The 130,460-nt window shown below is 43.5% G+C and overlaps 1 protein-coding gene across 1 annotated transcript; it reads left to right on the top strand.

Moving 5' to 3' along the window:
• Positions 1 to 30,177: 30,177 nt before the first annotated feature.
• Positions 30,178 to 117,879, top strand: TGFA (transforming growth factor alpha). Its single transcript, XM_081156599.1, has 6 exons — positions 30,178 to 30,394; positions 60,911 to 60,964; positions 102,754 to 102,874; positions 112,307 to 112,456; positions 112,658 to 112,767; positions 114,139 to 117,879. Exons 1-6 carry the CDS (start codon positions 30,355 to 30,357, stop codon positions 114,144 to 114,146), a joined length of 483 nt encoding a protein of 160 aa, XP_081012725.1. The 5' UTR covers positions 30,178 to 30,354; the 3' UTR covers positions 114,147 to 117,879.
• Positions 117,880 to 130,460: the final 12,581 nt, after the last annotated feature.

Raw genomic sequence — 130,460 nt, 5'->3', positions numbered from 1 at the left:
TAATGTAATTATGAATATATTTGGAATTACAGCAACTTAATATTTGTCCCACCTATTTTTATATTTTTGGTTTTTTTAATAATTAAGTTTTTAAAGAATAATTTTAGGTTCACAACAAAATTGAGAGGAACGTACAGAGATTTTCCATATAGCCCTTGCATACCTGGGATAAATCCCACCTGGTCATGGTTATAGTTCTCTAATTCATTATTGGATTCAATTTGCTAACATTTTGTAGAGGATTTTCACATTTATGTGCATGAGAGATGTTGCTCTGTAGTTTCCTTTTCTTGTAATGTCATTGTCTGGTTTTAGTCTTATGGTAATGCTACTGTCATTGAATGAGTTAGGAAGTATTCCAGCTTTTATCCTCTGAGAGATTACAGAGAATTGGTACAACTTCTCCTTTAAATATTTGGTATAGTTCATCAGTGAATCCATCTGGTTTTCTGTTTGGGGAGGTTATGAATTATTGATTTATTTTCTAGAGATAGAACTATTCAGATTATCTACTTCTTCTTGTGTGAGTTTTGGAAGATTATATCTTTCAAAGAATTGGTCCATTTCATCTAGATTATCAATTTGTGGGCATGGAGTTGTTCATAGTATTCTTTTATTGTCTTTCGAAATCCATGAGATCTATAGTGATGTCCCCTCTTTTATTTCTGATATTAGCAATTTATGTCCCCTCGACTTATTTTTCTTAGTTAGCCTGGCTAGGGGTTTATTGGTTTTATTGATTTTTTTTTCTCAAAGAACCAGCTTTTGGCTTTGTTGATTTTCTCTATTGATTTTCTGTTTTCAATTTTATTGATTTCTGCTCTAATTCTTATTTGTTTTATTCTGCTTACTTTGGGTTTAATTTACTCTTCTTTTTCTAGTTTCCTCAGCTAGAAACTTTATTGATTTTAGATCTTTCTTCTTTTCTAATATATGCATTCGATGATAAAAATTTCCTTCCTTATAAGCACTGCTTTTGCTACATCCCACAAATTTTGATAAACTGTGTTTTCATTTTCATTTAGTTCAAAATATTTTTTAATTTCTCTTGAGATTTCTTCCTTGACTCATGTGGTATTTAGAAGTGTGTTGTTTAATCTCCTCATATTTGGGGACTTTCCACTTATCTTTCTGTTATTGATTTCTAGTTTAATTCTGTTGTGATCTAAGAGCAGACATGGTATGACTTCTATGCTTGTAAATTTGTTAAAGTGTGTTTTATAACCCATAATGTGGTCTGTCTTGCTGAATTACCAATGTGAGCTTGAGGAGAATGTATAATCTTTTGTTGCTGGATGAAGTAGCCTATAGATGTCAATTATATCTAGTTAGTTGATGGTGTTGTTGAATTCAATTATGCCCTTACTGATTTTCTGCCTGCTGGGTCTGTCCATTTCTGATAGAGGAGTGTTGAAGTCTCCAACTATGATACTGGATTCATCTATTTCTCCTTGCAATTTTAGGTTCTGATTTTAGAAGAACCCAAGCTAAGATAGTTGGCACTAGGAGTGGCCCTAGAAAGTGGACCCTCAGGGTGGGACTTAAATATGAGCCATTCACAGGTCATATGGCCCTCAGGTCCCCATAGCTGGTTGTAAGTAGGGTGGTGAAAATTTCTAGCATGCATTGACATCATAATGACGAAGATTCTTACCTGTGGTCGACTGGGATGAGGTACTGTGGTGGTGTTGTGTTGGATTAGGAAGAAGGGTAGAGCTGAAACTATTGTAGGCAATTGCAATTATAAGTGTTTTGAGGTTGTCTAGTTTTTGTTAACTGCCATGAAAGTCTTGAAAAAAGAACATGATGGAACCAGGAAAGCCAGCTCTCAACTTACAAAGCATGCTGTGTAAGCCAGATTGCTTCTATAGAGGCACTTAGCGAGACCCCTCATTTCCAGCAGCTACAGAGCACATCATGTCAAAAATCAAGCCAGAACCTCATTGTAAAAGTAGCAAAATAGGAAAGGAGACAACATGTATCCACATAGGTGTCACATGTAAAAGTCAAGGCCCTCATACAAAAAGAATGAATCTGTGACACATGGGATGGGGGCATTTGGATGTATGAGCCTAATAATTTTGAAACTCTAGAATTCCCCTGAATAGTGTGCACTAGGAGAAACAGTCACCTCCCCCTTATCAGGCAGAGCAATCTCCTCTTGCCTGGGGACCTGCAAAGACTACCTGAGGTCGGTACCTTGCAATATAGACCTTCATCATAGTTGTCTATAGGCTGACAACTATGATCATGTGTCAGACAGCCTGAGGATAGAAATATGGTTCTTGTCCCAAGCAGAATTGCAGGACCTGACTCATACGCACTGGCAGGAACCAGGGAGCATATCTGGGAGTGGTCTTTGAAGATATTAGACCTGGGGATGCAAAATCTAAGGAATACATTGATATGGGGCTCTCACCGGTGACTTGGGATGTAATATTCTGAAAGGACAGTCAAACAATTTACTGGAGACCTATTTCAGACCTTTAAGAAAAAAATAATTAAAGGGGGGGAATTTTTTTAACTGCTCCAGAGAATACAAACTGTAAAATATTTCTGATGTATAAAATAAAACTCAACTTATAAAATAAAGCTAATATTCCCCTGAAGGCAAAAATGACAATAAAAATTACAGACCAGTTTGTTTTATCAACACAAGGGAAAATCCCTAAATAAAATATTAGCAAATACTTTTGAACAGTATATTTTTTAAAAATACGCCACACCATGTCCAGATAAGGATTTATTCCAGGCTCCAGGGGGACAATCAGAAAAAGAATATGTTCAGGGGGAAGATTTCCCAAACTCCGTGATTGAATTACACCAAACTCTGTCTTCAGAATTAGTCTGTCATCTTTTAGAATAAATTATTTTTCTCCTTTCTATGGAAGGATACTTGAAATAATAAAGGAGTACTTAGTTGTGATGTTTTAAAACATATATTTAAAAGTCAAGGGTTTTACTATACATCAGCAATAACTAGTTTAAGATGTCTGATAAAAAAAATGTTCCCAAACCTTTTTGTGAAATGTCTAAGAATAAACTTCATATGAAATAAGCAGCAATTTGCCCAACTAGACAACACAATATACAACAAAGACAGTTCAATAAAGGATACAATTTTCAATAATTGGTCAAATGGCTAACCATTTGGAAATAAATAGTTACTTCACACAATAACACAATAGAGCAACATCATCACCAGATAAAGGCATGAATGTAAAAAGTGAAATTATAAAAACCCATAAGGAAAATAAAGTAATCATTTTTATATATTTATTTTGGGTAGGGAAGTACTTTCTAAGAATGATACCAAAGACAGAAATTATAGAAGAACTAGATCATTAAATGTTCACAATATAAAATTACTTATATCAAAAATAATTCTAAAATAAGATTAACAGGCAAACAACAATTTGGGAGAAAATATTTGCAACTTGTAAAGGAAGCAAATATTTGATATCATATATATATATATATATATATATATATATATATATACTCCTATAGATCAATAGGAAAGAGATGGATGGTCCAACAGAAAAATGAGACATGAGCATACAATTCACAAAAGAAGAAATACAAGCAAATGCTGATACTGAAAAATGGTCTGGGTCAATAATGACCAGCAAAATACAAATTTCTAAAAAATGAGATGCTATTGTATACCTACCAACTTGATAAATACAATTTAATAATGATAATAATAACTAGAATTAAGGAACATATGGGGAAATGACTATGCTCATGACCTGTTGGTTTCAGTATAAAAGGCACAAACTCTTTGAAGGACAATTTGGAAATAAATATCAAATACCTGAATCATGTTCATACATTTTTGAACCAGAAATTCTACACCTAGGGCCCATGTTTAGGGCATTTATATTAAGAATATACACTTTGGCTTCAAAAAGAAGGCTTTGACCTCAAAAATTATATTGTCGATGCAAAAACAATTAGAAGCAATCTAAAACTACAACAATAGGGGATGGATTAAATATATTAATATATATTGTATAATATAACCCTAGCAACCATTAAAAGCAATGTTTTAGAAGCATTCTTAGTGACTTGGAAAGACTGCATTATATTGTTAAATTAGAAATTAGTTTACTAAACAACATGTACCACATATTTATTTTTGTAACACAGTATAACAAGATATATGTTAATAGTGGTTATCACTGGTTTGTGGGATTCCCATTTAATTTACATTATCTTTCATTGCTTTCTGCCTTTTCTAAATTTCTTACAGGCAACAGAACTTTTATAATATAAAAACCCCAATAAATGCTAAAAACAAACAAACATAAAAACACTAGGTCACACCCCAGAGGTGGCTAAAATTCTCTCTGTTGGGTTTGTGTGCGCCCAGGACAAAAGTGGCAATAGGAAATTGAAAATGAAGTTATTATTCTTGCATTAATTACTATTATTATGGAGGCACAATTGCAGTCTGTCAGTTGCCCAGTTCCTGTTATTATGTGAGTGTAAGTCTTCAGGGAGTCTTTGTGCCCCTCTGGCCTCTTTCATCAGCAGATCTGTGAGCAGCAGACAAACATCCCCTTCCTGGTGAATTAGAAATGGTGCAAAGACCATCCGGCTTTCAGATGGACAAACACAGCTCGGGGAGAAAGGGGGACTTCCCATCCCAACACTGGAGTCCCTGGAGCTCAGTGATGGACATCATCTTAGGAATCGTCTGTCACCCAGCACAATGCTGAGTCCCTGGTACCCTGCCCTCGTAGAGCACTGTGCTCGAACCCAGGGCCAGGCAGTGGATCTCTGTTATTGGGCCTTTCTAACAGTCAGCAGGCCCCTCCTGATCTCAAGGCAAAATCTGCATCCCTGGAATTCCACTCGCTGGCCATGGTGAGAGAAACGGAATTTTTTTCATTGTTCTGATGCAGCTCTGGTTCTGCTGGAGTCACCAGTAATCGTCCATCCTGCAGGAGAAACAGGAGCTATCGGTCACTCTTTGCATCTAAATAGCTCTCTGTGATCTGCCTCTTTCTTTTCTTTTTATTTAACAGCTTTATTGTGGTAAAATTCACATACCATAAGTGTGCAACTCAATGCTTTTTAGTAAATTTACAAAATTGTGCAACCATTATTACTATCTAATTTTAGAACATTCTCAACACTCCCCTCCCCAGTAAAAACCCTGAATCCATTTGCAGTCTCTCCCCCCCCTTCCTACCTGCCCCCTAGGTTTCTATTTTGTACAGGGGCCTACAGCTAGGCTGTCTCTTGATCATCTCTGAGGTCAGTATTCCCCGCTTACATTTTTTAAAACTGTTTCCAACCTTGTTTCCTGTTCTGCAGCCCAGTCCTGAGAATCCAGGCTAACCCAGGTTTAGAGCCTGCAGAGTGACGAAAGTCAAGGAGGTAACACTCTCTCGCTGTGCCTGGCTTCCACTGTTCCAGGCCAACCTGCACCCACATGCTTTGCAAGCATCTTTTGCAGAAGATGGCCAATGTGCTCCTGAATGAGCATCTGATGTGATTTAGTTCAGTTTGTTAGGGGTCATGAAAGCCTAGGAGAGGGCGGGACCCACGATTCACCTTTGAACACTACAGAGAGATTGTTTTAAAAGAAGAAGCCCTTGCTTCTCACTCAGCTCTCTGCGATCAAATGTGATGATTCAAGAATCATGTCCACCCCACATCGCACTGAATTGGGAGGGGTGCTGGCTGGGTGTCTTAGGCAGAAACCCTTCAGGGGGCAATTGAAGGCCAACAAAAGCCTTCCCAAGGCCATGTCCAGGGCATCTGGGGATGAGTGGAGGCAGGGAGAATTTTGTAAAGATGCAACAGTTTGGGTGGGTCCTCACATGGAGATGTGTGACATAGCCAGAGTTTGCTTTCCCCCTACAGTCCTTCAGGGAATGAGGCTTGTATCCTGTTTGCTGGATGCATGAAGGAGCCACAGATGGAATGACTCCGTCCAGAGGAGTTATTTATCCCATAACGCTCCAACCAGGAAGAGAGCCTTAAACTGTGAAAATTCATCTGTAGCATACTACACTCGCCATATCTTTAGAATTAATTCTGTAGCCCCGCACCCAACTTTCATGTTAATATCATCAAACTAATCCTTTAATCAGCTACCCACTTTAAGCCACCCCCACAGGTGGTTTTTGTTGTTTTTTCATTCTTATTCCACAAATAAGCCTACAGCCATTATGTTTAAACTAAACCAAGACATTTAAAGGTCTCTTACCCTCCTAACTTGTTGAAAGATCTTACCCAAAATTGCCATAACCCAACCTAATTTTCAGACAACGCATTCACCCCTCCCCAAGTCTGAAATTACTATTTCTGGGAGAGTAGTGGAGGTGAAATTCAAGGAAAGACTCCAAAATGTAGAAATAAAGCCCAAGAATAGGTTTAAAATTCCTCTGGGGTTTGCATCTGAACCAAGTGTCACGGGCCTCAAACCACCTTCCCTTCCTGTTTCTGTCTCTCTGTGTGTGTGTCTCTGACTCTGTCTCTCTTTCTCTCCCTCTCTCAGCAGCTTGATGACAAGTCCAAGGGGACCCAGGGGGAACATGACCATTTCTGGAATAGCAGAGCACTCTCTTCTTAACAAGGTCTGTCATCAGGGGAAACCAGTTCATCGGCCTAACCTAGTGGGGTATAATCAGAGCCTAACTAACCTGGGAGGAGGGAAATACCCAACTCCAGTCAGCTCTGGACATCCTCTCACACCTCAGGGGAGAGAAAAAATACAAAACACTTGTGAAGTTCACAGTCCAGAGGGACGGGCTCACTAAAAAGTTGAGACCAAATTATAGGACCGTAGAATGCCTCCTCTCCTGCCACACCTCACCACCATGCTGTTAAAGGCCTGTTTACAGCGGTTTGCTTTACCTGACACATCATGTCCAGCTATCAAAGAAAATATATGGCATAGCAAAAGGCAAAAGCACAATTTGAAGAGGCAGAATAAATATCAGAACCAGACATGGCAGGGATGTTGGAATTATCAGACTGAGAATTTAAAACAACTGAAGGGAACCAACGATTTGCCATCCTTGAAACAGCCTTTTTGGGATATTAACTTGAAGCTGTTTATTAAGAAACAAAAGACTCAGAATGAACCTTTGACTGCCCCCTCTTTCCTGCCCAAGAGATTCAGACAGAGAAACCTGCTTCATAGACTCGCCTCATCCTCGACATGACATCACAGCTACTTAAAAACCTCAGACCACTTATGATACCCCAGGGTTTCCACTGTCAGGCTTGGGGCTGTCCTCCAAAGACGTATCGAAAGATGCATATAAACTCAGGAATTTCTAAGCTTTCGTTCTCTGTCTTCCGATGTGGAATTTTCAGACTCTCCCCTTCACCAAAAACTCCATGTCCAGCTTGGTCATAGGAGGGGAAATGACAAGTTTTACGCTTCCCGTTGGACTACTATGCCTGGGTGACATTCGGAGATAAAACTATTTACAGATTTTAAACATTTGCTTAAAGTTTGGCAGAAGATGTAACTTTATTATATGTACATACACAAGCATATATACAGGAAGCCTATATACATGCTTACAGATAAATATCCATATATATGTATATGTACTTTCTTTCACTGGCAGAGACGCAGAGGTGACTAGCGGGGAATTGCTCTCAGGATGCACAGTAAGACGTAGATCAGCTCTGTGCGGTGAAGTAAGTGGCATTATTTGCGAAACAACAGAATGGGGGCATGTGGGAGAGAATTTATCATGGGACTTACTGGACTGCAGAGGTTCCCTGGGCTCCACTGATGTCTATCAGGGCATCTCTAAGCACCGGCTCCCAAATTGAAAAGTAACTTTATGAAAGTGTCAACCACTTTTTTTTTCTCTCTTAACACCAGGTAGTCAGAATGACAGTTTCATGTGGAACTGTTTCCCGTTAGAGTCTAATCCTTCGTCCTTTCTGCCGTGGTGTTCAAAGCAGGACTTCGTTGCTGTCATTCAGTTGCCTCCCACATGCCATCAAGCACACTACCGCTGACATTTGGAGAGCTTATAAAGAAGGCTACATTTATCTATGAACTCATTTATGGCGTTGCCTACATTGTGGCCTCAGGGCGCCCACAGTTGAAATGGCTTTGTTTCAGCAATCACCAAGGCGACAGTATCTATAACCCAGCAGGACTGCGGAGCTGGTATGCAACAGTGCAGCGCCGAGGGGACTCTGTGCGATGGGGGAAGCCAGATTATTTTTACAACTATCTCAACTGAACAAAGACAGCCACAACTCTAAAAGAGCTTGCAGGGTTTGCGATAGCTTGCTGTTAGCTGATTGGGAAATACCTAAGCTAGAGGGACAGCAAGGGCGTGATTGGTCTGTTTAAAATAGCTTCTGATTTCCCCCAGAAATCCTGAGTTTGGTAGTATTTATTGCCTCCAGGGCCCTAGTAATCACTTCTTCACCATCCAGCCCCAATCCACCCAATCCAAATGCATAGAAGATGTAAGAAGGTGTGCAAACAGTGAGTTAGTTGTTTGATTTCAGGCATTTCCTTTTGGATATTGTGCAGAATTCTAAATGCAAAAAAAAAAAGTTGATAAGCATAAACAGCATTGCGTAGATACATCTTGTCACGAGGCCACACAGAGAAGGATATGACCATGGATATCTTGGTTGGGTTATACAAACCCACAAATGGAGCCAGGGCATCAACGATGGAGGAGACTGGAAAAGGCTTCTTCATGGACTCAAGTTGGCCATTCACGGGGAGACGGTTGACAAGTTAGCTTGTTAAAAACATCAGGACACACATAAGTCTCCTGCCACCAGAAATGAAACAAAAGAGAGCACTAAGGTTACTCAGAGACCAGTTAGAACAGGACAGAACACATTGACGCTCTCACAGAGAAGACAAATCCAATTCCTGCTCTACTAAAAATAAAACCAATAGACTATGGGTATCAAGAATTTTGGTTGAAAGTGACAGATATAAAGAAGAAATAAGAATAGCCAATGAATATTTTGAAAAAATGATCAACTTCGCTAGTAAACAAAGAAGTGCAAATTAAAAGTTGACAAAGATGAAAAAGAGTGAACAGATTGCAGAGTGCTGGTAAGATATGCGAAGTGATTATTCATAAGTATCAGGTGGCAGCACAACCTCCATGGCTGCCAGATTGTCATTTGGGTCACCCTTAATTACAAGCTACAGTTGTGTTCAGGAAACCCTAGTGTTGCCCATGGTACCCAAAACAGGCTTTAGAAGCCAGAGGTGGCAAGATTGAGACTGGAGATACCCAAAGGCATACCCATCGTAACCATCACAAACTGCTGGAGGTCCTCTGACTTTGACCTTGACCTTCATGTGTGTTTTTCTTAAAAGTCTCAGAAAGGCACAGAAACAATTCTAGAACAGATGAGTAATATTAAAATATTTTCAGTTTGTTTATTTGATGGTCCCGGTGCTATCACAAAGGCCTATAACATCTATGGTGACTTGCCAAATGCGTTTGACTGGAGGATATTTTCAGCTACAGCTGGGTCACTCTGACTTAACTCGCTGATATCCCATTAGTTACAAACTGGATACTGATGTGTTTCTAGGTCACATTTCAATGTTGTACAGAGCAAGAGAGCAATTCCTGTGGATGCTGAGGTTAACGCAGCTATGGTCTGAAGCAGGGTGGAGCCCCAGATGGGTGCAATCTGTTATTTACAGCTGTATGATTTAAACTAAACCACCAGACCCTAAAAGCTTTAATTATAGCAGTGATAATTTGTCTTTTCCTGCTTGTTTTCAGTACAAGTAGGACAAAATCCCAGCTAATGAAGCAGACCTTCTTGTTTCATGAACGTTCAGAATTTATACCTCCAGCTTAGACTGGTATATTCAGCTGTCTACATGACATCTTTGCTTAGTTGTCCATTCTTAAATTTAACTTGCTCAAAACGGACCTTCTTCCCTTACTTTCCCCCAAAAAACTTGTTCTAGTTCCTAAGCGACTAGAACAATGCCTGGTACATAATTGTAATTTTCTTCCCCATGTCAGTAAATGGCATTTCCAACCTTCCAGTTGCTCAGGCCAAAAATCTTCCTCAGACATTCATCAGTTAATCAAAATTTTTCCAAAATCAAGCTCTTCTCACCAACTCCAAGAGATCATCCTATTCCAAGTAGTCACAGCAAGCCCTCAGGAGCCTATTAAGAACTGTTTGTTTGCTATAGTCTTGTGGGTGTTGTGAATACAAGTCCCATTAGCTTTTAGAGGTAGGTATTTTGGGGGCCAATCTCTCAGGTGGAAGTATTAAAAGATGTGGTGCTAGATGCTGGGTCCAGACCCTTTGCTCCTCAGAGAGAAGCTGGGAGTTACGAGTCTTCCCTCACCACCACCAATTGTTTTCTAGATTTCTTTCAGAGGGAAACATGTAGCTATGAATTTGGTATGTGTCCATGGGAGGAGGTGAGTTCAGGAGCCTCCTATGTCACCATCTTGGAACAATACTTCCAGGAACAAGCTCCTTGTCATGGGTCTTGACAATGATTTTTTTGGATGTAACACCACAAGCACAAGCAACAAAAGCAAAATAAACAAGTGAGACTACAAAAGCTTCTGCACAGCAAAGGGAACCATCAACAAAATGGAAAAGAAACCTATGAAATGGGAGAAAATATTTGTAAATTATACATCTGATAAGGGATTAATATCCAAAATAGATAACAAACTCCTAACTCAATAGCAAAATAAAACAAACCAACTCATCAGATTAAAAATTAGGTAAAAGACCTGGATAGATATTTCTCCAAAGAAGACATACAAATAGCCAACAAGTACATAAAAAGTACCCAACATGGCTAATCATCAGAAAAGTGAAAATCAAGACCAAAATAAGATATCACCTCTCTCTTGCTAGGATGACTTTCTTTTTTTTAATCTTCACCAAAGGATATTTTTTCCATTGCTTTTCAGAGAGAGAAGGAGAACGAGAGAGAGAGAAACATCAATGTGAGAGAGACACATGGATTGGTTGCCTCCCACAGGTGTCCTGACTGGGGCCGGGGATCAAGCCTGCAACCAAGGTACGTGCCCTTGATCAGAATCGAACCCAAGGCGCTTCAATCCATGGGCCAACACTCTAACCACTGAGCCAAACCAGCCAGGGTGGCTTTTTTTTTTAAAAAATCCCCCCTAGGATATGTTTTTAATGATTTTAAAGAGAGAAAGGGGGAGAAAGAGAAATATCTATCAGTTGCCTCCTGTATGCAGCCCAACTGGGGATTGAACCCACAACCTAGGTATGCGACCTGTGCAAACTTTTGGTGCACAGGATGACACTACAACCAACTGAGCCACCTTCCCAGAGGATGGCTTTTGTTAAAAAAAACAAAACACAAAATATGTGTTGGGAAGGATACGGAGAAAGGGAACCCCTGTACACTGAGGATGAGAAAGTAAATTGGTACAGCCATTATGGAAAACAGTATGGAGGTTTATAAAAAACTGTAAAATAGAACTACCATATGACCCAACAATCTCATTTCTGAGTATTTATCCACAGAAATTGAAATCAAGATCTCCAAGAGATACCTGCACTCACTGCAGTATTATTCATAATAGCCAAGATATGGAAGCAACCAAATGTTTATTGATAGATGAATAAGAAAGAAAATGTTGCATATACATACTGCTATAGATTGAATGTTTGTGTCACCCCCAAAATCCATGTGTTGAAACCGTAATCCCCAAGGTAATGGTATTAGGGAGTGGAGCCTTTGGGAGGTGATTAGGTTAAGAGGGCAGGGCCCTCATAGATGGGATTAATACTCTTATAAAAGAAGCTGAAGGAAGCTCTCTTTCCCCTTCCACCATGTGAGGGCACAGAGAAAATATGCTATGAGCCAGGAAGTGGATCCTAACCAGATACCAGATCTGCCAATGCCTCGATCGTGGATTCCCTGCCTCTACAATATTTATAAGCTACTTGTCTCTGGTATTTTGTTAAAGCAGCACACACAGACTAAGACACATAAAACAGAACATTATTTGGCCTTTAATAAAAAGGAAATCCTGCCATTTGTGACAACATAATAAGCATGAGGACATGATACTAGGTGAAATAAACCAGACACAGAAAGGCAAATAATGTATGGCCTCACTTATATGTGGAATAGTCAAACTCATACAAGCAGAGAAGAAAATGATGGCTTTCAGGGGCTGGGGAGGGGAAATGGGGAGATGATGGTCAAAGTGTTCAAAGCCTACGTTATGCAAAGTAAATAAGTTCTGGCGATTTACCACTCAGCATTGTGCCTATAATTAACAACGCTGTATTGTATATTTAAAAGTTGCTAAAAGAGTAGATCCTGTGTTTTGTTCTTACCCCCCCCCCCACACACACACACTAATAATAATAATAAAGCGTGTGTGAAGACACTTTGGGAGGTGAAACATATGTCTATAGCCTTGATGATGATGATGGTTTCTCAGTATATACTTATGCCCAAACTCAAGTTGTATACATTAAATATGTACAGCTCTTTACATGTCAATTTTACCATAATAAAATAGTTTTTTCAGGAAAAAAAATGTAGAGACTTAAAAAAACACATAATCATTTTATTATCTCCCTTGGTTCCTGTGGGTCAGGAATGCAAGTAGGGCTGAGCGCTATGTTTCTGAGGTCTCAAGCAATTGTAGTTGGATGATGGCTGGAGCTGGAACATCAGGGACTAGAGCAGCGGGGGACTGGCCAGGTATTCATATAGTCTTCTCTTCATATAGTCTTAGGGCCTCTCTATGTGATCTCTCCACATAGGCTAGTTTGAGCGCCCTCACAGCATGGCACCTCAGAGCAGTTAGACTGCTTCTATGGCAACTGAAGTCTAATAGAGTGAGTGTTCTATTAATCCAATAATGCAGCAAGTTAAAGCTGCATTGCCATTTATGACCTGCCTAGGAAGTCATGTGATATACAAGCCCATCTGAATTCAAAGAAAGGAAAATTAGACTCCATGTACTGATGGGGCAGTGGCAAAGTCACATCATTGAAGATCATGTGGGATTTGGATTTGGATTGAAAACCTTTTTGGAAAGAAGTATTATCTAAACAATATTATGTGTCTTGATCCATGAACATGGTACATTTCTCCATTTATTTCGGTCTTTAAAAATATTTTTCTTTTCAATATTTTGTAGTTTTCAATGGAGAGATCTTGAACATCTTCTGTTATATTTATTTCTATCTAAATAGTTGATGATTTTTATGCTGTTGCATATAGTATTTTTACTTCATTTTAAATTATTTATTGCTAGTACATAGACATTAACAGATCTTTATATTGACCTGTATTCTGCATCCTTGCTAAATCACTTATTAATTCTGTTTCTACATTCTACTGAATTTTATACATGTGCAATCATGTCATCCACAAATAATGAAAGTTTACTTCTTTCTTTCCAAACTTTATGCTCCACCTATACTTTTAGTATTATGTTGAATGGAAATGGTGACAGTGGACATTCTTGCCTTGTTCTCAGTCTCAGAGAGAAAGCATTCATTATTTCACCATTAATTATAATATAAGCTGTAGGTTTTCTGATAAATAGTTTAACCAGGTCAAGAAAATTCTCTTCTATTCCTAGTTTTCTGAGAATTTTATCATGAATTTATGTTCAATTTTATTAAGCTTTTTTCTTCATCTATTGAATTTTTTTAAACCTATTCTGTTAATACATCAATCATTTTTTTAAACCTATTCTGTTAATACATCAAACATTGATTTTTGCAATGTTACGCCAAACTTACATTCCTGCAATAAGTCTCATTTTGTCATGATGTATAATCTTTTAAAATATATTTTCTGGGTTCTATTTGCTAAAATTTTATTTAAAAGTTTTAATCTTTTTTTATGAGAGATGTTGGCATAATTATCAACAGTGTCCCCTTTCACTCTAAATGGGATAAATTCAATGATTACTCTAATAAATACCATGTCTTCTTGCATTTCATTGAATTTGTAATCTTCCTAAAACTTTCTCCTGGTTCTACAAGAGATTTTTTCAGTCTTCAAAATCATATCCCCTTTCCCTCATTCTGTAAGTTTTTTACATATGCCCAGTTTTGAGGTGTGAACAGCAGGATTTGTGGGGTTTTTCTCATCTTCACCTAAGATGAAATCTTTCCAGACTAGATGTTGTTCATCAGTCAGTGTAAGTGTGCGGCCCTTGGCAACACTGTCGTTCCACTGTGCAGTGAACATCTTTTCAGATTAAGAGTACAAGTTGACATGCATCATGTCCAGACCAATTTTCAGTTTCTAGCAGGTGTGCACCTAACATGGCTCCATTCAACTGAGGTTGCATATTCTCCCACCTGACTTTCTATTTCTTTGACCCATGGAGCCACCTGCAAAACTACAATTGATAGTGTGTACTGCTATTAGAGACCTTCCTGTCCCCACCCTGCCTGCAGTGTTTAACTTGTAAATTAAACACCTCCCAGGATATAGTACAAAATTGCTGGTTCTCTTTCCTCCCCTCCCCCATATATATACACTTCCTGACCAGTTATTTCCTGGGAGGCACTCCCTCCAAATAGGTATAGTATTAGCATCTCAAAAAGCAGCACTGCCTTAATAATACTGTATTGCATATTTGAAAGCTGCTAAGAGAGCAGATTTTAAAAGTTCTCAGCATAAGAAAAAAAATTTTGTAACTATGTAAGCTGGCAATGTTAATTAGACTTTCTGTGGTGATCATATTACAACATATACAAATATCAACTCATTATGTTTTACACCTGAAAATAATATAATGTTATTTGTCAATTATACTTCAATAAAAAAAAATTTTAATTTTTTAAAAGCAGCACTTCCATGTCATATGGGTACCCATGTAGAGTTCTAGTTGGTACAGACCTTGAATCTCTCTGTCTATAACAAAAGGTGGGGGCAATTGTCTTCCCATCGACTTCTACTACCTGAGACATCACCTGCATAGGTTTGTACCAATTCAGTGTGTCCCACTTTATAATTAATAAAAATGCTTCCTAGAATCTGGTTAAACCCTTGATTGGATCAAAGTTTCTAGTGTCCTTTTGAGTTCCTGTCTTTTCCGGTTTTCATAAATATCATAAATTGGAATAATCTATCTCATACACTTTGAGCCAAATGGTATTTAAAGCCAGAAGTCATTTCTTTGTGGCTACCTATTTTATATATGTGTTTAGATGTCATTAGAGAGAAAGGCAAGGTTCTGGAAATCTGTGAAATAAGACTGTTTGTTTTTGGTTGGGCATGAATGGCATAAAGAAATAGAACCCAGATGTCAGAGAATGCTATTCTCTTGTCACTTGCAATGAGCTGTTTACACAGGAGATGTTACTGCATGGATTTCAGCACAGAGAGACCCTTTTTCCTGTGTCTCCTCCCCTAGTCCCCTCACTACAAGTCCCCTTTTCTAACCATGGGGCCACTGTCTTTCCCATCCCTTGAAACCTCCTCAAATGCAGACCTCCACTCAGTGAGTTCTCTGCAAAGTGAGAACTCCAGTCTCGCTGCTTTCTTGGAGAGAGTGGAGCCTCCCTCTCTCCATCCTCTCTCAAGTCTCCATCCTGGGTTTATTCTTTTAAAAACATTTGGTTGGGCAGTTAAAGCTGGAAAAAGTCAAGAGGAAGGGTGGTCTGGTAGGGCCCATCAGAGGTAGAGGTGAGCACTTAAAGGCACCTAATCCGTGGGGCTGAGACCCACTCCTGGTAAAAGTGCCTTTAATCTTACCTTTAAAAAAACCCTGTTTTTCAAAAATTGAGATTTCAGATTTGCAGGGCTGACAGGTTTTTTAAAAACATGCTGGGCAGTGAGAATTTTATGATTTTGTTTTGGTAAAAGTTTCTGACAAGAGGATCTGGGATTATTGGGAGATTTATGGAACTTTTCAAAAATTAATTCACTCACTCATTGAATGAATATTTATTGGGAATCAACTAAATTCTAGGCTGTGCTAGGTATGTAAACTTCTATCAGGGGAAGGTAGACATAAAGCCAATAATTTTGGAAGTTCTTATGTACTTATAAGTGTGGTATGGTATAATAGTCATGAATTTAGATGAAAGAAAAGACATTTTGCTTTTCCTAAGTCAAATACTGCTTAAGAAGCCACTTGCCCAGGTTAGTGAAGTTCACCCTGGTGATCCCTGCTCTCCTTGAGCTGATACCATCCAGGAAAACAGGGTGGGACCCAATTCCTCAAGCTGGATAACTCCCACTTTGGCTGACCCTTTCTGCCCACATTGCCCTGCTGTGGTAGCCTTTATTCGGGAGGCTCCACTCTCTCCATGCAAGCTTAACCATTAGAGTCCCAATGAAGGGCCCAAGTTTGCAGACTTAGTGCCTGAACTTCACAGGCATCTCAGCAGTTACTACTGGAGGTGATGTGACGTGGTCAGGCTCACAGAATCAGCAACCTTCTCCTCCAGCCCCGATCTTTCATGGTTCCAATGCCCACCTTGACTCCCACTCCCACCCAGGAGGCCCAAGGCCTCCCCATCCTTCAGGGGATCCTTCCACTTAATACCCCAGGATACCTGTAAGACCAAGAGAACCTAGTGAGGGGTGGAGTGGGGTAGAAGGGCATCCTCATCTTTATTTGGGGGTCAGACAAAATACCCTGAGATGGAGACAAAGGGAAAGGCCCCTTGAGAAGCCTGCAGCCTACTATCAGAGTGCATGTCTCTATGTCTGAGGAATCAGAGGAGGCTGAGGGATCAGATCATTTGGCTGAGCTGGGAAGGGGAGTAGGAGTTAACCAGGAAAGTTTTAGACTCAGTGGCATGGGGGGGGGGGGGGTATGTGTGTGTATATGTGTTCTGAGACAGAGGTAAAGGTGGAAAGTTTATTAATCACATTAGAAGGATGACATTTTGATTGTGAGTATAGTTTGGTGAGTAAGGCTGCTTCACTCATATTTGCATTATTTCTTACCTTCTTGGGACTTTTGGAGACATTCCCAAGGGAACAGGTGTTGGTTTTTACTTTCCAGCTGAATCCTGCAAGAGTCAGAAAGTTCAGAGATGTCTCCCAAAATTTAGGTTGTTTAGAATGATCCACAGAAGCAAATCATTAATCATGATCCAGACTGTACTTTATCCTGACTTTGTTTCTTTCCAATCATTCACCACCAGCATACGTGTGGGGACATGTTTGGTGTTAAGATTCCTGTGTGTGAAGATCTGCACAAGTAGAACCCCTCCCAAAGGGAGGGCATGCTTGTCATTCCTCATTCTCTTAGTCACTAGGTTTTCTAGCTACTTTGTAACTTCTTTTGGTTGTAATGGCTTCCAACAGTTTTTAAAAAATTGTTCCTTTCTTGCTCTCTTCTTTTTTTTTTTTACAAGTTTTTAAAAATAAGAAATGGGCAAAGCCAGCTCTGTTTTCAGAATTAAAATGTAGAACAAATGGGAAAATTGTGGTGCTTAACCTCCCCAAGTTCGAGCCCCCACCAATAAGTTTTATATTTTCAACAGCCCTTCTTCATATGTTCCATTTTCTCTAACTTGGTTCCAAGTTTTATCTTAATTCCCATGTATGCCAATTCCATTGTTATTGGAAAAGGAAAGGCCTTCATGGTTATTGTCAGAAACTGCCCTTTAGCTTCCTCCCTCCACTAACTAGCACACTAGAGAGAGGGTGGAGTGGAATGTGAGCAGTACCAAGAGTGACACAATTCACGAGGACCAGTCAGCCCTTATAGGAACCTGGTTGCTAACCTTTCTACCATCTGTGACCATGACTCCTGACTGTTATTTCCTCTGAGAAATGGGGGGATTCCTTCCTTTTCCGTGGAAGTAGTACAGAAAACAGCTGTCTCATCAGCTGAGCTGGCAGGGACACTCCAAAGAGTCCAAGGAGCTCTGAGATCTGAATAATTAAGAACACAACAGGACCATGTCTTTGATTCCTCTCCTGGAAAGATGGCCCTGCAAGAGAAGTGAGGGTTTCTGTTTCTCTTGGGGCAGGCGCAGCGGGAGGAACAAATCTTGACTGAGCCCACGGCGAGCCAGGCCCTGGGTTTGGTGTTCAGAGGCCAGAGTTCAGCTTCTTGCTCTCACATTTCCTGGTTGTGTGACCCTAAGCAAATCACTTAGTCTCTCTGAGTCGCAGTTTACTCATCTGTAAAATGGGGATACATTAGCGGCTTCGCCACATGTAATATAAGGATCAAGTGATAACGTGATTCAGAAGGGTCTCTGTAAGTGGGAGCAGGAGAGGGAAATTTTGGTTCTGATTCAGTGTGCCCCAGCAGCAACATCACTGAGCTCATCTCACCTAAGAGGTTCCATCCAGGGGAATTCTAAGGCCTTGCCCAACTGGAGAAGCAGATCACTTGGCAGGTTCCTATGTGGCACCAGGAGGACTGTGAGAGCTGCTGACCAGGTCGCTAGTGATCGTTAAGTCAAGGACACTATAGGCAGGCACACTTGCTCTCAGATCTGGGGTGTGGTTTCATGACACAGGTAAAGGCCGGGTCATGGACAGACATGGAATAATACTGAACTGTTTACTGCTATATTTGCAAACATGTGCCCTCAAGTTTATATGAATGCTCACAAGAAAAAATATTAAAAATCAGAGGTCCAGTTATATGAAAGTAAAAAATAAAATGAAAGCATCGAGTCTCTTTCAGGTAAGGTTAGAAGTCAAAGGTTTTTGTTGTTGTTTATTGAGAATGACAGCCCTGGGCAGTGTTTCTCAGTGGTTAGAGCGTCAGACCCATGCACTGAAGGGTCATGGGTTTGATTACTGGTCTAGGGCACATACCTGGGTTGCAGGTTTATTCCCTGGCCCCAGTCGGGGCTTGTGCAGGAGGGGACCAATCTGCATGTCTCTCTCACATCGATGTTTCTCTCTCTCTCTCTCCCTCCCTCCTAACCTCCCTTTCACTCTCTCTAAAAATCAATGGAAAAAAATATTCTCAGGAGAGGATTATAAAAGAAAATTGAGAATGGCATACACACTAAAAGGAAAAAAAATAACTGAATTATATCTGAATAAAGGCCAACTAAATTTAGATTTTTTTATTAAAAGAAGATAAAATATTAATATACTCTTAAAACTAAGGACAAAATACAAAATGTCACTCATTAAAATGGAATCATTTGAATGCTTAGTTTCTCATGTTGTTGGTAAACAGAGGGAGAAGGGGAGAGATGGGGAGAGGCTAAGGAGGCAGGTTAAGGTGCGCAGGAGGCAGCCAGGAGGACGAGCTGAAACAGAGCGCAGGGAAAGAGGCGGCGGCGGGAGGTTCTAAAGTTAGCGTGGAGCCAACGAAACCGCTCTTGTCACTCGAAGCACGGACCTCAACAGAAGTTACTACTGACTTTGGTTTTCTGATTATCTCTCAGAGTCATCACTTCTGCTCTAGAAATAGCTCATCTACCTGTTTTAGGAATAAATGCTTCTTTCCACTGGAATTTTGAAAATTTTTGATGTGCAAAGGGATGGCTTAAGTTTTAAGAATTTTCTTTGTGTGATCTTAGTTATATCTTAAAATCCATTCGCTTACTTTTTTTTCTATGTTCCTGCTCGTGACTAATAAAAACTCAGTGGCTAAAAAGTGGGAGTGTTTGGCCTCACTGGACTGATTTGCTTCTGTGTCAGATCTTTGAAGATTCAACTCTATACAACATTCCTAGAAGAGACTCAAGGATCCTTAGGATCTGAAATATGACAAACAAACGTCACTTCAGATATTTGCTTCTGATGATGTTAGTAATGGTAAGATTTGGCAGGACAGAGGATGATACATGGATATAAATTAGTGGTCTCCCCCTTCCCCTTTCCATACATTCATATATTCACCACACCCCGCTGGGGACATCTCTCATCACAGGTGGCCATTCTCAGTCTCACACTGCTAGAACAGCACATCACACTCGGAGGGTAGGATCAGATGTGGGGTGCAAAATTTCCTCCCCAAAGTTTCCATGTCCACCCCCTTTGAGAGTTACTGGTACTATGGTAGTCACTCAAGAATAAGCCAGCATCAGACAGAAAGTCACTGACCTACAAGCTGTGCCTTCCAGTCCTACACATGCCCCAGTTCAGCCCCATCTTCCCGAATTGGGCACATGCTATAACTGCCTATTCCATATCCGGTGACGACAGCAGTGACAGCCACCATGCATTGAATGGCTGCCATGCATCAGGCTCTGATTACACCCTTAACACACATCATCTCATTTAATTTTCATTAGTGACTCTGTGCTGAGTGTCATGATTATCCCCATTTGATAGGTAAAGATATTGACAATCAGGAGGGTTTGGAATGTTGTCCTTGGGTAATTAGTGCCAGGGCTAATTGAGCCCAGAAGCCACAAAAGTCCATACAATTTTCACCATGCCGTGGGCCTTCAAGAGCCCATTCCCTATAGTCTCAGGCACAGTCTTTCCATGTGGAACTACCTTGACTTTTACCATTTAAAGATTCCTATGTCTGATAAAACGTCTGTCCCTTTATAGGCCTAATTTCCTAATTTTGAATGAGCATCTGAAAGAAAAAAGAGTTTTCCACTGTGTGGGAGGTTGGACAGAAGGGAGGGAGGAGGCACATGGCCATGAATATGTGGTGCTTCCAGCCTATAATGAGCTTATTGCAAAAGGTCAAGGGTCACTTGTTCCAGCTGACTGAGATACAGGGAATGCCCCATTTCCTGGGCAATGAATGCACAATTCAAGGGCCTAGTCAGTCACTGCTCCTTCTTAGCCTTTAAACCATAAATCTAAAAAAAAAAGAAAAAAGTAATAATAAACAAGGGAAGCTCTTTAAGACTCCCTCAGCAATCTAGTCTGATTGATTTTTATTCAGGGAAGATGCCAAAAAATCCCCAACTCACGACAATTTGTTTTTTTGTAAGACACTGAAAAGAAGGAAAACTCAAATGTTTTTGCTGCCCTTCGTTTGAACGTTCCTAATCCAAAGTAAACAGGGGACCTCTGTCCTTTGTGCTGGACAGTGGTGGACACAGGGCCCTTGTTGGAGGAGCGGGGTATGGGCCCATCTCAGGCCCCAGTGCACACTGAGGCCCCTGTGTCCAGGCCAGAGAGACAGGCCGGGCTGCCTCTGACTCCTGCCCAGGCTGGTGCAGCAGGGCAAATGGTTGGTGTTCAAATCTCATCTCTGCCCAACCCCACAGGCATGTCTACCTCCACAAAAGGAGAGAAACTCTCTAATCCCTCATTCTCGGCAACTCTGAAACCCACCAAGCTGCACTCTCTGCCTTTCTTTATGAAAGAAATAAGGTTTCTTCTTATTATGAAAATGAAATAAATTCATTGTAGAACATTTAAACAGGAGAAGTAAAGAGAAGACTAGACAAAGAATTGCTTCAAACCACCCAGATCTAAGTGTTAAGCATTTTGGTACATCTATAGTGTATATCTGCTTCTTCAGGTATGGATATTATATTTATGGGGGAGGTATAACATTTGGATCATACCGTACATTTCTTAGGGGTGTGTTGTAAATAATCACCAAAGAAGTCAATTGGATTAAAGGATTCAATGAAAAAATGGTGGAATAAATATAGATGACTACAGGGTGGGCAAAAGTAGGTTTATAGTTATTTGTATGGAAATAATACAAGAATTAATAAATAATGATACAAGAATAAAATGTGTTTCATGTACTCACGATTGTAAACCTACTTTTGCCTACCCCTGTATTTATATCAGATGTTGTTAACCTGGGGTCCATGCATAAGCTTCAGAGAGTCTATAAATACATAGACTAATATGCACAATTTGGTATATTGATATATACAGATATAGATATAGACATAGCTATACGGGGAAAAAAGGAGTTCATAGTTTTCATCAGATTCTCCAAGACATATGTGATCCAAGGAACCAATAATTTCTATTAACTTGGCTGAGGGAAAACAAGGAATGTAGAAAACCGCCTACCACATAGCTGGTAGAAATGTTCAACTTTTCTGTAGGGCAGTTTGGACACTCGTGTGTGTGTGTGTGTGTGTGTGTGTGTGTATGAGAGACAGAGAGAGACAGAGAGAGAGAGAGAGAGAGAGAGAGAGAGAGAGAGAGAGAGAGAGAGAGACTAATTTAAAATAGCCATAAGATATTATGATGTTAAAATAATGCAAAAAGCCTGGAAATGAATGGGACCAAGAGTATAAAAGATTTGTGATATGATAAAGGTATTATTTCAAATCAGTGAGGAAAGAATAGATAAAAATAATGAGCCTCAAAAATGTTAAGATTCTTCACCATGAAATCAAATTTTATGATGAAGGTTATAGAACAGTGGTTACATTAACCTTTTAGATCAGATTCCCTGATTATTCCCTTTTCTAAGCCATTATTTTTGCTTTAATTGTGACTCCTTAGATTTATTTTTTCTTTCTATTTAAGTTAAATTGTCACTTCATTTAGTCTTATTATTTCTAAATAATAAAAGAAAAATTGTGGCTACAAATTTTCTTTGAATACATTTGGCTGAATCCCAAATATTTTTATTTGAAAGCAATGTATTTATCTCTATAGAACAGAAAATCTTGATCTGTGTATATTGAGTTAATTATATTAGAAAAATTTTCAAATTCATCATAACTTTACTGAATATTTAGCCTGTGGAGGTGACACAGAGAGAAATATTCAGATTTCACAAAGTGTATCCAATAGCTACAAACAAAACACCCTAAAATTTAGTGGTTGACCAAAGGTAGAACATTGACCTTTTATTATTCCTCATGATTCTGTGAGTTGGATGGATTCATTCTTACAGAGAAATTCAACTGGTGGATTGGATAGGGCCTGGGTTCGGAAACCGTGGCTCCTCTTGCTTCACAAGGCCTCCCTTCCTCTAGGAGACTAGACTGGGCTTCTGCCCAGCGTGGCAGAAACATTCCAGGAGGACAAGCCCTAATGCACAACAGCTTTTAAGTCCCTGCTTGTATCATTCGACCTACTGAGTCCCACTGAACTAAGCAAGATACATGGCCAACCTCGGACTCAGTGTGGGAGGAAACTACACAAGAGCGTGGAACAGGAAGCATGCTTCATTGGGGACCATTAATGCGAGGATCTACCACATAAAGGGATTATAGTTTGTCCTGATAGTTTTCCTCATATTTCTAACAGTTTTGACCAAAATGACCCTGTTTATATATTAATTCTTTTTTGCTGCAAATTTTCATTTTCTCATAATTTTATTACCTCATCAGATTTCTTATGGCTTGTACTCACAGGGCAATTGTGTTTGCTTTTTATATCACTGTCAGGTGTGTTTCTTAAAGGTTTCTAGTTGGGTTTTGTATTTTTAAAGGGGAGTTAAAACTATTCGCATTTAATGGGAACATGGTAACATTTGTGCTCACTTCTACCATCTGATCATATATATGTTTTCTGGCTTTTACATTTCTTGGACTTTTCATAATTCTATCCTTTTGCTATCATTATCTATCTATGTATCTATCTATCTATCATCTATCTATCTATCTATCTATCTATCTATCTATCATCTATCTCTATCTCCTCTCTTTTTTTCCTCAAGAAATATGGATACGTTCTGTTTTTATTTTATTACTAGTAATCTTTAAATTTTTAAAAATAAATTTATATCTCTAGCAAAGAAAATAATATTGCAGTAGCTATTAATTCTCTTTAACAAAAGATGACAAAACAAGTATAATTTTTTCTTTCCCTTCTCCTATGCCACCCTGTCCTCCCAGTTTCTATAACAATAATCTGGGCCTTTAAATTTAGGTTATTAGTATTATTTAATCCCAGCTCCTAATTCCTATATATATGTTTTCTTTCAAGAATTATCTTCACTCGTTTTATTAACTCTCCCACTATCCCTTCCACCTCACACATCAGACTACCTGACCCACAGTGGCTCAGACATTCAGGACATTTAACTATATCATAAAGAAAGGTAGGTGAAGGGAGACAGGTCCAGGGTTGGTTCAGCAGCTCTTCCACACGCTTCGAGGTCCTCAGTGGGCATCTCTCAGATTCTTTTGGCCTTCTCATAGTCCCAAGGGGAATGCCACACTCCCGACAGTTCATCTTTAGACAGCCATCATCGAAGCAGGAGGAAAAGTCAGGCTCCCTCACTTCCTGTCATTACCGAAAAGCAAACTCCTCCCCAAGAAGTCTACCAGGAGACTTTCCCTGACAGTTTGTTGGCCAGAACTTAGTCCCATGCCCAGCCCTAGGCCAATCATCAACAATGGACTAGACATTGTCTTGCTTTTTCTTCTGGGTCAATCACACGAAATTGGAATCTGTTAGCAAGAAGGACAGGAAAACGGTCATCCTATTGGCAGCCAACAATGAGTGCCACGGCATATAGAAAACCAGGAGTGCTGCTCCACATTAAGTTCTACTGCTTTCATCAACTCACTGACATTTCTTTTATACTATTTCTTTTACATTATTGAATTTATTTGCTCGACTGGAATATCTTCTTTGGAGTCTTTTTTTTTTTTTCAGTTGGGGTGGTACATGGTTTACTTTTTAATAACTGGTTGTCTGAGATATCTTAGTATGAAACAGAATTTTAAGTCATAATCATTTCTTCTCAAAATCTAATGGATATAGCTTTGTTGTCTTTGGCATTTATGTGACAAATGTCAGTATTATTTTTTTTTCTCTCAGAGGTAACCTGATACTTCTGCCTGAGGGGCTCTATGAAGCACAGAACACTTTACTTGTCCACTGTCGAATCTCCACTGCCTAACCCGGTGCCTGGAACATAACAGGCTTGTCATGGGCCAGTGTCTGTGAAGACTCCCCAAAGAGCAGAGTTTTGCCTTCATATTACAGAGGTTTTTTCCTCCCCTGCATGCTGTAACCACATAAAGCTAGCTGGGAGCTGGTGTGGCTGCCTTACCATCACTGCCCCAGACATCAAATGTGAGCCCCCAGGGGATCTCTTTCCTGTGTGCCCAGTACCTGGGCACTTCAGGACACTTCAAGAGGATGAACATTGCCCTGGTCAGGTGGCTCAGTGGGTTGCAGTGCCCTCCCATGCATCCAAAAGTTGTGGGTTCAATTCCCAGTCAGGACACATACCTAGGTTGTGGGTTTGATCCCCCCCACTGGTATGTGTACAGGAGGCCGATTGATGTTTCTCTCACATCAATCTTTCTTTTTCTCTCTCCCTTCCTCTCTCTCTAAGAATCAATAAAAAATATATCCTCGGGTAAGGATTAGAAAGAAAAAGAAGATGAACATTTGCCCTTCCCGACTTTCCTGTGATTAATTTTTATCTACAGCCCTTGTCACAACCAAGCTTGGATCTGGATCCAACCAGCATTACTGGATCTCTTGGGAGTCCCTCCCTCAAGAGATCTTTTTTTTTCTGTGAGGTGAATTGAAGGTTGTCGAACCCTTCTCTCAAACCGGTCTCATCTGCATTAAGTAATACAGAAATTCCTTAAAATGTCTGGTATGTGGGTGGAATCCTTTTTTTTTTTTCTTCCTATTTTGAACAGTGACAGATTTCCCCTATCATTATTTATTTTTATTCTTTATTTTTGGCTGTTTTGATGGGACTTTGGAAGAGAGGCAGGATGGGAAGTTCAGTGTGACGGTCTGAATGTCTGTCGCAGAATGGAAGTGTTCCTTGCACTTTCCAGAGTCTCTTTAGAAAAAGTCCCCTTCTCCTTAGAAATCTATGAAAAGTACAACCCTCTCCTCTCCTCAGGAGTCCCTCCTGTTTGGGGAACACGAACATTTTCTCTATCAGCACTGTGCTCCTTTCTGGGCTCCCTATTAAAAACATTTTGGATATCCTGGTTTTGTCTTCCTCTGTCTCATAATTTCTCTCTCATAATTTTTTCCCTCTTCCTCTGAGCTTAGGGAGAAATTTTGAGTTTGTCAGACAGATTGACCCATCCCTGAAAAACAAATTATTGAGCCCCCTTTGCAGCTCTTAATCTTCCTTTGACTTCTCACTCCTTAGTTCTTTATATTTCCCTTTTCCTGTCTATCCTGTGCTTCTCTTGGTCATCACTGCCCTGGCTCCGTCCACATCATCAGTTTTACTTGCCTAGGGGTTTCTAGGTGTGTGATTTAGGGCTTTCCCCCCAGCACTCCTGAGGGCATCTTCCCAGTCTTCAGAGCAATGTGGCTGCATGGTTGAGGCGGCCAGAGGACAGCAGCAAGGACAGCAAGGACGGAACTGAATGCACAGCTCCTCCTCCAAGCGTGCTTAGCGTCTGACATGAGCTGTGCTGAATCCTCTGGGCACCTCGGCTGCATCCAGTCACCTAGGCACTTCACGAGCTATACGAGAAGATAATGCCTTTGGTTGCAGCAGCCACCTGGTAACTCCAAGCCTCAGAGACTCAACCTAGTGCCTTGATGTCTTTGCGCTGCTTGGACCACCCATGGAATCATCAACCTCCAGACCTCAATATTGGGCTTTAGAGCCATCCTGTGATATCCTTGGGAAGGAAGGATTCAAGTTTAATACACAACTTCAATGTGCATTCCCAAGGCAGACCTGAGTGCTGGGCGATGGAAGATGTTAAGCAGAAGGTCAGGCCAGTCTTTGGGCAGCAATGGCCATGAATATCACCCCGGTAGCTGAGGACAAAGCAAATGCTTCTTACCCCACCCACTATGCTGGTGATGAAAACTGTAAAAATGGACCAAGCATAAGGTTTCCCATTTTCCTTTCAGCTAGAGATAAGGAATACACTAATAGCTAAGTCTTCATAGGGAGCTGATACTTGGACAATATCTTACTCTGGATTAGATTTCTTTTCTTAAATCCCTTAACACACTAAAATCTTCTCACTCTGCCTAAACACAGTTCTCCAGAGTCCTTCATAAAATATCTCTCTCCCTCTTCTCTCTCTCTCTAACAGATCACATCTGACTTTTGCCCTCCTACTGTGCCAGGCACCCTTTCCTGTTTTCCTCTGCGCCCCCTGTCTGCTGCTGCCACCAAGGAAGGTCTTGCAGCCCCCTGAAGCCGACTGTGGTCATTGCTCTCTGAGGCTTGTCTGCAGGAATTGTGATTCCTTCAGTGCTGAGGCTCATGGCTATGCTTCCTCCCGACGAATGTCTAGGCTGGTTACTCACTGATGTCTTGGGTAATTGAGCAGTGGCAGCCTGAATCATTCAGGGAAGACTCCGGTGATGGTTGCCCACAGTCACTTCTACAGATGAATCAGGACAGAGGAGGAGGCTGATTACAGTGAAGAAGGGGACTCTTTAAACACACGCTCTGTAATAAGTATGTAGAAGAAAGGAAAGAGAAAACTAACAGTGGGATTTTACTGGCCTCTGAGTGGAACATAACATAGTTCTAGTTCACACAGGGAGGAGAAACCGATTGGCTTCTTACAGCAGCGGTTCTCCTTGAGCTCAGGGCCAGCTGAAGCACGTGTGTGCAAAGGCAGCCCAGGCGGATTCCCAGTGCAAAGGCCACCTATTCATCAGGTTCCATGTCCACACAGAAACAGGATCTTCAGTGGCCAAGGGAGACAGCTACAGTGCCTGTAGCAGAAGAAATGCACCCACGTGTCTGCATAGCTTCCTGGAACTTCACTCCATTCGCACAGCAATGTATTCCATACCGCCCTTTAGGGAAAAATGGTTTCTTGCTCTAAATCACATTCTGTAATTTTCCCCCCACTCCTGTTACACCACAGACTGAGAAACAAATACAGAGCTCCTGACTTACCTGTGACGCTCTCCCCTGTGGGAAGGTGTGTTTGTGTGCATGCACGCACATGTATTCATATGCAGCAGCAAGTTCTGATATGGGAATGATAAAATAAAGATAATGGGAGGAAACTGAGAGAAGGGAAAAGTATGGCCACTGAGGGAGTTTTTTTCTTTAAACCATAGCTAGATTTGTTGATATCAAATGCTGTGCTAAGCATGCAAAAAAAAAATCCTTGTAGTTATTCCTCATAACAACCCAGTGAGTTCAGTATTAGTCTTGTTACAATATGGGAACTGAGAAGCCAACACATAGGCTTGGAACCAGCTCGTTTTGCTTTTAAAACTAGGTTCTGCCACGTGCTGGCTTTGCAACTCTGGGTAAGTTACTAAATTCCCTAGGTCTCAATTGTTTTTATATTAAAGAGAGATGGAATCTACCTCATAAGTTTGTTGTGAGGATTAAATGAGATACACAGGTGCCCAAGGCAGAGTGTTAACATTTTAGGTTATTAGGTGTCCTCCTACTTCTATAAATAAATGTTCAAAAAATTATTTCAGTTCAGTTTACAACAAATGCTGTAGACATTCTAAAAACAAACAAACAAACAAACCCAACCCCGATTATCTGTTTGACTTGAATAAATTAGAAAGTTTATAAAGTTTAGGTATGGATTGGCTCTTGAAAATATTGGGGGAGAGTCAATAATTTCCATGCATTAGAATGTGCTTTGGTTTGGATACTCTTTAGTTTACAAGTTGGCAAATTACTCTTGATTTCCCAGTCCTGATGGGCATGTGCTCACTGGCTTGATTCTGCTGCCACTTCCCTCCACCCCCAACTTCACGTGAACAGAGAGGGGGAAACTGCTGAACCTGACTCTCACCAGCTTGGACACCCAGCCCTCAGCCACAGTAAACCTGATGTGTGCATCCCAGTGGGAGTCCTAGAGAATAGGAGAGCCTGAAGATTGATTTCTTCCCTCTTGTAGCCAAGGCAGGCTAGTCTAGGAAGGAGACAGATGAGCCACCAGAATAGGTCCAGACCAGTTAGAAAGAGGTAGACACAGATGCTGGAAGGGAGTCAGGGACCACTTACTAAAGGAAGCGTGTATGTGCCCTGTATCTGCGTGGGCGTGGACAGAGGTACCCCGGGGAATGCCAGGAAACATTCACCATGGATCATTAAGGGCTGAGAGAACAGCGAAGTCTCCTCTGACAAATGTATTGAGAGGAATGATTTCTCAAGGTTAATTTACACTGTTCTCAAAATCCCTTTCCACACTGGTGTTTCCTGCTCAAATGTTGAAGCCAGTGGCTGGTGCTTCCTTTCTCAAACTAGGCCTCCCAGCTCATATGAAACAATCTTAGCAAAAGTCAACCCGGAAAGTCTGATCCTTGGGCCAAGGAAACAGCAGGAGATTTCCCCCTGCTCCCCACCCTCATCCCACCAAGAAGAAGGGGTCTACCTGGGGCAGCCAGGCTGGAAGAGTTAGAAGAGAATTAGTCCCTGAGCTCCGGGCACCTCGAGAATACCACTGGTCACTGCCTTTTGGGGGCATACTGTCCCTATAGACATTCCCCAAGGAACTTATGAACGGTTCCCAAGGAACCTATGGTTCTTCCATTCTCTGCCCAGAATGTCTTCCCTCTGTCGCCTTCACTTCCCCAAGTTCTAGCAGCAAGGGCCGGCTCAAGTTTATAAATTCTGCAAGGGCCCCCCAGGTAGCTCCAGCACACACACCCCTGGCTCAGGGTGTACTCGTGGGCATGCTGCCCCACTCCTGGCCGCAGCGCCTGTACTGGGGTGGCGTGGGCTGGGGGTCGTGGTAGATAACCAGGTGCCCCGTAAACAGAGACCCATCGTCATTGTCAGCCCCGACCTGCTCAGGCCAACATGTACGAAGACCCGCTGATCTTAACCCTGCGCCTGCCCGTGAAGGTGGGGCGGCTGTGCTGGGGGAATCAAGTGTTCTCTGCTGGGAGGAGGGCGCAGGTGAGCAGCCTCGTTTAACAACTTCTCTGATTCTAGGGAGCACTTTCCTTAGGCCAAGTCTCGGCAGGCGGCTGGCGAAACTCAGAGGCCAGGTCGTTTTCGGGGGCCGCGTCCCTGGCAGTGGCAGTGGGCACAGGTGACCCCCGCCGGGCAGCTCCGCTCCGCCGCCTAGAGCCTAGAAGCTGCCACTGGTCCTGGGGACACTCCGGCTCCGCAGCAGGCACCGACCCCTGGCGCAAGGGGTCCGGACCACGCTGAGCCACTAGTCTGAAGGTGGTGTCTGAAGTCGGGCGCTTCCTGCCTTTTTCTTGGCCTGGGTGCCAAGCTCCGGCAGCAGGGCTCAGAGAGTCCGGATCGCCCCGCCCCGCCGCCCGCGCCCTGCAGGGTGCGCGCAGCTCCCCGCCCCCAGCCCGAACCCCCACCTCCTATGCCCTTAGGGGGGCACCCCCACTGGGGCGGGAGGGTGGTCCGCCGTGCCTGTGGCCGCGTGGAGTGGCGGGGAGGTGACTGTAACCGCCCTCCCGTTTCCGCCCAGCCGCGCCGGAGGGCGAGCGCCAGCCGAGGCGCTCTGCTCGCTCCGCCCGCCGCGCGGGGGCTGGACTAGCCTCGCCCGCGCCTTTTCCCCCCGCGCCGCAGCGCCGCTTCGCCACTCGGGCACCGCAGGTAGGGCAGGAGGCTGGAGCGCCTGCTGCCTGCCGCCCGTAAAATGGTCACCTCGGCTGGACAGCTCGCCCTGTTCGCGCTGGGTACGTACGCTGCCGACTGCGCGTCCCCTCCCTTGGGCGACACCCCGTTTTCTCCTTTCCCTTGTCCCCTTTATTTCTCTTTCCTGGGGGGTTTCTCTGACCGCCTAGAAGAGTGGAGAGGTGTCAGTGCTTTGCAAGGGTTGGAGGCTAAGAGGCAAGGGGAGTCGGCAGGGCTTACTAGGGATTTGGGGAGCCCATCCCAAAGAGGGGGGCCCGTCGAACTCCCAGGCTTTCGGCCACGAAGTGCCCTCCCGGGCGGTGTAGCAGGACGCCCGCCCGGGGAGGGGAGCGGCGTGAGCTCGGGCTTGAACTTGAACCCTCCGCGCCCGTGCGTGCGCGCGCCCTCGCCCACAGCGCGGCTCACCTGGCCGCCTCCGAGCTGCTTCCCCCGCGCCGGCGGCACGTACGCTCGCGAGGTGACCGGCGGCTGACCCTCCGCCAGACCTGGCCTGCTTACCTTTGCTGCCCCCTTGCCATCCTCGAGCCCTGGCAGATGTTCACGGTCAGTTGAGGTGCCCTCAATCTTCTAATTTACAGGGCTCTTGAGCTTTGGGATAGATTTTGGATTTCTGTGCGGATTAATTGTTCTTTTAATTAACTTCCCTGGGAGACGTGGTTTAAGAGTCAGCCAAGGGCAGGAGCGAAACCTTGACTGAAAGTTGCCTATTTCCTTTGAGTTTGTTCTCGGATGGGAACAAGGGATGGAGGGAAGGGAGGGGAAGTTAAACCCTCAAGCCGGGGGTCAGGTCTGCCCAGCTGGTGTTTGCGGAGGTGAAGTTCACAGGTCGGTCTGTAAGGTGAGGGGCGCGGCGCCGCGCACCCCGTGGCGAGCTCTGGGCTCTGGGGAGTCGGGTCTGGCCAGTGTGGAGAGAGCAGATTAACAGCCCAGGTGTCCCGGTTGGTGCGGCAGCTTCAGTGAAGTGAATTGTGCCTGGGTGTCCCCTGAGTTTAACCCTATAAAGCAAGTTGCTAGCTGCATCTGAATCTGAGAAAAGCTATGGAACTTCTGCCCTCAAATGCCCAGAACCGCAGCCTTACCCAGTCCCGTGTACAGTTTCGGGGGGTTCACGGACCCGCCTGGGATCCTGCCCACGCTGGTTAAGAACCGCAGCAGAAACGCGGGCACCACCTAAAGGAATTACGGAGCAGTGTGGAACCGAGCGCCCAGCTGCATCCTATCCTGAAACTCACCAACAGGTGGCATGATTATGGATGGCTCCCCCCACACCCCCACGCCTGCTTTTTCTAAGACCTTTTTATTTTTTTCTATCGATGTTTGTTCTGATTTTAGATGTTTTAAAAGCAATAAAGCATGACTGAGCCAATAGAAGCCTCCAATATGCATTCTCCCTGTGGTAATTTTCTTTGCAGATTCTAGTAGTGAAAATAATAGCTTGAGCTTTTTACTCTGTGTCAGGCACCGTGCTAAATGCTTCACATGTATTAACTCGTTTAACTTCCACACCAACCTGATAAAGAAGGAAATATCATCCCCATGTTATAGAGGAGGAAAGTGAAGCCCACGGGGCCCACAGTGAGGAAGTAGTTGCGCTCAGGTTGTTAAAGAGTGTGGACGGAATGTGTTTATGAAAAGTCACTTAACTGTGGTCTCTGTTGTCCCATCTCCCAGGTTTGGGACTTTGCCTTGAGGAGAGATTATGTAGAATAGTCTGGAACTGGCTGTTAAATTCTGTTGAATTCCTAGGATCTCAAGGTGGTCTTAAGTTACTCAGTGAAAATTAGAGGCAGGAAATGATAAAGGTAAACATATTTGAGGAAGTCTTTTGAAAGTTGTCTCCCCCCTCCCCCATTGCAGTATAATTGCCCATGAAGACTGCATTCATTCATCATCTAATTTTTCTCTTTTGCCTAAAAGTTCAACCCCATCTTTGTTTCCTTCTTTAAGAAAAATATGTACAAACTTAAAAGATTGATTAATATGTAAAAGCTGGCTCATACAATTCCAAAATGTGAGAAGTTGCGAAAAAAAGTCAAGGAAAAAAATGGCAGGAGTAATTTACACCGGTGAGGATTCCTTCCTATTTATATTCCACCTCCCATCTCATTTTCTGCTAGATTACTAAATACTATCAGTGCCACATGCATCTTTAATTTACACATCTCCTCCAAAGCTGCATTCCTCTCTAATTTTCTTAAAGTAGTTGAAGGCAGTTCCAGGCAAATCGGCCAGTGTTCCATCGCTAACCATGATCTCAAACCAGGATCTCTCCCCGCTTCCCCATTTTCATGGGGACACTCTGAGACAGAACCAGTTAGTACTCCTGATTACTTAGAACCTGAGCAGTGATTGGTGTTTTGGCAGAGAATGGGGACACTGATGATTAAATGACAACATTGGGAAAGTAATCCAGGTCCAGTGGTGGCTGCCCTCCCATGGCAGATTTCCATCACTGGCAGAGCAAACCTCACAGGAGCCTGGCCCCTCCAGTCCCACCTCCTCCTTTGTGTCCGGAGAGCAAGATGTGTAATCTTGGGCAAGTTACTTAGCTTCTCTGTGCCTTGCTTTTCTCATCTCTAAAAGGGATATATTAATAGGGTTGTTGGGTGTATTTAATGAACATAGAATGGTGCCTGGCATGTAGTAGAGCTTAATTAGTCTTAGCACCATCAAGTTATCACTGTTGTTAAATGAACCCCATAGAATTTCATTGCAGGTTATGTCAGTTCTGTAACCGGAAAGGGGCTTATCTCATCTCCCTGCTCTCCATCCTTCCAAAGCCAGAAAAATACCACCCAACTTAAAAACTTGCCTAAGGATTTTGGTGAATATCATTTGACAGATGACAAATTCAGGCAAGTTTGGGGGTTCTTTTGGACATTGTGAATTCTTTAATTTTTGATGCAAAATATTTGTATTTCTCCCATGACATTTAATGGTCAGTTGTTTACTGAATTCAGCACTAAGTTCCAGTTTTCTCACCTGTAAAATGAGAACAAAACTATACCCACCTCACAGGTTATTATGAGAATCAAATGAAATGGAAATGTGGAAGCTATTTATAAACTATAAAAATAAAGGGTTACACACAAAGTGAAATTGATTTTATAATACAGAAGTAGGTTTTATAATCCAGAAATAAAATTATTATTTTTCTGGCAGCTCCCAGAAGTAGGACTGGGTGTAGACCTAAAGGACATCCTAGGAGGCAAAATGTCATTAAGGATGTGTAGAGATGAAACAGGTCAGCTTCCCTGTGGATTTGAGACTGAGATCAATAGGAGGCATGAAGTAAGACATTTCTCCATTGCATGGAAATTATGTCTTTCAATGTAGACAGTGGGGGTTGGCCCAGAACACAGGTTTTCCTTACTGGGCAGCCATAATTAGGGAAAGTTCACTTAGAACATGGCCCTAAAGGTGTATATGGAGCCTTAGAAGCTGAGTTTCCCATATTTGCTTTTCCAAAATTTTATTTCCTCGGGATTTTTCTGTAATACTCCATATCCCCTGCAAAGGGGACCTTTCTTGTAGGAATAAATGATGCTTCATGTTTTTATGTTACTATGGTAACATGAAAAATAGATGACTTTTTCCATTAGCCCTATCTCTAAGGGCCTTTTGAAAGTGTGTTTGAACAGGGTCCTACTCTTCGGGCTGCCCACTAAAAGGGATGGGCAATGGGAAGTGGAGGTTGGGTCAACCAAAATGGGAATGGCCTGCCACACTGAACTGGGCATTTTGTGCTTGGTTTCCCATGCAAACCTCTGTAGCGTCTTCCCCAGCAGTGCCCTCAAATCACAACCAACCACCTGGAGGCTTTGGTAAACCAGATTGCCAGGTGGGAAGTAGGGGCGTTTGCATGGCTAACAAGTTCCCAGGTGTGGCTTATGCTGCTGGTGGGGAGGACAGGGGCGGGACACTTGGAGAACCACCGCTCTTCAGTCCCTTGTTAGGGAAGCTTCTGGCTTAACCAATTGCGTTTTATCTAAAAGTACATTCTGACGTTTATAAATGCCGCTGTGGATTTATGAGCCATGATTAAAGGTGCTTCTGTAGCCTGCCTTGTTGACCAGGGCAGAGTGAGAACTCTTGCTGAGATCTCTTAATTGTTCTAAGTGTTCTTAAACTTTACCCAGCAGAAGTGTGACAATCCTGTGTCATTAGACTTAAGCTAACCACTGTTAAGCATGTCACTCTTTCTTTTGGACTGCTAAAACTGACCGTTGTTTTGCTACCATTTCAAATATATATTTTTAATCCTCACTTGAGGATATGTTTTATTGATGGGGTGGGGGGCGAGAGAGACAGACAGACATTGGAGTGAGAAATATCAGTCGGTTTCCTCCTGTAAGCACCCCAACTGGGAATCGAACCCACAACCTTTTGGTGTATAGGACGATGCTCCAACCAACTGAGCCTCCCAGCCAGGGCCATTTCAAATAGTTTTAATCACCTATTTTAAAGTATAAACTCAATTTTACGCTAAATGCTAATATGTTTAAAATTGCATCTAGATAGAGAATTTGGGTCCTTTTATAATGACATTTGGTTTGATTTTTCTTTGCTTTCCCCTGTGAACTGTCAAGTATAAAACCCTTTCCTAGGAAAGCCTGAAATCTGGGCTACCAGAACCATCTCTTAGGAACTCTTCAAGTACAAGACACATTCCCTTTGTGTAAATCTGGGTAAATTCTTTTGAAACATTATGAATCGGTTGTATTGAATATGACTTAAGTAAATCGTTACCTGGGCTTAGAACAAGTTGGAGGCTTATTGAAATGGAACTTCATGTATTTGCTAGTGCCTTTTTTTTAAGTCATAGGAAACAATTTTCTTTCATATAGAGTCTCTCCCCCTGTCAAGTGAGTTCTATGCTCAGTATCTTTGCCTTTAATTTTTCGGTGTCACCTTACCTTGCAAAGCATCCACCCCACCCCCACCCCCCCTTCTTCCTCATACTTCTCAGGTACTTGTAGATGTTAGGGCTTCCCCAAGAAGGGATATGCACACAACTCCTTTGTGGAACAAGCTTATGCATATAACTTTGTGGAATTCCAGCCTACTATTGCCTTGCTTTTGTTTGTTTGTTTGTTTGTTTGTTTTAATTGTTGAATAAGACATTGCTGGCTGGGAACCTCAGCAGCAGAGTTCTGGTCCCTTCGTGCCCTGCCTTGGAATAACACTGGCTGGTGCTTGCCCCCTCTCTTCTGCTTGTTTGAGGGCTGCTGGGGGGCAGAGACTCTTGGTCTTCATCTCTGCCCTTGGCCCTTTGAGCGCAGGTAGAGCCTCAGAAGTGACCGCTAAGCACTTGGGGTGTCCTGTGCTGAATCCTCCAAGTGCACACTCAACTGGAAGACACTTGGCCATGTAGTTACCATTAATCCTGAAAAACTCTTTATTATGATAAGGGTGGTAGCATGTAAATTCTCACAACACTGAAACAAGTAGTAAAACAGTATTCTGAAGCCTGTTATTTAAAAATATAGATTATGATTTAATGTTTTTAATGATTATGAAAACATTTTTTTCCTCTAGAACCATTTGAAAAATTCTAGAAAGCATAAGAGAAAAACTGTTTTAATGACCTATGAAAAGAAAATATATTTTTAAGTTTGTTTCTCTTGGCAATGATATTTTAGGGGGGGAAACCCCGAACTTTTGTTTAATCATGAAACCAAATTTAAGTGAAAGCTTCATATTTAATAGTGTTCCCAGAAGCCTGGGTGAATAACTAGTTTATTTACATAATTGCCTGTGCCCAAGTTGTTATAGTAATGCCATTTCTGGTTTGAATGATGCATGGCATTGTAACTTCTAGCAGAAGCTGCTAAGTAGTTTCCTATTGGTTCCTTAAGCGTTAAAATGTTTTAATACCTCCAAATACACAATTGTGTTTATTAGATGCTACTATATAGCATTTGGAGTAAAAGGACCCATGCTTGTGTGGGAGATTTTTGTTGTTGTTTGCTCATTTGCTTTTTGTTTATTTTTGTTTTGTTTTTAAGACCAATACTTCTAGGTCAAAATATTGGATTCTTACAAAGAGGCCAGATCTTCAGCTTGAGTTCCTTAGGGCCTACGATCTGAGTTTGAATGAGGTCAGTCAGTAAACAAGTCTCCTGGCCACTTAGTGGATAGATGTACCTTGACTGTTCTTTCGTCATCTCTTGCCAGGTCTGAGGCATTCTCTGGGTAATTAATGTACTTCCAAAGGTACCGGAGATTAACTGACTAAATGGTACGTGTAATTTGGTGACACAAAAGCAGCTGAAGCTGATAAATGAGAGGTTTGCAATTACATACTCTGCTCCTGCCCTTCACAGGCCTTGGCAACCAACTGGGAAAACACAAACTTAGGCTACTTTTCTTAGTTGAAAGAAACAGTGGGACGGGAGGAGGTAGAAGAGAGTAAAGGGGGAATAAATGGTGATGGAAGGTCCTTGACTTGAGGGGGTGAACACACAATGCAATATACAGATGATATATTATAGAATTTTATACCTATAATACATAATTTTATTAACCAATGTCACCCCAATAAATTTTTTTAAATTTAAAAAAAGACAGGGACAGGGACAAGAGTGTGGTGAAGGTCTGGAGTGGGGCAGGGGCTGGGTGGAAGGGAGTAAAGGGGGGGGGGGACATACGTAATACTGTCAACAATAAAATAAAGAAGAAACAGCTCAAGACCTGTAACTTTCACCGTGGCAGTGACTCCGAGGAACTGGCGCACGAACTATGAAGGGACGTAAACTCTTCACCTTACTTGGCACCCAGCTCGGATGGACACTCAGCCTGGGCACTTCTCACCTTGAGATGGTTATTACTATTTTTGCGTCAGAGGAGCGCATCCCTGGGGCTGCTTGCACGCTGTACACACACCCACCCACCCCACCCCCCGCTGGCCAACTGAAACAATGACAGATGTTTTTTTGCACATAGCAGACCTTGGGTGTTATAATTAGGGTTTCAAGGGCTGAATCATAGGTCCCTGAACTAGAAGGAAGAAAGCAGGCCTGGGGCCTGAGCATTTTTTAGGGAGATGAGGTAAACTCAGACGTTACCCAGTTGGCGAATCCTCCTGGATCTGGACTCTCTCTGAACCTCATCAACCACAACCCTGCCCCCCCTCCATAAACAAACAAACAAACAAGCAAAACAAACACACTTCCCATGCTGGCCACTGTGCAGGCCACTGAGTGTTCACAGACGTGCGGGCCATTGGGGATGAGCCTTCCCTGCCAGCCTCAGCTACATCAGCTCACTCTTTATCCAGAATAAGACAAATCAGCATCTACAAACAAAGGAACCTAGAAACTCCCCAAATCTGACTCACTGGAGGCATCCAGTGAGGTAGGCATCCTACCAGATCTCTTTCTGGGAATGGATACAGATATTTCTATGTTCATTTTTTCCTTCACAAATGCTGTTTGATAGATTATGTTTTCAAAGCTGCCTTTCATTTGCAGTGTGTAGGGAAAATATTTCTGTGGCAGAAACAAACATCTTTTCAACCTATTATTTTTCAGTGACCGACACATTCCGTTATATAACTATCAGTTTATTTCTATATCCTTTATTGATTGAGATGTAGGTTGTTTCATACTTTTAAATCTTCAGACCTGAAATAAGAATTCTTGCAGCTAAATTATTACTAGCATCTTTCAGTTATCTTCTGTGGACTAATCCCCAGAAATGGGTTACGAGGTCAAAGGTACACGCTTTTTCACCTTGTAACATGTTTTACAATCTGTCCTCCAGAACAGTCACCCAAACTGATACTTCTACCACCTATGTGCGAATGCCTATCTCTCAGCAAACCTGCCTAGGGTGAATATTATCACTTTCTAGAATTTTCTAATTATGTTAGCAAATGGCATCTCATTCTTTTAATTTGTATTTCTTTGGGTTAGACCAAAGTTTGGTACAATTTAATGATTTTTCATGTTTGAGTATTTGAATTTATTTGCTTGTGAATTACTTATTTCTGTCCCTAGACCATGTTTTGCATAGGTTATTTTCTTATCAATTTGTAAGCAGTTTTTAGATACGTTGAAAATGTTTTCTTTATTTTGCCTTTTGAATTAATGTGTTGTGTTTGGGTTTACAGAAGCATGTTTGTTCTTTTACTTTTAAGAACTTAAAATCCTCATCATTCCTTTATGATTTCTACTTTGCATAATACTCAGGCTTGGAGTAGGATGGCATTTCAATGACTGTTTGATCTCTCATTTTCCCTTGTACTTTTCTGTTGTTACTTTTGGGGTTTAAATTTCAATTCCTTGGGAATGTATTTTGGTGTAAGATGTGAGATAAGACTCTAACTTGCCTTTTGTTAAATAGTGATCCAGTTACTCTAACACCATTTGTTGAATAATTTATTCTCTACTCACTGAATTTAAATCCCACTTTTTGTCACTTGATACATTCTTAGGAGTACCTGGGTCTGTCTGTGGAATTTCTGTTCTGTCCCATTAATATGAGGCTCACCCTGTAGTGAACCATTCTTTGGGGTTGGGAACGCATCATTGCCCCAAAAGTTGGAGCAGAAATTATTGAGAACTAGGAAAGCAGACACTGTATTATAGTGACTATCACTTCACTTCTCCCTCTCATGGCAAGACTTCTCTTTCCCTCCCACCCAGGGAATGTTGGAAGAAGAAAAACCTGTGGTGGCGGAGAGGATTACTTACCATGTTTCAGTCCCTGGGGAGAAAGGATGTCTTACCTCTTCCTCAGCTTGGTTGAAGACCGATGGGTGTTGGGTCTCTACTGAAAGGCATGGTGAACCTGCCAATGCTCTTGTATTCTTTCTGGAACTTTGTGCTTTCCAGGATTTGGGGGTCACAAGGCAGGCCTACAGTCCGCCATGTGACATTCTAGTTAACAGAGACTGTATTTTCATGTCCCCTTCTCAAATGGGAGTACTGAGGAGTATGCCATGGCATTTTTTGGCACCACAGACCAAACCTAGCACATCTCCCTGGAACAAAGAATAATTAAAGAATCTAAAAGCAACTTATCTGGCAAGTTATGTTTCTATATTAAAACATACTCTATTAGTGAATAGAATGGAAGATGGAAATACCAAAATTAACTTTTAGAATGTAGGACCTCAATAAATGAAGGTGTGTGTTTTTCCTTTGATTGTTTTAGACTGTGCCCTCAGACCCTGAAGGAATGGGTCTGAGTTCCTTCTCTTTGTCATTTCAGGGATTTTAATGGAAATTTTTGAGAAATACTGTCCCATGTGGCTGAATAATTTTCAGATATTTAAAGTAGAACAAGACAGTAACTAAAACGAATACCTTTATCATATTCTTCTTTCTTTGAATTTAATTTGTTTTTCCTTTTCAGACTTTTCCTAAGGTTCTTTCTTCTTTTCTAATATATTTATTCGGTGTTATAAATTGGCCTCTAAGCACTGCTTTTACTACATCCCACACATTTGGATGAGCTATATTTCTACTTTTATTTAATTCGAAATATTTTTTGATTTCTGAGATTTCTTCTTTGACCCATGTGTTATATAGAAGTGGGTTGCCTAATCTTCAGTATTTAGCTCTTTTGTTGTCTGAAAGCAAACAATGAATGACTTCTAGTCTTTTAAATTTGTTAGGGTATGTTTTATAGCCCAAAATGTGGTCTGATTTGATGAATAATCCATGTGAGCTTGAGGAGAATGTATAACCTTCTGTTGTTGGATGCAGTAGTCTATAGATGTCAATTATATCAAGTTGGTTGATGGGGTTGAGTTCATTTAGGTCCTTACTGATTTTCTGCCTGCTGGATCTGTCCATTTCTGATAAAGGAGTGTTGAAGTCTCCAGCTATGATAATGGATTTATCTGTTTCTCCTTGGAGTTCAGTTAATTTTTGCCTCGTGCATTTTGACGTTCTGTTGTTAGGCACATACATGTTAAAAATTGTTATGTAACATCATCATTCTTTAATGATTCAGAAGCTTTTGCAGGGTCTCTTGGTAACTGAAGGTCATAACTAGTAAACTCTCATCCCCACATGGTACCTGTAATTATTGCAGAACTTTCATTACTTCCTGTGGATGAGAAGTTCCAGTGAGTAGTTTTCTTCCTGACTTAGTTTAGCAAAAACTCTGCTCTATTTTAAATTTCCTTGGGAGAGAAAAAAATGCAAAAGACATTACTCCAAATTCCTGGACCAGTGCTCTATTAGGATCAAGAGAGTGGGACCCTTGACTGAGGCCATCATTTCAAGTAAGTTCTAATTGTGACCCTTCTGTAGGTTGTAGAAGGTTTCAGGGAATGAACTGGTTATGCCTCAGTGAATAACTTAAAAGTTAGAGATTTACGCTTAGGAAAACAACATCAACTAACTGTGTAATGTGAGCTTATTTTCTTGTGAAGTGCCTCTTTCCTCTACTCTGGAAGAGAGGGAAAAATAAACAAAAGTCCTTTCAACTAAATTGGATTTTTTGATTTCACATAAAAGGCAGGACATTTTTTTTCTTTTAACAATAATAACAGGCATTCGGAGTATCTTCACTGTCATCCCTTGTAGACTATATCCAAGTGATCAAACAGTAGTTGTGATTTTTGTGAACTGGGCCTAATGTGATTCTTAATTCACCTAAGGTAGCTACTTTATTCAGTTAATGCTGTATTATAGTGCCAAAGGAATGAATAGCAAAAATAAGATTTATCAGCTCAAAGGGAGGGATGCTGTTTATTTGTTGAGATTATTTATTTTATGCATGGATTGTTCAGATTCCCTGCTGAGTTTGGTGATATTAATGCAGAAGGCCGTGACCTAGCTTTTGCACCCTGCCCTTGAATTTTTTATAGATTGTAGCCAAAGCAGACACACAGTTTTTCACACTATGATGAGATACACAGTGGGCATCTCGGGCTCAAGAGGAGGGTTCTTGGTATGACAGGGCAAGGCACTCTTTGGGGAGATAATGGCCATCACTTAGAACAGTGCCTGTACATGGTAATTTCTTTTAAGCCCTTTATGTGTAGCACAAACTCCTTTAACCCATCTACAAATCCTGTGAGATGTGGTGATTATCCCCATTTTGCAGATAAGGAAACTGAGGCACAAAATATAAAGTAACTCACCCAAGCTCCCATAGTCAGCAAGTGGCTGAATAAGCATTTGAACCCAGGATCCTTGCCTGCTGACCTAGCCATCCCACTGTTCTGCTGCTCTGTGTCTGTCATGGAAGCTCTGGGTGCTGAGGCGTCTGGAGGCACTCACATCGGAGAGTGTCATTTTGTAGCAGATATTAGGTTCAATGTAATCAGATTTTCAAACAGCCACTGCCCCAAATATTTACCATATTGAGAGTAATTGCCATGCAGGTAAGTGTCATGCTGGCCAAAAAGAATTTTATTACTTCCCAATGCTGTGAAATATCATAAAGAAAAGAGAGTGGGAGAGTTCTTTCTTCTCTCCTTCAGTCAGAGTTCAGAAGACAGAGAATCACATGAGTTGACATTTTTTGTTGTGGCCAGGGAATCTCTAGTAATAAATTCATTAATGGAGGCCTGTTTATATTTCTACCATAAACTTTTTAAAGGTGTTGTTTTTTAAAGGTGTTATTTTAAAGGGCTATCTCTTCTGTTTACAGTTCGCATGCCGTGGCTTTCAGGCATAGTCTCTAAGACCCTCTGCTAGGGTGCTGGCATCACCTCCTCCTCACCCCATTTCCACACCTCCCCAGGTGATGTTTCCCCCAAAATAACAGCAGAAGATGGCAGAGTCTTTAACACTTCTACTTTCACACATTTAGTTCTTCACAGTCCAACTCAGGATAGAATCTGGGTTAGCACATTTGCTAATAGCTGGCTGGCTTTCAGACTCTTCACCCCCAACTTTAGCAATGACACATGCCCACGAAACACACAGGCATTTCCACTGACTTGATGGAATAGCCCCTCAGGACAAAAGTAGCATTTATGGTTTCACCTGTGCATGGGGACGTTCTTCATGCAGCTGGCAGCATATTTTGATGGCCTTTACGCCTCTGAATAGATAATTTAGTACCCGGATCCTTGGGTGTTAGAGGAATGCCATGGTGTGGGCTCTACCCGTGTTTATTAAAGGCAGTTTCCCCCTTAAGATAAAGGTGGTGTGCGCACTGGCAAACTATTGCTAACACGTGAAACAGCCCGTGGGACGGATCTCTTCTGCAGTGAGTGAGCAGCTGAAAAAAAATGTGGGTTTTAAAAATCAGTGTCTTAATTATAGGACTTTTTTTCTAAAAATCCTTTTCTAGAACAATCTCCCCTTAATTGGTTTGCTTAAAATAGATCACCTTCGCTAAAGCGCCCCCAGACCCCCGCCCCCCACGTTGACGACTTGGTAGTTAGGTAAAGGCCCATCCTGCTGGCCCTTGGGGGAGGAAATGCTGTTAAGAAACCAGGAAACTAAACTATCTCCTAAGATTTAAATGCACAGATAGTAGCTCCTTATAAAAATCCCGTTGTTCTCAGAGCTGAGGGCCTGCTTGTGTTTTCCACGGGGCTCTGCACCCCACCCCACAGGCTTCCTTGATCTTCACTTGCGTCACCTAATCTCTAGTGACCCACTATCAAACGTTCCTTCCTCTCATTGATGTTCGTTGTAACATTCAGCAGGAGGAAAAAAGAAAGAAAGGTTTAAACTTTTGGAACAGGACCGTCCCTTTGGGTCAAAATTTTTTCATCTTTTCACTTTGCACCTCAGAACCCAGAAAACCAAAATGACAGGGAGCTGGTGAGTGATGACAAGGACAAGACTTTGGTGAAATGAGCCTGCTCTTTCCCAGCAGAAAAGAAAATAAATGTGCTTAATCACCCAGAGATGGGCTTCACCTACTAATCAGGCACCAATGCTTTCCGGCTGTTTGCTCTTCTCTGAGAGGAGCCACCTGAAGCAGGGACAGGGTTTGGCCCCAGTGGGTGACTGTTCACAGGCCAAGGATGGAGACGGTCTGTCTGAGAGGCAGCTCCCCCTGCAGAGAGCTCCCCCCAGCCTGCCTTGCAGAGGGACAGTTTATCTGAGCTCCCAGAGGGGTGTGGATATCTTTGTTATGTCAGAAAATGGGATGTGATATATGTCTTCCATGGAATATACCATTAAGCAAGGCAGGTACCCGCTGCCCTTGTGATTGGGGAGAGGCTCAGGCTGCAAGGTGCAACCCCCCCCCCCATGTGCATGGTCTTCATCTCTGAGGGCTCCATGGCCCCAGGGCCTGGTTCTGGCTCAGCCAAGGATGCCCTCTGAGGGCCGTGATGTCATCTGACCCCGTTGTGAGCTGAGCAAAAGTGGGCGAACAGCCTCATTGTTTGGCCTTGAAGATAAAGTCATTAATTTTTTGTGAAAAAGCATGTTTAGGCTCTCAATAGAAAGCATGAAAGAAAGCTGGGTTGTTCTGAACTACCTACCTACGTGCTGTTCTTGGTTTTCTCCTGTTTAATAAATGGTTCAGTCATTGTTTCCACCTGGGCTGTTTATCCCCTGATGAGCTGGCTATTTTCAGAGGCTTCAGAGCAGAAATTTTCTGAAAATCTAGGGCTTTGTTTATATTAAAACCTTTGGCTTTGAGGAGGCAGAGAAATGGGTAGAAATAACTATTGATATTCTCAGGTTCTACCTCCCTTATGCGGGGGGGAAAGAATCCAGTTTGATTTTGTCATACCAGCGGTGCTTCTGGATGCCTCTTGCTCCGTTGGCAGTAGCTGTGTGTGTGAGTGTGTGCGTGCGTGTGTGTGTGTGTGAGTGTGTGCGTGTGTGTGTGTGTGTGTGTGTGTTTCATCTAGAGATTTCCTTTACTACTTCACGGACTTTTTCTTTCTTCTATTCTCAACTTCTGCAGTGCCTTGCACAATACCTGACATTTAATGGTTGACAAATACATTTTTATTGATAACAATTTACCCCCAGAGTCTCTCTTCACTTCTCTCTCCTTTTCCTTCTCCCCCCTCCCACCCTCATTTCCCAAACATTGTTGACATAACAACAGATGTTTTATGAGCAGAAATGGGAAATGGGTCCACTTTCTGTAACCACTTGGAAGTGGCTGTTTGAAAGGATTTAAGGCCATATCTGTGTCCGTGGGAATAGTGCTGTGATCAATTAGTAATGTCTGCTGTGGGCTCGGTGTGAACGTGATGATACATGCAGTATATTTGATTCCTGCTCGAGATGGTAGGACACTTTTCCTTTAAGTTAAAATGTTTTAATTTATCTTTATTGTTGAAATTATTACAAATGTCCCCTTTTTTCCACCATCGATCCCCTCAACCCTGTATCGCCCCCTCCCGAACCAGGCCTTCACTGCACTGTTTTCTGTGTCCATGGGTTATGCATATATACATATAAGTTCTTAGGTTAATCTTTTCCTACCCACCCCTGCCTTCCCTCTGAGATTTGTCAGTCTTTTCCATGCTTCTATGTCTCTGGGTCTATTTTGTTCATTGGTTTATTTTGTTCATTATATTCCACATATGAGTAAGATCATGTCATACTTGTCCTACTCTGACCAGCTTATTTCACTTAGCATAATACTCTCCAGGTCCATCCATGCTGTCCCAAAGGGTAAGGGATCCATCTTTTTTACAGCTGCATAGTATTCCATGGTGTAAATATCCGAGAAGATGCTTGATATGATTTCAGCCTTCTTGAACTTGTAGAAATAGGACACTTTTCTTAAGAATGAGACAAAGACATGTGTTTTCAATGAATTAGTTGAAGTTGGTCCCACTTGTGTTATTTACATTTCATGCCCTTTTTAATATACTACTCTGATTTTTAAAAGGTGTTCCATAAACCTAATACTGAAGTCATAGAAGTGCTACAGAGTCCTGTTAGGCAGGATTAGCATCCCAGCAAGACAAGCAGCCTATGAGGGTGTGGCCTGGTATCTCCTGTCATCATTCGGGACACGGGCATTTGCCTCCCTTCAAAGTAAGAAGCGGAAAACCACAGCTAGTGCTGGGTGACAAAGCTCTGTGGTGGTGTTCAAGTCAACAGATCTGGGGCCCTTATTGAGTTATCAGTAGGAATGTTCTGGCTGCCTCCTGTCTTAGAGGGGAGGACTCATTTCCCAAGAGGATATGTGGCATGTTGAGTGCTCAGCTGAGTAGCCATCTCGTTATCAGTACACCTGCACCAGTGGGGTGACTGTCCACAGGCTGTGGAGGGCTCTGAAGGAAAGGAGAGAGCTGAACTGGGCTGTGCCCACAGGGGCCATAAAAGATGCTGCAAAGACAGGACATTTAGGCCAGAAAAACCCAGAGCAGAGAATACCTCTGGGCCTGTACATTTGCACCTTGCACGTGTTCTGGTCTCAAGTCAGCACAGAGCCTGTTAACTTTGCTCCTTGCCGGCCCTTCACTTCTGAGCCTGGATACTTTAGTCCAGGCCACAGGCAGTGGCAGAGAGGTACAGACGCCTTGGGCACAACCATCATCATCCCGAGGCTATCTTATCCTGATGTCCAATGTGTGTCTCTCAGGAAAGCCTTGGACCTGCCTGGAGATGACCCAGGGAGGAACCTTCATTTTAGCATGTAGCATCCTGGAGGATCTCAGGGATAGTGGGCAGACCCTGGAAGGGACTTCATTAAAAGCTCTTTAGAGAAGTTTGAGAACATCATGACCAAGACAAGACTGACCTGTATGGATTTGACTCGTGTGGGCATCCAGCCTGCTAATGGGTTTCTCTAGGCCTGTGTTCTGGTGCATTTATCCATTTGTTTGCTTTTTAATTTTTTGAGAAAGATGGGTGATCAGGAAAGGGTTTTGAGGACATTGATGTTTCCCATGAACTGCCCTTGACAGTAGAAGAAGGCCTGTGAAGGTGAAGAGAAGGCAGAGGGATAGTAGAGGTAAAGACAGGGTAAAAAGAGGCGGTCCCTGAAGGGACGGGACCAAAGCCTACCTCCCGTGTGCAGTCCTCCCAAGTTCAGTGCGTCCTGTCAGCTCTGATTATATCATACTCTACATCCGACCACTTCCCACATCCTTTCCTACTTCCCCTCGTCTTTCACCTGAACTTCTGCAATAATCTCATCTTTACTCCTCCAGTTTCCAGTTTTGCCTCTGGTGAGGCCTCTTCTGTTCTCAGTACCCCAAGTGATCCCTTCATATACATCATGCTGTTGCTTCTCTGCTCAAAACCCTCTGGTAGCTGCTCAGCTTAGAATAAAATTCAGATTCCTAGCACTCCCCACAAGAAATGTCTGCCTTGGCATCTCTCCAGCCTCATTTCCCACCACTTTCCTGCTCTAGCCACACCAGCCTTCTCGTTCTTCTTTGAACAGGCTAAGTTCACTCCCACCACAGGACCTTTGCACTTTCTGCTGCTTTAGCTTTGGATGCCCTTCCCCCAGATATTTGCAGGACTGGCTCCCTAATTTTATTGAGGCCTCTATTAGATGTCACTAGTTCAGAAGGAACATCCACAATGACTCTCTTCATCTACACATTTCCAGTATCTGCATTATTTCTTAGAGATCTGTCATCATAGATAAGTTCTTATGGTGTCTTATTTCAGAATGAAAGAACCTAGATTCCACAAAATCCTTATAAAGTTTTGCTGTTCAAATAGGAGTCTTCTTTGATTTGCACCCCCTAGACATCTCTATGGAACTGTCTGACAGGTTTGGCTTGAAAAGGAACTGATTTCTTTTAGCAAGTATTGTTGAGAGATGTCTATGTGTCAGGCACTATTTGGGCACCGAGAATACAGCAAGCCAAAAAATCCCTACCTCTCCCCCACCCCCACTTGATCCCAAAAGGACAGAAAATGAGCAGGCATATAATAAAATGTCAGGTTGTGATAGTGCTGTGGATGGGGAGTGAGCTGCTCGCTTCTTGTCCTTGTCATAGGTTTTTACAGAAGGGCGATGTGGGACATTTAAAAGGCCCCCAGTGCTGTCCTGTTCCTTTCCTGCCTGAAGTGTAAGAAAAGACAGGAAGAGGAGGATGGGAAAGTCCTCTAACTGTACCTTCATGTTATGATAAAGGCTGTGCTTGACACCTGCTTGGGAGCCATGCTTAGATGCAGCTGGAAGGTCAGGAAATGGGATGAAACCGTCTTTTAGCAACTCCTAGATTCTGTGCCCTCAGTCTCCGAGCTCACACAGCTGACATCAGGTTGAAAATCTGATGTCATAAGTCACCCTTAGCTGAGAAACAGCACATCTAGGAAACATCATCTGTTTTACATCAGGGGCCACAGAGGCCAGTTGCCCTGAAACTGGGATACTGGATTTCCTTGGTTGGTTCAGAGGCTGCTTCAATTCCTGACTGTGCCTGTCAACCTCTCTGTTGGAAAACTTCTCTTGAAGACCCCTCACCCATTATCCCCCCCTTTCCTCCCCTCCAGCACCTCCCCTGCCTTCTCTCTGGCCTGTTTCCGCAGGGAATGTGATTCCCCTCTGCTTTCTCTCATCTGACATGTGCCCCGTTTGAGAGGGAGGCACAGGGTACACGACAGCCCAGCCTGTCAGATCAGCCACTGACAAAGCTGGTCCTTGCTTCTCTTGGGAGTCACTGTCAGTGTTTAGTGAGCACAGGCCTACAACCCATTTCACAACACAGGAGAATAAGTGTGCTTCTTGCCCTCTGAGTGTTCAGCTGGCTGGATTTCACAGTGATGGCAAGAGCTGGCTGCGGAGTGAGCTCTGTTGTCTGTCTTTACACTCTGCCAAGCTGATGGGGCAGCGATGATGCCCAGAGCCATGGGGCTCGGTGGAAGGCTGTGCAGTGTCCCTCTGCATTTATAGAAAAGTTCAACCCTTGCTGCTTATGCCAGCTTGGCCTTCCCAGGAGAAGGACATTGTACTTGAACTTAGGGAAACAGTAAGACTAGACAGTTCAGAATGTGAAGAAAATAATATGGCTTCACAGTGTTGTAATTATTATCAGCTGATTTTTTTTAATAGACATTTTTAGAGCAGTTTTAGGTTTATAGAAAAATTTAGTGGAAAGGTCAGAGTTCCCATATACTTCCTTACCCCACCCCACGCAATTTCCCTCATTATTAACATCTTGCCTCGATGTGGTACATTTGCAACAATTGATGGGCCATTATTGGTGCATTATTATTAACTAAAGTCAATGTTTTTTAACTAAAGTTAAATGTAAACTACAGTTCTAGTTTACACTTTGGTTTATTCTTTGTACTGTGCATTCTCTAAGTTCTGACAAATATATAATGACCTGTACCCACCATTGTAGTATCATACAAGATAGTGTCCCTGCCCTCACAACCCCCTGTGTTTCTCCCATTTATCCCTTCCTTCCCTTGTTCCAAGCCCCTGGCAACCACCGACCTTTTTACTGTTCCATAGATTTGCCTTTTCCAGAATGGCATATAATTGGGATCACACAGTCTCAGTCCATGGATTTTTCTGATTGTCTTTCACTTAGTAATATGCATTTAAGGGTTCTCCCTGTTTTTTATGGCTTCATACCTCTTTTTTCATTGCTGCATAGTACTCCATTGTCTAGACGTACCACCGGGTATCCATTCACCTATGGAAGGATGTCTTGGTTACTTCCAAGTTTGGGCTAATAGGAATAAAGCTGCTATAAACATTCATGTGCAGGTTTTTCTGTGGACATAAGTTTTCAGTCATTTGGAATAAATACCAATGAGCTCTGTTGCCAGACCAGATGGTAAGACTATGTTTAATTTTGCAAGAAACCACCAAACTGCCCTCTAAAGTGGCTGCACCATTTATTCAGCTGATTTTGGTTCCTACACCACTTTCATTGAGATGAGTCTGGTTTTCCTAGACAATAATACACTGAATGTTAGTAATCTAAGACCCTTTTCTCTGCACCCCTCCCTCCCTGGGACTTAAACGTGCAGGGCTGCCACCCACATTCCTCTCTCTGCCATCCTCCTATTCTTGCCAGAGCTAAGCCATCCTGGCGGAAAGCTTCCTCTTCTTGCTCCTTCAGCTTCTTTGCTTCTCATCTCTACCCTGTTTTCAAAGAGGTAAATAGGGACGGGGCAGGAGCAAGGCCACTGGGAGAGATCCACTCCCATTTTCCCCTGGAAGAGCTACTGTTTCTTCCCTGGGTTTTTGTCTTCCTTTAAAATGCTTTAAGTTGACACCACTAGAAGGAATGTGATGCCCTCTGCACCAAAACTCTGGGGACAGGCATGCCTGTTCCTTACTGGTTGTGTCAGTCCACAGATGAGACTCTTCCCATACAACTGGGAACAGCTTCACTATATATGGCCAGAAGAACTCATGTTGCCCCAAGAGAAATATGTCAGGGGCCCTAAAATCTGGCAGTGGCCCAGGAGAGAGTCAAATGCATCATATCTCCCATCATTTCCCTCCTTCTTGGGGCTCCTGGGAGTCCCTCTGAAACCCCGTGACTATAAAACACTGGGAGTGGGTTTGTGGCTTGTCGGTCTTTTTACTTTATAGGAAGGTTCATATTGTGCAATCCAAATACTTTGGGTTAATGTAGAGACAGACAGACAGATGAACATAAGAAAAGAGGGAATTACTGAATGGGTAAGGGAGCATCCCAGTTAACTGAGGGCAGGCTGATCACCACAGTTACTCTACAAGCTTCCCCGAGACCATTTGCAAGACTAATGAGTGACCCTGTCTGTTCATGTGACTGCCAGCTTGTTCCATTTCCCGAGTTTTGGGTGCTCCTGCCCATTCATTTGGAGGCTGAATAACCTGTAGTTGAAGGGACTTTCCCTGTTGGGGTCCAAAATCACAGAGTGCACTATTAGCGTCTTATGCAGGACAAAGTCCTGTGCATTACAGCAATTTAGCATCCAGCTCTCACCCGCTAAATACCAGGAGTGCCCCTGAATCACTGTGACAATGAAAAACTACTGCCACCAGTTTCCAGATGCCCCCTAGGAGGCATCAATGAGAACCCCGGGGCTAGGGGTGGTCTGGTCGGAGTCTCCCAGGGAAAGGAGGTCAGTGTGAGCACCTCCTGCCCAACCCTCATGCAGGCCCTTCTCAGCAGCTGGTCCCTCCATTATCACTTCAGCCCTTTCTCACCTGCTTCCTCCCCGCCCTGCTCCTCCTCTTCCTCCTCCTGCTCCTCACTTCCAGGGCCCAAGGGAAAGAACACAGACACTGCCCCAGCATGCAGCGTGATGTGGGTTGAGAAATGTGAGGTTATAAGTACTTCATGGTGTTTTCCCCTTAACTCTTGAAAATCTGCAGTTCTGGAAACTTGTCTCCCCTGTTTGAACCCTGCTTCTTCATTAGTGGCCATGATCTAGTCAAATGAGTTCTCCACAGGCGTGTTCTGTGGCCATCCCTGAAAACACAGAACACACTGGAAGCCTGACAATGGTGATCAGCAATTGGTGCAACACTGTCCCCTCTGTCCCCCCACCCCCAGGCTGCTGCCACATTGCTCTGAAATTCTGCCAAGTCACACGGGTATTTATCTTGGCCCAAACCCCAAACTTCACAGTGCCTTCTGCAGGGTGGTTCCGGGCTGCCCTGAGTGGCGCGGTGGGAAGGGGTGAGTTTGTCATCGCCAAGCTATTCACGTGGAGGAAGTGGGACAGAGGTCAAGGATTGCTTATTTTTTACCTCCTCCCCACTCCTAGCCTACTTCCAAGCCACTTGCAGTAAGTGATGTTTACATATGGCCTTGACCGAGCTGAAGGATTGGCCTGGCTTGGTTGATTCTATGGAGAAGCTAACTCTACTAGTCTGAGGTCCACACAGCAAAGCCCCTGCTGACCCTTGGCCCAGAGGATGGCAATTCTGGGGCCACCACAGGCCAGGGGAAGCTGAGATTGGACCAGTGGCCTCCATGGACCAGGAGGGGGCTTTTAACACCCAGTAGACTCTCCCAGAGCTGGCATTTGATTCCTGAATTTCCTAGCAGCCAGGTCTCCGCTCAGCTGGCTCACGGTGCTGAGAGCCTGGCCCCTGCAGATAGAGCCATTGTGTCTACCACTTTATCCTGGCCTTATCTTTCATATACTTCCCACCCCTCCTTTCCTCTGGAACTCTGGCAATGTCAAGTGTAGCTCTTTCCACAGAAACCTTGATGCCTCAACTCTATGTCAGCTGGAACAGGACTTCAGAGCGCCTCAGCTTGGCACAGCTTCTTTCGGCCTCAGAGCTCAGCCCTGGTAGAGCCTGTTGGTGATTCAGTGCCCAGGGAACTCCAGCTAGCCCGAGATACTTGCCCTGCTGCTCTGCCACCCCTGTACGGGGGCCTCGGCCAGCCAGCACAGGAGCAGCCTTGCGGAAGAGGAAGTTTGACTCAGTACCCAGCCCTTGGTCCAGGTCTTTGATAAGGCTTTAACTCTGCTGGAGATATGACTGTTGCCTCCTAGCAAAAGGGTATAGCATAGATCTGGGTGAACGGGTCAGTCCCCAGGTCTTCCTCCCCCAGAGGAGATGTCCCATGCATCCTGGTTAACTGATTGTTTGGTAGAGATATTTTGCCCCTAATGCTATTTGCATTATTGGCAGGGGTCCTCTCAGACCACCAGATCAGTAGACAGCATCATCCTGTAAGGCTTTTAAGTGGGTGGAGAGTTGGGGAGAGTGGAGAGGAGATGTGTGTTGTATCACCTTCTGGTCCTTAGAAACAGAAGTATCTCAACAAGGCAGCACCCACCTCCTCCTACAAGGGTCTTTGCGGCTTTTTAATTTAGTCATTTTTTTTGCACACTTTCCTGGAAGTCTATAAGAGCGCATCATCTTCTTTTACAACTGCATTTCTTCTCTGATGCCTGTGCATGTGGTGTCGGTCCTTGGCATTAATTAGGCCCATTCTAAAGAACTCAAAGTAAGAGAGAAAGATAGTAATCAGTTCTCCTAAATCAGAGATGGTGGGAAATGAGGTCTGGGCTGAGAGGGACGGGGAGACCCAGGTGAATGCCTGGAGTGGGCTGTACACCCTGGTGCTGACAGGCGTCAGGAGGTGAAAGGTGAGAATGCTACCTGCTGGAGTGGTCAGAAGGGTGTCGTGGAGGACATGGGGGTCAAGCTGGGCCCTGGAAGGCTGCATAGAAGTGAAGTTAGAGCAGCAGGAGGGTTTTCTAGGTGTGAAAGAATGAGTGTGTATTTAGGAGATCTGAGCCAGATACACACATTTGGGTGGAACGAAGGGCTTGAGGAGGGAGTATGGGACATTCGAGGAACACAAGTGAGTGTATTTTCTTTCAATTGTGACTCCTCATCTGTATTGTAAACCTGTGGCAAGTCTTGCCTTTGCCTGAAGAGCCCCTGGAGATGTAGTGCTCAGCGAACACTGGCTGGCCAACCTGCAGCTCCAAGCCATTAAGTGAGCTCTACACCCCTCAGCACTCCCTGTCTTCTCCTGCTTGAGGTCCCCAGGTGCAGATCTTCCTGTTTTTTCATAAAGTTTTCAGAAAAGCACATAAAATGAGTTAAGGATCTGAAAATAAAATGTTTCAGGGCTCATCTTATTGGTGATGAAACAACTCAGAATCACCTTGGCATGCGGTCCAGCAGACGCTCTCCAGGCTCAGAGAGATGACACTTGCCCACACCTCCATGGTCCTCTCTCCATGCTCGTGAGACTAGTTAGCATTATTGCCGAAACAGAAAATGCATTTTAACTCACCACCAACCTGAATGGTGGTGCAGCCAGACATTTATAATGGAGTTCAGTGTAAATAGTTTTCAAGAACTGGAAGGATTATTTTCCACGGGACAAGTACACTACAGACATTGTAAGAGAAGGAACTTTTAGTCCTTCACTCTCTCTCAGCTGCACCTAGAGCTGTGTCTGCCATGTAAAGGGTGCTCAGTGAGCACTTGTTGAATGAATGAGTGCCAGTTTCAAGTGTTCTTCATTTCCACTGAAGTCAAAATAAGAACCAGGTCTTAGAGCTTAGAGCTGTGGGGTCTAGGATAGACGTGAGGAAGGATTCCTGAGGATCGGCTGGTTTTTCCATTCCCCATGTGCACTCTCTCAATCTCAACCCCCTTCAACTCTGTGACCTTTTAGAGGAATTCAGTTCAAGGTATCAAAAACCTAACTAGGTGCAAGGCATTATCCCAGGTGTGAGGGTAGATATGAGTAAGGCACAGTTCCTGACCACACGAGAGGCAAAGACAGATAAGACGTGAAAACTTTTGAACTACAAGGCAGAATCAAATAAGAACTGCTCTGAAGAAAGGATTACTTCTCATATTTGAGTGAAGCTGTGAGAGGCAATTTGATTTCCATGGGTAGAGGGAAGGGCCTGCCAAGTTGAGAGATTAGCATAATACATATTCATGGTAACTCTCTATAATAGTAGCTACAATTTATGTGCCACTAACATACTACACATTTCTCATGTGTCCCCTTGTTTTATCTTTGCAACAACCCCATGCAGGAGATGGATAGCTTCATCTCTCTTTACAGTGAAGGAAACCAAGGCTCAGGCAGCTAAGCAAATACCTCACAGCTGAAAGGACTTGAGTCAGGTTCCTAGAGGTGTGAGTCCAAGGCACCGAGCTCCGAGTGAAGGCAAGTCATGTGCAGGGAAAGGGGGACAGCGCCTGACAGGAATGGTGGGAAGCGCAAGTGGAAATGGGGTTTAGGACCAGGTCCTGCACCTTAAATCTCTGCTCGGGACTTTGGACTGGGTTCTTTGACCCGGGGAGCCCAGGGGGAGTTTGGAGGAAAGGAGTGCTATGGTCCAGCAAGCGCTTCAGGCAGGTCCCCCTGGCAGCAGAAGCAAAGGTAAAAAAAAAGCTGTTGGCAAGAAAATCATTGAGACAAGTATTGTGATAGCCCAGGAGAGATGATGAGGCCTGAACTGGGGCAATGGCGGCAGGGATGCAGGGGCATGGGTGAGATGGACAATGTGGAGGCGGGATGTGTAGGAGGCCTTGACTTGGATACCAGGTGAAGGAGAGGGAGGGGTGGCTGATGGCTGTCGGGCCTTCAGCCCCGCCCAGAAGTGAAGAGGAGGAGGTGGAACAGGTCAGGGGATGAGACCAGATGAAGTTATTTTTGAACACATGGTTTGAGGTCCAGGCCTCTGGAGAGTGGTCAGGGTTGGAGATGGTGCTGGGGCGCAGAAGCAGAGGTGGTGTCTGTAGGAACGTGGAATCTCTGCTGCCTTTGGTACCCCATATTCATCTGCCTGGGCTGTGGCATGGAAGATTCCCATTCCCCCGACTTGGTGTACTCCATTTCATTTCAGTCAATCCTTGCAGAAGCTACGTAAGGAGGTGTCATCCTTATTTACGGGTGAGGTCACCGAGCTGAGCATGACTAGACAACATAGCCAGGGTCTCACAAGCAAACAGTGGCAGAGTCAGAATTTGAACCCAGGTCTAAGGGGTCCTTTCTTCTCTGCCATAACAGACCCTGAGTCAGAATTAGAAAGGTTGCAGTGTGGACACCTATCTGCTTATTTCTTCCACCTCCCTGACCCTAATGGTTTATTCTGAATACTTGGGCTTTTCCTACCCACAGATATATTGAGATGGACATGGAAAATACCTATGAGCATTCAGGTAGCACTGGCTCATTTTCCATGATGTCATAATCATGGGGTATTGCCTTAGCCTCATCATGTTGGATTTTGCTACCTATGGCCACCCCATTAGGAAGGGCAGCTGAGGTCCCCAAGATCACTGACCAAGTGCATTTCCTCACAGATGGTGAGCTTGCCAAATATATTGTCAAGCCAAAATCAAGACTGCACTATGCTCACTTCAGCAGCACATATACTAAATATCTCTGCCCCTGCAACCTTTCTTCCTAATCAGTTCTTCCCTTCATGGAAAACATAGAAATAGAACATAGTGCATTTTCAGGTTGAGGTTTAGGATTTCTTCCATCTTCTGATATTTGGTGTAAATGTCATGCTAGATTGAAAGACAACATTACCATAAACCGAGCATGCTCACTGAGAAACACACACAGCCTGATCCTCGTACAAGGCAAGGGGTCCACCTACAAAGTGTTGGAGGAGGCCAGTGGTCCTTGCTGGTGCTTGTGTTTTAGGTGGTTAAGGAAGATGGACAGCCCTGTATCTTCACAGATGCTTAGAATTTAGGGATTGGGCAGATCTCACCCATTGTCATTTAAAGATAACCCAAGAGTGAGAGAGGTGAAGTGACACCATTCATGGATGACCCTAGTCTCTGGGCTCCCCATTAGCTGTGTTCCCCATGTCACAGAACATACATTGGTTATATCCAGGGGAGAAGAGGTGGTGGTGGTCTTTTCTAGCATCTCCGTGTTCATTGGCGAGCAAAATCAAAGGGAGGCCAGCTGAGCCCTGTAGCATGAGCCTGCAGTGTCTGTCATGGGTGACCTTGGGGCAGTAACTTCATCCCCTGCACCTCTACTTTCTTACCTCTAAAATGGGAGCAGAGTAAGTCCAAAGTAGTAGGACTTACTTTGAGTATTGAATGAGATGGTGCAGGGCACATAGTAAGTACTCAAGCATATGTTGCTGCTATTATTAATAATGCCATCGGCCACAATCCTGTGACTGAACAATGTGAGGAGGGAGCTCAGGACACTAGTCAGGCTCCAATGGTCTTCTCTCCGCCACCTGCCACTGGCATAGAAACAGCTCCCTGGATAACTTGTCCTATGTCACAGCTGTGTTTGGGTGCAGGGGTGAGGACCTCACTTGTGTAGTTTGGAGCTAAAAGCTGTCCCCTCCCTGCATAGCTGGGTTTTTTTCTCCGTGCATCAGGACCTGCCACCTGAAACACAACACTAATCTTTTCAAATAATGTCTTGATAAGACTCTCTCCTTGGGTAGCAGGGTCCAACCTGTGTTTTGAAAGCAGTGTTCCAGATGCTGGGATGGCGAAAGAAAGAGCCCTCTGTCCAGGGAGCCCGTCTACCCAAGGTGACTCATTCCTGTGTCACATGTTTCTAAACTCTCCTTGCCATCCCCAGAGTTTTCCTAATCCCGCCTGGCCAGTTCCTCCACAAATTCCTCTGCAGCTTTGCCTGACATCAACTGAAGTGAGTGTCACTGGAGTCTGTGAGCAGGAGCAAATGTGAACTGTCACCTCCTTAAGAGAAACCATGGCCTCTCTGAGGGCTGGCCTCCCAGTGTGATGGTGGATGCTATGGCTGCTTTCGGCCACAGCACTTACAGATATTGTCACAGGGGCCAGGCTCATGGTCTCCTGGTCCTCCCAGCCTCCCTTCTGCCCCTACAACCTTTCTTCCTAATCCATTCTTACCCTGCAACCAGCATCTTCACCTGGCTATCAAAACCCTCTTGCATTTAAAAATACTGATAAAATCATACGACGTCACAGTTTCTGCTATTCAGTTAAAATCCTGCCATGTTTGCAGATAAAACTTCATGTTAGAACCTGTACCAGCAGGCCCCGGGTTCCATGTGACCAATTTAAACATATGTTCGTGTCCACACGGCTGCTCTATAGGTGTCCCCTATGGACTGAGTGCTGAGATGCGGGCTTCTCCCCTTCTAGGGACCACCCATCACTTTCTGAGTTCCTGACTCTGTCCCTCATGACTCCAAAGCATGGTAGGAGAGGAAGGGGGTGTCCTGGCTGGCCTGCAAACTCCCACATCCTTTCTGCCTCTCTCCTGCCTGACCCCTGCCCCCCTGCCTGAATTAGTTCTTTACCCTCATGCCTTTCCTCTGCTAAATCCAGGGCATCCTTCATCCAGAGGGCCCGCTGCAGCCTCCCCAAGTCTCCCTGACCCCAGGACCTTACCTTCACCCACTATGTAGAGAGCCTGGCTTAGGGGGCCCGAAAACAGACGAGAAGTATAGCTCTTGATTTTCCCAGTGGAGTGGGTAAGAGCCTGCAAGCAAACACTGGCTACCACAGAGGCCGGTGCTGGGCATGGTCCACTCTGCTGGGGTGACCGCACCAGAGCTGTGTCTACAGAGGAGACGGCCTCCAGGCTGATACGTGGGAGAGGATGGACGGTGTCCCATGCTGAAGGCACAGCCCAGGTCCCCATCCCGTGCATGAGCGAGTGTCTCCACAGAGGCTGGGGGTGGGCTCCCTGCTCTGTGGTCCAGGGGAGATGGGGGCCCAGCACCTCTCAACAGCATTTCCCATTGACACACCTGTGAATAGGTTTCGTGATGGCTCCATCGTTATGTGTACTCACAAGATGAATGGCCTCGCCTCTCTGGACATTCGTTTTGCTGGAAATTCTTTACTGTCTTTCTAACAGCTGACTTATCAGCACTGCAACCCTTGTCCTTCACGGAATGCAGGCCTGGGTTCCCACTCTACATGGTGGGAGCGATCAGCCTTTCATAAGGCTTTCCTTCCGTTGTATGTGGTTTTCCCCTCCTTTTTTTGAAGTCCATAATCCAGGGATTCCCCTCTTTGGAATTATTTAAACAGAAATGGGGTGCTGGCAGGAGCCTCTTAAAAGGATTCCTGCCCCAGAAGGAGGCTTTCTGGGTGGCCTGTGGCAGGCAAGGTCCAGCTTTGAAACTCAAGCTAGAGGAGCCTTTGGCTTCAGGCCACAAGCCTCCATCTGAACTGTACATTGTCTCCCTGGAGTCACTGGGTGTGGCAGCTGTCCCAGAGCTGTGCTGTCCCCACACAGGTGCTCCAGGGAAGGATTTCCTGTGTTTCTGATGAGCTTCAGAGCCTGCCAAGGCCACATGTTTCTGGAAGGTTTTCACAGAGCCCAGCTTTCCAAGCACAGCCAGGGGGGCCGGCAGTCTGAACACCTGGGCCTACGCAGATTGGCAGCCAGGGGTCTGGATGTTCTTGCCCCTCAGGAGGCCTTGCTCATAAAGGGGGAATTGGAGGCAATGGAAATTCCCAGGAGGCAACGGATGTGGCCTCTGGAGGAGAGGGATCGAGCTTCGCTGCTAGACCTGCTGAATCTGTTGTTTGGACTCTTCAACACCAGTGTGTCGTGACAGGCTGTGATCAGAAGGACTGTTGTGTGGTGTGGTACTTAAACACCGTCTTGGGCATAGGGGTTGGACAGATTTGAGTTCGAATGTGGCTGCAGGAGCTTGGGCACATTTCTTAACCTCTCTAAGCCTCAGCTTCCTCTTCTGTAAAACCACATGTTTCCACAGGTTGGACCAAAAGGCTGGAGGCTGGGAGGTGCCTATTACTGTGGGCTATTCTGAGGGCCCCATAAGACAACACATGTAAAAGTGCTGGGCCGGGAACTGGGACATGCCCACTAAGTGGTACCCACCCACCTGAGAAATGAAAGAAGTGACCTGGGGTTTTTGGTCTGGGGCCCTCTTAGGGAGCTCATCACCTAGTGCAAGTGAAGCAGAGGCCTCACCTTGCATCACAGCCTTGACTAAAGTTGTGCCTGAGTCAAGATTGCAGAGAGAAGCCCAGAGCATTAGATGCTGTTTTCCAGGGACATGACAGGGTATAGAAAGGAACTAGTCTTCTTGCATTTCTCAAATTATAAGTCAAAACTCAGTGTCTTTCATCGGTGCAACATGGTTGTTTTGCAGACTCTGATTAGTTCCCAAAACACCTTAGTGAAGCTCCCAGAGGAGGAGCAGAAGGGGCGAAGGAACATACCCCAAGGCTGAGGAAGCAGCCCTTCCACACGCCCTGGAGACTTAGTGATGGTCTCTGCTCTGTCCTGGCTGCAGTTGGACAATATTTGCTTTCTCTTGGTTTTGCTTAAGCAGAGGTCAACATGGAGCCCAGAAACTGGACTTTCGCTCACTTACGGGATATGGGCCCAGGGAGGGAAGTGGCAGGATAATTCATTCATTCAGGGACACTTTGTGACTGGCCAGTGGCACTTCTTGCAAAGAGGTATGCAAAGCGTCCCCGCATTGTTATGCTACTACAGTTCACTGACTGGCTTTGGCCCTGAGTGGTTTGTGGTGGTGCCAGCAAAGTCAGAGTGACAGGTCCCAGCTGATAGCGTGGAACCACGAAGACTTCTGGCTTTGGCAGGAAAGCCTCACTCTAACGCTTGGTGTGTGGATTACAAACTCAGCTTTTACATTTGTGCAGGGGAACCCTCAGAGTCTTGCTTCCAAAATTAGTATCTGTAAAGCAGCATGAAAGAATTGCACAGGGAAGACATGCTGATTTTACGCCTTTTCTCTCCTTGCCCCTGCCCCCTGCTCCAGCCCAAATAGCTTGTCCAGGACTCTGTAGGAGCCTTCGGGAAATCCAGGCCAGGCCTGCATGGCCTAAAGATTTTGCGGTGTTGCTCATTTCAGAGGCCTGAAGGAAAGTAGTGAGCATGACTGCTTTATCTGTTCCAAATATGTTTCTCCACTGAGAGTCAAGGCTTCTTTGTCTACACACTGAGTGAGAGGGGAACATGGCCCTCACATGCGCAGCGGGGTTTGCCCTGGTCCTGCACAGCAAAGGGGTCACAGCGAAGAACTGGGCTTGTTTTCAGCAAGACTTCATTCATCTGCCTTCTGGGCTAACCCCTCGGTGGCCCAGACTCTGCGTGGCCACTGTGACATCTTTTGCATTTCAGTTTTAGGAAGTCATTGTAACTCAGTTTGTGCTGATTGCATAACTCATAAGAGGTTCCTTTTTTATTGGAAATTTGCTACAGGGTTTCCAGAAACCTCTGCTGCTGTAATGTCCGGGCACCTAAGGTCATCCGTTGGCAGGGGCAGCCTCATGGGCGTGCGACTTGTGTAGCTGCAGAGTCTCACGCTCAGATGGGCCCTGAGGGTGGGGTTGATGCTGTGACTGCTGTCTTGAAATTCTTAATAGGTTTATCTTTAAAAATGTATCTTGTAAGTCTGGGATGATGGAGTGTGCACGGGGGCATGTGATCCCACCTGCTGCCACCTCCTGCCTCCCCTGGGTGGGACCTGGACACAAAAAAAGGTTAAGGTTAGGTGCATGCACCCCATGCATCTTGGGACAGGGCTTGGCGACAGCTGTCCCCATGCTGGGATGACAGCTCTACAGCATGTTCAGTGGGTGACTAGATAGGCATGAGCCTCTCCCAACCCCTGATTTAGGTACCTAGTACATCCTGGTGCAGAGGTTATAATGCCCTTTGGGATCAGCTGTCCTCCTCTGGTGGGGGCGCCTGGTCCCTGGAAAGAAGAAACACCTGTCTAGACTTTCCTGCCTCTAGCTGGGTTCATAGCTTCTGGCTGGGCTGGTGGGGAAACCAGGCAGCTGGTATCACTCAGGCCCCCTGTGCCTGTGAGGGGCTCCACTCACCTTGCAATTATCCTCATACTTCAGAGAGAGAAGTGACATGAACAACAATGTGAATGTACTTAACACCACTGAATTCTACACTTAAAATGGTTAAAATCATACATTTTATATATATTTATCTCAATAAAAATATTTATATGGTATTAAAAAAACAAAACAAAAAAAAACAAGAAACATCATGACAGGTGGAAAGAGAGACCATGAAAGAAAGGAGAAAGCTTTCTATTTAGTACCTTTAGTGGCACAGTGTTCCTGCTCTTTGAACAAAGGGTCCCGCATTTTCATTTTGTACCGAGCCCGCCAAATTATGTAGCCAAGCCTACTTGTGGCCACCTGGTAAAACTACCCAGGCTTTACCTTCCAGAGGCCTGCCCTCGAATCCTGAAAGCCATGTGCTGCTGAGCTGACTCTTACCTTTCTTCTTCCCTGTGCAGGTCTTCTGTTGGCTGTGTGTCAGGCCCTGGAGAACACAACATCCGCCTTGAGTGGTGAGTCCTGTCCCCTCAGCCCCTTGGCATGTGGAGGGTGGGGAGGGAGCAGACCTTGGCTAGTTTGTGGAGCCCAAGTTCTAAGCTTCCTTCTGGGGCTCCTGCCTGCTAAGCTCATGCCCAGCTGTGCCCTGGAAGCTCTCAGGCCTTCATCCCAGGGGCTAAGATCATGCTCCTGGGAGATCTTAACTGCAGACCTGAGGGAGCTACTTACCTGATCTCTCAGGGCTCACCCCCTCCCATCTCTCTGTTCAGACAGTCAGTGTGGGCAAGGGTGCTGGAAAAGAGAGGCTGCAGGACCCAAGAACTGAGACCTAGCTCATCTAATAATCCATCTAAAGAAGAGCCCAAATTCCTGAACCTTTGTCTGCCTCTGCCTGGTGACCTTTGTTTAGTTATTTTCTGGTTTATCTTTTGACATTTATAACCATATTTTCCTTGTTTCATTTTAAAGACCCTAGATGAACAGATTGAAAAATTTGGGAAATGGAGCAGGCAAACTGCTCACAGTCACAGTGCTACAGAAGCATCCCCGTTAGGCTTGCGCATTGCTTCTAGCCTTTGTCCAGTGCACTAAACTTTTTATTCAGTTAGCCATGGTGAGGAAACTATTTTGATTCCTGCTTTATAAACTTAAGGTTTGGAATTGTGCATTTTTCATGTTGCTAGAAAATCTTAAGTTTTATCCTTTTAAAATGTCATGATGGTCCATTAAAATCGACATGTGGCCTGGACAGTGTGGCTCAGCGATTGAGCATCGACCTATGTATGATTCAGGAGACTGAGGTTCGATTCCCAGTCAGGGCACATGCCCGGATTGCAGGATCGATCCTCAGCAGGAGGCGTGCAGGAGGCAGCCGATCAATGACTCTCTCTCATCACTGAGGTTTCTATCTCTCTCTCCCTCTCCCTTCTTCTCTCTGGAATCAATAAAAATATAAAACTATTTTTTAAAAATGGATATGTGGAATGGAATTCAGCATTCCCCATTGGATATTTATGTTGCCTTCGGTTTAAGGTACGATGCTACATCATTATGCCTAGAAGCTTTCTCCTTATTCTGGATACTTTCCTTGGGATATATCTCCAGGAGCAAAAATAAATATATTTATGACCCTTGGTACCAATTGCCAAATAGCTTTCCAAGTGAATTTGAGCTTTTACCCCAGCAATGCATGAGTCTGCCAGTTTCCCCCTTCGTTCCCTCACTGACACTGGGTATGCTCCCTCTGTTACTGCAGCAGCCCCCTGACCTGTCTGTGTCTCCCTAGTTACTTCAGTGCAGTGTCATTGTATGTGTATGTGTGTGTGTAGGGGGGTGTTACATATGTATTCATAACGTCTCTAACCAACCATACACTGTACTGGTACTTTGCTCTTCTCTGCCAGACCTTTCCCTCCAAACACCCTAGAGGTGATGCTGCAGCTCCCGTTGGGTACCACTGCTTCTGCAGCCCCACAGTCTCCCCTTGGAGCTGTTGTCCTTGATGCACTTGAACCCTTAAGGTGTCCAAGCCACTTGATGGTCCATGATGACGCAGGAGAAAATGCCTTTCTTCCTCTGTGTTACACTTTGTTGGAGCTAGGGGTGGAAGGGGGTCCAGGGTCTTTCAGAGTTTCCATAAAACAGTTCTTTCCATTTTAATTATCTCCCACGCCACAAAGGGCTCAAATGTGAACATATGGGGAGGGGAACAGCTTAGTGACTCCCCTATGCTGTTCTCATATTTGTCCTGACCCCCTTCCTAGGATCCATTTACCCACCAGGTGCATCCTTAGCCCCTCCTGGTCCTCATGGTAGGACCTGGTAGGTGAAAGTGTCACTTGCAGGTGACAGGTTGCAATGATGATAAATGCTGATGCTACCATCCATGGGGAGGGGGTACTCCTGGTTATTCTACCCCTCCTTCCAGTCACCATCCATTCACATAGACAAGAAAGGCCTAGGAGTGTTGTACCTAAGCCTGTTCCTTCAGGTGTGTCTCCTGCCAAGGTCCTTTAGGGTTCCCTAATCTCTCCTGGGCAAGACATGGGAAGACCTGCTATCCTTAAATGACTGTCCTTGTTGCAGTAGTGACAGCCTGTTTCATCTTTCCTTTATGGACTTGCTTCTGTGAGAATGTCTCTGATATGAGCAAGTCCCTGAAGTTCACTGTCCTCATTAGGGTATATGTTCTGGAAACCGTAGTTGTACGCCTCCCTCTAACAGACTGAGTGCCACCCTGTGGCCCAATATGGTGGGTGAGAGCAGGGGCAGTGCCACAACTTCTAGTGTCCAGGGGACTTTGAGGCCCTGGAGTTGTTGGTGGCCTGTGGATAAGGGAAGTAGGCTGCCCGTCTGGCCTCCCTAATGACCTATGTTTGATGGGTTACTGAGCTATGGTAATTGTGCCCCAAAAGGTTGATGGACCAGCTCTTTCCATTTTTACTTACTCTCTGTCCTGCCTCATTGGACCTAGGCATGAATTCAGAGAGGGCTGGGCTAAGAGCCAAGTCCAAAGTGTGACAACCATGTCATAGGCACCCCTCCAAAGGCTAGGGCTCTGAGGCTGAATCGGGCCTGTTTGCTTAACTGTCTCTTCCTTTAGGGTGACCTTCCTGTCTCCTAGTAGGGGTGGTGGCCTTAACAACCACCACCCCTACTCTGTCCTCACCAGATATGACTGAAATCCTGTGGCAGATGCCGCTTAAATGGGGTCCCATCCCTACCAACCATACTCACTACCCCAGCACTGGGCGGGGTGTGCATGCGCCCACTTCACTCTTGGTTAATTCAGTAAGTAAAACTATTAGATAATGTTTTCTAAGGAAATCTTCATACATAGAAAAGAAATAGTAATGAAACCAATCCCCGTGTCCATCACCCAGCTTCAACAGATAGCATCACTGCCATTTTTCTTTCATCTATTCTCCCACCTTTTTTATTTTTCCCTTTGCTGGGATATTTTAAAGCAAAGCCCACTTGTGGATATTACTTTTATCTAACAGATAAGGACTTTTAAGACCAAAGCCAGAGTCCATTACACCACAAAAGAAACAATGATTTATTTTTTTTGCTAGATCCTTAAATATAGAGGGTAGATGATGCTGCATTCAATTTTGTGACACTTCATTTAACTTACATTTCCTTTCATGTTTTTATATTTTGCTTTCTACTTATATTACCTTTCAGGTGAACAGTTTCTGTAAAGCATGCTCATTCATATACTCCATGACTGACTTTCACATCTGAGTCCCTCCTAACCCCTTATGCTCTGGATGCCAGTGGGCTCATTTTCTGATTCCCAGAACTATCCATTTAGGTGTAAAGATGGATCATTTTAGGACAGAAGCTACAGGGGCTTCACCCGTGTAAATAGGCAGGTCTCTTCACGCTAAGCGTTGACAGGAATGAGAAACAGCAGTGGGTATAAGAAGGGTTGATCCATCCCTGAATGATGGTGCTAGAGCAGGACTGTAGGCCTGCTCAGGATCAAGCTTAAACTGTGTGATGGAACAGCATGGAGAGAAAATGCAAACTCCATGTACCAGTCAAGGGTGGTCCCTGAGCTTAAAAGAACAGGGGCTGATTTCATGTGGCTTTCTTGTGCTTTTGGCTGGTGGAGGGGAAGTTCCATGTTCTTATTACTTGAGAGTTAACCTTGGGCTGTCTTATTGAGGTTTCATTGGTTTCTTCCGGTCTTCCTCTCTCTTACATCCCCAAATGTGGAGGGTAGATGATGCCAGAGACATAGGAAACAGACATTATTGTCATCAGTAAATGCTTCTCAGGCATCTGCTTTGGGTGGGACTTGGAGGGATGCATGCCTTAGGCTGGCGGTCGGGAATCCTGGGTGTTGTGCCCAGCTGGTCTCAGTTTTACAAAGTCCCTGGGCAAATTATTCATCTGGCTCCTGTTTGGATCTGAGTTTCCTCATCTCTTAGACTTGAATGAGAGATGGCCTGTAAGATTTTTCACATGGCCAGTCTGATGACTTGGTGGAGAGTACTTGGAAAGCTTCGTTAAGGAACTTATTAGGCTACCTTCGGGCTGTTAGGAAATACAGTGATGATCCATAGGCAATGCCTGCCATGGACCCAAGGTCAGGAAGTGGCAGTGTGACTGCCATGTGTTTAATTCTCTTGGATCCAGGTGCTGTTTTACATTTTAACATTCTAGTTGCTGAGACTATACAAAGAGGCAGTCCTTCTCTGTCCTTGTCTTCAAGGAGCCCACCATACAGGTGAAAAACAGCATGAGAGCCTTATAATGACCTAAGGCTACACAGGAATGAAATCAGTAGTCTGGGGGTTAGGACAAGAAAATTTTATCTAGTTGGTTGTCAGTTTGTAAAGCATGCAGAGAAATATTAGCTGGAGGCAGGCGAGGGTGACAGCACCTACAGCATAGAACATCTGTCACACCCTCCTAAGGAAGGAGTTATGACCTGTCTTCAAAAAGTACCATTTAATGTCTCTCAAAAGGGACAGAATGCACCCGGTTAGGTTGTTGGGTGGCTCCTTGCTTAACCGTCCTAAATGTTGCACAGCTCAGGCTGCCCATCTGGTTCTCGTGTTTCCATGAGACTCACTCTAATGACTGAGAGGTGTGGTGAGGGCCTCGCTCAGGCACCTGGGAGCCAGGCTCCAGGGTTCCCTCTGCTATCTGCCTGGCATGATCACGGTACTCTGGGTGGCTCTTTAAACCTCTGAACTACTGCTCCTTCCTCTAGCCTATGTCTAATGACACCCACATGGAATCGGGAGTGTTTGAAGGCTTGCTTAATTTAGTGTCAGAGGTGGTGATGAAAGAACATGGAAAATTCACAGTGGTGTCATTTATGGGGAATGTTACCATTAGAAGCTTGCTTGGGGAGATGGTGGTCAGATTTGATGGTGACTTTAGACTTAACTATGTTGAGAGGGCGAGTTTGGGCTGGAGGTGCACAGAGGTAGGGCAAAGCAGATTATAGGAAAAAGTCTCGGAAGGCGTTACTTATTGAGAAAACAGGTAGAACATGGACCAGCCGGCAAGCCAGGGATCTGTTTATTGCTCATCTTGCCAAACAAAAGCTTCTCAGAATACAAACTGCTTCCCCATTCCATTGTCTGGAGTTTTCCCATGTAGAGCTGCGGTCCTTCTAAAATTAGAAGGCTCGAGTGTTCTGCCCAGGTACATGGCTCACTGTTCCAAATGCATCTTTAGCACAAGAGGCCTGGTGCGTCTTAGTTTGGGGATAAAAGCACATATATCGGTGTGTTGCAGAACTTGGCTCCATGCTTGGAGGAATATGGAGCCTCGGGGGAAAAGGAGGGACTCTCCTTTCCACTCTGGGATGTATCCTTCTCATCCAGTTCTTCACTTTACCTTCCACTTTTTGCAAAGGAAACTGCTGGGTCAGAAGGAAGGTTGCTCAGGATAGTAGACAGGCCAGAGGATATGGAATCAGGGACCACAGTTCTGACTCACTAGCTGGGTGACTTCAGTGCAGCCCTCTTAAATCGCCTTGAACCTTGGTTCTCCCATCAATAAGATTAAGGAGTGGCAGTAAGCTAGTACCTTTTCAAACTGAGGGTCATGAAGTCACTTTAGCGGGTCACAGCCAACATTTTCTTGATGAGAATAGCTTAGAATAGAGAATTTTGGAGTGCATTACATGAAGGAAGGACAGGTATTGTTTCATGAGACTCTTGTTTTCGTAATTGATGGATTCATAAATTGACATTATGCATCATTTTTTTAATTTATATGTACCCATATTGCACCCTTTATAATTTCCAGATTTGATTTCTTTAGTGAAAGAAACACTTGCAGAGTGAGTGCCATAAATCCTTCTAGACCTGTACGTTTTCACCCCCAACACACCCCTATTCTCTTACAGATCTTATTCATTTCTAATTTGACAATTCTTTTAATCTACTCACCTTTTTCAAGCAAGTCTTCCCAAACTTATAGTAGAAACAACAGCTCTTTCCTTATACCTAAGCATTTCATTGGTTTACATGATAAGTAATTAAATTACATAAATCCAATAATGAGTGCAACTGACATAAACAGGCTTGGAAACAAACACAAATGTCCTTTTAGTAAATATACAGCCTAACTAGTAAAAACAGAAATGGGCTAGCAAACGAGACTAGCCAACTAACAGCTGTCACATGCTGAGGGTGTAGAAGTCACCTTCCATTACACATTTTGATAAGGGAGTTAGGCTATAACTTTCAAGACAGGAAAGCTAGGAGAGATTCAGAATGAATTGGTAAATCAAACAGGTGCTGAGCCTTTCCACTTGATATCCTGTTAAATAAGTATAGCCCAGCACAATGAAAGGCTCTAGAAACCTAGATGCGCACCTAACCTAATGATAACCAGATTCTAGTTGCCATTGGAGGCTGTTTCCCAAGGATTTAACCCTAGGCCAGTACTTCCCAACGTTTTTCAGAATAAAGACCAAATTTGAACATCAATAGTGTGTGAGGTCTCACAGATAGTCATTGTGCTTTTAGTATTAAATTAAATTGATATACAAAACTGCTGTGAGAACCCAGTAACACTTCAAAATAAATTTGTATTTTATTGATCACAGTAGAATCTACATAGTAATATATGAGCTAACATTTAGAAAACTCTCACTTTATGCTGGGTACCGTTCTATATATCCTCATTTCGTTACTACAACTCTAAGAAGAAGGTACTATTATTAGCCCCATTTTACAGTTGACAAAACTGAAGCACAGAGAAGTTAAGTAACGTGCAGCAGAGCTGGGGTTTGAACCCAGGTAACTGTAGAGATCTAAGCACTTCACCACTGTACTTTTAAAAATACACACACACAGACATACATATATCTCATTGAGACCACAGATACTGTTTAAGGGCAGATTTGCAAACACCTTGCATGAAGTAACACTGATTCTCTTTTCCCCTCCCTCCAGACAGGTTGGGAACTACACTTTCTTGGTTTTAATCCTCCAAACCACTAAAAATTAGACATACGTCTTAAAGAAATGTATAGGCATGTGCGTGCGTGTACATATGTGAACATTCCTGTGTGTACATGTGCCTGCTGTCAGGTGGCTGCACAGGTGCGGTGGGAGGGGGAGAGGGAACCCAAATTTGTTCTTTGGGAGGCATGAGGAAAGGCTTCTCAGATGAACTGACTTCTGAACTGAGCTGAAGTTAAGCAGGCCGGCTTTGGGGGAGAGGATGTGCATGTAGGGGCGCAGAGGTGAGGCTGGGAGAAAGCAGCTGAGGAAGACTGTGCATGGACTTTGTTTTGAAGTGTATACATTATTATTATTGTAAATGTTTGGCCTAAATCTAGTTACAGATGGGCGCTTCCTTTAAACATCTTTTCATCTATTTCTGTTAAATGGCTGAGTTACTAGGCTTATGAAACACAAAGGATTAAACCTGTAGGGCTCCGAGTCACAAAATCCCTGTAGATAATTGCACAGTCCTCCCACTCTTTCACTTTATTATGTGCAGTGTTCCCTGTTTGCCAGCTGCCTTGGGTGTATATCCAGTGGGGGTGGTTTCTAGGTTAGAAATTCTCACATTACTCTCAGAGCTTATGCTTTACTTGACTTCAGTTTCTCATTAGCAGGTGAGGGAATTATGCCTTTTTTTATCTACTTAAATTTGGCTTGATGGAAAGGTGCCTAAAAATAAAAATCATTAGAATCTAATAACACAGTGGTTACAGTACAGTCCAGAGCCAGATGGACTGGGTTCAAGTCTTAACTGTGCCCCCTGGGGACTGTGACCCTGGGTGAATTACTTAACCACTCCATGCCTCAGTTTCCCCATCTACAAAGTGGAGACAGCAACAGAGCCTACCTCATAGGGTCATTGTGAGGATTAAACGAGATGACATGTAAAATGCTTGAACAGTGTAAGGTGTTTAGTAGATTCTATTTGTTATATAAATATTTTCACTTAGATTTACAAAGAGAGAGAGAAAGCAGTAATATACATGTAAGAAATAGTATGTGAAATACCAAAATGGCCCTGGCAGGTTTACTCAATGGTTAGAGCGTCAGCCCACTGGCTGAAGGGTCCTGGATTCGATTCCAGCCAAGGGCACATACCTTGTTTGCAGCCTCCATCCCCAGGCCCAATCAGGACGCGTGTGGGAGGCAACCAATCTATGTGTCTCTCTCACACTGACGTCTCTCTCTCTCTCTCCCTTCCAGTCTCTCTGAAAAGCAATATCCTCAGGTGAGGATTTACAAAAAAAAAAAAAAAAAGAAAGAGATACCAACATGGCCTGAGCCAAACTGGTGGCAAGGATATGATTGGAGTTTAAAGATGTAAAGGGCTGTGACAGAGCAGGCCACATAACTCAGGGCTCAAGGGCAAGCATGTCCTTGAAAGAATGGGTCAGAGGAAACCCCACTCTGCCTGTCGGGAAGTGGTGTCTTGAAACGTACAACACCAGTTGATGCCAAAAAATGAAGCTTTTCTTTTAGAATTACTGTACCCAAAGCAGAGCAGACACAGTCTGCCCCTTTGGTGACAGTTATGGGAGACGTGCAATGTTGTGCTCTGTTCTGAGCAAAGAGATGTAGGAAGAACACAGAGCAATTGCAGAGAACCACTGTGTGGGAAGGTTGAAGGCCAATCGAGGCCTGGAGAGCAGAAAAGGAAGAGGGAGGTCCTAGCTCCCTATGTCCAGGGCCCAGCACCTGTCACAGGGGCACAGAGTGAAAATGGCTTGAGGAATTCACATCCCTACTTGCTACATGGAAGCCCTTTAACACTGCTGTTTAAAATAAAGTATAGATGGGTTGTTCCTCCTTCATGTAAAGGGTTCAGGGAGAGGTTGATGGTCACACATGGGGACTATTTATAGCGATTTTTATAAGAGTTCACTCCTAATTCCCCTTTTGATTCTAATGAGTTAGGAATCTAAGTGGGAGCACAAGTTAGAAATGTATAAAGATGGGAAGATAATTAGATAGTTAAATGAAGAGTAATTCCTAATTGAGAAGCTAGAGCTATTGAGATTAAATGGCTCGTAGGATTAACTATCAGGTGACAACACAGAAGAAAATCCTATTTTTTCTAAAAGATAAAAAAGGAAAAAAAAAGTTCTATGGGACCCTTGAGAGAGAGGATATTATACTGAAGGGATTGTTGGCCCAATTTGCGTTGACTTACTTATGAGGGCCGACTGCAAAGGGCTGTGCTGGGCATCAGAGGTGGACGAGGGACTCTCCCTGGCCTCACAGCCCTTTAAGTGATGGGAATGAGGAATAGAACTGCAGACCTTTAGGACAGAATGCGAACCATTCGAATCTTTAACCAAATGACTGCACACCAGAGTTAGAAGTAAGTCAGCGTCAGGAAGGGCCGGGCCAGGCTGTCGTGTGCCTGAGGACGCTGAAGGGAGGCCCCGTGGGGAGTGCATTTTTAATCTGTGCTCCACCACGCTGGAAGGCCACCCCAGCTTGGGAATCAACTTCAGCCATGGCAGGCAGCTTGAAAATGTGTGTTGGGAGGATCCTGAGTGCTTCAGGATCTAGGATCTCTCACCCATGAACCAAGGAAAAGCAACAGGAGCTTTTCTGAAGTAGGGGATGTGTGGCCTGGATCTTAAAGAGCAGTCGGGCGTTCCCTAAGCAGAATGCTTTTCACAGATGCAGGTGGATGAGAAAGCACTGGACCATTGGGCTGCAGCAGAATGCTGGGGTGAGACTCAGGAGAGAGGACCCAAAATGTCATTGCCTTAATAGCAATAGTTTAATTCTCACCCACGTGAAGTCCACTGTGGGCCCTGGGAGACTCTCCAAGGAAGCTGATGGTCCAGGTTAAGCCTCCATATCCGCAGGTAGGATGTCAGGTCTGGTGCTCACATTTCATTGCCTGAAGCCACTCATAGGGCTATACTGAACTGCAAGGGGACAGGGAAGACCAAGCCGTCTGTGTGTTCAGTAGAGGCATGTGTATACTGGCACACAAGCCAAATGCGAATCTCTGAGCAGGGCCTCAGTCTACAGTTTTAACTCCGTTGGTGATCCACATTCACACTGTTGTTTGAGGACCACTGGGTAAGACAGGAGTTTTCAACTTTGGCTGTACTTTGGAATTACCTGGGGAGTTTTAAAAACTGATGCTCTGGCCCTTCCCCCAGAGGTCCTAATTCATGGTGCTGCAGTAGAATCCAGGCATGAGCATTTTTTTTCCCCAATCTCCCCGGGGGATTCTAGTATGGGGCCAGGGTAGAAAACCACAGGGGTGGGGGAAAGCTCAAGGGCTGTGGAATTCTGACCCTAAGACTGCCTGAGACTCAGTTTGCATATCTGTCAATAGCAGTGAAGATCAAACATGTGAAAGCACAAGACTGAACAAATATTGGCTATTATACACTGGCAGGTGTGGGCTTTTCTATAAACTGGACCTGCGTACACTCTCCTGTGACATTTGTCTCCCTCCCGACAAAGCCAGGAGAGGAAGGAAAGTGCTCCCCGTACCTTTGCATCTGTCTCCTTTTCTAGTCAGTGTGTGGGTAGTTCCCTCCTGTCCCCTTATCTTGTCCCCTTTGCATCTGTCTCCTTTTCTAGTCAGTGTGTGGGTAGCTCCCTCCTGTCCCCTTATCTTGGTGATAAAGGGGAGAAAAAGAGGGGGGAAAAAACTCCTTCCCTGCCTCTATTTTCCTTTCCCTTTTCCAAAACCCTTAGCCTTTATCCTGCCATTACCTCTCCCAGGCCCCTTTCCCTTTACTGTCCGTTCACCCCGAGACCTGTGCCTTACACCTCTAGTCCCCTACAGACCTTTCTCCAGCCCATTCCCCACAGACACCCTCGTCCCATGCCAGGACACCCAGCGAGCACCCTGGCCCTGGGCGAGGCCGCTTCCTGCTTTCTGATGCGTTGGGCAGCATAGAAAACCCGTATTCCCAGAAAATTCATACCCAAGGCATTGTCCCACAGCGATATTGTTAGGACTTGCAGGTTTAGCTCCAAGAGGTAAAGCATGCCGTAGGTGAGGCCAGCTTCTGTGAGCTGCTCTGGCACTCTCACCCACTTTTTATAATATTTTGTTTCCGGTTAGATCTTGAGATCTAGCCAACTGATTTGCAAACAACCTCTTCAAATGCTCCATTCTATAACCTGGAAATTGCCTCAGAAGTCAGTTTTCTTTTGTTATAAAAATACCACACTGACTTTCTTTCATTGACAGAGTTAAGGGTTAATGCTGGAATAATTTTTAATTATTTTTTCCTCTCACGTCTAACAATTTTCAAGGCAGAACAATGCAAGAGTACCTCATAAGAAATCAATGCAGTACCACTTATGAAACACAGATTTGTGCATTTGATATAAATTTCTGACTTAATGAAAGGATTGAAAGACTCCCCCACCCCAGACAGCTATGATATAGATCCTTTGAAATGATCCTTATTGGTACTGCTAATATAGCTGAGGTCCTTGGCAATGCAGGTTTTATATCAAACATCCTACTATAGATCCAAAAGCTGGAGCCCACCACCTTCCTACCCATCAGTCTGAGCCTCCTCTCCACCACTGGTTCTTAATCAGAAGTCAGCAGGGCTGGAATGCAATGTGTCCAAAGGAAAATATGCTCAAGGAGCTCCCTTCCTTGTCAGCCGGGGCCACCAGCGCAGCTTTTCCATATCTTCAGTGCCTCCTGCATAGTAGGTGCAGTTGGTGTTTATCATTGATATGTACATGGTATTAGGTCTAGTCTAGACTTTGGAGGTTTTTTGAATTAAATAGAAATGCTTAGCGATCCTAAAATGAGCCTCCTTAGGTAAGATCTCTGTGGTGTATGTTCTTGCAAATGAAATAGTTGAACATGTATTTGAACTTCTGGTTTAAGTTGCACCCAATGTAATATCTGCCATGTTACCATCAATAACGATAACAACAGCCATCAGTAGCAACATGCTCTCAGCCTAAGACCCCAGCACACTCCTGCCCTGTGAGGCCCTACTGTGTGCAGCCCTGCCTCCCTCTCCAGCTGTAGCTCACACTTCCTTCCTCCTTACTCTCTCTGCTCCAACTCTCTGGCCTCCTTTCTTTTTCTCAGATGTGTCGGACCTTTCTCTGTCTCTAGGCTTTTGCTTTTGCTGTTCCTTCTGCCTGGGATTCTCTTTCCTCAGTTTTCCCCGTGACTCACTCATTGGTGTCCTTCAGGTCTCAGTTCTGCTTCCCCTTCTCAGAGTGGCCTTCCTTGAATGGTGACCTCCTATAGCCACTCTCCATCACACCTCTGTTCATTTCCTTCGCAGCGCTCACTGCTGTCTGTAATGATTTCATTTGTTCATTTACTTATCATGTGCCTCCCTTCCCCAGTAGACCTAAGAGCGGGGATCTTGTCTGTCTAGTTCATTCATGTATCCCAGGGCCCAGCACAGAGCTTGACACAGAAGGCACTTGATATTTTGGTGAGTGAGTGAATGAAGGAATGAAGGAATGAATGAATACTAAGCACCCTCCAAGTACTTTACATCACCATTGCATCTTTATAACATTCACTATTGATAATGGGGAATTGAGGCTCAGAGCATTTCAGTGAATTGCCCAAGATCAGAATCAGTAACAAAGAGCCAAGATATGATCTCAGTCTACCTGTCTGCAAAAGTCTGTCCCAGAGTTGGTTCTGAGGTTATGGTTCAATCTTAAGTTTTTGCCTTATTCTGATCTTCATAGATTCATTAGTAGGAAGTATTTTATTCCCATGACTCCAAACTTTTTGTACATGGCCTTGAAATAGGTCATTACCCACAGTTTTGTGCAAAAGAAGTTACAAGGAAGTGTTCTGATAGAAGCCTGTTTTGGAGGGAGTTGTAGATATCTGCTTGAGCATGAGGATTATAAATGATTCTTATTTGAGAATTAATACACATCTTAAAGCCTAGTTTTTAGAAAACAAATAAAATAATTATGGCATCACATGGAAAGCAGGGCCAAGCTCCAGACAGATTAATGATGCCCAGGTAACACCCTTCCCCTAGGGGCAGGAGCTCAGAGGTTCAACGTGTGGGTGTAGTGGCAGCTTTGCTGTGTCACTGAGATCTTTGCAGCAGCCAGACTTCTTACACTTGAACACTGTCAAAGGGTGCTCAGTACACTCTGGTTGGAAAGGAGATTAAGTCACTGTTTTTACAAAGTATATAATTATATACCTGGAAAACACACACAAACCACCTGTTAGAAGTATTAAGAGTATCCAGTAGGGTGCAAGTAAGAAAAAAAAACAATCAGTGGTTTTCCTATAAACCATCAGTAACCAATTAAAAATATACCAGAGATACCCTCAACCACCGAGCCATACCAGCCAGGCTCAATCTATTTTAGAAAGGAGGTTTGAAAGCATTTGGAAAAGAGACTCCCGGGCAGATTAAGGATGAGAAATGAACACAGGCACTAATGCAGACACTCCCAGGTTGAAGGACTGGCAGTGTTGGAATATTGTTTTGTTGAAGTTCACAAAATGCCTTTAACACTTAAGCTGCCTTCATTATCTTTACCATTACTATTGTTGTTCCTGATATTTTTATCCTCAAAGTACAAATGGGAAAAAATTAAAAAGCAAGAGAGAATCAGAGTTTATCAGTTGTCAAAACTAAAATACTCAGCAGGTTACAGAATCAGGACTTAAACCTATATTTTAACTCCTGCTCTAGTGCTTTTTCCAGTTAAGCTGGGGGCTTTCTCTGGTTCATTTTTGTGCGTTTGTTTTGTGCCTGCCTTTGTCTTTGACATATTAGGGCCTATCATGAGTGGATATAAATGAGCAGGGAAGCTATCAGAGACTTCAAAGATAAGGTCAAAAGGACCGGAGATAGAGTTGAAAGCTCCCATTTGCCAAAGAAAGGACAATTTGAGCAACAATAAGGAAATGTACTGCATTGAGCTGACACACTTTAAAAATGTCTACATCTATGAATTCATAAGGATGCTAAAGGCAACAACGGCAGCAACCTCACTGATCACCTTTGAAGAATGCTTAGGGACCAAATTTTTATTTTGAAAACTGATAAGTAAAAGCAAAGAATTAAATATTGATTCTGCCTTTTCAATATGAACTGTAGTATTGAGTAACCAGAATTGATGAAGGGAAGCTTCTATTTACAAAGTATTCCAGTTAATAAATGAAGAAAAAAATAGAATATCACCCCTTGTATGGGCTCTAGGCAAAAAGCATCAATGGCTGATAAACACACAAAAAGATAAGCAGACATTATGTGTGAAAGTCACACCAACACCTGTGAAGTATTTGTCAACTTAAGAAACATTCAAACCTGTGAAGAATTTTTGTGAGTCTATTTGAGCCAAACTGTTGACAATTGCCAGGAAGCAAATTCTCAACAGATTGAGTTAATGCTCCAGAGAATGGCAGTTTTGCCCCTTATTTCATACATTACAATGAAAAGAGGAGACGTGGGCTACATGAAATCCATTGGTAATAGATTAGGGAGGCGGGAGAAAGCAAAGTGGGGAAACCTCTGTGATTGGGTAAAAAGTAAAATGATAGACACACACTTCTTTTACATAGGTGGATATAGGATAGTTAACAGTCAACAATTAACTCAATAACAATGAGGGGATTTGTGGACTCCACAGAGCAGTGCCTGTGCTTTAAGGGGTCCAGAGAAAGGAAAATTACTTTGACATTCCAAAGATATGTTATCATAGATACAAAAAGACAATAGACAGGCTCAGTTAGGGTAAAGATTGACCTTTGTCAGGGAGGATGCCGGCCAAGGACATGACTACCCACCAAAAGCGGCTTTTAGTTTAAAAAGTTTTAATTTCAGACCATCCTTTGTGATTACTTTAGGTCTCTGAGTTCGCAAGCCTGCCATGCAGGCCTTCCCTGAGCTAGTCAGGTTAGCATGTGACCCATTCACGCCCGAGCATCCCCTTTTTGGTCATAAATCAATCCAAAGGATGCATTGATGACCAACCTTTTGGTTGGATAATGGGTTCCCATGGTGCTAGGAAGGCTTATTCCTAGGAAGTCTCAGTGTTAGTGTTTGTCTTGCTGAACAATGGACCATCGGGGATGGGGCAAGACCATAACCTTAGATGGCATTCAAGATCAAATTATTATTATTCAAAATAAAAAGGTAGGTAAATGGGAGGCAGTCAGATCCTGTAAGCCTTTGTTAAAAAAAAAATTCTAAAAATCAGTATTTAAGTAGGTAAAAGAGCATTTATCATTTATTCAACATAGTTTTAAATGTGTTTTTAAAATTAGAGACAACTGAAATGCAGGTAAGCTAATATTTTTGGTACACTCCTGGGATGGAATACTTACTCCCATTATAGATATGTTGTACATGATAAAAGCAGCTCATATATGTAACTTTTAATTCAGTTAAATATATGATAAAGTTTTTACATTTGCATTATAAAAATAATACAGAGAATAAAGCACACTCCCCTCCTCTCTCAATCCTCTTTCTTGTGTATTTTTCATAGGCACTTTCTGGTCTCATATAAATGTTTAGACATTGCTATATGCAAATTTCTCTTTTGCCATAGCAATGTATGGACACTTTCCTGTGTCAGTTAAAGTTATCTTATTCTTTTTAACCAGTCCCTTTTAATGGACATTTAGGTGGTTTCTGTTTTTTGCTATTATTTAAAATGCTGTAAAACCTATCCATAGGATAAATGCGGGGGCAATTATACACACACACACACCAGGGGTAATTACCTTCCAATAGTTATAAAACAGACTATAAACTACATAGGAATAAATTTTAAAAGATGCATTTGAGATCTATTTGAAAAATGCCATAAAACTTTCCTTTGAGGTAACTTATTTGACTAAATACAGAGGCCTGTGCCTCAGTGGGAAAGCACAGTGTTATAAAATTGCTAGTTCTTCCCATTATTCCTTTAGAAACTTAAGGTGGTTCTAGTTAGTCTTTAGGGTCAGAGTGGGGAAAGGGGAATTTGACTAAATGAATCTAAAGTTTCCCTTTAAGAATAAGGCACAAGAAGATGTTGATTTAAAAGGTGGAGGGATTTGTATTATTGAATATTAATAAATAATATAAATCTGCACTAATTAAAACATTGTGAACCGGCACAAGAATAGATGCACCCATGAAGATCCAATAGAGAGCCAATTATACATAACACGCTGACTGGATGAAGGGCAGCATTTCGCCCCGGCTGTTTCGGCTCAGTGGTCAGAGCTTTGGCATGCGGACTGAAGGGCCCCGGGTTAGAGTCCAGCCAGGGCGAGCGCCTGAGCTGCAGACTCCATCTCCCACCCATCCCTGGCTCAGCGGGGCGCGGGAGGCAACCGATCAGTGTGTCTCTCACATCGATGTTTCTCTCTCTCTCTCCCCCTCCCACTCTCTCTGAAAAGCAATGGAAAATAGATCCTCAGGTGAGGATTTTACAAAAAAAAGAAAGTGGCATTTTTGCATCCCTAAAGAAAAGAGGGGATGATATCACCAATGATTCCAGGGCCCTAGGCTAAGCACTAAAATGGAGATAAAGTTAGATATGACAAACTTAGTGACATTCTCAAATAAGTTCTAGCTGATTAGGATATTTTTTTTAATGGAAGCTTAAAATTTATCTAAGAAAATATAGGTGAATGTTTGTATAGCTTACCAAAAAGTCAGTTAATCAGAATATTAAAGAGAAACCATAAAGGAAAATAGATACATTAAAATCATAATTTTATGAGCATCACAAAAAAAGCCACTATAAGAAAATCCATAGGCAGTACTTGCCAATATTTGAATCCTAAAGTGGATTCATATCTTTAATACATAAATTCCTCATACAAACCAGTAATAAAAAAATATAACACACCAGTAAGAGAACAAATTATTTGAATAGATAAGTCACAAAATAACAACCTATAGCCAATAAACATAGAAAAGATGTCCTGCCTTGCTAGTCATCAAAGACATGCAAATTAATTTGAGATATTATTTTCATTGATCAGATTAGCAAAGATAAAAATAAGTGTTGGAGTACAAAGTAGATAAGGTTGGAGACTGGTGCAGGTTGTTACAACTTTTGTGAGAGCCATTTGGTAATATTTATAAGGCTTTAGAATACCATTGACCCAGAAATACCACTTCTAAGAATTTATTCTAAGGAAATAAGCATGGGTAGATTTGTGTAAAGATAACTACAATGATGTTCATTGAAGCAAGATATTGATCAGGAAAACTCTAAGCACTGATTTGTTAAATGCTGAGGAAGTTTAGAATTGCTTTGAAACTGATGGGTAGGACCAGTGTCCATATTACAGGACCACATGGAATGTTTAGTGCTCAGGCCACACATGTAAATGGCAATGATGTATTTGATGGTACGGAGATTTTTCCATTTTTGATGGAAATTTAGCAGTTTTTTATCACAGAAGTTATTGTGAATTTGGGGCCAAATTTCTCATTTACACTTTTGCTATTGAACACCTGCTTAGGTTCAGATAGTACTAGTGGACATAGTCATTTGCTTGAATTTCTGACTTGTGTTGGTCCTTGGGTTATAAGTGTACAAAAAGTAGATTTCCTCTTCCTACTGCTCCACCCAATTTTGCATTTGAGGAGGTAGGCTGATTAATGGTCTCCCAAAGATGTCTACATCCTAAGCCCCAGAACTTGTGACTGTTACCTTACACAGCAAAAAGGGACTTTGTAGATTGATTAAATTATGGACCTTGACATGGGGAGAATATCCTGAATTGTCTGGGTAGATCCAATGTAATCAAAAGGGGCCTTATAATGGGGAGGCGGGAGGGTGAGAGTCAGAGTTGGAGAGTAGATAAGGGAAGCAGAGACTGGAGTGATGCTGCCATGAGTCAAAGAATTCTAGCAGGTCTAGAAGCTGGAAAAGTCAAGGAAACAGTCTCCTCTAGAGTATGTTAAAGGAAGCTGCCCTGATGATACCTTGACTATATAGCTCTATAAGACTTATTTCAGAGTTCTGACCTCCAGAACAATAAAACACATTTGTGTTGTTTGAAGTCACTGTTTGTCGCAGTTTGTTATAGCAGCAATAGAAAATTAATACATTTGTAAAAGGTAGAAAAATCAAACTTAAACTTGAACCATAGTTATACGTTAGTTGGTCCCAGGTGAGAAGTTCGGGGACCTGGATTCTGGTCACAGCCTTGAGAAGCCACCTCTCTAGGTCTCGGTTTCTTCATACCTAAGGTTCCCTTCTTCCCCTAAAGTTCTATTCCTCCTTAAGCATTTGTTTACCATCATTAGATACGTCATTGTTATGACACTGATTAGTATGGGTGAGGCTGGTGAGTAGATTTGAGTTTGTTTTGGAAGCTGGCTACACTATTGTTAGCATTTTCCTTTTTGGGGTGTGTGCCTGGGTGTGTGGTGTGTTCTCGTGTGGAGGATCCTGGAGCATTGCAGTGAGCCCAGTGGAGGCAAGTAAGGATATAGACAGGTTAGAAGTCATTAGAACTAAGACAAATGGATGGCAAGGCACATGCAAGCCTCACAGAGTCTCCATAGTGATCTGAGATCCTTCTAGAAGGATGTTCTAGAAGATCCCTTCTACTCAGACCCCTACTCCAAATCAATGCAAAGTTTTACACATACAGAACGGGAAGTTTGAGGTTATACTGTTGCATCAAGGCCCTGCAGTGGAACAACCCAGGCGCCCACATGCACTTGCACAGTAAGCCACAGGACCTGCCCAGGAGAGAGATCAGGCCTTATTCAGTCTTCTCTCCTCACATGGTGTCTACTTTCTGGCCTACAGAAGGGACACAGTAAATGTTGAATAAAACTTTGAAACATTAATAGTGACAATTATCACTTGATACCATCATGTATGCATGTGTAATAACTTAGTTCATGGGCATTTTGGGGTTTAATCACATATTTTTCTTCTACATATAAGCACAAGAACCATAATAAATATCCATTACTGTTTGCATTTGAATATGTAAAAGGTAATGTATATATGTAGTTTACAAATTGATGTTTGTGCCTATAAGGGATCAGAGCTATATTTAAAAATGAGAATGAATTAATCTTGTCCCCTTTAGGAACAAACTCCTGTAGAATTTAGCATTCACACCCAAAGGAAATCTGTTTTTATGAAGGAATGACATGAAAGACACCATTGTTTTTTGGAGTACATTTGAAACACAAGTGATGATTGAGACACATGTGAGGCAGCCATAGTTATAACCTGTTATCCCAACATGTGGAAAGGTTATAAAATGGAACTGGGGTTTTGAAGTTGAACGTGGGAATATGGAAAACCCCTACTTTACCCAGATTCAGTTCAATAATCAAAAAGGAGCAGCAAAATGAACCAAACAGACTAGTACAGTGAAAAGTGGGGAAACAATCCCGGACTTGATTTATCTGACACTCTCAGGTTCCTGCCATGGCTCTCTTACCAATTAGCAGAGTGACCTGGGGAAAGTCACTTAACTTCATGTGTCTGTTTCTTTGCCCATTAAGTGGGGAAAATAATACATACTTGTCTGGTGGTTGAGAACCAGGGGTGATGGCTGACACACTTAGTCATTCATCTTTTCCACACCTGACCTCAAGCAATGCAAAGTCCAGCTGAGAAGATGCCCAGGGCCATGCTCAACTGTCCACAGATCCAAGACAGAGCTCATTAATTCCTGCTCTAGAATCTTCTCCCTTTGACCCCACCTTGGCCAGGTGTGGGGAAGGAAGTGCCACATGGGAATACCAGTCAGGCCCATGGTAGCTGTGGAAGGCGCCCATAAGTATGAGACCAGCTCTATCATTTTTCTTCCCCATCTCAGTCCCTTATTGTGTTGAGACCCAAGGTTTGGTCTACAGTCTTGCCTTCTTTCCTCTTGTCCTTCTTGGTATCTTTGTTTTTGTCTTTGTATTACCACAAATGGGAGTATGGGTATTAACTTCACCCAGGTATACGATCCTGGTAGGCATGACTTGCTCATGGTCTTTCTCTTCTACAGCAAGTTCTCTTCTATGGTAAGTTTCCCTACAGATAAAGAGCTGAGTTAACATTTGGTGAAAATTTTTGTAGAAGTGAAGGTCTCACCTACAAAGCACTGAAGATATACCTATATGCAATTCATTTCCTGGGCTTCGTAAACTCTTAGTGCATGCCATGTGGACTGGTGCCCTGAGAGTGTTCAAAGGATGAGAGTAGGAAACCGACCAACCCGTGGTATCTTCAACATGGCAAGGAAGCCTTTTCTAAGGCAGTTGGAGGACAGCAAAGAGGACCTTTCACTCACCAGAGTAGAACCCTTCTGAGAAGGAAAGTTGTGCCAACAGTCGTGTACTTGAGACCCTGTTATGCTACTGTCTCCAGGAAGGGGCCTGGCTGGCTGGGGATAGGGTGAGAGGGAGACTTTTCCGTGTACACTGTTCCTTTTGAAAATCAAGAAGATCAAGGGAATGAATACTTTTTAAAACCAAGTTTCATATAAGTTTACAATCCAAGGAGACTCATAGAAGCACGGTGGCCTTTGATTGCACTGCCTTGGGTAGAGCAGGTCTCTCTGCACACACATGCTGGGGTGACTTCTGGATCATGCCAAGCTGGAAAGTTTGGTTTAGGTCTGGAGGGTTGTTGGTCCCCTGCACACTACAGAACTGAAAGCCACTTGCCCCGGCCAACCTCCTGACACCTCAATGTTACCTGCCTCAACATGGGTTTGTCTTGGGGGGGCGGGGGGCGCTCCATTCCAACCTCATTCCTGACACTGCCTACCTGGGCACTGAATAGCCTGAGAGAAGCACCGCCCAGCAGTTCAGGTCCCTGTCCTCAGCCCCACTAGAAGAGAACTTGCTGGTGGGACCGTGGGAGCTGACAGTGCCTTCTTTAAGAGTTAAATTAAAAGTGGGTGGGTATGTGAACTCCATGCTGCTCCTGCGCTTGGAATACTGAATACTGACCGTTTTCCACTCTGTTCCCACTGAGTATGATCATGCCATATGTAAAACCTGATATGACTGGGAAACCTGAGCCAGGAGTCACTTTTGTGAATGGTTTGAATTGAATGGCTTGAATTGAAAGGAAAGGCGCTAACTGCTACCCAGACACGTCTCCGCATTGTGTTGGCGTGCTCCAGGACCAGATACACGTTCAAGTGCGGGAAGCCCCGTAAGCCTAGACTTGGCTTTGGGGCTGACGTGCTGCGTAGGTGGCTGGAACGTTAGGGCAGATGTCTTTTCATGGCTCACCTATGAGTTTAAAGCAAAGTAAGGCAGGAAGTCAGAGAGAGACCCATTCATACCCCCTTGATTATTTACTCAACATGATGCTGAAAGACATTTGTGTTTTTTGGAAGTTCTGTTCCCTGGCAGTGAAATAAAACCTCCTTTCTAGGCTAGAAAGATTGATGTCCAACTACATTAAAGGACTATGTGAGTAAAAGGAAACTCTGTATTCCCAAATGAACACAAGAACTTCCACTGTTCTCATGCAACCGTAGTGTGAAGTACATTATCAAACCTGAAACTTGCAATGCAAAATAAAATTGTTCGGATAAGACTGAAGCACAAAAATATCCCCACTTGCCACGGTTTGAAAATTGTTATATGAGGAGGATGTTTTTATTTATTAGTCACAAGACAGGAGGAAGATGGGAGAAGGGAAGTGTTGTATTCTAACTTAACTAAAGATTAGGATTCAACCTTGTTTTAATTTTTCTAAGTACATCATTTTTTGATGCTATATGGTAAAGGCACATCAAATTGGTGGTTATATGTTGAGTTCCTTCTCAATGAACTTTGCTTAGTTGTTTGCAAAGCTTTCTATGATTCTATTTATAGTCCAGGAAGGAATTTCTTAAATTGTTTTAATCTACTTAAATATGTACTAGACCAGTGGTTCTCAAACTTTGCTGCATATCAGAATCACCAGGGGTGGCTTTAAAAATCCCATTGTCTCAGCTGCACACCAGAACAATTAAATCATAATCTCTTGGGGTGGACCCAGGCATGACTGCTTTTCCATGGTGATCCCCATGTACAGCCAAGATTGAGAAGCACTGAACCAGGGCAGCACTTCTCAAACCATGATGTGTGCACAATCCTGGGGGCAGGGGACTGGTTAAAATGCAGATTCTGATTCAGCAGCTCCAGGGTGGGGTCTGACATTCTGCCTGTCTAACGAGCTCCTGGGCAGTGCCACCACTGCTGGCCTGTGGACCATATTTTGAGCCGCAAGATCTTGGACTAGAGAAGAAAACTTACAGGTAGACACTAGATTATAGACCCTGTGATTATAAGATGCTGCACAGGTTCTCACTTGTCCCTTGACTACTGTCCCCCGCTTTGTAAACAGCAAAGCTGCTGGAGTTTGTTATCTTTCTTTTCCTGTAAGATTTTTATTATTATTATTATTCTTTTCAAATCCCAAAGGAAAAGCTCCTCTTTCTCAGACATCGCCTGGTGGGTTTCTTTTCCTTGAGAACATCCACCATCCCTGAGGTGGAGATTGGGGTCCTTCCCCCTTGAGTGGGTGGCACCCAGTGTTCTCTGCCCTGGTAGCTCACCCAGTTGCTGGAACACTCCCCAGGCAGTCCAGGGAACCTTGGTCTCGTGCTTCGTCTGACAGGGAAGAGAGATTTTAGTAAACACTGCGTGGGAAGAGGAATGAAATGGGCAGAGAATGAGGTTAAGGAATGGGTGTGTGAAACGCCAGGTTGAGGGAGGCCAGGGTGCCTGGGAGCAGCATTCCAACGCCCACGTCTCTAACAGCTGGTGGGAGAAGGCGCTCACCTGCCAAGGGAGGCAGGCTGGGCAGAGCACCAGGGGGCATGTGCCCGCGAGGGTGACAGGGCCCTGGCCACTCTGGCATAGCTCTGGGTGCATGGCCTGTCTGAGCCTCACTCTGGGGTCTGGGTGTGGAATGAAGGGACAGCTCCTGCCGGTGCCTCCCCTTCTAGGCACTCCCCAAAAGGCCTCCATGCCCCATCCTGTCTTTTGGGGCATCCTGCTCTGTGCTCCCCATGCCCTCTCAGCTCCCGGAAAGGTCTGATTCTAGGCCAAGACCCCTAAGTTAATTTACCTGGATTCTATGACCATCAATAGACCAAAGAAATCTTAGGACTGGGCTGCAAGTTTTTCCCTAGACCCTCTCTCTGTGGAGTGGGTGGATTCTATAGAACTGCCACCCAAGACCGAGCTAATAGAAACATACATAAAAACTGGCTCAAACACCATTGTCCTACGTTGCTGCTCTCCAGTCAAGAGTTTACCGTGGTTCCTGCTCTCCAGTCTAATGAGATCTACCTTCCCCCACACCCACACCCACACCCCCCACACCCCACCTGTACCTTTGCACATTACGTTCCTCACTGGGGACACTGATTCCACGTATTTGCTGTGCCTTTCAAGATCCCACATTCAGGTTCACCTCCAACAAGTTCTCCCGGATTAAACTGGCTGAGTTGCACAGTCACCCCTTTATCCTTGACCCCTCAGCACCCGAGCATCCCATTAGTAAAAGACATCACATGTGAATTTCTGTGGGTTCCATCTTCCTCCAAGGGCTCTCCCATCTCCCATCTCACTTTTGACAGAATGAGGATTTTACTAGGAAAGGAACCTTGGATATATAGGGGGAACCCATTTTACAGAGGAGTAAACTGAGACCCAGGGAAGGGAATGACTTGGCCGAAGTCATCAAGAGTGGGTGTCCCAGTCACCACTAGGACCCAGGCTGCCAAGTTAGAGTGTCTTGTGCTGCCATCCTTCCAGCCCTGGCACACCCTTGCAGCCTCCAGTGCACACTGTCACAGCAGGCCAGTGTGGCTAAAGGCCTTTGCAGGTCCTAGCAGGGATGGTTGACACTAAGCCGAGGGCATTACCAGAAGCAGTGAGTCCAGCCATCACTGTGCACGGGAGTTCCATGGAACTTTACCGCACGGTGCGCAAAGGAGATTAGAATAAATGGGAAAGCATAGCATGTCTGTGACTAGGGATATTTCATATGCAAAGGGGCCGGTATCTGTAGATTAATTTATGTTACTCTCCAAAAGATTTGGATATCAGGAGAGAACTTATAAATGATTCTAAAGTGCATCTGGAAAACAAACATGAGAGTATTCTGTTTTTAAAAAATGAATGCTGGGGCAAAGGAGAATGACAAATTTGTGCTACCAGACATTAAGCCATATGACAAGGTTACAACAAATAAAATGGTTTGGTACTGTATAGAAATACATAGAATCTAAATGGAACTAAACAGAAAGACCACAAAATAAGGACATAGTGTGTGATAGAGATACTATTTCAAATAAATAGGGAAATGATGAACTATTCAATAAATGGTGTTGGGATCATTGTTTGGCTGTTTAGAAAATAATAAACACTATACATTAAAACTTTTTAAAAAATATATCTTTATTGATCTCAGAGAAAGGAAAGGGGAGAGAGAGAGAGAAACATCAATGATGAGAGAGTCATTGATCGGCTGCAGCCCACAACCCGGGCATGTGCCCTGACCAGGAATCGAACCCTGATCGCCTGGATCCTAGGTCGACACTCAACTGCTGAGCCACGCCCAGCTGGGCAACACTATACATTAAAATAAATTATAGATGGTTTAGGATTAAATGTAAACAATAAAGTAGTAGAAGGGAACATAGGTAAATATTTATATAATCTTAAAGCAGGGAAGGCCTCTAACCATAATGCTGAGGTGTGACTTCTGAATAAACAAGATGCAGACATAAACCACAGATTATTTTATATATAGTGTTATTATTTGTTTTTATTCAGCTCTTATTATTTTAAGGATCTCTTACAAATAAGAAAGAACATATCAATAGAAAAATGGGCAAAAGATATAAGCAGCTAACCAAAGTTGAAATATAAGAGCTAATAATCATATAAGAAAATATTTGACATCATAAGTAATCAAAATGCAAATTAATTTACCTCCATGAAATTGGCAGAGAGAGAAAGGAAAGATAATATCCAGTGTTGGGAAGGATATGAGGAAACATTCATCTCCTCCTTATGGGAGTATAAATTGTTATGAATGTCCCAACATGCAGCTTGACAGTATGTCTCAGAAGTCTTAGAATGAGCATTCTTTTGTTACACTAATCCTGCTCCCAGGAAAATAATCATAAATGTTCATGAACAAAGATCTATGTAGAAAGATATTCACTTATATCTTATTTACAAGAGTGAGATGTTGGGAAGCTATCACAACATCCAATAAGAGGAAATAGGGGAAAGAAAACGTGTCAGTAGAAACCACAACCGCTGAAGATGACCTTGTCCTATAACTTCCTGATTTGGGGACAGGTTCATGACAGTGTCATCTTATTCCTGGGGGACAGAGTGGGGGACAGAATAAAGGCTATACTCCAAAGTGCTAATGGTAGTTTTCCATGAGTGGTGGGCTTACAGGCAACTTAGGTTTTTTTCTTTCTTTGTGTTTTTCTGTTCTCTTAAGTTTTCTGCCTTGAACATATTCTGCTTTTGCAATTTCAAAGGTTATTAAAGTGAAAAAAAAGGAAGGCGGGGGTGCAGTTGTAAGGATCAGGGTGCAGTTTACTCAGATGATTTTGAGAGACTGTTTAGGCACTTGTGGTTGGGGTCTGGTGCCACCAGAAGTAAACCCTAGAGGTGCCCAAACAAGGACCAAAGGAGGCGAAGTGCCCTGCCCGAACTCCCTGGGTCCTCTTTCCCATACGGGCCTCAATGGAATAGATCTGAACGTTCATTGTTTTACCATCAGAGGGCATTATTTTTGCTATATTGTCTGAGGGGAAAATATAGACCTTCTCTATTAACAGGAAATATCTCAAAAATGGGTATGTGCAAAAAAGATCTATTTCAGTGGGCAGTAGGAAGCAATGGCCTGCTGACTTTGCAGGCTAGGAAAAATATATTCAGGACACATTAATTAGGAGACTTTGCTCTGTGTGTTTTTGCCTTTCAAATACTATCTGCTTGGGAGAGCAGAAGATCCCTAGAGTCCTCCGTTCCAGGAGGAGACAATATGGTTGTGAATTGTGACTTCTTGTTGAAGGGTATGATGTTGACCCTGATGCAGGTAGTTACTAGGTATCTGGTTTTTCTTCACCATCTTTCTGAGATAGGATGGAGAATGGCAACACAGCCACCAAAATGGGGCTGTTGCCTAAGTAAACGTTATAAATATATATAACAATGACCATGGCCAATCAAGATCCCAGCAAGATATGGACTATCGCATGTGAAGACAGGGAAGTAAGTACGTGTTTGGCCAGAGAGCCACCCAGCTGAGCGGTATGTCCTTAAACAGAAATTTCGGGGAGAGAAAGATAAAGACAAAAAAACAACAACACAAAACTGTAAAGCCAGATGCTGTGGAGAAATGGCAAGTATGGTTTGAAAACTAAGCAGCATTCAACCCTTTTGGAGTGATGCTCAGCTCTGTGACAATACTGAATTTGTTTTTAAATTTCACAAACCATTAAAGGAGGCCATGGAGTTATGTTTATCAACTTAGGAAGGGAGAGTTGAATTAAGAAGAGCACTAATAATGCAAAGCACGGCATTACTATAAACAATACTTAAGACGCTGGGTAACTATAGATTTTGAATTCACTTTGGGGGCAGTGAATAGATTAAACTTAAAAATTTTAATCCAGTTTGTGCCTTGTGGGCTTGTTAGGGAAATGTTTTCAAAAAACATTTTGAGTCCAGTCAGTTGAATGGGCAAGTCCAAGACTCTGTGGGCATTGGAGACTTGGTGGAAAAGAACATTATTGGGATAAGTCACTGGGAGAATGTGCCTTGCTCTGGAGTACATTAGCTAGGGCTCTTTGACTGTAGCTGGCTAACTTAAATAAAAGCAACCTTGTTGGAAGGCTGCTAGAAGCCCACAAAAATCAGTAAGAAAGCTGGAGAATTGCACTTGGAAATGAACAGTAACCAAGGTGAATCCAGGGAGCAAGGAAATGGGGATCACAGAATCCATTTCAGAACAGGAACTGTGCTCAGCATGCCACATCGGTCACACATGAACTCCACCCACATTATTTCTTTGTCTTCTCGAGGTTCAAATTTTAGGGAGAGAGGGCATCAGGGGGGATGGGGCATCTGATTGTGGATGTAAACCAGTCTAAACCCATGGTGGAAAGGTAATTCAAAACAAAAGTCTGGGGTGCTGTTAGAAAGGGGAGAAATGTTTGCCAGGCAGCTCTAAACTGTTGAGTACAAACTAAACAGATGTGGATGTTTGATTCAAGATGAAAAAGAGAAATATCAAAAGTAATATTATCCTGGATCAATTCTGTGGATAGACGGTTTATCCAAGTAATTAATACCATCTGGATCCTGATTACAAAGTAGTCAGAAGGATAGAATGTGGTTTGACCGCCAATGTCAGATCGGTACCTTTTCTGGAAATCTTAGCATGCCACAAATTGAACACCTAAAAAATTGTTTACATACCCATTGGCTGTGGTATTACTCAGAGGCAGAGAAGGCAACAGGGACACCTGCTTTTTTGAATGCAGCCTTGATAACAGGTTGGTATCTGTATGTGTCACTTTAAAGTTTGTGAGAGCGAAAGAAGGAAACCTAGGCATAGTTTAACCTCAGAAAAGCAGAGTCTGCAAAAATTCAGAGAAAAACCAGATGTGACCCCATGAGTAGGATTCTAAAAAGGAACATGGCCTGCAAGGACTGGAAGGCTACGAGTTTGGCTCCAAATTTGTCGTCAGAGGGTACATGAGAAAGACAAAGGATAAACACTTAAAGAAGACCCAGGTGCATCTGTAGAGGGAGTTCTCTGCTGGACCATTTAATAAGCTGTGCGGAGAAGATCCGAAGAAGGGCATGTCCCAAGAGGTAGAACAACAGTACTGAATGGCACTTTGTTGAGTGAACAAGCAGGCTGGTGCCTCCCCAGGAGCAGGTGCTGCTCTGCAGGCAGGCAGGTGTTTAGAGAATATCAGGAAAAGCGAAGGGCAGAAGAAACTGAGGATTGCCCACGTGGCTATTGACGACACACACACAAAGCTTTTTAAAGCTATATTTGGGAACAGACGAGTAAAAAAGGAAGGAACGAGTTCATTCCTTGGGACAGGTGGAATAACATTAATGCAGAACCAGGAAAAGACTAGTACTATTATTTTGTTTTTATATTTTCTGTCAAGAAGGAGCTTCAAATGAGAGGAAATAAAACATAGTAAATAAGAAATAGAAGGGCAAGCAAGGATCCTAATAAAAGACCACCTAATGCCATAAATGAATTTATTTTCAAGGATGCAGATGAATTACAACTTAGTAGTCTAAGGAAGTTGGTAGCAAAAAATATTTCCATCCTTGTTGATAATTCCTAAGAAATAATAGCAAATATGAAAAATGCTTAGACTGTGGAAAAAGACAAATATGTTTCTGACTTTAAATGAGTAAAAAACACCTGAAGATTCTTTAGAATATAGATAAAATTTGATGATACTGCCAGGAAAACTCTAGACCAAATTCTTACAGCAGGTAGAGAATGAATACTTGGGCCCCTGGGTGAATTCACCAAAATGAGTCACAGCAGACCTACCTGTTTCTTTTTAAGTGTTATAGGACTGATGAGGGAAATGCTGCCAGGGTAATACTATCAAAATAAGACAATGTGCTTTCAGGAAGGCACATGACAAAAATCAAAGTCTTCAGTAAAACAAGATGAAAAAATATGAGTTAAAACGGTGTGTGGTCAGTGAGGTAGAATAAAAATGATCTTAAATGAATGATCCCTATACAGGTTCACCTGTGAGCTTTTGGGAAGGGCAGGAAGTTTTTAACCAGGGCATCCCCAGAAAATGTTCCCTAATGTATTCATGTTGACCTGGGAGGGGGCCCGTCGGGTGTGCCAGTGGGATTTGTCCCTCTTTCCTCTTGAGAATTTTATGAGAAAATTGAAGAAAGACATATGGCAGATTTATGAAATGTAGAGTTGACACAAAGCCCAGAACAGTAGCTGAAGTGTTGTTGAATGTTAGAATTAATACTCAAAAGGAAGGACAATTAAAGTATCAAGCTAGAAAGATGGATCGAAGCCAACCAACCAGGTTAAATTGAACAGTGACACATTTACTAGTATTTAGGTTAAGAATAATGATTTAATTAGGAAGGATATCAGGCCAAGTTTGACAGCAGTTTTATGTAGAGAAAAGCTAGAGGCCAAAGTCGCCCACAAGCTTATATAATCCAATAGCATTCCAGAACTGCTAGAAAAATTGATGGAGAATTAAGTGTTACAATAGTGTAGAAATAGTTACAAATCTGCGAATAGTGTAGAAATCAGGCCATGGGAGAAGGTATTCCTACTGTGCTTGGTTCCCATAGCCCAGAGTTTTAGTGTGGGCTCTGAGGTCACACTGCCTGTTTTCAGAATTCTTCTCTGGCCCTAGACCTCTCTGAACCTGTATTCTTCATCTGTAAAATGAGTAGAATAACAGAACTATGTCATAGGAATTTTATAAGAATTAATTTAGATGATACATATAAAACTCTCAGCACAGAGGCCAACACCTAAAGCATTTGGTTAATGTTTTTGTTATTGGAGTTGTCATTGTAACACTCTACTGACTATTCTAAGGTCACTAAGAAAGTCAGAATCTGTCAGGTAAAAAAAATTTTCAGACTTTCTTGCTTAAAGAGCTTTTATAGGAATTTGGAGGGCTTATTTGTTATTTATTGTTGTGTAACAAATTACTCCAAAATTTAGCAGCTTAAATTAATAAGCGTTTATCTCATATATTCTGAGAGTTGAGAATTCAGAAGCAGCTTAGCTGGTAGGTCTGGTGCAGGGTCTCTCATAGAGGCTGCTGTCAAGATGTCAACTGGGGTTGCAGTGTCATCTCAAGCCTTTACTGGGGGCCAAATAATGACTCACTCACATAACTTTTGGCTGGAGGCCTCAGTTTCTCGCCACATGGACCTCTCCATTGAGTATCCTCATGACCTGGCAACTAGCTTCCCCCAAAGTGAGTGACCCAAGAGAGAGAGAGCAAGCAAGGCAGAGTTGCATGCCTTTTGTGACTTAGAATATGGATGGTATGTGACTCCAGAGGCTATTAGTCACACTGACCAACCCTGAGATAGTATGGGAGGGGACTTCACAAGGCCATGGATACCAGGAGGTGGGGATCACTGGGAGCCATATTGGAGGCTGGCTATTACGGGGAGGTTATCACCACAGAGATTCAGAGATTTGATGGCTGAGTGCAGCTACATGAAAGGACTATTGTATAGACAAGGGAGACTTATTCTGTGTGGCTTCCAAGAACAGAATTCAAGCCCTTCAGCAGAGATTCCTTTAGGGCTTCATTTATATTATTTCACTTTTGATGGAAAAGAAATGTTTCGGCAAAATATAAGGTCTTTGTTCCTAAACCAATATGGCTTGGAGAAACTATTAAGAGGTAAAATGACCTTGATGTTTTTGGAATCCTGAAATGTTTCTCTCTTTAAAAAATATATATATCTTTATTGACTTCAGAGAGAGGAAGGGAGAGGGGGAGAGAGAGAGAGATAGAAACATCAATGATGAGCGAATCATCATTGATCAGCTGCCTCCTGCACGCCCCCGACTGGGGATCGAGCCTACAACCCAAGCATGTGCCCTGACTAGGAATCGAACCATGATCTCCTGGATCCTAGGTCAATGCTCAACCGCTGAGCCACGCCCAGCTGGGCTATTTCTCCTTTTAAGAACAAAACTCTGATGTGGTTGATTTAGACGTAGCCCATGGGGTTTAAACCAGAAATTGCCAACTTTTTATGAGGCAAAGCCTTTGGATCATGGGCGAAGCAGGAGTATGGGCAGAGTTTTCTCTTTGGGAATGCCAGCAGACCTTGGGGAGAGAAATGAGGGTGCAGCTCTGGGGGATGCTGGCCAGGTAAGGCTCAGCCATCTACCGGGGGATACCAGCCTACACTTTGCGTGCATGCAAAAGGATTGCTCACACTTTGCTTGGATTCCCACATGGAGAACTGAGAATGCACTCATGTTTAAAACAGCCAAGGAGAAACTTTTTAAATGGTTGGTGGATGTGGTGGGGTGCTGTTATATTGGTCACTCTGTATACATCCAATGTATGAAATGTCCAGAAGAGAATGAAGTTCTTCCAGGAACATGAAGGGAGAGTGGAGCATGCTGCTTTTACTCTTCCTTTCTCCCATATGCCCATGGGCACTCCCTGAAATGAGAAACCAGTGGAATATGAAACTATTTCTAATCTTGAATCAGTACTAGAAGCTCTGAAGAATTTCTGCCACTGGATGTACATATGGGATTCATCCTACCCCAGTGTAGCAATCACTCTTCTAGGAGGTGAAGGGATGATCATGAGCAGAAACACACCAATAGCCCAACCTTAGAAGGCCAGGGTATGGAGGTGAGGGCAGGCCATGTGGCAGTGGAACTGGGGGAGGTATATCTGGATCCTATCAATGTCCCAGGAAAAGACACCAGTCAAGAAAAGATACCAGTCAGGGCTGCACTGAGTGATGAGCTCAGGTAGCTCTTGTTCCTGACATGGCATGGGTACCTGGCAAACAAGAGAAGGGAAAAAATACCTTCTGACCCAAAGATAAAACCCTCTGTGTACTTGCTTTGTCTCCTGCTTCTACCAAACAGATTCCTCAGCTACTTAAAGTCAGTATATTTAAACCTTTTCTGTCTCTATATGGGCCCAAAATATTGAACAGGGCCACACAGTCTCTGATAGAACCTCCCTAACTCCCTATTGTACTTGACACAATAGATTATCCTAGGCCTCCCATCAGGGACTTCCGCCTGGTAGTTGGTGAGAAATCTGAAGTTAGTTTTATTATATTCCTTTGTAAGTAACCTGTTTTTATTTTCACCTGGATGCTTATGAGACTTTTTCTGTGTAATGAAAACTTGCCCTTAAGACTGAAAGCATCAACTTTCAATGTCACTTGACAAATCTTTCAGCTTAAGAAGGGTCTCTATGTCTTTGATAATGATGTCAACCTTAGTTTGCTTTCTTTTCTTCTTTTGGCATTATTATTATCTGAATATTGGATTATTTAGTTCCATTTTTCAGATTTATTTTTTTCTCCTCATTTTGGTCTTTGTGTCCTGAGTTCTGGGAGAAATTTCCCAAGTCATTAATTTCACTGATTTGATTTACTGTAATATTCAATCTGTTGCTCATTGGTCCATTGTGAATTCAAAATTGGTTGCCATATTTTTTCATCTCCTTGCAGCTGGCTTCTTACTTTCAGCTCCCTGCTATCATTTCATAGATGCGACGTCAGCTTCCATCTTGAAGACACAAATTAGGGATTATCCAACATCTTCCCCCATTTCTTAGGAGTAGAGAAAGTCATTGAAATTCCTCAAAAATGTTCTCATGTAATGAATCTTTTCACGTGGACAATAATTTCTTGCATCATCATCATCATCGTTACAAAGACAAGACAGTAACATGATTTATCTTATGCAGATTTAAATCTAGATTCCTAAAAAAACAGTCTTATATAAAACTACAGTTCAATCTGTGAGTAAAACAAAAAATAAAGGTTGGTTAAACGTTAGTCATGTTTATAATGTTGCGGGGGTTTAATTTTAAATGTTTATTTTCAAATTCTAAAATGTTTGTTATATAACATTTGGAAAATTATAAAAGAAAAAATGATTGCCTATAACCCACCACACTCTTAACATCTCAGTGTTTTTCCTCTGGAAGATAATCTTGATTGAAGGGCTTTTATCTAAGGGCAACCAAAAATCATTGATATAAAACTCAAATGAAAAAGGAAGAGTCACATTTTTGTCATGGGACAAAGTCCCAATCACAAATTCACATTGATGTTTTTAAGGCTGTTGAGCTTTGCCATAAATTTACTTCTGGATGCCTCTGTTTCCTTGCTTAAAATGAAGAGCATCCTTCATCCACCCAGACTGCATCTGCAGGCTGTAAATGCAAAAGGCATCTGTCAAAAGTTCTAAGGGCATAGAATGTTCTAGAAAAACAGTTGTCCCTGTAGTGCTTACATGTATTTAGTGTAGAGCGTTTGAAGAGATTATGGTTCAAAGACAACAAGAGGAAGCATTTTTTCCTAAGGGTAAATTGAGGGTTTCCTGCCAACAACTTTACCTAACAATTTTGATATTAATAAAATAAAGAACAGAGACATACAGAGTCTGCAAAGCCAAGTAGCCCTGGGCTCCAACGGGGTTCTTCCTCCAACAAAGCTAAAACAGAATTCCCCATCCAACAGGACTTGGCTCCAGTTCCCAGAGCCGTTCACATTCTGGTTCAACACTGGCTGGTGAGAGTCAAACATAGATATCCTTATTTACTTTGTAAATGGAAATTTGAAGTGAATTATTTTCAGAATGCTGGTTGACACCCAAAAGGATGTAATTAGAATAAGGGGCTTTCTGGTTTGAAGATACGAAAGAAAAAAATGATCTGTCTCTTTGAAATGAAATTATTAAGTAGTAAGAGAGAGGAGGTTTGGTTTTCAGTCTTCAAAGCAAAATCAATGGCCTGCAATTTCCTTTTCTTTTTTCTCTTAAAATTACTTAGGCCACAGCAGGGGTAGAAGGAGCAACCCAGCGGCTGGAGAACTGATTTGTGAGGAAGATCAGTGGGGAGGAGGCAATCTTGTGTGTCTGGTGCATTTCCCTTCTATTTCCATCCCATTTTAACCCATAATGGATCTAGATTGCAGTGATCCATTCTAGATCACTACTTGGGGTAGTGATCACACCTGCCTCTCCCTTCCTCATGCCTGTTGGGGGAGGAAGCAGTGTTACTGGTGGGAGCTGGGTACAGGTAAGAAGCCAAGGTGAAATGTGTATGCTTTGCATCTTTAGATGAACATGCCCAGACTCTGGTTTTATCCCATACTTCACATGATTTCACTGAGATTTTATTTTGGATTCCTAAAGTCTCTACTAATTAAAGCCATTTTGCCTTGGGACTTTTAGCTCTTAATCCTAGAATAGCCCTGATAATTTCCTGGTAATTTCTGATTTGTTTACCGTACCTATAAGGATTTCTTAACCCTCAACTCATTCATTCATATTCTCTCTCTCTCTTTCTCTCTCTCTCTCTCTCACACACACTCACACACACACTTTCTGAAGTGACAGGTGATGTATCAGAAAGAGCAAGATCTTTAGAGACCACCAATGCCGAGTTCTGGTTTCAGTTCTGCCATTTACTAACTTAGCAACACTGAACAATCTTAACCTCCCTTGGCTTCACTTTCCTCATCTGTAAGACCAGGATAGTAATAACTACCTCACAGGATTTTTGTGAGAATTAAGTGGCATTCTCTATATAAAATGCTGAGCATAGTGCTTGCAGTTAGAAGACAACTTATTAACAGTAGCTACTATTAATAATAATAGTCATCAGCATCAGCAGCATCATAGTCCAGAACCTCAGAAAATCCACAGTGGGTTAAAAACTCTTAAGTACTTTAGGTGGAATATGAACCTAGCAAAGTATTTCTATGTCCGTGTTACCCACTTCTCCCTGTGGAAAAAGGTACCAAAGGTGATGCAAATTCTGCCTTTGCCTTCGAAATAAGCACAAGCAGGATGAACCCCAATGGGGCCACATACCACCGGTGACTGTCTCTCTGAATGTGTATCTATTTCCCATCACACACACACGCTGTGTCGCTAACAGCCATACCTTTGTAGGAAAGGATAAACTATGTTGTCTGCTTCTCTACTGATACCTTTCTTTCAGTTTGGTTGCCTAACATCTGATGTCCCTTGGGTTTTATCCAAAAAGAAATGACCAGAAAAAATTACATTAACTCAGATGTTCCCCCAGGTTCCACCCAGCATCTTGCTTAGTGCTGCAAAAGCAATTTAAGAGTCCATTTGAGCACTGCTGTGAGCCAGAAGCCCCCAGTCTCTTGGGCATGAGTGCCGTGAAGCCCAGAGGTTGGGGCTCTCTGGGCAGACTTTGTGGGGCAGCCTAGTACCAGCCTGTGAACCAGCCCCCACCCTGCTTCCAGCTACTCCATCATCCATAGGCGTATAGAAGTCTCTTTGTCATTTTTTTGTTTTGCAGCCACTGCTCCCTTGTGGGAATAAGTTCCATATGTACAGTTCCCCACTCCTCCCCCAGATAAAGTAATACTTCCTCTGTTTCTCCAAAGAGTGCCTCTTTCTGATGACTAGGAGCTGCCTAACAAGTGTTCCCCTTCCTTGCTACCATGTGATTTGTATATTTTGATTACATGCCTTCCCACCACTTTTCTTCCTGGACTTGAATAGCGTCCTAATTTTCAACAGCTCTTGACTCTCTTCAAATCAGAGAGAACTGAGATAGAATTTCAATTCTACTACTTCCTAGCTGTGTGTCTGTTGGCACGGTTATCTAAGCTTTAGCATTGTTTTCTCATCTGAAAAATAGAGACTGGTAGTCCTTGCCCATAGGGTGGTTAGAGGTTTCATGAGATAATACAGTATTCATGCCCCTAAGTGGAGGTAGAGGAGTGGGTAGTGTCTAAAGCCAGTTTAAGATCAGGGGAAGGTTAAGGTCAAATAAGGTCAGAATTAGCCAGTGCTGGAAAAGATTGCTGAAGAATTAGTAACTCTGTGTTCAGGGATCAGGTTATAGGAACACTATGTATTTTTGAAGTATATGAGTTACTCTCAGGAAATAGAATCTTGGGGTAGAGGACAGTAGTAACAATGGCACTACCCTGCCCACCCCCATCAAGTGGGTGGCAGGAGGAATTGCAGCACTACCTCTAGTTACTTTTCTCTTTCATTGCTTAACTAAAATGAATGTTCCTTCTCCTAAATGATGGTACTGCAAAGCCAAACTGTTTTCAAATTGCTTTATATCTAGTCTTTTTAAAGTACTCACCGTTCTCAGTTTTAAGAGTGAATGAGTTGAGTGATTATATTTATCACATTCTGCCACTGCACACACATCCCCAAAACAGCAAAATGGACTTCTCCTTGTTGGTCGGAAGTCCTTGAGAATAAGTTTCCTACTCCTGCTATAAATGTAACTGGGATGTAACTCTGCGAACTTCCACTGCTCGTTTGAAAACTGCCCCCTTGCTCTCTGGCGTCTCACACAGCCTTGGGAAATGCCCTTATTGATTAGCTTCCTTGACAGGCATTCTTCTCTGTAGTAAAGGTCAGGTCAGTAATGTTGCCACACTCGATATTAACAATGCTTTCCCTTTTGGGGATCATTTCTAAAACTTCTGAGTTCTTATTGTCACCACAACCCCCAAATGCTCCGGGAACCAGGGCACCTGCTCACATTTCTATCTGGAGAGGTGCCTGTGTTCCATACCACTGATGTCCCTAAGTCTTGGCCTAGCACTTCCACCAGCCCATGTTAGCCCCTCTGTACCAGCCTTTTCTTCACACCTGGCTAATTGTGGAGATTTGTGCATTGTCTCATGTGAAGTTGGAGTTCCATCCCTATAAAATGGGCCACTGGTGGCCTGAAGCAAGCCTTCCCCATCCCAGAACTGAGCCTAGAACCGTGCGATTCTAGCGTGGCCCTGTGGTAGAATGGAGGCCTTGGTACCTGGGAGCATCAAGTGTGGATGTCAGCTGTGTACACTCCCCTAACATCACCAGGCGCTGCTGGCCAACTTCCATCTTCGTTAAGTTCATCTGCCTTCTCTCCTAGACATTCCAGAAGCATTCGTTGGCTTTGCCATTGTAGCATCTAAGAGAAAATACTTAGTCCCAGTTCAAAAACCTTGGCTGAAAGTTCCTACTACAAAGCCAAGCGTCATTATTAAATTGTCAGAAAATTGTCAGAAAGTTAGCCATGACATTTGAGGAAGTAATGAAATGGCTATAAATGATGTAAGCTTCCTAACGGCCGAACATGTTCACAGCTCTGACATCTAGAGAAGAGAGCGAGGAGCCGCGGCTCCAGCCAGCTCCCACCCGCCAGCCCAGCAGAAAGTCCAGTGAGGGCTGCTTTGAAAAGGGGGTGATTGTACTTGGTGGTGCGGATGCAGGTCCCCAGGGAGCAAGGCTGTCGGAAGGAGCTGTCCAGATGGCTGCCTCCCCGGCCCTTCTGAACTGGAGAGACCCCTCCTGTGAATTGAATCCATAGTTTCTGTGCCCCTCGATTGCTATTCCAGATTCTCTTCCCATGAGTGAAGCTGGGCTCCAGGCCTTATTAGTAGGTCTGTGATCTCCGGGCAGAACTTTCACAGCTTCCCTGGAGAACAGTGGTGTCTACAAGAAGTGCCTTTGGTTAACATGTTGGAGGCCTCTCATAAATTTCAGAGCAACAGGAACAGAGCAGCTTTGAAACTCCAGATGCCAATGGGCTCAGTATGAGGTCTGTTCTGAAAACCGGAACATTTGATTTTCCGATCAGCCCCGAGTGCTAATCAGTCTCGGTGCCTGGAGGAGCCGAGTGCAGAGTCCGGAGCCCTGGGGAATGGGGCTAACTCTTCCCTCTGTCTGGGCTTCCTGGGGGCCTCCTTGGAGTTTCCCAGTTGACCTTCACGGCCTTCCTTTTCTAAGTAAGGGTTTTTTCCCTTTTAAGTGTCTGGGCTTTTTCTTGCTTCACTTAATATTTCCTTGAGTTTTCAGAAAGAAGAGAAAGAAAATTAAGAGGGAGAGAGGGAAAGACTGGAGGAAGCTGGAGAAAACATAAAGAGGGGGAGAGAAAAAGAGACAGGCTGAAAGAGTCATTCTCTGGGAAGATGCTGGGAATTAGGAAAAATGACCTTTACAAGGAAATCTCCAAAGTTACTGAGCAAATCCTCCACCTTTTGTGACCACCTACCCTGCCTGGATTTGAGAGATGCTGTAAGGATTGCACCTGGCACTCAGAAAATGGTAACCCCTCGTCTCCCCTCCGCAGCCTTTCCAGAGTCCCTTTCCTCCTGGACTTGTTGAAGCTTCTGGGAACATCAGTAGGGATGGTTTTGTCCGTCTGGCCTGACCATGCTGCAGCGTGTGTTTCCTTTGCTGATTCTGGTGGTATCTGAGACAAACACCTTTAAAAGCCCCAAAACAAGAACAATAGCTCCCCCTCTCCTTGTGGCGTGCTTTGCACTTTGCACAGAGCTTTTAGGTGCACTAGTCCTTGAGGCTATCCAGGTGCACTAAGGGCGGACCAGCCTGATGCCACCCCTTGTCTGTGGCTGGCTCACCCTGAGGTAGCAGTCAGAGCAGAGGGCTAGACTGTGCCTCCCCTTGGAACTGTTGGGCTTCTCCTCCTTGTAAATCACATTTCCCACAGCTGCAGAATGTGCTATTGGAAACAGGACCCTCCCCTCATATCACACACATTGAACTCCTCAGGGTTAGAGGCCAGGACTGCACCCTCTGCAGAATCTTGAATTAAATGCTCACTTTTAGGATGTTTGTGGTTATATCAGGAGAGAAAAACACATGTAACAGAACAGAAACAGTTAAGTTCACAGGAGTGTGTGCATTGTATACTAACATAGTTCTAGGTGGTAGATTAGAGATGAATTTTATCCCCTAAGTTTTTATTCCACATTGCCATTAACAAAAGATTTTCCACAGTGATGTGTCATTTTTGTAATCAGGAAAAAGATTTTTTAAAAATAAAGTGATCATGATAATTGCCTAGCATCAAGCTTCCTTGGTCCCCTCGGCACCTTTGGTTGTGTCAGACAAATGAGATAGAGGACCAGGAGCCCCGACCTGGTCTGTGAGTGCAGAGAGCGAAGTCAGCACATGCTAGCTGCCATCACGGCGACCAGGCATGGAGTTTCCTCATCTGCTGGGCTCCTTGGCTTATTCGTGAGCTGCATGAAGGACAGAGACGGTTTCCATTGGTGGCTGCTTCTGCATTGTCTTTGGGAGGTTGTGAAGGATGTCATGCACTGTAGCACATGAGTCCCCTTCAGAAGCAGCCACAGAAGAGAAGTTGCTCTCTGACCATAGACTCGGGCAAAGCTGAGCCTGTCCTGCATTTGCAAAATGGGTGCATTTCTATCTAAGGAACTGTGTGCACCCTTGCCCGGACTGCTAGAGGGCAGAGAGCTGGACCCACCGCTCGGAGTCAGCACACACATGTGATCTTCTGCTGCTCGTGTTTGTGTATGACCTGCTACCTGACTTCTTTGTTCTTTTCGACCCCACCTTCATTTTCCTTTGCCCACATCTCTCCATTCCTTTCTCACTGTTTCTGTGTCTTCCTCTCTTCCCCCTTCTCTGCCCCTCTTTCTACCTCTCTCTCTCTCCCTCTGTGTGTCTCTGTGTCTATCTCTCACACACCCCTACCTTTCCCATCCGTGTCCTCTTTTTATGGTACCATTTTTTTAAAGCCTCAAGTCATTTATGAGAAGAGGCAGAATATCCATGTGTACATAAAACAGTGACACTGAGTCTACTCCTCACCGGTTTTGGAGAGTCGTGCTCCCAAGACAGATCCAGAGGTTTTCTTTCAGTATCTTCTATTTACCTGACACTTCACCACAAAAGAACTTCAGCAGGTTTCAGGCTTTCGTACCACACAGGAGTTTGAATTGCTGAAAGATGATCGGCTCCAAAAAGGATCCCTCCAGGGACCCCTGTCTTTTTTCGTCTCTAAGAGCCCTTTTGTCTCTATCTATTTTTGTTATTGTTTCCTGTGTAATACAAGCCTGTGTCTCAAACACTAACGAGTCTCCTGGAGGGCAAACGGTACTGTATATGAAATCTATTTAAAACCTGACTTTTAAAAAATCATCTGCAGAGCATGCCACACAGATTCCTGGGCCCCAGCCCAAAGATCGTAGTTCAGTGGGTCTGGTGTGGGGCCCATAAACTTGGCTTCCTAACAAGCTTCGGGAATGTGAAGGTGCTGGTCCACAGACCGCACTTTGAAGAGCCCGGCTCTAAGCCCTGACGAGGGATGCCCTCTAGCCACGTGGAGGTGGTTGTCTAAATGGCCTTTTATAGAGCTTATCAAAAGCCTTTTTCAAGGTCTAAATCAAATCAGATCCACTAGTCTCTAGCCCCTTCATCTTGCCATGTTTACTCCTTGGCAAGTTTAGTGAACACAGAGGAGCCAGTTGTGTGAATTACAGCAGACCCTCCAGTGTCTGCTGTCAGCGAGTGACCAGCCCTTTATCAACCATCCAGGCCTGGGACTTGCAGGTAGCTGATCAGCCAAGGCAATTGGACCCCATATCCTGGAGACTGCTGCTGACAGGGACATGCTGCAGCCAGGAGGGCCAAGGCTGGCCAGCACCCCCGGGTGGACATCCCCACCTGGCTTTGGGCTTCCTGTTCATCCTCACATGTCAAAGTAGCTATCATTAAGGGCTAACGGGGACACTTGGACTTTTAGTCACACTATACTGAACTTATGGAGGGAGGGGGACCATTATGTGACATAGTGGTCTTATCACATGCGGGACTTCATGAGCATCTTGGGTTGTCAGTGATGGTAACAACACAAACAGCTGAGCGATATGTAGCGGCAGTTTGTTGAGTACAGTACTGATCAAACTTTGCCTCATTCCCACCCACGAGGCAGGTGGATTCTGCATCTTGTAGAGGCCCAAGCAAGCTAGGAAAGTTCAAATACTTCCTCCAGATGGCAGAGGTAGGATTCAAACCCGTGTCTCTCTGCCTCCAAAGCCCATGCTCATAACCATTAAGTGCTCTCTCACCATCTGCATCAAGGATTCTATTGTAGTTTTAGCCTCTGCTTTTTCCACTGAGATTGTGAGATTTCCGAGATTGTGATACTCCTAGAAGCAGTTCAGGAATAGAAAGGCAGCAGTGTGAGTTCAATATTCAGTAGCGGTCTAGAACCCACAATATGAAATGGTCTGCCTTCTCTCAAAGAGCAAGAGCTCCAAGAACATTTTTTCCAGAAAATGAATGAGAAAGACCCATTTCCCACAAGCATACGAGGACCTTTTGAAGGAAGCAACAAACTACATCCACTAGGCCATCTTGAAATAGCTACCAACTGTGTCTCAAGTGTTACTTGAGAAAACAAAGCTACTGGAGTCTAATTCAATAAATCCAAAGTGATGCTCCTTGGGCTGGTCCACAGGCCTGTTCGTGTGTTTTTCCTTGCAGTGCCCCTGGCTGGCTATTTTTATTCCTGCCTGAGAGCCAAGAAGGAAAACCCTGAGAGGTTTGTTAATGCCCCTTGCTCTTAAGAGTTATGGGTGCCAGGGCTGTGAGTAGGTTTGGTCTCTGCCCCCCAACTCTATTCTCTTTCCCTCCCCACAAAGCTTTCCTATTACTGTCTGTGCTGCTCCCAGGTGGACTTCTGTGCCTTAAGTCATCTTCACCGCATGATCGTGCCATGCCCACCACCCAGAGAAGCCCTGCTACCATACATATATCCTTCCCAGACTTCATGTTTTTTCAGTAGAATCATACAATACAGACCATCTTGGAAATGCACCTAATTTCCAGTAATGTATCATGAACATCTTTCTACATCATTAATGCAGAAACATTGGTTTAATGGTTATCTAGTACTCTTTTGTGCCTCCCTTCTGGTTTCTTGCATGTAAGACAGATTTTTATGAATGCTTTCTATAAAAAATAGTCACCATCACTTTGCAAAAGCAAAATTAGGTCGCTTTGGGGTAGTAGACTTTAAATAGTAAAATGGCTGTGGGATCTCTGACTCACGCAGAATCTGTGGAGAGGTTGTTTTGTTTTCTACGAAGGTAAATAAATAAAGCTCTGCTGGCAAGCTCTTGATGTAGGAGGTGCTAGTCCTGGACTGGCAGGGAGAGAGTAAGGGAAAGCTGTGGGGGGGATGCCAGCAGGGACCAGAAATCCCAGCCATCAGGGCTCGGCCCCTCATGACCAGTGGGGGCCAGCAGGTATTTCTTCCTGTACTGTGGATCTAAGCCAAATGTCTTTTCTCTCCCCAGCAAATCCACCCATGGCCGCAGCTGTGGTGTCCTATTTTAATGAATGTCCAGATTCCCACAGTCAGCTCTGCTTCCATGGAACCTGCAGGTTTTTGGTGCAGGAGGACAGGCCAGCATGTGTGTAAGTATCCCCTGGTGTCCTGGGGTTCTGGCACTGGGGATGGCCCCGCAACCAATTCAAAGAACATTTACCTCCATGAGGCATGCCAGAAGCCCCGAGACCCCTGAAGCCTGACGTGTTGGAAGATCAAAACCCAGCTAGTGAAAAAGCCAGGTTCCAGGGTCCCAGCCCAGAGCCACTGAGGTAGAACCCCTGGGGGCATGGAGCCTGGGAATCTGCATTTTAACAAGCACCTCATAACTACTGGATTCAGCAAAGTCTGAAAACTCCTGGATCCAAGTTTAATTCACTACTTGGAATTTCCAGAGGGCAAGGCACTGGATTGGATCCTTAGAGTAGCCAGAGTCTCTAGGATGAGGTCTCTGTAGCATCTTTACATGCAGCTAATAGAATAGCAGAAGCACTTGCAAAGGGTTAGTGTACATAAGTGGCAACAGAACAAGAAAAAAAGATACATACCAGGGCACAGTGGTTTCCATATCAGGCTGAGCACCCCGCAGCAGCTTCTTGAAGTATACCTGAGCCCACCCTGACCCCCTGAAGCAGAATCTGCAGGAATGAGACCCAGGAGTCACACTAGTTAAGAGCCACCAGCCATGGTCAGCCAGACTAGGGAAGAAAAGCTCTGAGGAAAGCTTCCCAGAGCAGGTACTGGGGTTTGGCTGGTGGGAGAACAGAGAGGTTACTCCAGGCCTGGAGTGTTAAGGACCTGCTGTTACAGGTCAGTGCGGCTACAGCAGGGAGGAGACAAGATTGAAGACAAAGGGAAGGCCAGAGCCTGTTGGAGTGAGCCTTTATTCTGTAGGCAGGGGAAGCCATGTCAGTTTTGGAAAGGGATGTATTAAGAAAATTAATTTGTCCATACTAGAAAACTATTAGGTGGCCCTATACTCAACATTGGCACGATTGACATTTGGGGCTGGAGAATCCTTTGTTGTAGAGGTTGACCTGAGCATTGAAGGATGTTAGCAGCATCCCTGGCCTCTACCTACCAGGTTCAGTAGCGCCACCACCCTATAACGATGAAAATGTCTCCGGCCCGGCCAGAGTGGCTCAGTTGGTTGAGCACTGTCTGTCCTGTGCACCAAAAGGTCGCCCTTTCGATTCCGGTCAAGGAGCACACCTGGGTTGTGGGTTTGATCCCCAGTCAGGGAGCATATGGAAGGCAACAAATCGATGTTTCTCACATTGATGTTTCCCCCATCTCTCTCTCCCTCTCCCTCTCCCTCTCCCCCCCCCCCTTCATCTCTCTAAGCATGTCCTCAGGTGAGGATTAAAAAAAAGAATCTCCAGATATTGCCAAATGTCCCTGGAAGGGAGGCAAAATCACCCCCTGCTCCTATTAAGAACCACCCAAGTTGCCATTTCATAGGTCAAAAATGGTTGCAAGTCAGCAATTTCATGGGGTCCAACCTAATAGTACCAGTAAATAATAAAAGCTAGCATTTATTGAGTTCTTGCTCATGCCAGTCCCATTCCAAACATAATCCATGTGCTCACTCATGTAATCCTCATAATGATTCTGTGAGGTAGGCACAGAGAGGCTGTGCCCAGGTGATATACCAGAGTTTACATTTAAACCCAGGCCGGCTCCTGAAGCAGAGTCCATAACCATGATGCTTAAGAATATCAAATGCATTATTAACCCAAGAGAAGTTGGGGACCAGGAGAGTTTGTGGCAGTAAGTGGTAGTGGATAGGGCTTTCTTCTTCCTGGGATGTGGCTGTGTGATCCTGAGCAGGCCCCTTGGGGTGCCTCTGAGCCTCACCTGGACAGGCACACTGGCCACCTTCCTCCTGGGGGAAGGACTGTGTGAAGCTCCCAGGTCATGTCTGCAGAGCTAAGAGCCCTTCCCACCCCATAAATTCAAAGCACAGTGATGATAATAGTCATAGTCATTATTCATTATTATCATTCTTATTAAAATGCACATGGAGGCCCCTGGGGGACTGATGGGGTTGTTTTGTTAGCAGCCTGGTCATTGTGGAAAAACACTGGCCCTGGAGGAAGAGTGGCCTCTTGGCTCAGATATCAGGAAAGCTCCCAGGACAGCAGGCAGAAGGCATTCTCCCCTCCAGCAGTACCCAATGCAGGGACCTCAGGAGGCTGCCTCTGGCTGTGCATTGAAAGGATCCTTTTTGGAGAGAGAGGGCAAGTTTTTGCTGAGTTCTAATTTTTGTGTCCAAAGCTCAGTTTTCTCCTCAGGTGCCTTCCCCACCAGATTAGGAGCTGGTGTAAACTTTCTGAGAGCTGGCAGCCTCCAGCCTGGCCAAGACCCCTGTCATTGCTGTTGGAAGCCTTCTCTTGCTCTCCTCAGCCTGGATTCCAAGCCCTGCTCTTGGCTCAAGGAGATACTTGTTCATCACACCATTACATTTTGATAATCAGGATGACTGACTGGCTATCACTCCTCCGTTCACATTATAAATGTTACTATATAGTAATTTCTCAATAAAAGCTGTAGCTAGCTAATGCCAGGCCCCCAGCATGCCACATCTAGTGGCTCATGGAGTCCTCACAGCTCCCCTCTCAAGTAGGGATTCTTGCCCTTATTGTATAAATGAGAAAACGAGCCAGCTAAGAGAAGTTAAGCAACTTGCCCAGAGTCCCAGAACTAGTAAGTGGTAGAGCTGGGATTCAGGCGATCAATTCCAACCCCAGAACCCATGTTTTCAGCCACTGCCCTGGAGGGCACACTGCCTCAGCCTCAAAGTTCACCTGAAATCCCTAAGCTCTTTGTTTTCCAGGAAAGATGTTGGCACCTTCCCCCTGCAGGTAAACCTTCCTCCGGAGAAAGGTCGGGGTCATTTCCAAGCTGCTTGCCCTGACCACAGACTCTTAAGGAGTCTTTCCCATGGATCCCATGGGGGGTCTTTGGAAACAGCAGAGATGATTTTGCAATTTGGAGCAGCTGGCCTTCTGTGAGAAGACGCAGCCATAAAAGCAGGGACCACCTCTTTAACTCAGTTTCCCCACTGGATCTTGGTGGCACTCAGCCCACAGACATGATTTATGTAGTGGTAAAGGAAAATCTATACTGTTCTTTGGTGGCTTTGGTTGTCAGCATTTTGGAACTATGGTTTCGCATCTCCTTGCAGCTTCTCTTAAACACAGGGTTTGCCCTCTACAGCTCCTCAGTCTCTACTTCTGCGCTAAGGAGCTTGTAAGCTCCATGAGGACAGGACCACACCTTATACCTACTGTATTTACAGTACCTAGAAGGATCTTCTAATTAATCAATTCCTAATAGACCAGAAATTCAGTCCATACAGAGAAAGAACATTCTGTCTCTCACTTTAAGACCCACCCCAGCTTTGAGGAGCAGGCATGTATTCTGGTCAATAAAACTGACATACCTTGAAGTAAGGCCTCGTCTTTCATGGCCTTATAAAGAAAATGCACCCTGACCCAAGACCATAGTCTCAGAAGAGGGAGTTCTTTCTAAAATACTGTCAGCCTTAAGCTTTGTTTTCCGTAAGAACAATAGTCTGTAAGTGTCCAGAGGACCTCAAACACCACCTTTGAGGTCAAGACAAGAAGTTCAAACAAATAATTAATCAGAGATAGTCAAAAGTAGTGCAAACTAGCCTTAAACAGCTGTGCTTCAGATGAGCCCTGGATGGTATTTTATATCTCCCTTTAATAAAACCCCACTGTACCCAACTGCGTCAGGAAATAAATGGGGAAAGAATTTCCCAAGAGAGTAAAGCCGTAGAGATGCAAGCTCAGGACTCGCACGCCCATCTTATCCCCCAGGCAGATTCCACACTGTGGTCTGCTGCCTGCAGAAGCCTTCAAACAAAGGAAAACAGTGGCAGGAAGCCACCCAGGGGACGAGATTTAAGGGTTCCGGTGTTGGCAGCCACTGGCAACTAGTTTGAAGTTTTGATAGTTTGAAGTTTCTCACCTGTTCATAACGTCCCTCCGTGACTGAACTCCCTGACTTAACTTTCCCACAGCAAAGTGTGAAAACAAAGTGCTGGCGGCCAAGGAAAACATTCCATGTGGCCCCGGCCACCGTACATTCCCGCAGGATCTGAACAGTCAGACACCCAGAGAAGTGACCGCCGTGTGTGACCAGGATCACACCTCCCAAGAGAGCAGGATTGAGAGGTTTTCTTGTTGGTGCTTGAGCCACTTTATGTAGATCAACTCACCTCAACTACCAGCAGGTGGTGTGGCCCCGGGGTTAAGTTATGACATCACTACCATCCCCATGTCTGGAGAAAGTGTATGTCCTCACTTTCTCTGCTTGCTCCTCTGGAAGCAGATACTGAGGGTCACACACCAGGTGGGATAGCACAGCAATGAAACGCACAGATCTGAAGGTCAGACAGACCTGAGTCACTTCGACAAGTGACTTAACCCCATTAAGCTCCATTTTCTTTGTGTGTAAAATGGGGACACTAGTACTTCATAGGATTTGGGGGGGGGGGCAGTGACCATAATGCGTGTAGAGCTGTTGCTGTTCAAGACAAGAGACACTAAACAGGTGACGCTATTGACATTAATTTGTTTAATTAAAATTTTGTTTCTGTCTCACTAGCCACATTTCAAGCACTCAGTACCTCTAGAGGCTACTGTGTCAGCAGCATAGATAGAGACTGTTTCCATCATCACAGAAAGTGCTAGAGAACATTCCAGCTCAGTTCCCAGCAGAGCATAAGAGCAGTTGGCATCAGGACCAACTCCACTGTGATCAGGTCATTGTTACCATCACCGTAGCTGAAGGACTTGAAAGATTCTGCTGAAAGGAGCAGTGAAGGTCAGGTAGACAGTAGAACCCAGGGCTGTCCCATGAGGCCTGTGGATCAGAGCTGCAAAGGAAGCCTTTACTCCCCAAGCCCCAGAAACAGAGGCTATAGGACTTGGCAAATCCAGTTCTCAAGAGGCCAAGAATGAGTGAGCCCAATACCTATATCCCTGGGCTCAGGGGCCTCACTCCCACCCCAGCCCTGTGAATTCTCTCCATATTAAAGGCAAGGTAGTGTAAACATATTTCTGAAACCAAGGTCCTTGGCCCCCATATTAAAGACTTTATCTTGGGACCTATGCCAAAGGACTTGGCTACAAATCAGAGCATTAACCTCCTGCCAGAGAGTACATCATTGTTTATGAAGACAACGTCTCTCAAGAGCCTTAAAAATGTTCCCATCCTTTATTTACATTTTTAGCACTTAGCCCTTCCTTTGTGCCAGGCACTTTGCAAGATATTAACTCATGTAGTGCTCATAACAGCTCTGTGAAGTATGTATTATGACGATCACATTTTAAAGTTGCAGAATTGATGGTACAAAGTGATGAATTTGCTGAAGGTCACACAGGCGTTAGCTGGGAAATGGGATTTGAACCCATGATAATTTGGCTCCAAAGTCTGTACTGTGTTGTGCCAACATGTGGGACCCTATCCTGAGGAAATACCAAATGCAAGCAGATGTGTACACAAAGAAACACCTGGCTTTATGTATGATCTTAAAATTTGATCAGCCTAAATAGTAAGGGTTTGGTGAAGCAAACCGTGTACATAAATACTGTACAATCATTTTAAACGGCTTTTGCAGAGTTTCAAATGACATAGTAAAATGGTGAAGAGAGGTTAAATGAGAAACTGATCCAGAAGTACTTTTAAAAACTATCTTAACTATGTTAAAAACTACATAGAAATAGTCTGGAAGGAAACGTTAATTGGGCTGCCACTTGAGGTGGGTGTGCAACAATATGGGCTTTCTTATTTCTTTTCCTTTCCACTTTATTATAATTCATGTGCTTTACAGTTTGCTTAGAAACATTCCATTTCTAGTTGAGGGAATTTTTTCTTAAGAAAAAAAATTCAAGAGCACAGCTCTACACACGTTATCATATTTCTTTAAATTTTGAGAAGAGCTCCTGCTGTGAACCACATACAAAGGGACTCAAGGTGGAAACTGAGCAACTCGACAGGACTGGCAGACCCCAAAGCCCTCAACAGAGGAGAACGAAAGACATAGATCATTTCATTCTTCTTGTTAAAACAGACCTACAGCCACAAAGTTTGCTCCTAGGAAAAGCACCAAAGTAACCTCCAGACAATCAGGAACAAAAATGCAAAAGCGCCCCCCCCACCCCCCCCACCGGAGCATGTTGCCTTTTATCTCCAGCCACACTGGCTCCTTTCACAGCGCAGACAACCTCCTTAACCTCCTGGACTACACTCTTTCTTTCTAAAGCACTTCTTCCCTTTTGGTTCGCATTTTGGGAAAATAGCCTGAATGTGATTCCAGAGGCTCATTTTCAGCATTATGAAGACAAAACAGCATTCCAGAACCTTGTGTTTGGCAAAACCCACTCTAGACAGATGAAACTGAATGGTCAAATGATATTTTTTAAAAGTTCGGTCCTATGCATTTCTCATTCCCCTCTATAATCGATAAAATAACTCCTATTTTGTTCAGGTTCCTGTCATAAACGGGTGCAACATCTTCCGTTTCTCCTGCACTTGATATGAGGGGGCCCCTTTTATAGCCACCACCCTGGGGAAATTCCCCGGCGGGGGGAGAATGAGTTGGGGCATTTTAAGAAGTGGCATATTTTGAATTGTTGGTCCTTGATTCTGTGTACTTAAATGATAGTTCTACCTCAGTGGTCCTTAGGCCTCACTGCACATTAGAATCACCTGGACGCACAGAGCAATGGGATGGTCATCTCCTGGGGTGTGACCTTGGCCCTGGCATTTTCCAGAGCTTCCCAGGTGATTCTAATGTGCAGCCCAGTGGGAACCAGTGCCCACCTGAAGTAAAGGAGAGGACAGCCCCTGAGTCAAGTGTCATTCATTTGTGATCAGGTAAAGTGACTCTTCCCTTCCTTGTGTAACTTGTACCTAAAATAATCAGCATAATTAAGTCTAATATTAGTAGAAGCTTGCAATATTAAAAAAAAAAGCATAAAAAAAAAGTCAGCAAACCTTTTCTTTCTCCCCCATATCATAAGAAGCAACTGGGAAGCATCCCCATTCTTAGAAATGACTGCGGAGGAGAAAAGACCCCTCCTCCACCCTAAGGCCAGAAAGTCAAAATTGTGGTTCTTAACTTTGGCCGCTCAATAGAATCATCTGGAGGTCACCGGTTCAATCCCTGGTCAGGGCACATGCCTGGGTTTGTGTTCAGAATTCTGTGGTCCAGATCCTTTTTCAAGAAGAGTCTTCTTGCCAGGGAGACCCCTCTTCCAGCTTGTTTCTCTTCCATCCGGGGCCTGCTGTCTTCTCAGGTCTGTAGAGAACCCTACATGGCATTTTCCATCCTAGTTGGCCCTTCCCAGCTTCCTTACTTACCAAACAATGAAAACCCTTTGCACCCTGTTGAACGTCAGATCTTTTGTCCTAACATGACTGGAGGCTAAACCAAAAGCTAGATTTGATCAAGAGCTTCATCCGTGGCATTCTCATCCCACCCCCCGTTTAGCTGTCAGGGGGAGCAGCCTGGTAAATAAGCGAGAACCCAGGCTGGGGGGTCAGCAAACCTGGGTATAAATTTCTCTCTTCCCTAGCAGGGTGGACACAGCCAAATGACTTGACTTTTCTGTGCAAGGATTAAATGAGATAGAGTGTCCTAGATGTAAAATAACCCTTAACAAAAAAGCAAGTGCCTAAATCCAAACTAAAAAAAATACCTTTCTGTAAGGTACATCACAGGTGGGCTTTGGGATAAAGAGTGCCAGTAAAAGACTTCCATTAAGCCATGTTACAGACAGAAGCTTGTATGCACTGGTAGCCTTAAGCAGCAATTTTTGCAGCATCTACTGTTTGCCATAAATCTTAACTCCGTAGAGTACCTGTTCCTTTAAAATGATTAAATTTTTGTTAACATTGAGCAAAACCTATGCTCCAAGAAAACACTGTTCAGCAAGCAAGTCCTCACTTAATGTCACTGATAAGCTCTGAGACTTTACCAGAAATGACATATAAAGAAACCAATTTTACCATAGGCTAATTGGTATAAATAAGAGTTAAGTTCATTAACATCATGATGAAATGTTATAATGAAACAGCATTATAACAAAACGAGGGTATTCATTATCCAAGGACCTGGCTCCAAGTACCCTCTGGCGGCTGGGGTGTGGCAGGCCGGCGCCCAGGTGTAGGGAGATCACACATGGACCCCCTCTAGGTCTAGCACTGGCACAACAGCAGGCACACCAAGACCCTTCACCTCCTTTCATTTTCCCTTTTTCCTCATATGTCTTTTAATCTAAAAGTGAAGATGGCAGGCTAGCTACTTCATCAAAAGGTGGACTCTTAAAAAATGTTTAGCTATCATTGCCATGTCTGGGGGGGGAACAAAACAAAACTCAAAACTAGTGTGTGAGCTTTGGTGCAAGGCTGCTCCTCAGGGAAGTCCCTCTGGGAAGGAAGTTTCCCCACTGGAGAAGGCAGCGGTGATCAAACATTTTCATAATTTGAAAGTCACCCCCGACAAAGGGACCAAGCTGTAAGCTAAGTATCTTCTATTGAGAAGAATTAACATGCTTGGAGGGGGGAAATGCCTGCATTAGAAAATGGCCATCGATCGTTTCCTTATGGCTAAGGAATCAGCATGTGAGAACCACTTGTGGCTGCCCCGATTCTAAACCTTTAGAATTGGGAGGGGGGGTAGCATAGGCCAGAGCGAGATGGAAGCAACTGCATTAGCCTTTCGCACATAGGATTCCATGGTTACTAAATGCATGATTCCAAAGAGCCTCTGAATAGTAGCAATACCAGTAATAATAGCAGCTTGTGTTGATGTTGCCTTTTAAAGGCTGCACACAGCTCACAAGCATGACTTCTTTGGTGCCCTTACTAATCCTCTGGTGGAGGGAGGCCAGATGGTGGTAGAAATGAGGACCAGGGTTTGCAGGAGATCAGCAGCTTCTCCAGGCCTACAGTTACCATTTAGTAGTGCTGGCCCCAGCTTCTTACGTGCCCCATGTGCTGGGCCACCAGGTAAGTGCTTGCAGAACTGATTAAACTTGAAGATAAGCAAACCACAGAGCATGTCTCCCACTGGTTTAGTATGTTTCCTTCAGATCAGAAATTCTGAATACACACATTTGGTTTAAAAATAACCTGAATTTTTATGAACTGCCAAAATGAACTGCGTGTCATAAACACATTTGCTGCTTCCTTCATTTCCCCCAAGAGCTGGCATGGTGACAGTAATAATGAAGTGCTTCAGCAGCGCCTTTCATCCTCACATGACAAAGCTGGTTCCCTACCCCTCGATCTCCAAGCAAGAGGTGCCTGGGCAGGGAAGTGGGAGTGGCAGGAGCCTTGCAGGAGCAACCATTTTAATAATACCTGGAGGGGTCTCTTGAGGCTTCTCCTAGGGCTTTGGGTCCCTCCAGCCCAGCCTTCCCTGAGGAGTTAGGGGAACAGGACCTTCTGCCGGGAGAGAGTGCTGATATCCCTTTCTTTCCCAGCTGCCACTCTGGGTATGTCGGAGCACGCTGTGAGCACGCGGACCTCCTGGCTGTGGTGGCCGCCAGCCAGAAGAAGCAGGCCATCACCGCCTTAGTGGTGGTTTCCGTCGTGGCCCTGGCGGGCCTCATCATCACGTGTGTGCTGATACAGTGAGTATTTGCTGCCCCTAAGGTCGGGTCCCCCACCTGCCTGCCCTCCCAGGGACATCTGCAGCATGCACAGATAACAGGGCCACCTCAGCAGTTTATTGCTGTGGTGTCTGAGCGAAGCCAGCAGGCCCCTTGGGCAGACACTGCATGAGCTGGGCGCTCCTGCAAGGCTCCTGCCTCAACCATGTCCTCTGTCTGCAGCTGCTGCCAGGTCCGAAAATACTGTGAGTGGTGCCGGGCCCTCCTCTGCCGGCACGAGAAGCCCAGTGCCCTCCTGAGAGGAAGGACCACCTGCTGCCACTCAGAAACAGGTAAGGGGCTGCAGCGAGGAGGGGCCTTTTCCCTTGGGAGACACCATTGGGTGGAGAAAACAGCTACCTCCTCCAGGTCAGGGCAGAAGTTCTTGGAGGTTGAAGTGGGAAGAGGGAGAAAAGGAACAATACTTACCTACCAAGTCAGGTTTAGTTTAGTCCAAGGTGTGTTTTACTCAAAAGGGAGCTCTTACCCTTACTGGTGACCATGTGGCTTTTAACCCATTATGTAACCTCTCTGAGCCTGTTTTCTTATTAGAAAGGTGATGTGTAAGATTAAGTACTGACATCAAGCAACTAGTATCGTGTATCACCAACTGTAGATACGTAACAGATGTTCGTTTTCTTTCCCTTGAAAAATCACTTCCCTTTTCCCACCTGTGAAGTGAGGGATTGGCCTACAGAAGACCTCTAAGGACTCTTTAAACTCTTAGATCCTGTGACCATCGTTAAGTTTTCCATTGTTTCATGAATGTTTTTGAACACCTAGCCTTGGGCCAAACATACATCTCAGGAGCCCGCATCTGAGCATCACTAGTTTGGTGCTAAGAGCCAAATTGCTCCTTTAGCCAGACAACCTGAGAAGTCTCACATCAGTTGTTTTTCTGGACTGCTATTTAGACCAGTAGAGCCCATCATAAAAGTTCCTTTTCAGGAAGTAGTGGGTCAGGAGGCAATTGCCCCAGGCTCATCCACCTCAAGGTGTCCTTATCTAGTAAACAGTTGACATTCCAGAAGCTCAGGGTTACAGGGAGAGTGTAGGAAGAAAAGCAACTGGTGTTCATTAACCCTCATGGTATCTGACCTGGAGGGAATGGAAGGCCCAGGAGCACCTAGTATTTGTTCATTTCAGGAACCACAGCAGTTGTGCATGGGCAGTTCTTTTGATCTGGGAGGATACTAATTCATTAATCCTCAAAATAGCCTTAAGGAGGAGGATTTGTGGGTGATGCAGGTAAACTGAGTCTTCCAAAGGCCTGCTTGTGTCCCACCGTGAGCCTGTGGGAGAGCTATGATGAGGAATAAGGCCCCTGAGGCCTCCTTCCTTCCACTACCTCTGGGGCCATCCGCTGAGCTAATGGAGGTCAGTTTTATTGTCTTTTAGCACCAAAAGAAAAATTATACCTTGTAAGAAAATTCATAGGTTTTGTACCATTTGTCTGCACCTCAGCAGAGTAAGTTTCTTCTTAATACTACTTCTCTACTCATATTTGAGAGGACTTCAGCCTTGAGCCTGGGGATGGATCTGGCCTCCCAGAGAGGGCCATTGAGGCTGAAGCCCCTGTCGCCTTTCCCCGAGATGATGCATACCTCCCCACTGCCAGCTGGGGTCTGGCCCACAGAGCTTAACCTGTGTTTCCTTCCTCACAGTGGTCTGAAGCGCCCAGAGGAGGAGTTCAGCCAAGTGAACTGGGGCAGCCCTAATGAAGAAAGGACTTCTTCAGGACAGCCCAGCAAGGGATGCCTGGGATGTGCCAACAGACTTTCCTACTCTGCCGGCAATCACCTGTGCAGCCTTTTGTCTTTTGTGGGCCTTCCTTCAAAACTATCAGGAACTCTGTCTGCTTGGGGTTATTTGGTGTGACCTAAAAAAGAAATCAGTGGATCACAATTTGACTGGTCAAAAAAGAACTGCAAGGGGTGGACTTCCTGTTTACCTGTATAAGGTGTGTGCATCAGTCTGCATCTGAGTTCCAGGTGCAGTTGCCTTCTACCGTTCATAGATGCCAGGCTGTGTTTCTTTTTAATGGGCCCACAGCAGCATGTATCCTGCCCAACACCGGAGATTCCTAGAGTTGTTACAATTTTTTCTCAACCCCTTACTGGGGAAGAAGGTGGAGAAAGGATAACTGCTTATTGCTATGTGAGGATGCCAAGTTTAAGAAGAGCTGTGTCTGTCCTCTACCCACGAGACCCTCAACCAGCCCAATGTCTTCCACAGACACGTGATGTTGACCTTCCCAAGTCACCACCACCCTTAGAGATAATTTCTTATTTATTAGCTGGATGATGGTTTTATTTTTAATCTCTTAATTCAATGTATAAGGCATAAACTCGTTTAGACTTCTGCATTAATGATGGATGTATTGCTGGCTGCAAAGTTATACTGATTAAAAATGTCTGGCCTCTTTGGGACAGCTAAGGCTTAGGAAAGCCACCCAGGAGGTACAGAGATGGAAGCAGAGGTTGAGTAGCTGATGGGGGCAAAGATTGGGGTTCAGCTGTTGTGCCATTTAAGACACAAAGCAGGTAATGCCCCTGGATACATTCTTATGGAAAATTAGCCAATCCAGCAGCATAGATTTGTCACCTCTGTCAGGAGAGAGAGGAAGAAAGTGCACGTGTGTGTGTGTCAGTCTCCACTGGTTAAACACAATACTTGCTACACTGCTCCATGATTAAACATTAACTTCCTAGTGAGGCCTCTAAGAGCCATGGGCATTTGGGGCTACATCCATGGAAGGAGAACTGGTCATTTTGCATTTTGTAACTGGGTTGATTCATTTTTAAAAGGAGAAATTTAACTGTTCTATGTATTTTCAAGCATGAGGAGAGATATTCCAGGGATTTTTTTTTTTTTTTTTTTCATTTGGGATGCTGATTTTATTAACAAAAACTCTAACAAGCCATCTCCACCATGAGGGTCTTTCTTTCCCCTCAGAGAAGGAATAGCGCTTCTGGGTACTAGGGTACATTCTGCCCCTCTGGCCTCCCTCCAGCTAAACAGTAAGGAGCTCATCCCTAGGATCTTTCATTAAAAGTTGGGGACTGAACAACAATGAAATAATATACAAACTCCTTATGTGAGGGAAGTCTTTTTTCACTAATATTTGGAAAAATGGAAGATTTCTACCTGTTAACCCTTCAGTGCAAGGAGCTCCTCACATCGTGAAAGAGACCTTTAATATATATCAAATTGGCTTGAAATTTCTATCAGTTTTGTCCTCTCCTAATTCTTCCCTAGTTGTCTATTTCAGTGAATTTCCTCTCCCTTTCTTACAGTTGAGACCAATATGTGACCTGTGTCTTACCTACAGCACTTTTATTGAATCATGATACACCCAAAGCACTGAGAGCAGAAGCGGGATCTGTTCACCAGCTGGCCCCCTAGCCATGTGATTGACATAGCTCCTAGGTTTTAATTCTAAAAGAAAATAGATCTAAGTTTACATTCCATGGGCCAGTCCTACAGCAACAGATAATGTGGGCTGAGGCTGATGTGTGTAGCATCTCACTCAGAGACCAACCCAGCTGACACCAGCTTATAGATCCCAGTGTGTGTTCACCTTTCCCATCAGCCTCTGACAGTCAGATTCCGGTTTAGAAGACTAATGGAAGTGGAGTAGTGTCACTTAACCTGAGGCCACATTTTTCCTCTAGGACAATCTTTCCTCAGTCTTTTAGAGACTTTGAAGTCTGATTGCCTTTAACAAGTATGGACTAATGTGGAAATGTTTGTAGGCTTTTCTTCACCTAGTGAATGGAAGGATCAGTGTCCAGTCTTTAGTCTTCCAAGAGCCTTTGCAGAGCTATGAGAAGACATGGGTGAAAACAGAGGGAATCTTCTTGGTTCCCTGTGGGGACTTTGGATTTAGTGTCTGTGAATGCTCTGGTCCTCAGGTCCAACAAGTCATAGCTGCCAGCATCCCTTCCTTGTGCGTGTACAACTGTTTAGTGAACAGGCTCAAATATGTGCTTCCTTAGATGTGCCTCTTGGGTCAGTCCTCAGTAAACCATGTCTGAAAAGAGTTGGAAGCAGAGTCCAGGGTCAAGGCAGGCCTGGTTGTACCTTTGTCCATGCCCTGGGATATGACACAGCCTTGCTTCTTTGGTGATTTCTAGAAATCAGATGGCCAACAAGCTTGGGATTCCTGAGCCATTTTATGGCATTGATACTTCTTTGGTTAGCTGTAAAATACCCTCATACCCCCATTTCAGGTTAAAAACATATCTTCTAACCCATCTCTAAAGATTCCTTGTGTTTCCCTGCTTTTTAGAAAGCCAGGTGTTCATGATGATTAGGGAATCATTCCCAAGATCTGACCCGATAGGTAGCTATACACCTGGGAGTGGGGAACACAGATGTTTCCAGTGTCTATCAGGAGAAATGAAAAGACTCCATTTTTAAAAAGGTAGGAGGCGCTTCCACATCTTTTATGGAGCCTGCTCTACAAGCCATGACTTCAAGCATACTGGCAGGAGACATTGTCTTCTAGAAGGAAGACATACAGCAGCCAATCCTGATCTGGAAAACACATCCGGACACATGGGAAAAGCAAGCTATGAGTTTGCCATTGTGATCCAGCGGAGGAGGTGGGCAGAATGTCCGGGTCTATTTTGCTGAGAAAGGAGGAGGTGGGATTGACGCTCCCCCACCCTCTTTGGTGAGGGAGGGGAAAGTGCGGTTCTAGAGCTTCTTGGGAGACTATTCTTTGCAGGTAGAAAAAGGTGTCTGGCATCTCCAACTAGGTCTTCCAGGGCCAGATTGTCTCAGTGCACATGGGCCACTGGTTGCTTTTCCAGGCAATTTTGGCAGGAATGAGTCAACCAGGCTCCAACTGCTTAGGGGACCCTGACCCCTTAGGGGGATCTGGCTTTAATTTCTTCCAATCTTCTCACTACAGGCAGGGGCAGGGTAGACATCACAGAAACACATGAACACCTATGTTTGCTCTTAATGTTCTAACCTAAGACCTGTTCTCTGTAGCCACCAATTTTGCCAGGCTTTCTGAAAGCTCCAGTGGTAAGCACACACACAGTACTGAAAAGCAACCCCTCTTTCTAATGTAACTGATTGAAGTGTTCAACTTTTCATTATCTTTATTATAACAAACCTGATGCTTTTTTTTTTTTAGAACTTGTTACTCTGACTTCTGTATATGTTGCACTGAAAAAGTTAATATTTAATGTTTTAATTTATTTTGTGTGGTAAGTTAATTTTTATTTCTGTAATGCATTAATGTGATTAGCAGTTCTTTTCCTTAATATCTGAATTATTTAAAGAGTAGTGAGCAATATAAAATGCAGTTGCATTTTCATTAATGTGCATTGTTGTTCAGTTGTACTGTACCTTGTTTGGAAAAATGAAGGAATGGACTCTCTTGTTTTCCTAAATCAAGACTGAAAATTTTCTTTCGTGAGATTGGGATATTGCTGAAGCAAATTAAGATTTTTCTCTGCAAATGTGAGTAATGAGAAAAAATTAGATGCTCTTTTTCAAAATGTGGGGATCATAAAGTGAACCCGAGTTGATCCCTGTCTGCTTGAAGAAACCAAATTATTTCAAGTTCTCAATATATCATCTATGTGTCCTACAATATGCTAACTGATATAAGGGAAAATATAAAATACACAATCCCTGCTCCCAAAAGAATTGAGATCTGGCTAGGAAGACAGATTGACATGCAGAAAATAATTCTGGACTAGTTCTAGACAAGATGCAAATAGTTAGTTGTAAGGTAGAGATTATGCATTAATAACTGTGGTTCTCAGTGTTGTCCCCAGACCAGCAATATCAGCATCACCTGAGAACTTCTTAGGAATGCAAATTCTCAGGCCCCACCCCAGACCTATTAAACTCTAGAGGTGCCCAATGCCCCCTCCACCTTTCCGGTTATTCTGATTCATGCTTAAGTTTGAGAACCACTGTGCTTTAGGACTCAGTGAAGAGCAAATCAGTGTGGGGCTGTAGTTTTTAGGAAAAGCTTTATAGAGGCTTTGCAGAAGTGATGAAAGTTAGCTATTAACTTGGAACATTAAGGGGTAAATTGTGCTATCAGAAAATATGGTCTTGAATAAAGACCTGCATTAATTTGGATCCTCTCTGCTCAGCCTAGTTGAAGAAAAAAGCAAGCCTGTCCATTTCCTGCCACACCGCACTCACCCACCTCCAGCTCCCCACTGCCCAGTTTCTAACTAAGGAATTGCTCCAATACTGTAATGCAGTTCTTATAAGCCTCACTCACTTGAATGCCCATGGTTAAGCCTCTGCACTTCTAACCCATGTGTAGACCTCACATGTACAGCATATGAGGAGTTCATGCAGAAGCAGGAGGGTGAAATAGGTGCTAAATGGCATGAGATCTTGGTCCCCAAGGAAGGTTCGGCACTTTGTAGTCAGGGATAGGTGTGAGGAGACTTGTCCAGTCCCCAGAGGGCTTGTATCAGCCTAACTTGCAGGAAGATGGACACCCAAGCACCTTTTTTTCCGAGTCCCCTGGCCTGGTGTCTGTCCCTCAATAGGGCCTTTACCCACCTCTTAGGAGAAAGAGGGCAAGACCTGCTACCGATACTTGGTATTCCCCCTCCTGACCCTACTCAGTCTTCAGGGACATCTAGGGTCTTATTTAACCCATGGAATTTTCTACTTATCCTATTTTTCTTCCTCCCCGATTTCCAAGCCCTCTTCCTACCAAAACTGCCTGCCTGTATGCCAGAACTAGTGTCCAGTGGCTGTCCCTGGTCCTGGTCAGGGGCACTGGAGTGTTAGGTACTTTTTCCTGGAATGGGTCCCTATGAACTTGGAGTCAAGCCAGACCTTCCCTCGTTTATACAGGTGACCCGCAATTGCCAACTCAAATCCATGTTCTGCACTGTTTGGGCCTAGTCTTTTGGGATGCTGTTGGCCCAAACTTCCGAACCGTTTTGTCTGATTTCTGGTTGGCCTGACTCCCACCTGGCCCAGTTTTGGGGTGTTCGAGTGTGATCTCGCCTTGTCTCCTCCCTGGCTCAGAGCTCCTTGCCCTGCAGCTGCCTGGAATTCTCGCACCAGCGCTCGCCCGGCCTCCTGAAACTTCCTCCTCCATTGGGGTGGGCAAAAGTAGGTTTACAATTGTTCATATGGAAAATACAATAAAAATACAAGAATAAACTCTATGTCGCGTACTCACAGCTGTAAGCCTATATTTGCCCACCCCTGTATTTGCTTGCTTTCTGCAGGACTTGCTGCTCACGGCAGGCCCTGGGGTTTCTGCTGTGACCTTTTTTACCTGTAGAAATAGGGAGGGACATGCGTATTGACCCTACAAGCTGGGTCTGGCAGTGCCTATTCCACTAGGCTGGTGTCTCTCACCCCAGGTCAGCCGAGTTCCAGAATCTGTGACAGTGGACCATGAGCATTTTTTTAAATTTATTTTTCAATTATAGTTAACATACAATATTTGTTTCAGGTGTTCAACATAGTGATTAGACATTTATATACCTCACAAAATGATCACCATGGTAATTCTAGTACCCATCTGGCACCCCACATATAGTATTATTGCCTATACTCCTTATGTTGTACTTTACATCCCCTTGACTATTTTTACAACCTTGGGCATTATTTTATGTATCTCCTAGTGATTTTAATCCAGTCCCTACTGCCCTCTGGAATACACCAGGCCCCAGGGAACAGATGGCACAGGAGGGATTTGATGCCTGGGGCTGAGAGCACATCATACCCACCTAGGGCATCCCACCCTGGCCCATGCTTGGATATCCTTAATATCCAGCAGATGTTAGCCCCTGGGGACACTTAGAGGCTTGTGCCTCCTTTCAAGTGGGATAATCTAAGGCAGAGAAGTGAGAAGTCACCTGTGGGAACAGGGGCCATGAGGAAAACCACATGGCTGACACTTGAGGTCATACACAAGTGGACAGTGGCTTTTCAAGGAGCAAATTTTGCAATTTGGAATTAAAACAGCAATATTTATGCTGAATGGGAAATAGGAGAGGTAAAAAAGGCCTCTTTCAGGACATTTGCTCCAATGGAAGCTTCAGGCCCCGATGTGCAGCTGCACAGCTAACGAAGGACGAGAGGAGCCCCTGCTGCCTTGAAGTCCTCCATAGCAAGTTCAAGGTCTATGGGAAGCCCCTCTCAGGAAGTTGGGAAGATGAAATTGAGAGCTGGGCAAGGGAACAGCTCCACTAACCTGGGGCAATGGACGCCCATGTTGTATGCAGGTGATGTTTTGTGAATTGTACATTTGAAACCTGTATGGTTTTGCAAACCAATGTCACCCCAATAAATTCAATTTTTAAAAAAGAACAGGTTTACAGCTCACTCTCTGTGAAGTCTACCTGGAGCCCCCATGCAGAACCTTTCCAACACACCCAAAGCACATCCCATGTCTATGGATTGGAAGACTTGTTAAGATAGCAATACTCCCCAAGTTGATCCACAGACTTAAAGCAATCCCTATCTGAACATCAGCTGACTTTTTTGTAGAAGCGAATGAGCCAATTCTAAAATTCAGATGGAGTTTTGGGGTATCCAGAACAGGCAAAACAAAGGAGAACAAAAGTAGGACGACTCATGGTTCCTGATTTCAAAACTTACTACAAAGCAATGGTAATTAAGGCAGTATGGCACTGGCACAAGGGGGGCTAGAATTGATCTAAATAGATTAGTGGAATAGAATTGAATGTCCGAAAATAAAGCCATACATCTATGGCTAACTGTTCTTTGACAAGGGTGCCAGGACAATACAATGGGGAAAGATAGTACTGGGACAACTGGATATCCACCTGCAAACAAGTGAAATTGGACTCCTATCTCAAAATAGATCATAAACCTAAATAAGAACTAAAGCTATAAAATTCTCAGAGAAAACATAGGAGTCCATCTTGTGACTTTAGGTTAGGAAATGGTTCTTAGACACCAAAAAGCACAAGCAACAGAATAGGAAATTGGATTCCATCATAATTAAAATCCTTTGTGTATAAAAGAACATCAAGAAAATGAAAAGACAATCCACAGAATGGGAGAGAATATTTTAAAATCATATCCAATAACAGTCACATATCTGAAATATATAAAGAACTCGTAACTCAATAAAAAGACAACAAAAATGAGCAAAGGATTCGGATAAACATCTCTCTAAAGACATATAAATGGCCAATGTGCGTGTGAAAAGATGCTCAACCATCATTAAACAGAAATGCAAATAAACCACAGTGAGATACCACGTCACACCCACTAGGGTAGTTAGAATAAAAAAGTCATAACAACAAGTGTTGGTGAGGAAATGGAGGAATCGAAACCCTCATACATTGCCGGTGTGATGTAAGATGATGTAACCACTTTGGAAATAGTTTAACAGTTCCTCAAATTATCAGAGTTACTATATGACTCAGAAATTTTGCTCCTGGGCATAAACAGAAGAGAAATAAAATATGTTCACACAAAAACTTGTTCATGAACATTCATAGCAGCATTATTCATAATAGCTAAAAAGTAGGGGGTGGGGAAACAAATGTCCACCAACTGATAGTGGATTTTTTTGAATGCAGTATATCCATACTATAAAATGTTATTTGGGGGGAAAAAAGGAATGAAATACTGGGATGTGCTATGACATAAATCTTGAAAACATACTAAGTGAAAGAAGCCAGTCACAATAGACCACATATTGCATGATTCTATTTTCATGAAATGTCTAATATATAAAATAGGCAACTCCATAGGTCAGTTATTGTCTGGAGCTGGAGAGAGCAGAAGAGAGTGTCTGCTAATGGGTAGAGCATTTCTTTTGGGGGCATTGAAAGTGTTCTAAAATTAAGTAGTGCTGATGATTGCACAACTTTGGGTATACTAAAAACTGAATTGTATACTTAAATAGGATGAATTTTACGGTATATCTAATGCATCTCAATAAATCTATTACTAAAACAAAAGATACCCCATTACATAGAAAAGGAAAAGCAATCAGATGAAAAGAGTCATTGAACCAAAGACATGGACTGAGATTTTTATTGGTTTTGCCTCGACACAAATACATATTTGCTGAAAATACTGTTCTTTGGCATGATAGAAATAGGGTTCAAAACATTCAGGACAAGTTAATTGGAAACAAATAACTAGTGATATTTTTCTTATAACTGATGAGAGCATAGATCAAAATATATGGCTAGCTATGCCTACTTCTGGAATTCAGTAGGTGTTTTTGGTTTTGGTTTTTCGGTTTTTAACAAGAATTTTTGGACATGTGCTCATGTTAGACAACATTGGGGAATGAATTATTTTGCGTTGAGAACATTCTTGAAAAGTTTAATATAGACAGGTCATAATTAGTCAGGATAACTGCTGTGATGCTGATGTTGATGTTAACATGGGACTATCTTATGAAACTTACTTCCAAGGTGGCATTACTCAGCAAGGAAGCAGAATTTAAATTCATTGTGTCATTCCCCAGGAATGTCTCTGTTGCTAAAACAGAAGAGAACACAGGATGGATGTAGTAATTAACTCTGTATAGTAGATTCCCACTCTGGCTTGACCCAGACAGTTCAATACATGGTAGATTGGCTGCTAAATATGGCAGCTGCTGCACTACACAGAGGTTATGTGGCGAACTAGTGTCCTGATGTAAACACAGTTTTAACTATGGGGGGAAGTTACATTGTTTGTGTCATCTGAGCAAAGTCTCCACCTCAGCTCACCGATTAAAATGGGATCAATTCTTGGTATTTTTCTTCGTCAAAACAATACCTTCAAAATGACTTGGAAGAACATTCACAAGTAGCTCCTCACTCAGTGCTCTTATCCCAGACGGTGGCTCTACACCCAGCAGTGTGACTATCCAACTGACGTTGGTCTCTCCCACAGCACTGTAAGATCCACGAGTGCATGACTTGCTGATCTTTGCCCACCATTAAAACCCCAGAGCCTAGAACAGACCCTAGCACAACAGTATGGTGGTCACCAGGGGACCGGGGTGCGGGAAAAGGAAGGTGAAGTGGGCCAGTCAGTTACATGGTGAAAGAGGAGATTAGACTTTGAGCGCACAATGGAATATACTGATGACATATTATCAAATTGTGCACCTGAAACTTATGTTATTAAACAGTTACCCCAATAAATTCAATTAAAAAGATAAGATATACAGCATGGTAGACACTGTTAGTTATCTATCCAATATCCACAGCTTTTTTTCTTCCTTGCCAATAGAATCCTAATTTTTGTTTCTGGAAGCAAGGTGATAAATTGTAATTGATTTAAGTCGTCGTGATAATCTTGTTTTCCAGTTCCTCAGTGTCCCAGTCTCCCTTGCAATTAGTGATGGTCATATAACCCAGTTCTGGTCAATAAAATATAAGGCAGAAACTGCTGCAGGATCTCTGGGAAGGCCTTTGCTTTGCTGAGGCACAGTGGTGGGTGTTGCTAACCCTCCCCTTTTACTTTGAATATAAACATGATTGATGCCTGGAGTTTTAGCAACCGTCTTGTAACCATGAGGAGACAAGCACAGGGCAAAATGCCAACATGCTAAGGATAGCAGAGCAGAAAAACAGAAGTTAGCTTGGGATCCCTCAAGCAATACCCATTACTATTTACCTCCAGATCCTTATGTGAGAAAAAATCCTAATTTTTAAGCCTCTATTAGTACTGGTAGTAATACAGGAACAGTGATACTGGTCACCAAATACAGAGTAGGGTAAAAGTAGGTTTACAATTGTTCCTATGGAAAATCATAAAATAATAAGTTTATTCTTGTATTGTTTCACATACTCACAACTGTAAACCTACTTTTGCTCCACCCTGTATACCTCTAATCAGATACATATCTTTTGACCCAGCCATTCCTATGTGTGACTCCATCCTAAGGAAATGAAAGGACCTGTATGTAGAGATTTTTGTGTAACATTGTTTTTGGAAGCAAAGAACTAAGAATAAATGGAAAGGCTATTAGTAGCCATATGGCTGAATAAAATGGAATGTATCCATATAATAAGATGTTACATAACTGAGAATAATTTAGACCAGCCATTTTCAACCTGTGTGCCACAAGAATTTTTAAACATGCAATACCTATTTAGTCAGGGGCAGTGACCTTTTCCCTTAGATTGTCAAAAAATGACAACAGCCAACACCACAATAGATGTCTGGTGTGAATGAATCAAAATTAACATTAGGAACAGATAAGTAAAATATCTAAGAAATGAACTGAATGAGAAGTATGCAGGATGTATACAAAAAAACTATTAAACTTTAGTCAAAAATATTTAAGTGGAGAGACAAATCATGTTCCTGATTTGAAAAAATTATAGTTTTCATTTCTCTCCATTGTATAATAGATTTAAGCTGATTCCAATCAAAATCCCAATGGGAATTTTTGACAAGAGAAGTTTGCCTTTTTTACCATATAAAATTAGTAAAGAAATTTTAGAAAAATGAGAATAGAAGTAAAACTACAAGACCTTAAAACTTATAAAACTGATAAATAAAACAATAAAAGTATAGTAAAAGAATGCAACAGCATATAAGAATAAAAGAATACAACAGTATATATGTGTCTATGGGGTATACATGTATTAATTTACCAATTTAATAGTGGTTAATATAAAATGGTAAAGAACAGAAATCAATTGAGACACAAAGTTTTTCAACAAATAGAGCTTAAAACTAGTTATTTGGGAAAAAAATTCTTTTAGAGCCTCACCTTCTATACCAAAATCACATTAAGTTAAATTAAAAAGTGAGGTATCAAAAGTTCAAAACATGGGAAAGAAAATATAAAAGTGAGCATTTACCAAACTTGTGGAAGGGGACACTTTCCCAGCTTTGCATATAAGGTGACTAAGAACAGAGGAAAAGATGACTTTCCTATATACAAAAGTTTAATCTTCTATATGTAAAGATAAAAAGGCAAAGAATAGAAACATGATTGCTGCAGAAAAGAATGGCATCGCTTATGTAAATTCCTGTAAGTTAATTGAAATGTACGAAGACTGGAAGACAAATGGACAAAGACTACGCATACTCGTAAAAGAAATTACTTAGTCAACAAACATGAGAAAGGTTCAACCCTACTGATAAATACAAATTCCATCTGGATCTCATATTTTTCCTACCAAATTTGCAAAGATTAAAAATAAGGTCAACTGCTGGTGAGGGTGTGATGAAAATGGCTTCTCTTATGTACCCACATTTGGATTAGAAATGTGAAAATCTCTTTTGGAAAATAATGGTTGTCTAATTCAAGAGCATTAACTATGATTTTTTTATTTTGTAGCTCCACACTGTCAAAAGCTAATTCCCAAAGATTTAAGAAGCCTTTCCTTCAAAAAGTTATTCAGTATATTGTTATTTTTAAGTTGACAAAAATGGAATTAATGTCCAAAAACTAAGTGAATTGTGCATCATTCAGTGGATTATAATGCAAACATTTAATACCTATGCTCTTTCCAGCCAGTGCCAAGCCATGGATTGCCATGATCTCACCAGGCATAAGCTCCTACAAATATACTTTAAATACACCAAGATATGCAGACAGGGTCAAGGAGCTGGGCCCCCACAGTGGGCCCTATGGGGAGCAGCCAACTCAAATGGAAAAAGAGGCAGAAGCCAGCTCTCACGGGTCCCTGATCACAGGCAATTTTTCTAAGGAAGAAGTGGAACTGTCTTCCCAGATGTCCAGCTCTAATGAAGCCATAACTCAGATCAGGGAGCTAGAGAAGGCCATAGAAGAGCTCAAGGAGATCAAACAGCACAGCCCAGGCTGGCTTGAGCTCTCCAAGATGACTGAGCAGCCAGACTGCAGCCTGGAGGCCTTTGTGAACAAGGCAGAGTCTGCCCTGGCCCAGCAGGCAAGCATGTCTCACCCTGCAAGATGTCACCAAGCCTTGGGCCTGGCCATGCAGCTGGAACAGCAGGCCGGCAGACAAGCAGCAAGAAACGGCCCCAGGGACAATTACAAATAAAGATGTTTGGTTTCAATAATAATATTTATAAAGACTAATGATATGGAAAAATATGTATGCTTTAATGTAAAGGAAAAGTTTAGGTGCAGAAGTGCATGGATAGTATGACAATTACGTTAAAACAAGTAAATTCTCTAATTTAAAGAAAAAAACACAAACCAAGTAGTAGTGACTGTCTAGATTCTAGTGTAGATGATGTTATAAATAATGTGCTGTCATATTCTAAATTTTATTAATTATAATGGAAAAATAAACATTTCAAAAATAACTGATACTTGAATGATTGTGCTTAAAACTTTTCTTTTACAGTTAATTCCCATGAACATGTTTTCACAGTCAAGTACATAGGCTTGTGATTAATTCCTGGCTCTGTCACTGTGGACTTTGGGCAGGTTACTTAACTTCTCTGGGCCTCCATTTCCTTATTATTAAAATGAGGGTATTAATTGTACCTAAACTCAGGGAGGTTTTAAGAGGCTTAAATGAGTTACTGCATAAAAGCTCTTTGGCACATAGCAAATGCTCAATAAATAGCTATTGTATTCATTATTATTAGCAACACAAACAATCTGCATTACACTTCTACATATCTTGTTGGGTTCACCCTCATTGATCCCTGGGAATCATGTTACATGCACACAAAGCAAGATCTCACTCATCGCAGGTGTGCTGTGAATGACCTTAGAAGCGGGTTCCCACTACCATGTCGAGTGCGTGTTAAGAACACAGTAAAGACGAGGGGAGCCAAGTTTTCGCAGGGGAGCTGGGCCAGCCAGGTTTCATCACGCCAGCTGCCTGGGAAATGCATTCAGACCTGTGCCCAGCGACTCAGCAGTCATTGCATAAGGCACAGGGAACACACCCTCGGGGAGACACACGTAGTCACAAAGCAGGTATAGTGTGTCTGCCAGGCCCCCCACCCCTAAACCAGAGAGCAGTGAGAGGCGACAGACACAAAGAGACTCAGAGGCCATGTGACAAGCTCATTCCTGAGGGACTCAGCCGCCCTCCTCACACACACCCTTTCTAAGTAGCCCTGGGGCCACTGGCCCTGGAGGGAACAGCTAAAGGGCCTCTAAGGGCTATCTGACTAACCATCGGAAATTACAGATCAGTGAGCATTTTGAAGCATCCTTCCAGAATTGGACATGGATTTGCCTGGATCCTTTCTTCCATTCCTAGCCTGGCCACCTGAGATTAACATTTGCAGGAGTGTAGAAGCTTCCTATCCACTCCCAGGACCCCTAAGAAGTCCAGGAGTTTGTGTAGCTTACATCTAGAAAGGGCTCAATACTTAAAACTTTTCCTCAAAGGAATCACACTCAGGGCACAACTTTTTTTATTTCAGTTCCACTTAAAGATCTTTAGTGACCGGCTTAACCATGGTCCTCTCCCTAGATTTCTTGCTGGTTTTTATCTTTTCCTATCACCACCCCCACCCCCAATCCTGCTCCCAAGGGTGGGATGCAGGCATTCTACCGCTATAGCGGCACAGGTTGAGCCTAATATACAGAGAACAAATGCAACCAGGCAAGACTCAGGAAGGACTATTATTCTGAAAATTAAAATATTTAAGGTGACATTGAGACAAGGCCCTGACACTGAGCCTAGACATCGCCATTCGAAAGTAACTTTGCAGATAGCTTTTAATGATGAGGGGGAAATGCTCACATTCTAACATCAGGAAAGAAGACTGTAAAAGGCAAAAGAAGACTAAAGATTAAATTAGTGCTTTTTCAATATAGCAGGATGTGATTTTTATTTTCTTCTTTTCTGCATTTTCTATAGGGTGCTTTTTAATTTCATTTTCATGTTTTTTACCTAGACCACAATTCAGCATGTCTTTCAAAAGCCCAACCCCCTCTCTCCATCTCCCTGTGTTTTCATCCACTTGCTCTACACTAACCCCAAATACATCCTTCCCCAGGTTCTGCTTCCAGATTCACATTCTCAGCAAACAAAGGGATATACGCATATATTAAAAAAAAATTTCAGGCTTCTCATGAGAAATCAGACCTGTCATACTGCTCCAGGATTCCCATGTGACAGCAACCACTTGGTGCCATCTATGGCCATTCCCGTTAGACAGGCACCCTTTATGGTTCCACATCCAATACAGCCTATTGTCTCTCCAACCTCAAAGCTGAGTATCAGGTGGTTTATTTTTCAATAGAGAACTCTTTTTTCCATTCCCATTAGAAAAATAAAAGGTAAACCAAGAGGTCCATCTGCGTCAAGAAAAATTAGAGAACACCTCTCTTTATGAAATAAAAACTATGTATTTAATAAACTAACAGGCCAATTTTATTCACTTACATCAGTTGTCTGATCTGACCTAGTGGTGGCCAAAATGCCTTTCCAGGTTGGTCATGTTTCTGGATAGGCTGAGCACTCCCTGGCATAAAATGAGAGCGGAAGAGAGGCTCTCTGACCCATGTTTTAGCCCCACTCCCCCACTTCATCAAGCTGTAGATCTGGTGTTAATAATGCACCCTGCAGTCTGCAGGCTTGACCTTGGGGAAATCAGGGAAACAAACACTACTGTGACCCAGGACTTCAAGCCAGAAAACAGCCATCCTACCTGCACTGGGCTGCAAGTAACTGAAGACCCAACTAAAAGTGGCCTAAATGAACATGCTAGAAGGTCAACAAATAGCACCACGGCTGCAGAAGAGAATAGGAATGCCTGCTGGGTGGACGATTCGTGGCATTTTCACATTACCTACACACACTTTAGCCTACCTCAAGTGCATCTGCCTCCGGTACCCCACCCCAGAAAGCCCTCCAAATTCTTTGACTCAAGAGGGCCAATTGCCTGGATGTCTTTTTTGTAATTAACTCAGTCTTGTCTTTGCCAAACACATTTAAGACGTGCCACAAGTCAGTTCTCAGATTATGGCAGATGAATGGATGTGTGGAAGAATAAATAAGCGGATGAGTGGCTGTAGGGGGAAGTGACTGGAGGATGCCAAGAGGCCAATGCAAGTCCTTCAGGAAAGGGAGGAAGGACTTAGACTAAGCCAGGGATAATAAGGATAAAAACTGTATTTATTTTAGAGATAAGTGGGAAGATTTGTCACTGGTGGCATGTTGGGGTGGGGAGGAGTTGGAAAGACCTTGGTTTCTAGCTTGGACTTTGTGATTCTATTCATGGGAGAGGAAAGTCAGGGGCTTCCAGGGCCTTAACAGTACCCCCCCCCCCTTACTGCCATTGCTCACTAACGCATTGGGGGTACAAGAGGATGCTTTCTGGGGAGCAGGATAAAGAGCCAAGTAATGAGATTAGAGCCAAGATTGTAGCCGTGGGGGACAGACAGAGCAAATGCAGAGAGGGCTGATATTTGGGTTAGATCCAATCCCTGGAAACTCCCTAAATGCAAAAACGCTTGCTCAGGTCCCTTGGAGAGAGAGGACCTCTCAGCTGCTGGGCTGGGCTGCTATCATTAACTTTGGTGCCAGAGTCAACATCCAGGCAAAGGACAGAGCTCCACAAATGAGCCCTGCAGAGCACTGGGGTCACATGCTGCTGGGGAGGAAGGAGGGACAGTTCCAAAGACTACAGCAGAAAGTAGGTTGGAAAGAGCCCCAAACATTTAATTAAATGCAATCAGAGTGAGCTAACCACTGTATTTTAAATTTAGAAGATCATGCTCCACAATTTGAAGTGTAGAAGGAACTGCACCAAGATTATTTCCAATTCAGTTGAAATGTCTCTAGATTGGAAATGTTGACTGGAGCTGTCACTTATGATCAGAAAGACCTTCCTTACGCTGAATACATCTCACCTGTGGGAATTGAAGTTGGTCCACGTTCCTGGCAGAATGAGCATATATCAGCCACCCTTCTCAAAAGGCCCACCATTCAGAAATTTAAGGCTTTCCTTCTTTCCATTGCCCCTTCAAGTCCTGTTCTCTGGCCTAAACAATCTTAATTCATTTTGCTTTTTTAAATTCACTCCTTTAATCATTTTCGCTAATTTCTGTGGTTTCCTGTTTCTCTTCTGAGCACCT

This window comes from Miniopterus schreibersii (assembly GCF_964146895.1).
Source record: "Miniopterus schreibersii genome assembly, chromosome: 13".
Classification (NCBI taxonomy): domain Eukaryota; kingdom Metazoa; phylum Chordata; class Mammalia; order Chiroptera; family Miniopteridae; genus Miniopterus; species Miniopterus schreibersii.
The sequence above is the reverse complement of the archived record's forward strand: the minus strand, read 5'-3'. Positions and strand labels throughout refer to the sequence as shown.

Coding starts and splice junctions, on each gene's coding strand:
- TGFA (XM_081156599.1), top strand. CDS start 30,355: ATGGTCACCTCGGCTGGACAGCTCGCCCTGTTCGCGCTGG. Junction 102,875..112,306: donor GAGGACAGGCCAGCATGTGT/GTAAGTATCCCC, acceptor TTTCTTTCCCAG/CTGCCACTCTGGGTATGTCG. Junction 112,457..112,657: donor ATCACGTGTGTGCTGATACA/GTGAGTATTTGC, acceptor CTCTGTCTGCAG/CTGCTGCCAGGTCCGAAAAT.